The sequence below is a fragment of the Neovison vison genome, chromosome 13, assembly GCF_020171115.1.
Source record: "Neovison vison isolate M4711 chromosome 13, ASM_NN_V1, whole genome shotgun sequence".
NCBI lineage: Eukaryota > Metazoa > Chordata > Mammalia > Carnivora > Mustelidae > Neogale > Neogale vison.
This window is the reverse complement of record NC_058103.1, coordinates 49,044,672-49,166,567: the sequence shown is the minus strand read 5'-3', so window position 1 is coordinate 49,166,567 and position 121,896 is coordinate 49,044,672. Positions and strand designations below refer to the sequence as shown.

At 38.6% G+C, this 121,896-nt stretch overlaps 3 protein-coding genes across 3 annotated transcripts; 2 read left to right on the top strand and 1 right to left on the bottom strand.

Moving 5' to 3' along the window:
* The first annotated feature begins 1,862 nt into the window (after nt 1-1,862).
* On the top strand, nt 1,863-13,191 carry KLHDC2 (kelch domain containing 2). Its single transcript, XM_044230867.1, has 13 exons — nt 1,863-2,266; nt 4,876-4,955; nt 7,085-7,202; nt 8,950-9,065; nt 9,377-9,458; nt 9,617-9,700; nt 10,214-10,294; nt 10,370-10,428; nt 10,810-10,919; nt 11,331-11,403; nt 12,442-12,529; nt 12,630-12,682; nt 12,881-13,191. The coding sequence occupies exons 1-13, from the start codon at nt 2,114-2,116 to the stop codon at nt 13,002-13,004; spliced, it is 1,221 nt and encodes a 406-aa protein (XP_044086802.1). The 5' UTR covers nt 1,863-2,113; the 3' UTR covers nt 13,005-13,191.
* A 152-nt stretch (nt 13,192-13,343) lies between these two features.
* Nucleotides 13,344-65,395, bottom strand: NEMF (nuclear export mediator factor). The gene is made up of 33 exons (XM_044230866.1): nt 65,268-65,395; nt 64,370-64,438; nt 64,120-64,222; nt 61,165-61,290; nt 52,139-52,287; nt 51,037-51,104; nt 50,166-50,252; nt 48,092-48,165; nt 46,898-46,968; nt 46,744-46,819; nt 46,305-46,367; nt 44,136-44,213; nt 43,769-43,977; nt 43,105-43,296; nt 42,746-42,809; nt 40,292-40,380; nt 34,648-34,751; nt 33,015-33,077; nt 26,716-26,828; nt 24,657-24,714; nt 24,118-24,176; nt 23,897-24,017; nt 22,486-22,765; nt 21,515-21,557; nt 21,323-21,372; nt 19,600-19,753; nt 18,319-18,396; nt 17,537-17,734; nt 16,013-16,045; nt 15,060-15,160; nt 14,917-14,960; nt 14,756-14,835; nt 13,344-14,484 (listed from the first exon to the last, which is right to left on the bottom strand). The coding sequence occupies exons 1-33, from the start codon at nt 65,324-65,326 to the stop codon at nt 14,407-14,409; spliced, it is 3,234 nt and encodes a 1,077-aa protein (XP_044086801.1). The 5' UTR covers nt 65,327-65,395; the 3' UTR covers nt 13,344-14,406.
* A 32,392-nt stretch (nt 65,396-97,787) lies between these two features.
* Nucleotides 97,788-101,755, top strand: ARF6 (ADP ribosylation factor 6). Its single transcript, XM_044230317.1, has 2 exons — nt 97,788-97,860; nt 97,959-101,755. The coding sequence occupies exon 2, from the start codon at nt 98,445-98,447 to the stop codon at nt 98,970-98,972; it is 528 nt and encodes a 175-aa protein (XP_044086252.1). The 5' UTR covers nt 97,788-97,860; nt 97,959-98,444; the 3' UTR covers nt 98,973-101,755.
* The last annotated feature ends 20,141 nt before the right edge of the window (nt 101,756-121,896 follow it).

Genomic DNA, 121,896 nt, shown 5'->3' with positions numbered 1-121,896 from the left:
TATTCTCTCTGCTTCTATTTTACTAAAGAGATTGTAGAAAATTGATACCTGTTCTTTAAATGTTTATAAGAATTTACCAGTGAACCCATGTGGGCCTGTTGTTTTCAGTTTTGGTAGGTTATTATTGATTCAATTTCTTTAATAGACCTAGGCTTATTCAGATTGTCTATGTTTTATTTGAGTTTTGGCAGATTGTGTCTTTCAAGGACTTGGTCCATTTCATCTAGGTTATCAAATATAGGGGCAGAGTTATCTCTTTACTATCCTTTTAATGTTCATGGGAGCTGCAGTGTTGTCTCCTATTTCATATCAGATATTAGTAATTTATATCTTTTCTCTTTTTTTCCCTTAGCCTGGCTAAGTGGCTTATTGATTTTATTGATCTTTTCAAAGAACCAGCTTTTCGTCTTCTCTGCTTATTTCTTAATTTTTACTGATACAGCTCTAAATTTTTACTATTTTCTTCCACTTGGATTTAATTTGCTCTTCTTTGGTTTCTAAAATGGAAACTTAGATGATTGGTTTTAGATCTTTCTTCTTTTCTAAAATATGCATTCAGTGCTATAAATTTCCCTCTAAGCATTGCTTTCACTCATCCTACAAATTTTGATAAATTGTAATCATACGGGCAGTGACTAGGGAGAGTTTTAGGCTATGAAAATTTGAGTCAGGAAAGCCTCTGTTATTGTTCAAAGTATTTCTCCCAAGTAGTGGTCCCAGTGTGAAAGTGGGGGGAAAAGACAGGATGAAGCAGACTCCTCTCACCAAACACATCCAAGTAAAGAGGCACCATGACTCTGGGGATTTAAGATGTATTTTGGTCCAACCCTGACAGGTGAAGAATCAAGTTTCAGTTACAGTAATTCTTCATTTTCTTTACCTAATTTAAATGTATCATACAAAATGTAAGACAAAACAGTAACTGTGTGTAAACAGGATTTGCCATCTTCCCTTAAGGGCTGGGCAGCAATGGTTTTTGATGTAATTTTTTTCTTTTTTTAACTTTGACAGACAGCGAGAGAGGGAACTCGAGCGGGGGAGTGGGAAAGGGAGAAGCAGGCTTCTCGCAGGGCAAGGAGCCCGATGTGGGGCTAATCCTAGGACCCTGGTATTAAGACCTGAGCCTAAGATGAAGGACTAAGCCAACCAGGCGCCCCTGATGTACTTTTTGAAGACAATTTCCAAACTGGGGGAAGGATGCCGCACTAAGATCTTTGCTGAGCCAGAAGAGCTCAGCGAACGGAGATGCCAGGGACCGCTCTGCGGGGATGGGGAGCCCCTGGCGCCCCCGCGCGCTAGCAAGCCGGCTGGCAGCAGACGGGAGGGCCACGCGCCACGCGTGGTGGCCACAGGAAAACAGGGCACGGACTCTTCTTTTGGAGAAACTGAGACCAGAAACTTACTGAGCAATGTCACTACCCCTTTTCGGACTGTAAGCCCTTTGAGAACATTCCTCAATCACATGAGGACTTCTCGGTTTAAAAAAAAGAAAAAATTATATATATATATAATTTTTTTTTTTTTTTTTTTGCGAGAATGCGGCTACAGTTCTTCGCATCCTCGCCGCTCCCGCAGTGAGAGGAAGCTCGGAGCGTGTCTGGAGCTCGGTCACACACCGCTTCGGAGCCCGGCCGGCAGCGGGCCAGCGAGCGGCGGCGGCGGCGGCGGCGGGAGGACCCGGCGCTGGGGGCGCTGAGCGCCGGCCGCGCTTCCGGAGGCCGGCGGGCGGCGTCAGCGGAACGGGCGGTTCCGGCCGCGGCGTAAACAAGGGCCGGCGGCGGCAGGAGGCGAGCTGGAGGCGGGGCGGGCGGGCTGGAAGCTAGGCTTGGCCGGGACTGGACCCTCTTTGCGCCGTGCTCCCGGCGGGACCCCGCCGCCGCCGCCCCCGGCCCGCGACCCCGCGGCGCAGCCCAGGCGGCGGAGAGGCTGTCCTCGCTGAGGAGGGCTGGGAGGGCGCGGGCGGCGAGCGGGCGGCCAGCGAGCGGCCTTGACGCCGTCCCTTTCGCCGCCGCCTTCTGCTCGCCTCTCGCCGCCGTGCATTTCTTCCTTTTCCTTTGTCTCTTCCCCCCTCGCGTGTGTGAGGATTGTTGGTGAACAAAAGTGCAGCCTCAAGATGGCTGATGGCAACGAGGATCTGCGGGCGGACGACTTGCCGGGGCCAGCCTACGAGGGCTACGAGTCCATGGAGCTCGCCTGCCCGGCCGAGCGCAGCGGCCACGTAGCGGTGGGCGACGGGCGCCACATGTTCGTCTGGGGCGGCTACAAGGTAAGTGGGCGGGCGGCCGCGGCGGCCGTCGCTCGGCTGGTCCCCGAGTCCGGGTCCGCGGGCAGGCCAGAGCGGCCGCCCGGTGCGCCCCCGCGACGCGACTCTGCCCATCCGTGCATTTTCCGCGCGATCGGGGGTCTCCTCGCCAGTCCTTCAGCCCGTCCCGACGCGCCTGGGCTGTTGTCACGCTAGCCCGCCGCTTCCAAAGCCCGCGCGGCCCCCGGCCCCGGCCCCGGGGCGCTGGTGGAAGTTGGAGCGTTATTTGGGGGAGGGCGCGTTGGGTGGCGCACGGCCCCGAGCGTGTTTTATTTTAAAAGGTTGGGGGGACCAGTGTAAGAGGTGACGTGTGATGTCACCCTTAACCGTTTATCTGGCCCGCTGGGGAGCACTTCACCCTCAGGAGCTGAGGTCATTTGGCCCACGGATTCTGTTGCCCGCTTTTGGGGTAACTCAGGTCTGGGAAAACTCCCTGGAATTCCCGAAGGCCGCAGGAATCGCCTAATTCCACCTTCCCTTCTGCTCAGGAGTCCTAGCTACACCTGTGCAGATGGCCGTCACCTGTTGTGTGAACATTGTAGGGCTGGTTTCCTTTCGGTTTCAGCTGAACATTTTTCAGAAGAAACCCTTGTCAAGAAAAGTAACGGAAAGGGCTCCGCCAAAACAAAACAAAACAAAAACCAGCAACAATTGTAACCACCAAATCAGTTCTTTTACACCTAATCATAAGCAATGGGGTTGGTTACCAGTTGAGAGCCAGTTGCATTTCTTGCTGCCTCTGGCTGGGGAATCCTCCCCAGATGTCTCCTATTTAAACCTTGTTCACTACTACTACTGCCTTTCTGCTGTTAGAGCTTCCCAGTAACCGCGTTCTAGAATTTGCTCATTGCATTTACTGGCGTGGCTCTTAACCATTCCTACCAAAAATACTCTTTTTTAGTCGGTTTTGGTCTTAAAATTGGTCTTCCCACCCCCATATGCTTGAAATCTGGTCCACTACAGCTGTGCCTTTGTTGATTTATTTTGACTGGTAAAATAAAACTTCTGGCACAGCTGACCTGATCATAGCTGATAACTGTCAAAAAAGGCAGATGGAATAAGCTGCTATGGCTGTCCTGATGAATTCATTTAGTTTAACAAGAGCATTTTTTTTTTTTTTTTTTTTTTTGGCCAGTCCTATTAATTTGCAGTGTTGAACTCAGGGTCCAAAGAATATGTGTGTTTAGAGGCAGGTACTTGTAGGAGGAAGGGGGGCAGGTATGTAGAGACACTTATTAAACTGTAAATAATTCTGTTGGAGAAGTCAGCCTGTTAGGCACACTTTGGTCTAAGCTACTTATTCATAATTCTGTTTGTAGAAATCAGCGTTGAGGGAATAGGACTTGACTTCGGGGAGTGGGGCTACTAGGGGGTTGTCAGGAAGATTTTTGGTGAATTTTTGAGGGCCTGCATGCCTAGGACTTAAGCAGAAGGGAGGCATGATCAATTAAGTCAGCAGGTAGTTCCAAAATAGGATGTCCCCAGTATTTTGGCTAGAACTCCGAGAAGCCTTTGGAGATTGTTTTGAAGGCAATAAACCTTAGCTTCCTGGACAGTAGTGTGTTCTCCTCTTCGGGTGAGGTTGGTCTGTCCCCGCTCAGCCTGCTGTCTTGTTTCCAGCCTTCTCTTCACTTGTAAGTGGTGGAATAGAAAATGTTTACATGGCCACCTCCTTGATTTCTATATACTGCTTACTATACAAGCTTATTGGACTCTGACACCCATTCTCCGTGAACTGCTATTGTTCACGCACATGTTGACATTGTTCAAAAAGTGACCAGGGAGGTTCAAAGGTTGTGGAGGTTGGACCTCAATTGCAGTTGCAAATTCAAGGAAAGGAGGGTTGAATCCTGGTTCCACTGTTACTTACAAGTAACTTTGGGCAAATTACTTACCTCTCTAAAGAAAAAACCCAAAAAGCCTCTTTTCTTGTAGTAACTGCTTTTGAGGGTTGTTGAGAGGATTAAATGCAGTAATCCACTGAAAGAGCTCAGCTAGTTCTGACATACGGTAAGCACATTTTGTTAAGAATTATTGCCTGAAGGGAACTGGAGCAGAAGGAACTTAAAATTTTGCATATGGACTTAATTGCACATGTGCAGTTCTGCCCCATTACTTGGTAGAGAACAAATGGATGCAAGGAGAAAATGGCTAGAAAGTGACGTGGTGCATTAGTGGGTCAGGCACTTACACAGTAGACCAGTTTGTAGCATGCAAGGTACGGCTCAGGCAACCTCTCCTAAAGTCATGCAGCTGAAAGTTGGAGCGTTGTCTGTTCAGCATGAAGTGGCCTTGGAGATTTCCCAGAGATCTCTCAACTGTCTGCGTTATCGCAACTGCTCTATCAAATGCTTGAACTCAGGGTTGGGTTGTCTGTATTACCTTGAGTATGTGGCATGAGGTAGGGATGGTTGTCCATTTGATGGAATCGAATTGTAAATGGAATCGAATTGTAAGACCTATTTAACTTCTTATAACTCTCATTAGTATCTCAAGATAGATATGAAAAGTACACAATAGTGGCTCTTTAGAATACCAATTATTTTTTATATTTGCTATTTTTTTATTCTTAGAGTAATCAAGTCAGAGGACTATATGACTTTTATCTGCCTAGAGAAGAACTATGGATCTACAACATGGAGACCGGAAGATGGTAACTGTGGATATTATGAGGGAGACTAAAAAGTTCAAATAAGATTGCAAATAAAAAGAAACTTTAGGGGTGCCTGGGTGGCTCAGTGGGTTAAAGTCTCTGCCTTCGGCTCAGGTCATGGTCCCAGGACCTGGGATCAAGCCCCGCATCAGGCGCTCTGCTCAGCAGGGAGACTGCTTCCTCCTCTCTCTCTGCCTGCCTCTCTGCCTACTTGTGATCTCTATCTGTCAAATAAATAAATAAAATCTTAAAAAAAAAAAAAAAAAAAAAAAAGAAACTCTAGGGGTGTCTGGGTGGCTCCGTCAGTTAAGTGTCTGACTCTTGGTTTTGGCTCAGGTCATGATCTCAGGGTCGTGAGATTGAGCCCCAACTTAGGCTCTGTGTTCAGCAGGGAATCTGCTTGGACATTCTCCCTCTTCCCTCTCTCTACAATAAAATAAACCTTAAAAAAAACCTCTGTAAAGCCCATTTTATTAGAATAAAAAGATCTTATTTAAAGATATAAAACTGTTCTAAAAACAGTGTTCTGCTAGTTCAGCTTAGCTGCTAAGCTTCGATACATTAGCAGTTCTTCAGTAGTTCAGTAATTTGGTACTTTCATGACTTGGAAGACATTTCTGTTCAGGGCTTTATAAAGTATCCTTGTAATATTAAAGAAGTAGAGGCGGGGCACTTGGGTGGCTCAGTGGGTTAAGCCTCTGCCTTCAGCTCAGGTCATGATCCCGGGGTCCTGGGATCCAGCCCCACATCAGGCTCTCTGCTCAGCGGGAAGCCTGCTTCCCCCATCTCTCTCTGTCTCTCTGCCTACTTGTGATCTCTCTCTCTCTCTCTCTGTCAAATAAAATCTTAAAAAAAAAAAAAAAAAAAAGAAGTAGAGGCTTCAGGTCCTGGAACGGATATACGGTAAAAGTTCCATATATATTTTTTCAAGATGTTATATCTTCTGTTATATGGTAAATGAGAAAAGGATTTCTAGATTTTATCTGCTAGAAATAAAGGTGGTATTCTAATGAGCCCTAACATTAAAATTTCAATGCAGGTATCTTTAAAATACTTAAAAAACAAAAAAGAAACCACTAACCTAAATCTGCCTTCTATACAACTGGGGATATTCTGAAAAGATCTTTTGCCAGTCTCCTAACAGTGGTACTCAAGAGTATGTTCTTGGCAGAATTAACGTGGTTCTTAAAATGCTGGGTCAGCCATGTTTGGGGATTTATAAAGTAGTCTTCTCCATGGTTTGTTCTGTTAAGAACTCTGTGCCCTTTACATATTTTGCACATTCTAGATCACAGAACTAGGAGAGTAGTGGTCCCGCCTGATTTAAGAGTTCAACTAAAAAGGCAAGATTATTTCTGTACCTAGCAAATCAGTGTTGATCTGAGCTGTTTGTTTTTTTTTGTTGTTTTGTTTTTGTTTTTGTTTTTTAAGAGAATTGGAAATTTATAATAGTATTCCTTAAGAGGGGAGTTCTACAAACTTCTTGAAACATTCAGCCCCATAAAGGATTTGTAAAAATAACCCTACCAAAACTTAAAGCTTAGCATAAAGTGATAAAATGAGAAGACCTTAACCATTCTGTTAATATTCTGAATCCTAGATTTCTTAGGACTTTTTGATACAGATTCATTTTTAGGTTGAGAATGATTTAAGGCATGCAAAGCACTCAGAGGAGTGCCTAGCCTACAGTAAGTACTAACTGCCTGTAATTTTACATCAGGTCTAGTCATTTGAATGGCTAAAAGGTGACTGAATAAAACATAACTTGAATTAATCGGCCAAGAGTGGGATGAAGTTTTCCTTTGGGGTTCCTGGCTCCCTCAAAACCGAAAACAAAAGAGCCACTGGTTAAGTCAATAAAGAGTTTAGTTTGAGCCACTATGTTCCTTAGCTCCCGTGGTCCTTGTGTAGCAGCAGCGGCCCAGGCGTAGCAGCAGCTGGCGCTGCCTGGAGGGCCGGTGAGGAGGAAGAACTTCAGGATTAAATTTAGAGCTACAAGAGACCCTGGGTGTCATCTGGTTGGCCAGCTATTTTATTTTTCCCCTTTATGGTGGGGATAGAAGAGAAATGAGTAACTCTTGCATTTCTTCCCTTTTGCAAAACGTTTACATTTTTTTTTCTGCCCTCAGGAAAAAAATTAACACGGAGGGAGATGTTCCTCCTTCCATGTCAGGAAGCTGTGCTGTGTGCGTAGACAGGGTGCTCTACTTGTTTGGAGGACACCATTCAAGAGGCAATACGAATAAGGTTAGTGTTTCTAAGGATTATGGTTTAAGGCAATTTTACTCTTTTTCAGACAACTTGAGATTTCTAAGGTTAGCCCACACTTAATCCTGTCCCAGCTTAAAAAATACATGTATGTGATAATGGTATGAATGTGCATTTTAGTATTTTGTCTACCAGTCTATATTTTTCTAGGCCTTTGGTAAAATCAACTTTGGTTGATACTTATTTGCAGTGATTTCCTAAGTGGTTTTGTTTGTGCTTCTGGAGAACCCTGGGGTATTAGAAGAGTATTAATAAACCAACTGAAAATGAGATGCAGTCATGAGGGGCAGGGTAAAAAATAGCAGACCAGAACATTCCTCTAATATGGCACCATAAAATACTATTGTTCAGACTTTGTTGGTGTTTTTTTCCAAACAGGAAAAAGATAACAGTTGTTCTCTCAAGCCAGTAAGACACAAATGTCAGTCAGAAAGGTGCATATGATTTAGGGAGACTTGTAAATTTATTTAGCAACTTAGCACCTTATACTCTGAGCACTTGGTTAGACACTGGAGACACAGAGATGAATGATACAGTCCCCACCCTAGGAACTCACATTCTAAAAGGGACACATACAAGAAATGATGATTTCAGTAGCATATAAGGAGATAGACAGAGCCTGGCTCACAGTGTAATAGCTCAGTAAATATTGTTAAATCTGAAAAAGAATCCTTGACACTGTGTTTGGCAGGATGGAGGAACAGAATAAGGAAAATCTTCACCCAGGAGGGTTGAATTGAATCATAACTGGAGGGGGTGGCCAAGATACAGATGTCAAAGAGGCAGAGGTATAAGCAGTATGTCTTCTTGTTCATGGAAATGCCAGGTGGTTTGGTGTGGTTGGAGCATTCAGCTGACATAGTTGTAAACTATACTCCTGGGTGCTCTACAGATTACCTTGACGGGTCTTGGGATACTTGTGGGGCAAGCATACTGGTGTTGGGCAGGCTCCAGACCACCCCTCCCGACTGTATTTTAAAAAGTGTAGCTTCACTTCATTGAGACCCTTGCTGAAGATTTTGTTTGCAGAAAGGGTTCTGTGCCTCGAAGATGTTGTGAGGTACACCCGTAGGCTATAGCAGAACCATGTGTTTTTCAGGGCCAAGGCGGAGAAAGGTAACTTTGACACAACATGAAGCAGCTTGGGAAACAAGCTGTGGCTTTAGGGCTGGACAGAAAAATGGGAGTAATGTATCAAGAAGCTGGGGATATATATATACACACACACATATACATACATACACACACATACACACACACATAATGATCATTTATTCAAGTGCTTGGATGGGCACCTCTGAAAGACAAATACTTAACTGTAGCAGCTAAGGATAAATCTTAAAGGATTAAGTAGGCACTTACACGACGTGTTTGTTAAATTCAATTTGAAGGTGAAAGTGCCGAGTTTAAATTTTTTGGTAATACCATCTTCATACCTGTAAATTAGATCAGTATGATTCAAAGTGTCTATGTAATAAGGCACAGAATACAAATCCATGAGGCTACTGGCGGAAAAAATGAGCTGAACAGGGTCCTGGTGACTTAGGTAATTTACATTCTGGCATAAGCTCCTTATGTAGACTCAGAGCAGTAACAGTCTATAGTCACACTTTTAGGAGAACTGAATTGATGACATTCCTGTTATTGTTAAATCACAATAAAATTAAATGCCAAGTTGAATTTCTTGCGCATAACCAAATCTAACTGAAATCATTGCTTCTAACAGTTCTACATGCTGGATTCAAGGTCTACTGACAGAGTATTACAGTGGGAAAGGATTGATTGCCAAGGAATTCCTCCATCATCAAAGGACAAACTTGGTGTCTGGGTATATAAAAACAAGTGAGTTAGCAGCCCCGTAGGTTTGAGTTTTTATGTGCAAAATGGTTTGCCATTCAAGTATCCTTAGACAATAACCCCTGTAACCTTAGAACATACCTTCTAGGGCCCATATGAGGGTTAAGTGAATTAATACACCAAAGTGCTTAACATAGCACCTAAGGCGTAATCAGCCCTAGTAGCCACTATTATGTGAGTAAGTGTTTTATATATGTAAGTGTGCCTCCTCAGTAGCATGACAAAAGAAAAACTTCTTGAATCTTCCTAACCTGTGGATGTTTGAATTTTTAGTGTCTTGGCTTTCTATCAAACAGGTTAATATTTTTTGGAGGTTATGGATATTTACCTGAAGATAAAGTTTTGGGAACTTTTGAATTTGATGAAACATCTTTTTGGGTAAGTGAAGTTTTGTCTTTGGATATGGCCTTCTTGGTATGTTGAAATAATTTATGTCTGCTAGTCTTACTCATTTTGCCTTATTCATAAACCAGACAAAGCTATATAATTTTATAAACATTTGTAAAATAACTCAGATTCTTATTCATTTTCTGTAGAATTCAAGCCACCCAAGAGGATGGAATGATCATGTACATATTTTAGACACTGAAACATTTATCTGGAGTCAGCCTATCACTACTGTGAGTTACTGAAGAATAATGAATTATTAAAGCAAGGCTTCTTGGAGGAGAAAGGGTTGGGAGGTGGCAAAAATGGACAGTTCATTCCTGTTTTTCTGGAGAAGGGCCACTGCTTTCATTTTTCTCCAAGGAGGAGTCCACACCTCAGAAAAGTTTAGAGAATATATAAACTAACCCAGTATCCATTATCTAATAGATGTTAAGTGGTATTGTTTGTAACTAGATAAATGACCTAGCACTAGGCTATAATTAAGTTACTTAAAATACTAGATTTCTTTTTCATCTGACACAGGTGTCATATAATATGCTACCTTTAATTTTAAAAGATAGAAATAAGACAAGTGTTCTGTTAGCCAGCCCATTCAGTAATAGACTCAAATGCAGAATTACAGTTCGAAGCTGTAGTATAGACACGTGCACCTTAGCTTGAAAGCCCAGGTGTCTTGCATATCCTCATCCCATATCCAGAGAAGACTTGTACTTATTTTTAAAAATTTCTTTTGATTTTTATAGGGTAAAGCACCTTCACCTCGTGCTGCCCACGCCTGTGCAACTGTTGGAAACAAAGGCTTTGTGTTTGGAGGCAGATATCGAGTAAGTGTAGGAATAGTTTCAAGGACTTGCTTTTAAGTCATTCAAAATGATAGTTACTTAATTATCCTTTTTCAGGACGCTAGAATGAATGATCTTCACTATCTTAATCTGGATACGTGGGAGTGGAACGAATTGTATGTATCACTTTAGATAATTATTTTTAAGATATTTAATTTTTCTTCTGTTATCAGTATATAATGTACTTGCTTAAATTTTCTATAACTGAGAACTTAAATAAACATGAGGACTAGATCCTTAAAGGAATTTTTTTAAATTTCCTGTTCCCATACTGTACCTGGCACACAGCATATGCTCATTGTTGAGAAGTCTGAAGTTGACTGTATCTTCTAAGAACATAGTTAATTCCAAAGCATGTACCTATTAACACCAAGAGGTTTTTTAAATTTCAAGTCTTTTTTTCATAATTCTATATAAGCTTTAAAAGAAAACTTCTTCAGTATTTCTATTAAATGGCTGCTTTTAAACACAGATTATAACTTAGCTGCTGTTTTCAGAATTCCACAAGGCATATGCCCAGTGGGCCGATCTTGGCACTCACTAACACCAGTTTCTTCAGATCATCTCTTTCTTTTTGGAGGATTTACCACTGATAAACAGCCACTAAGTAAGTCTTTTAAAAATACAAGAAATCATTAAATATCATTCATAAGTGATCTGTAAATAGCTAGAGAAATTAGTTTATTTTAGATGTATCAGAGGGCTATAGGGTTGGTTGGAAGGTTTGCTATTAATTTTGATTCTATAACAAACCTGTAATTGTTTTTATATTAGAACATCAATCGATTCTGTCCAGTGCAACACTTAAAAGCCCTACTGAAGGACTGTAACAGGCAAAGGGCTGGCCTATTTGGTTAATTGCAGAGGGGGAAAAAATAAAGGATATATACTTCCTGTTTGTACTCACAATCTGATTTATTACGTTTCTTGCTAAAGCTTTGCCCTTTAATTACCAGTGTCCTATTGACAAAATAACATACTTCATGGCTGATGGCTGTTCTCTCTTTGCTTCCATCAGGTGATGCCTGGACTTACTGCATCAGTAAAAATGAATGGATACAGTTTAATCATCCCTATACTGAAAAACCAAGGTATGAACTATTTAAAAAGTAATTCTTATACTGAATAATTGAGGTCGATAAAGATGTACAAGACTGGTAATGAGAGAGGAAATTATGGCTGCATTAAATCCCTCATTCTTATAAAAATCCTAGCACTCACTAAGGTTCGCATCATACCTCTTGAAAGAAAAAAAAAAAAAAAACCCACTGTTATCCTAGTATCGAATACTTTCTCTTCTGTCACTATGCATAAAAAACAGAGCTGGACTTGGACTTTTGCTGCTGCTTTTATCATAAAATTGATGTAGCTAAAATTTATAGTCAAGCTCTTTTCTCAAGTAAATTCAACTGTTTCTGTGATGGCCATTTAAGAAAAGTAACTGGAAAGAAGAGAATTCCAAAACCTTGAACAATGTCAGTGGGAAAAAACTTCCATCAGATTTGCAGTAGCACTAACAAATATTAAGTCAAATCACCCCAAAAGAAGAGTTCTTTCTGTTAATGTCAGAATTGTTACAAAAAATTGCCAGAGGATATGATCTAGTCCCAACTGGTATTCAAAGCACATTTAAGTAGGTCAGCCTGCATTTTCCCCCCAAGCCTCTAATTTAAGTACACTTATGTACAAAGGCTTCATTTGGCACAAAAAATTTTTCCGTCGAATTACCAGGCCTGATACTTGGGAGTATCTCAGGCAGACTCTGCATCCTTCAGCTGTTTTGTGTAAGGTCGACTGGCCCTGCTGTGAAAAGACCGAGAGGGCATGTACCACACATCTCCCGTAAGATTTTTATTGCTAACAAAGACCTAGAGAACAGATCATTCAGTTCCAAACCTCTCATTGCATAAATTAGGACTGGACCAGAGAGAGAAAATGATAACATCACATAAAACAGACATTAATTGTTTTTTTCCCCTGGCGTTTGCTACTTAAGATAATTGCTTCTCACCATGTTTCTGGTCTGTATTAAAGATCTCTAGTCTTTATTTCATCATTCTGTTCTGTAGTATAAATTGTCATTTTGGTGTTTGGGTAACTTCAAACTCAAGCTTTTGTTTTAAATACAGGTTATGGCATACAGCTTGTGCCAGTGACGAAGGAGAAGTAATTGTTTTTGGTGGATGCGCCAATAACCTTCTTGTCCATCACAGAGCTGTAAGTATACTACCCTAGTTAAAGGACACTTGATAATATTTCTGAAACTTACTTGTGGAGTACTTACTTTTTATATGTTTTCTTTCTATCTATTTTTCAGGCACACAGTAATGAAATACTTATATTTTCAGTTCAACCAAAATCTCTTGTAAGGTGAGTAACTTCTTACTTCGTACTTCATTTTAAATTACGCTTTTGAAAAACCAGGTTTATAGATTAAGGGCAATAACAAGCTTTCAATGATATAATTAACCAGTTCCTGTGAAAATCTTTAAAGTGTTTTTTCTGGGGGAGAGGGGCATGCTGTTTTTTCTTAAGTTTTCAAATTATTTTTTTCTTGTCCCCTTTCAGGCTAAGCTTAGAAGCAGTCATTTGCTTTAAGGAAATGTTAGCCAACTCATGGAACTGCCTTCCAAAACACTTACTTCACAGTGTTAATCAGAGGTTTGGTAGTAACAACACTTCTGGATCTTAAAGGCTTCATAGATCATGCCTCTGATCCCCTTGCATGGACAGCAATTCTGTAAACATCAAAGAGTGGCATCATTTGTATAATTATATGCATTGTTGTAGTTTGCAGCTTTTTGGTTTTAATGTGCATGTGAATGGCCTAGAGAACCTATTTTTGTGTCTAAAGTTTACAATAAATGTATTTAACACCAGTAACTGTCTTCTGTTAAAGCAAAAGAAAATTAATACTTGGGCTTTTTACCCCAAGGAATGGTTGTTACACTTACTTTTTGGTAACTTCAGGATATATAGCTATAGAAACATGATATTAATTATTATTACCACTATCAAAATGGTGATGTTATTTTTTAAAATTAGTATTTTTCTTTAATGACAAGAGTAGTCTTGTACTTACAATACTAGGCTATATAATTACAAAGGTTTGGTTTTTTTTTTACATTAATTTCAAATGAAGAAATATTCTCAACAGGACTAAGCTGGTTAAAGAAATTCTGGAAGGTCCAACAGCTGTTTAGTACTTGACCTTATTAATGCTTTGGTATAGGGGTGGGGCAAGTGGTCAGATTGACTGTAGGCAGCTATTATCTAATCATTTAATAATTAACAGTTTTTTAGCTCATCAAAGAATGGGAATGATGTAGGACTTAGTTCTCCCTTCTGTTAGGAGATAAGAGGAGCTGGGTCAGGAGTCTTTAGTGATAAGCCTAAAAGTGCACTTATGATATCATAGGTTAAGATAATCTGTAACATGCTGATAATTACTAGAGGTAGAAAATAAATTGGTATAAAGCTGAGAGTACGAGAAAGAAATCAGGATGAAAACTGAAGTTGTGTAAATGCATGGAAATGATCAATGCCAATTTTTTCTAGGTGTTATGTGTATTTTAAATCTGGTCTAATATATTTTTTGACAAGGATAAGTAAAGGCAGAAGGTTTCCAAGACTTAATCCTAAATATTTAACCCCCCGACACCATACCACCAGAAAAACACAAAACAAAAAAAATCTTGTGACTGGCCTGTGAGGAAAAGATGTATTAGATGTTCTATATGGCAGACTAACAAGTCAATAGTTTAAGCAACTGAGCCACTTCACTGTCTGACTTCTTTACAACATGAAATGAAAACTTAGTATTAACCTCCCAAATTTCAAGAACCTGTAGGATAACTACAGATATATACAATTAGCATTTAACTGTCCACAAATATTTTAGGAAATCCTATCATAGTGTTTCCTCTCTAAAAAACTGGGAAAAAAACCCGAAAGTCCTTTTGGTGAATATAGCAAGGCAATATTTAGTTCATTTGTTTTAAATGCGGAAGTCTTGTTGCACGGTGTTTTCATCTGTGAACTTCCAAAAGGCTATAAAATTGGCTCTTCTCAAATATTTTAGGATTTCACTTCAGCTATTTCCTTTTTACATTCAGAAGATTGGGTGCAGACACTTTGACTTTGCCAGGAATGTTTCTTGATAAATCCGTGTCCTAAAAAAAGAGAAGTGCTGAATATCTTCATATTCTATATGGTGGTCAGATTTTTTTTTATGACAGTTACATGTTCTCTGCTGTCAAAAGAAAGGCATTCCCAAAATTTTCAACTGAAATGATTTTACTTTACACTGCTTCTAGTAAGACATTTTCTACCAAAACAATAACTGCTGCTTGCGTCTACTGAATAAACGGAAAGTAGGAAACTGTAATTGCTAACATTTGTAACTGCACCACCGATCTCCAGACTTCAGGAGGAATACTTTACCTTTACACTGCGAAATAAATCTTTTTCTCTTGCTGTTGCTTCTTTGGAATGCATGAAATTATTCAAGGCTGTTTTTGCAGCTGTAAGTAGAAAACAGAGTAATCTATTTCTGTTTTGTGAAAACATGTTCAAAATCGTACTTCAAAAAAATTTTTAAATACCTTTTCCCTTTTTCTGAACTCCAGGAGTAAGTTTCACTTTGTATCTTTAAAAAGGAATTAAGTGTGTTACTGAACAGAGATTACAAAACCATTCATAAGTCACTGTTGTGTCAATAGTTTTGAGTAAACTATAGATCACTTACTTATAGTTTGTCATGGTGGTGTAAGGGGCACATATTGGAATGGCAAACAGTAATACATCTTCAGGATGTGGCTGTCCAGTCAAAGAGTCAAAGAGATTTTCCTAAAAAGGGAAAAACAAAAACAATTACAAAATTCTTAACCAGTCCTAAAGAAGGAAAAGTCCAATATCTCAATATATTTTTATTTTTTTCTGATAGACTTAAGTCTTATGCTCTGCTGTCTATTTCTAGGTCCAAAGAATTTAAGGCCAATGGTGTTTATATTCTTTACTACTAAAATTTCTGTCTAGCATAATGAGAAATGAGAAGAATGATTTTCAAAAATAATACCCGTAAATTTGTAAATACATTTAAGGGAGAAAAAACTTGCTGGATGTTATCTGTTGCAGAAAACTATTATGGATTAAAATGATGTATAATAATGACTACAGATAGATTTAAATCCATTGCCTGGAAACAGGACTGATACTTTGGCTACACCACCAGTTCTTGACTGGGGGGATTTTCTAGCCATTACCCCTCCCCCACCAAACCCACTTTTGCCTATTCTTACAGGCTTCTTAGAGTTGCCGTTTTGTGGGCTGCCTACAAGATTAACCATATTTATTTAGCAACATGAATAAAACTTGGACAAGATGTTTGGTGCTGAAGTAGTGTTTACTGTGTGCCATGGATTTTTCTAAATGCTTTATGTATATTCTCCAAACACTATCCTGGTAGGGACCAATCATCCCCATGCTTCAGATGAGGAAACAGAAGAACAAAAAATAATGCTTCAAGGTTGCAGTTACATGTAGCGAAGTTGGGCTTCAACCCCAGAATGCTGGACTCCAGAGCCTATAACCTTGTGTTAGCCTTAGAAGATTTAACTAGTTAGAAATTGTGTATCACATATTCTGGGAACTAGACTGTAGTCAGAGTGTCATAACAGGAACCCCAACACAAAATCATACCTCATTACCCTGTGGATCCAGATCTTGCTCTTCCTGTTCCAAACAAAAATTTAAAAGTCAGCTATAACTTAAATTGAAATTTCACACGATTATGAGGAGAAAAAACAAACAAACAGTAATATAACAAGACTATCCCATCTAAACAATAGGTTATGGATCCCAAGCCTGAGTTCTTCAGGGTCCCAAAACTCTGTTGTGCAGCTATTTCAGAGAGGAAAGCCATTCAAGGAGTAAAAACACTGTTCTCTGTAAGCTTAAAAAAAAAAAAAAAAGACTTTCACATGGGGGTGCATGCTAAAATAGGGAAATTAAATTTAAAATGACAATTTTCAATGTTAAAGTGATAAATTACAATGACAACTAAATTTGATGTCTGCCAAAGGAAAATGGAGAATCCTGGTGAACAGAACTTTTATTTTTTATGCTCCGTTCATTAGTTCTAAGATAAATTTTTCACATATTAAGGTAAGCTTACTTTCATTTGCTCTTAGATTATCTCCAGATTTCTCATGTATAATTCATAACACCTCAATATTTAGGAGTCTTCAGTTTAGAGAATAAATTACAAATATGAGAATAGTATAAAAATCTGAGGATCAAAATGAGTTGTCACATTATAAAACAGTAACACTGTTCAGGGCAAGAAGAAAACAGTAGCACACTAAGAATCCTTGTAAGCATTATCTGCACTGAACAGAGCACACAATTCTAACCAAATCTTAAACTGCTATTAATACAAATCTCAGTGAAACCACTTTTTTTTTCAATTGTATAACGTAATAAATCCTTTGCTCAGGATTTCAAGATACACTTAAAGCTGGGCTTGTTGTGTTCAGTTGATAGAATAATCAGGCAACCCTCTTAACTGGATAAATGTTCACTTTTCGCTGGTTTTTCCACTAGGGAACTTGAGCTGTACAGGCACTGAACATTATGTAAGATAATACAGCATATTTCCTATAGAAAAATCTAGAGTAGTGCAAATTTACTTTCTACTCATCTTCAAGACAATCCAAATTATTTGTCTTATTGTAACTAAGTTCCCACTAGAATCAGATAAAGCCTCTCCATAAAATTTTCTAAAGGTAAGGGGCGCCTGGGTGGCTCAGTGGGTTGGGCCGCTGCCTTCGGCTCAGGTCAGAATCTCAGGGTCCTGGGATCGAGTCCCGCATCGGGTTCTCTGCTCAGCAGGGAGCCTGCTTCCTCCTCTCTCTGCCTGCCTCTCTGCCTACTCGTGATCTCTCTCTGTCAAATAAATAAATAAAATTAAAAAAAAAAAAATTTAAAAAAAAAAAAATTTTCTAAAGGTAAAAAACTTTTTATCATATGAACATGACCATTTTTACACTTACATCTTAGAAATTTAGTCTTTTAGGTTATATTTCTAAGATGACTTTCCATTAAGAATAAGGCTCCCACTTGTCCCGGTTTTAGCACTTAAGTAAGCCTTGTGTCTTGGGAACCCTGACGTGGTTAGTGAATTAATGGAGTGAAAGCCCATATCCGTATGTGTGGTGGCCCTACCTTATCATCATGTGGATCATCTACGGTCAAGTCTTGTAACTCATGAGTTGCAACCTCAAGGGATGGAGTTTCTTTCTTTATGCTGTCTGAAGCCCTTGGTCCACCTCTAGGTTTCTGGGGCTGTTTCTTCACAGGTTCATCCTTTGTTTTTCCTTTCTTCCCCTTCTTCCCTTTTTCTTCTTTGTTTGAACCTGCAGACTTCAATTTACAGAGGTAAAATAGTCAGCTTGCTCTAATAAAAAAAAAAAAATCCTAAAAAAAAAAAAAAAAAGTTGGGGGGGCAGTGCCTGGGTGGCTCAGTCAGTTAAGCATCTGCCTTCCACTCAGATCATGATCCCAGGATTCTAGAATCAAGTAATGCATTGGGCTCCCTGCTCAGTGGGGAGCTTGCTTCTCCCTCTGCTTGCTGTTCCCCCTGCTTCTGTGAGCACTATGACAAATAAAAAAAAACTTAAAAAAAAAAAAAAAGTCAGTATGTTCAATATTGTCAATTATTTTAACAAAAATGTACTGAATCTTAGCATAGGATAGGCAGTGGTCTGGATGCCCCTTGAAAGCAAAAGAAATGGGTAAGTGAGTGGCTCAGTTGGTTTTAAATGTCTGCCTTCGGTCAGATAATGATCCCAGGGTCCTGGGATCAAGCCCCGCACTGGGCTCCCTGCTCAGCGGGAAGTCTGCTTCTGCTTCTCCCTGACGCTTCCCTAGCTTGCACCAACCTGATCGTTCGCTCGCTCTCTTTCTCTCTCGCTATCAAGTAAATGGAATCTTTGGATGTTACTTACCCCCAGCAATTTCATGATGAGTTCACGTTCTTCTTCATCTTGGTCTTTGTATTTTTCCTTCATTTTTTTCATTTTACTCTACAAAATCAAAAGACTTTACTTGGAAAAATTCAGCAGCTAAAAAATGTCAACATGTTTATAAAGAAAAGGTGCTCTTGTCAAAACTGCTGAGAAGGTACCATTATAATAAATAATGTGGAGGCTAAAATGATGGATAAACCACGTCCTCAGCCTCAATTTACCATCTGGTAGAAGACAACACATGTAAGAGTAAGGATAAATTAATGCAACATACATTGGGAGATGGAGAGAAGTGAGTTTGGGGGAATCAGAGGGGGAGGCAAACCATGACAGACTGTGGACTCTGAGAGACAAACTGAGGGTTTTGGAGGGGAGAGGGGAGAGGGGTGGGAGGTGGGTTGAGCCTGATGGTGGGTATTAAGGAGGGCACATATTGCATGGAGCACTGGGTGTGGTGCATGAACAATGAATTTTGGAACACTGAAAATAAAACGAAAAAGTGCTAAAAAAATTAATGCAACATACTCTAAATGGAAACATTTCTAACGTAATTCAGAGAAAGATTGTTTTCAGCTTAAGCAAGAACTGTGGGGAAGAAATGAAAGTACAACTTGAAAGTCTGAAGTACATTTTATAGTATCAGGGAATACAGGAAAAGCAGGATTAAAAGATAAAGACAGGACAGTGTGGTAATAGTCAGGTCCTTGCATGTGGTTGGAGCCAGGACATACATAAAGAGGAATAAGAAACAAGGCAGCAAAGCTAAGCTGGATAAACTGAATTTTCTCACTAAACTGGTGATTCTTTTATGTGGCTACATAAAATTAGATCCAAATTACCTAGTAATTTTTTAAAACTATAGACCTCTAGGCCTCACCTAGATTTCTATCCTTACTAATCTTAGCTGGGGCCCAAATAACAAATTTATTAATTTTTGAAGATTTCTTTAAACAGGACACAAAGAACTCCTCTAACTATAAAAGATTGATAATTCAGACTTCTAAAAGTCTATACTTCTAATTCTTATTCTACATAAAATGAGAGCTTCCATCTAGATGATCTTAAAGGGACACAGAACAATGAGCTCTATGTTCCTTGAATCTTACCTCTTTAATTTCCAGTTAAAGGAAGTCTCATAGGATTATTTTTTTAAACTACATCTTTTGTTTCACTTAAACTTTGAAAAATTAAGAAGAACTCACAGCTTCATTTGTGAACCACAGACTCACCTTAACAGTTCACACCCCAAAGTTTTATTACCTTCTGTCCTCGTTTCATTGGCTGCACAGCTGGGACACTTTTGTTTGTGTTCTGATGAGCTTCAATGTGTAGAGTATTTTCTTTTTCTTTGTCCTTTACCTCTATCACTTCTAAATCCCCTGAGTCACTTGGAAGCTTTTTCTTTTTCATTTCCCTAAATAGAAATGGAATGGGAACATCTAATTCTTAGTGTCCTAAAATACTGCACGGGAAGGGGAACATGTACAATATATAAAAGATCGTGGCATCTGGTTAACTTCATAACCACTGGCTGTAGTATAAAAGCAGCACAAATCAGCGTATAGGAAAAAGCTGAATATTCTTCTCTCATGGATTTATCATTCTTTCTGTCATCCAGGCTTCAAACACTGTCACCTTGGACTTATCCTTACTCAGTAGCCTCAACACCCTTGATGGCCAGGCACTGGGATTTGTAGTTTTTGTGACAGCATGGCCTTGGCAGATCTTAGGTATTCAATAAAATATGCTCCTAGGTTAGCTGAATAAATAAATGGATAATGATACAGATTAAGGAGGAATGGGAAATCCTATTACTATGATACTTTCTCTGTGTAATCTCTATTCCCAGTGCCACTGTGCTAGCCCTGGTCTTCATCACTTCCTACCCAGGCCTTTCTCCAGCATTTCCCCCATAAACTGTTCTGGATGAACTTCTAGATTACCTATCTCACATTCCCATTTAAAATCTTCCAAAAGTGCTCCTCCCATCATTTTCAGGATCAAGTCTAAAAATAGGTAGCTTCTGATAATCAGTTCTCCACTTTTGATCCAAGTTCACTTTGTCAGTCTTATCATCTACCAGTTCACAAACATGAATTTTCTTCCCCTCTCACCTCAGTCTACTTACCATTTCCCCAAAGCACTATGCATATTACTTCCAAATCCCTGCCCTGCTTTGTTCATGCTAATTCTCCTTGGAATCTTTGACCTTATTATCTTCATTTACCTACATCCTGATGTATCTTCATGGTATACTTCTGATGGCATTCTCAACACACCTGGACTCACAGCCGTTTCTTAGTCTTGAACTACTGTATCCCTATTTTTATGGCTCTTTCCTGAATCCAGGACTCAAAAACTCCTTCAAGGCACAAACTTTATTATATTTTACCTCTTTGTATACTCAGTATCTAGCATAGTGCTATGTCCTCAGAGAGTTCGCTGAAACTGTTTAATAACTATCTTTCTCAAGCAAAAGGGTTTATTATCCATTCCACTCTAGAGTCTCTTCAAGGACTGTGTTACTAGCTTTATATAGCCTTCTTCCCCTATAGTGATTATCTCAGTTGTCCCTTTCCTTCTGCTTCTGCCTTTCTGTTTGCCTCCTGAGACCTTCTATGTTTTAAAAAAAAAAAAAGGCTTCTTTATTAAATGAAACTTTCCTAATCATTTTGAAATATTCCTGCTTATTCCTGCCAATATTATCCTAGAACCAGTCTATTTAATGCACATATTTATGTAACAAAGGGTCTGTCTCATGTTACTTGACCTATCTCACTGACTGTAGCGACAGATTTGGGACCTAAAACAGAAAAACCTATTAGAGCTGAATATTAAGAACTAAACAAGTTTTATGCTAAATCTTGGTAATTTTAATAAGGGAGGTCTTTAGAACCTCTAAGTTACCTATCGTAACTGAATCATCAGTAACCAAAAAAAAAAATTTACATGCTTTCCAGTTAGAGAACACAAATTTGTTTACCTTCTTTCCTTGGCTGACAAATGTCTCCGACTCTGTAACTTACTGTCACTCTATTAAAACAAAACAAAAAACAAAAGCAAATATAAAAAATAACATCACTGCTATTAATCTTCCAGAAAGTAAAATTAAAAATAAAAAATGATTTAATGAGAAAGACATGATATCCTTCACAAAACTTTGAAAATAGCTTACCATATTAGAAGATTCATCTTTTGAAGTCAATTTCTGAAGGGACCTATGAGAATAAGTAGAAAGAGGCATCTACTAGCCTATAAAAGGCATTCATTTACAAAGTCTGCAAACATTCCCATATCACACCCTTAATTACTGGCAATCTAAAAATCTTCACACCTGATAAAATTTTTAAGAACGATATTGCTCATCTCACACTTTTAAATAAATTCTTAAATAGCAGACATGTATTGAACACTTACAACGTGCCAGGTACTGCCCAATGCTTTATATAATCTTCACCAAAACCCTATGGGGGTCAGTAATATGCCATTTTCACAGAGAAAGAAACTGAAGCTCAGACACAGAGTAACTTGCTCAAGCACATACCCTAAGACTCAATTAAAACTATCTTAGTGATAAAGTTTGTAAAACAATGATATTGTTTACTTGGTGATCAGTAAGACTTTATTTTATTTTTATTTTTATTTTATTTTATTTTAAAGATTTTATTTATTTATTTGACAGAGAGAAATCACAAGTAGGCAGAGAGGCAGGCAGAGAGAGAGAGAGGGAAGCAGGCTCCCTGCCGAGCAGAGAGCCCGATGCGGGACTTGATCCTAGGACCCTGAGATCATGACCTGAGCCGAAGGCAGCGGCTTAACCCACTGAGCCACCCAGGCGCCCCGATCAGTAAGACTTTAAAGATTAAAATGCTTCAAATTTTTTATGGAATTTCCTTACATTATCAGCATTTATACTCATATACTTGTTTCTATTTTGACCTACTTTGGCCACTTTTATGTTTACTGTATTTTTCTACCTGGGTCCTGGAAATTTCTTTAGTGAAATCTATCCCCCAATCAAATGGTAAAAACATAGTAAGACTATAGGACAATAGAAGGTAAAAGTACTAAAGTCAACCTTGGTATTGTTTTAGAAGGATTAACTCTTCTATCATTGCCAGCTATAAAATAACTGTTTTTAATTACCTTTGGGATTGAAGGTGGGACAAGTCAATGGTAGTATCAGGATAATTTAATGTCTCTTCCTCTTCATCCTTCATTTCACCAACAGGTTCCTGATCTTTTGCTATATCTTCAGATTCTCCTTCATCTTCAGAGCTTTCTTCCTGAATTAGTTCATCATTTAGCTCATCCCCACCACTCTGAATAGTGATATCCTCTTGGTCAACCTGAGTCATAAGTTCCACTTCCACAGGAGTTTCGTGTGATTCCTCTTTATCTTCTTCACTGCTACTGTCACCTCCATCTGCAGAGTTATCGTAAACAAAGTCAGAGTGATACCACCATAACAAAGCTAGGTGATTACCTTAAAAACTTCAAAAAGGCATTCTGTTGACTCCGTTTCTCCAAAAAATCAAAAAAAGAAAAAAAAAAAAAAAAAAAAAAAGCCTGATCATCCCTAAAGGACAGTCAGACAAAAGGATACTCTTGTATCACGAACTGGTTGGAATAAATGCTCTCCAAGATACTTTATAAACTTCTTCGACATTGCAACCATTTCTACAATGAAAACTTTAACTTTTCTTGGTTAGGTATTTCCAAAAAGGAAGACAAGAGAAGTAATTCTGTAAGTTCTGCTGCTGTTATTGTAACTTGCACATGAGAAGTGAAATGAAACAATAAATGTAATACAACTGGCACACAGAAGGTAGTCACACTTTCGCAAAAGAAACACCGTTTAGTAGTAAAAATATTATTTAGTTGCTTCCTCTATAAAAGGAGATGCCATCACCATCTGACAAAGATGGTTCTGAGAATTCCATTAAAAAATAATGTAAATAGAGAACTTTGTACAGTGTCAGGAACATGGTGAAAATTTTAAAAAACCTTGTAATGCAACAGTAGTTATAAACAAAACAATGCAATATTAGTCCTAAAAAGGAATAACCCTAGGAGAATAACTGTAAAAATAATAGAGGGGGCACGTTCCCTCGTTCTTTTAGGTAGGTGAGTAAATTCATTCCAGCAACCACAGCTTGAAGCCAATGTATTATTAAATCAAGCCAAATTCTCATGTGAGAAATTACACTTGTTATAAACCCATCTTTGTATCACTTCTGATACTTAAATCCAAAAGTAAATGCTCATTTATAAGTAACTGAGCTCTATCTCTGCTGAACACATTTATGTTTGACCCATTAAATACTAAAGTTTTACTTCATATATTTATGTTTGTTACAGATCTAATTAAATACTTCATAGTTCACTAGAACAAGTATATTTAACATTTCCAAAAACAAAATTCAGTAAAATTGAACAGCAAGTTGTATTTTGACATTTCAATGATCCCAAAGTCAATATGATCTTCTAAGATCTTAGAAGATAAACTAGACAACAGGGAGCACTATAAACTACTTCATTAAAATCTGTAAACTACCTAGTTGATCCATGTCTTCCGATATGAATTCACTTGCACAACTTGCCAGTGTTTCCATGTCTTCATCCTGCACTCTGACTTTTCGTTCACCTCGATGTCTCCAAACACAAGACTCATCTACCTATGGAAATAGTTCTTTTTCACTGACAGAACTTTAGGTAAGACTCATGAAAATCAGAAAACAAAACAAAACAAAACAAAACAAAGAAACTGAGGAATACCTTAAAGAGGAAACTAAACCCCATCATTAGATATGAGGGAGGAAGGAAATTCTTTTTTCCTATAAAAGACAATAAACATAAATGTAAAAAATCCTTGTTTCCATTTTGTGTTTGCAAATCACCTGACACTGGTGATGATATTTATTTTGTATTCTATCTGTCATGAAGGAACATTTTGCATTCACAGAATTTGGTATTATGTATAGGAATAAGAATTAAGAAAGAAAAAATATGAATACTTGCTCTCATCTTTGAGTTAGTCAAGCCCTGAATGATCTGTTTTTAGAAAAAAGGTCGTGCTATACATTTTTACCCTTATAACTTTATGTGAAAGCACATTCTCATCAAGAAAAGTACATATGAAGATAACATGACAAACACTAAATTTGCCACAGCAAGCACAAAATATTCCTTATTTCAAAACAAATTTCATATATGAAATAAAGATATTTCATATATGAAATCAGAACAGTCTGTTTTGAAAATATTATTAGCAATGGCCCTCAAACCATCTCCATAATCCACCAACAAGTCATTACCTCTTATCATGAAGCTTCCTGTTGTCAAATATTCTCCAGTTGGTGCTGTTTTAGACACCTGAGGAACACATTATACTGTTGTCATAAGAAATACATTTTTTAAATTTTCACTCAATAAAGTCATAAACAAGTAAACAGCACTGTCTCCTAAAAAGTTTATAATTTAGTATAAAAATTCTCAATGCTAAATATCTCTTCAAGGCAGATATACCTTTGGCAGTAACAGAAAAGAAATAATGAAGGATACACTACACCAATAATTTTCAAATGCCATGGGTTAGAGTCAGACCTTGTCCACATGTTTCCTCTGGTTTGAGATATAATGAGAAAAATAAGCACAGTTTAATAAGCTTATATCATAAAGCTATATTTACTAAAACTGTATTTATTTATTTATTAAAGATTTTATTTGTTTATTTGACAGAGAGAGATATCGCAAGTAGGCAGAGAGGCAGGCAGAGAGAGAGGAGAAAGCAGGCTCCCCGCTGAGCAGAGAGCCCAACACGGGGCTCGATCCCAGGACCCTAGGATCATGACCTGAGCAGAAGGCAGAGGCTTTAACGCACTGAGCCACCCAGGTGCCCCTAAAACTGTATTTATTAAATAAAATCCTTTCCTGAGGTACTGTTTTTGGGGTACTTAAATAACCTTTCATTTTAGGAAATATAGATGAGAGTAGATTTTTAAAAAAATATATTCTAATTTGACAAAATGAGATAATTGCACAATATTTTTAAATTTTCACATTATCAGGGCGCCTGGGTGGCTCAGTCAGTTAAGCCTCTGCCTTTGGCTCAGGTCATAATTCCACGGTCCTGGAATTGAGCCCCACATTGGGCTCCCTGCTCAGTGGGGAGCCTGCCACTCCCCCTGCTTGTGCATGCTCTATGTGTCAAATAAATAAAATCTTTAAAAAATAAAAAAATGAAATTTTATATTATCCGTGAAACCCCCAGATCTGAGAGTATCTTTGTCATAAATACTGGAGGGGTTAAAAGCACACTAATTTCACCCTTAAAAAACCAGTTCAAAAGCACTTTGGTGGCTCAGTCATTAAGTATCTGCCTTCAGCTCAGGTCATGATCCCAGACTCCGGGGATCCAGCCCTGCATTGGGCTCCCCGCTTAGCGGGAAGCCTGCTTCTCCCTCTCCCACTCCCCCTGCTTGTGTTCCCTCTCTCGCTCTCTGTCACATAAATAAAATCTTTTCAAAAATTCAATAAAACAATTAAAACCACTTATAGCAGTACTGAGGCAGAAAATATCATCTCAGAAGTGATACTAATTTCCTGAAAACACAGTATCACAGCACAGCAGACAATAATGAATATAAATAGATGTAAAATGAAACTATGGGAGGATAATAATACTGAATTCTTTATCTTACTGCATAGCTTGAGGACCTTGTAAAAGTACATTGTTATCAACTTTAATTACTGAAAATGTGAAATAGCGATGTAAAGTCAAATATGGAGTTGAAGTATCATCAAGTAAAATGGCATTTAAGAAGGACAATTACTAAAACACCGGATATAGCTATTTTTTGGGAAGGGCAAAGAGAGATAAAAAAATTCCAACAAAGATGAAGAGCAGAAAGATCTTTTAGGTCAGTACGCCAGTCATAACTGAAACACTAATCATATCTTGTGTAACTGCATGAATCATTCGCTCTCTTCATTTAGGTGTCTTCTCACATCTTACTTTTCCCTGATGCTTCATTCAAAATGGTAGCCCTTATCACTCTCTACTGCCTACTCGGCTTTAAGAAAAAATTTTCACAGCATTTGTTACCAGACATTGTTTATGTATTTTTCCCCAGCACCAAAATGTCAGCTGTTCACAAAATCACCTGTTCACATCTATACCCTCAAAATTTGGTACACAATAGCTTTTTTATTTCTTGTACTTTGGGGGCCCAATGTGGGACCTGAACCCAGGACCCTGAGATCAAGACCTGGGCTGAGATCAAGAGTCAGACGCTTAACCTACTAAGCCACCCACGTGTCCTGGTACACAGTAGCTCTTAATAAATTAAGAAAAAGGACCACAGCCCTTATTACCTGATGATGGTACACCCACCAAGCACTAGTGATCACTCGTGCATCCCAAGCAGCGCTGTAGCAAAGTGCCATTGTGCCTGCTTCAGTCAAGGTCCGAGGGGGAATTGGTTCTCCTGTAGAAACAACACTGCAATGCTTCAGTACCCACATACAGACTTTCTACACAGCAACATATGAAAATTACATGCAGCATGACAGATCTGATTCTCTTACATCTTAAATAATGATACATTTAAATTTCAATATTACATGAAGTTACTGTTTTTTATTAACAATGTATTTACAGTATCACTCACCATCAGGGAAATGCAAATCAAAACCGTAAGTTATTATCACTTTACACCTGTTAGGATGGCTAAAATAAAAAAAACACAAGAAACAACAAGTTTTGGCAAGGACATGGAGAAAAAGGAACCCTTGTGCACTGTTGGTGGAATACAAACTGGGGCAGCAACCATGGAGAACAGTATGGAGGTCCCTCAAAAAACTAAAAATAGAACTACCCTATGATCTAGGAATCACACTACTGGGTATTTACCCAAAGGATATGAAAACACTAATTTGGAGGGATATATGCACCCCATGTTTCCGCAGCATTATTTACAACAGTCAAATTATAGAAGCAGCCCAAGTGTCTGTCAAAAGATGAATGGATAAAGAGTCCACACAATGGAATATTATTCAACCATGAAAAAGAATGAACTCTTACTATTTGCAACAACAGCATGGATGGATCTAAAAAAATGTAATGCTAAGAAAAATAAGCCAGAGAAAGACAAATACCATCTGATCTCACTCATATGTGGAATTTAAGAAACAAAACAAACAAAAGAAAAAAAAAGAGACGAACCAAAAAACAGACTCTTAACTAGAGAACAAACATGATTATCAGTGGGGAGTTGGGTAGGTGGATGGGTGAAAGAGGTGAAGAGGATTAAGAATACACTTATCTTACTGAGCACTAATGAGTAATACACAGAATTGCTGAATCACTAATTGTACACCTGAAACTTACATAACACTATGTTAGCTATAATGGTATTAAAGTAAGATAAAAAATAAATAACAGCAAAAACATATTTACAAAGCAGGCTTTCAATTGTTCTAACAAATCAGAGAAGAAATGCCCTCTCACTTATACTAATAACTCCAATTTCATTCCAGATAGAATTCAGAAGTCTATTCAAAGTCTGAAGACTTCCAGAATTTCTACAGATCACCTAAATCATCAAAATGAAAAGCATATTAATAATATATCCCTACAGTTAATTTCAAATATATTTTAATGGGATATCATTCACATACCATATTTACCCTTTTAAAGTATATAATCCAGTGGGTTTTTGTATATTCATAAACCTATGTAACCATTACCACTAATTCCAGAACATTTTCATCATCCCCAAGGAAATCCTATATCCATTAATAGAGTCATTCTCCACTTTCCCAGCCCCTGACAATCACAAATATACTCTGTCTCTATGGATTTGCTTATTTTGGAATTTCATGTTGATGGAATCAAATGTGTCTGGCTTCTTTCACTTAGCATCATGTGTTCAAGGTTCTTCCTTGTTAATTACCAGTGTCTCTTTAAGACTGAATAATATTCCATTTTATCAATATACTACCTCTTGATTAGTCATCAACTGATGAACACGTAGGTTGTTTCCATTTTGTGGCTATTATAAATAATGCTGTGAAGTATATCTGCAAACAAATTTAGTATGGTCATGTCCATCCACAGACCTAGGAGTGGAACTGCTAGGTCACATGGTAAATTCAATGTTCGATGTTTTGAGGAACCGCCAAACTCTATTCTATAGCAGCTGCATCATGTTCCATTCCCACCAGCAGCATATAGGCGTTCCAATCTCTATATCCTCACCAACACTTGTTTTGCCCATTTTTTCATTGTAACTATTCTACTGGGTGTGAAGTGGTATCTCAGTGTGGTTATTTGCATTTCCCTGATGATGAACGATGCCGAAGCTTTTATCACATGCCTGTTAGCCATTCTTATATCTTTGGAGAAATAACCTATTTGGATGTTTTGTCATTTTTAAATTGTTTTTGTTCTTTTTTTTTTTTTTTCCTTTCTAGTGTTGAGACTTAAGAATTCTTTGGATACTGGTTCTTTACCGGATTAATGACTTGCCAATATTTTCTCTCATTCTGTGGGTTTTTATTTTCTTGATAGTGTCCTTTGAACTAAGGCGTTTCAGTCCAATTTACCTGTTTGTTGCTTATGCTTTTGATGTCTTATCTAAGAAATGACTTTCTGATTCACTACGAGATTTATGCCTCATTTTCTTCTAACAGTTTTACAGTTTTAGCTTTTAGGTTTAGGTTTTTGATGTATTTAAGTTAATTTTTATAAATGATGTGAAGCAGCGATCTAAGTTTTATTCTTCTGTATATGGATATTAACTGACCAACCACCATTTGTTGACAAGATTACTCTATCCCCACTGAAGGCTTTCATACACTTGTTCAAAGTCAATGGACTATAAATGAGGAATCTCAATTCTCTTCAGTGATCTATTTGTCCATCCTCATACCAGTACTTCACTATCTGTATTACTGTTACTTTGTAGGAGGTTTTGAAATCAGGAAGTGGGAGTCTTCCAATTTTGTTCTTCATTTTTAGAAATTATTTGGCTGACCTGGGTCCTTTGCATTTCTGTGTGAGTTTTAGGATCAACTTATCCATCTCTGCAAAAAAAGGTCAGCTGGAATTCTGAGAGGCATCATCAGATCTATAGATTAATACGCAAAGTACTATCATCAGAAAACATTAGGACGTCCCATCCTTACACTAGAAGTTTTTCCATTTATTTGTCTTCTTTAATTTCTTTCAATGATGTTTTATAGTTTGGGGGGTATGTCTTACATTTCTTTTTGGTAAATTTATTAAATATTTTGTTCTTTTTAATGCTATTATAAATGAATGTTTTATTAATTTACTTTAGTACTGTTCACCGCAAGTATATAGAAATATAACTGACTTGAGGTGCCTATGTGGCTCAGTTGGTTAAACATCTGACTCTTGGTTCAGTTCACGTCTTGATCTTACTGGTTGTGAGATGGAGCCCGACTCAGGCTTACATAACACTCTATGTGTTACGAGTTGGCTTGGAGATTCTCTTTCTCTGCCTGTCCCCCAACTCGTGTGTGTGCAATCTCTCTCAAATAAATAAATTTTTAAAAAAAAGAAAAAAAGAAATACAAGTGATTTATATATAATGACCTAGTATTCCAAACATTCTAAACTTGTTTACTAATTAATAATCTTTGGTGGATTCCTTGAGGTTTTAAATATATATGATCATGCCATCTCTAAACAGGAACAGCTTTACTTGTTCTTTACCAATGTGGATATTTTTAATTTCTTTTTATTACCTAAGGGCCTACTTAGAACCTCCATACAAGGTTGAATAGAAATGACAAGAACAGACATTTTTATCTTTTTCCTGATCTTAAGGGAAAAGTTTTCAGTCTTTCACCATTAAGTCTGATGTTAGCGGTGGGTTTTTTATAAATGTTCTTTTGTTTTGTTTTGTTTTGATAAATGCTCTTTACCAAGATAAGGAAGCTCCCTTCTGTTAAGTTTGCTGAGTGTTTTCTATCACAAAGGGGTGTTGCATTATTGCCAAAGGCTTTTCCTGCATCGATTGAGATGATCATGTGCTTCTTGTCCTTTACTCTATTAACACTGTACTATATTAATTTTCATACATTAAACCAACCTTGCATTCCTGGGATAAATCCCACTTGGTCATGGGGTACAATCCTTTTAATCTGCTACTGAATTCGGCTTTCTAGTATTTCGTTGAAGATTTTTTTGTCTATTCATAAGCAATACTAGTCTCTTAATTTTCAATTCTTGTGATGTCTTTGTCTGGTTTTGTTATTAGGCTAATCCTGGTCTTATAGCATGAGTTAGGAAGTTTTCCCATCTCTTCAATTTTTTTGGAAGTTTGTAAAAGATTTGTATTCAATCTTCTTTAAAAGTTTGGCAGAATTCACTAGTGAAGCTGCCTGGGCCTAGAATTTTCTTTGTGAACACGTTTTTTGTTTTGGGTCTTTTTTTTTTTTTTTAAGATTTTATTCATTTATTTGATAGAGACAGAACACAAGCAGGGGTAGCAGCAGGCGGAAGGAGAGGGAGAAGCAGGACTCTGGGATCATGATCTGAGATGAATGCAGACACTTAACTCACTGAACCACGTAGGCACCCCTAGGTTTTTGTTTTTGCTTTTTTTGTTTTTGGGGTTTTTTTAAGTTTATTTTTTTAATTATTAAAGATTTTATTTATTTATTTGACAGAGAGAGATCACAAGTAGGCAGAGAGGCAGGCAGAGAGAGGGTGGGGGAAGCAGGCTCTCTGCTCAATCCCAGCAACCTGAGATCATGACCTGAGCGAAAGGCAGAGACTTAGCCCACTGAGCCACCCAGGCACCCTACTGTTGTTGTTGTTTTTAAATTATTATTTCAATCTCTTTACTTGTTATAGGTTTGTTTTCATTTTCTAGTTCTCCTTGAGTCAGTTTTTGGTAGTCTGTGTCTTTCTAGGAACAAGCTGGTCTCATTTAGATCATTTAATTTGTTGCTATGCAATTGTATGTAGCATGCCCTCACAATCTTTTTCCCCCTCAGCAAATGCAGCTTCCAAAGGTATTTAATACATGTTCCAGATATAGACGATAGATCTAATTTTTATCACAATGAAAAGTTCCTTCTTTGGTTCAAGAAGCCACTTATGAGAAAACAGAGTTCTGCTGTCTTACTACACATCTACCACATAGAATACCATACAAGTATTTCTAAAACGGTGTTTTCAAAGAGGAAGCTAGTGAATTTTTTTAAAATCCTTTTCATTTCTGTAAAGTTGGTATTAATATCCCCCTTTGTGTTCCTAATGTTAGGAATTTGAATATTCTCTTTTTTTTTTGGTCAGTCCAGCTAAAGCTTTATTAATTTTGTTGACCTTTTTCAAAGAACCAACTTTGGTTTCACTGATTTTATCTACTGTTCTTCTATGCTGTTTCACTTATTTCCGCTCTAAACTTTTTTTTTTTAATTTTATTTATTTGACAGAGAGAGATCCCAAGTAGGCAGACAAAGAGCGGGGAGCAGGCTCACCACTGAGCAGAGAGCCCGATATGGGGCTCGATCCCAGGATCCCGACATCACGACCCGAGCGAAAGGCAGAGGCTTAACCCACTGAACCACCCAGGCACCCCATTTCCGTTCTAAACTTTATTAGTTCCTTTCCTTACTATGGGTTATTTGCTTTTCTTTTTCTAGAGCTTATGTATACATCTTCATTTCTTAGAACTTTTCTTTTTTAAATATAAACGTTACAGCTATGAACTTCTCAGTAAGCACTGTTTAAGCTGCAACTCATATCATTTTGATAAATTGTGTTTCATTTCAGTCATCTCAAAGTATTTTCTAACACTCCCCTATCATTTTCTCTTTGACACTGGTTACTTCTGAATGTGTTTAATTTCCACACATTTATGAATTTTTGAAATTTTCATTTAAATTCACTCCATTATGGTCAGAAAGATTACTCTGTATGATTTCAGTAGCTCTAAAGACTTGTCTTATAGACTATTACATGATCTAACCTGGAGCACATACCAGATGCACTTGAGCAGTCTATTGTTATTAGGTGAGGATACCAGATATATGTGTTAGGTCTAGTTAACTTACAGTATTGTCAGAATCTTCTATTTCCTTGTTGATCTTACACCTAGTTATTCTACCCATGACTGAAAGTTAGGTATTAAAGTCCTGAATTATTACTGTTAATCTATTCAACAGTTAATACTGTTGATCTACTGTTGATTCGATTCTATCAGATTTTGCTTCATGGCTAATTCTAGGGCTCTGTTGTTGGGTGCATAAATGTTTATAATAGTTATGTCTTAGTGACTGGGACACCTGAGTGGCTCAGTTGGTTGGGTGTCTGTCTTTGGTTCAGGTCATGATCCCAGGTCCTGGGACTAAGTCCTGCATCGGGCTCCTTGCTCAGCAGGGAGACTGTTTCTCCCTCTGCCTGCTACTACCCCTGCTTGTGTTGTGTGTGTCTCCCTCTCTTACTCTCTGACAAATAAATAAATAATTTAAAAAACCTTAAAATATATGTAATAGTTATATCTTATTGATGAATTGACACTTTTATCATTATAAAGTGTCCTTTAAAATAACAAGTAACAATTTTTGTCTTATAGTTATACTAAAAATATTTTAAAAAAGGGAATTAAAGTTCTGAATAAAGAGAAATACATTACCTGTTGGATTCTTAATTACACAGCTAGTAGCTCCATGAAGATCAGCATGTACATAAATGTCCCCTTAAAAACAAATGAGAAATAATACTTTAAGTCCTGTTTTTTTTTTTTAATGGGTTTAATGGGTTCAAAATCCAAAGGGTATAAGAGGGCCTATAAAGAAAAGTTCATTTCCCACCCCTAGGAGAGCTCTCACAGGCTTCCTTATAGGAAAGCAATGCTAATATGATAGATTACAAAAATGGTCAGTTCCTCTCTCCTCCGCTATCCATACCTCTTTGCTCTGTGACCCTAAAGCTTCTCTTCAAGAGGTGGAGTCATTTCCCCATCCCTTGTGTCTGGATCTGTCCCATGATCTGCCTTGGCGGAATGTGGCCTCTGGCACCAAGTGCCAATTCTCAGCCTAACACTTAATAGTCCTTGTGTGTTTCCTATTTTTCTCACAAACTTGCTGAGTTACCATGTAAGCCAATCTAGACTAGAGGGTGAGAGACACATGGAGATGAGTTATCCTAGCTAATGTAAAGGTCCTGAGGACCATGGATGTTTGACATATATGAAGAGGAGTCAGAAGGCCAGACCACTAAGGCCAGAGTGGTAAGAAATGAGGCTGGAGAAGAAGCCAGAAGGCTTGTAAGCCACAATGATGGTTTCAAGTTATATTCTAAGTATTTGATACCAGTGAATAACCAAATGAACAAACAAATGCAAAAGTCAGATCTTTCCTCTTTTTTTAAGGGAAAAAGAAAGTGCACAGTTCCTAAAAGGTAAAATGAGCAGCCACTGTTTGCCATGACAGTTTGTCTGGGATTTGAAATTCAAGGAGGAAAACTCATAGTGCTCCAAGAAAGGCTCAGCTCCCAATTAATAGAGCTACAGAAAACAAGAGACCAAGCCCTAAGCCCCATGTAATCACCTGATCCCTGTTTCTTCCGTTTCTGGTTTGGGATCTTCAGTGGACATCGAATTAGTTCTGATTATTGATTTCAGACACCCCACACTGAAGGTTCAACCACAGTGAGGTGGTGGTTATCAGCCAACAAAAATAAATGAGAAGCCTTACACTACAGGGCTTAAGTCCTGTTTCTAAATGTGAAAAAAAAAGTTATGAACTTCAGCAAAAAAAAAAAAAAAAAAAATCAAGCCTTTAAAATTTTGATGTACAATAATTCAGGAGGACTGAAAGCTATTTTGTTAATGCAGCAGGGAATCAAAAGTCCAATACTGGGGCACCTGGGTGGTTCAGTGGGTTAAACCTCTGCCTTCAGCTCAGGTCATGATCTCAGGGTCCTGAGATTGAGTCCTACTCGGGCTCTCTGCTCAGTAGGGAGCCTGCTTCTCCGCCCCCGCCCGCTTTTCCGCCTGTTTGTGATCTTTGTCAAATAAATAAAATCTTCAAAAAAAAAAGTCCAATACTACAGATTAGCTCAGCACTACTGCTTTAGGACTATTCACTTAAAATGAGAATTTTAAGTGTCAAAACACATATTCAACAAACAATAAGCCACCACAATGAAACTCTATCAATTAAACCTGTCAAGCAAAGGAGTAGAAGATGAAAACCTGTTCTCATACTGAGATAACTGATCCAATTACTTAGGAGAAAATTCTTTAAAATTTTAATCATACTTACCTGTTGTCAAATATCTTTTCACAATTATTTCATTCTGTTGCTGATCTCGTCCACCTATAATTAGATAGTTCTCTGAGCTAATGAACCACAGAAATTTCTCAAACCTATCAAATTGAAAGAAAAAAAGTTAACATTCTTTCCCTTTATAGTCACCTGAATTCACATCCTTTTCTCAAACAAACAAAAAAACCCAATGAAGCTATCCCACCTTCATATGTTAAGACGGATGATTTAATTTTTTTAATTTGATGATTTAATTTCTTAAAGCATCAAACTGAATTTTTATTGAAATCTTGCAATACAAATTACCTTAGGATATTCTTTAGAAGGTAATTAAATTCTATGTTTAATTTTTTTTTAAAGATTTTATTTACTTATGACAGAGATAGTGAGAGAGGGAACACAGTATGGGGGAGGTGGAGAGGAGAAGCAGGCTCCCTGCTGAGCATGGAGCCTCATATATGGGGCTCAATCCCAGGATGCTGGGATCCTGACCTGAGCCAAATGCAGAAGCTTAACAACTGAGCCACCCAGGTGTCCAAATTCTATGTTTAAAAAAAGTATGTTCTCTCCTTATCTCACTTGCAAACAGTCCTTCTTAAACTTAAGGATAACTTAACGATGAGTTACACAAAGCAAAAGCATAAAACGTCACATGGTCCCTAGGTTTATCTTTCTTCCAGTGGGGCACTGGCTAGGTTTTGGGGATACTGGTAAGAAAGAAAAGTTTTTCCATCCTGTCTTCAACTGAATGTTTACAGACATGATATTCTTTACACTTATAGAGCAAAAATTACCTTTAGAAATATAAAATTATAACTTTTCTCAACAAAGTAATTTGGGTTTTCATGATTAATATGTACCATCATGATAAAAAGTAAAGATTGTATACTTGCTTGGCATTTAGAGAATGACATAAAATAGAGATGAACAGAAATATTTCCTATATTACACCTGACCACCAAGATAATAATCTTTATGACTTAATCTACAATTTAAAAACTTCTGGTTAAAAATGATAGATTAAGCACAGGCATTACACTAAACTCCTTTATATGTCCCAATATTATTCCTGTCTTCTAATTTGATTTTTTATTGATACATATACACAATTTAGAAATTTTTAAAATTATACAAAAAGGTATACTGAAAGATCCTGCACCCACCTTCAGTTCCTATTACCACTATCAAACAGTAATCCATTGTTATTAGCTTTCTGTGTATGCCTCCCTGGAGTTTCCTTATACATACAAAAGCTAAAATAAAACGCTATTCTAAACCTTTTCTTTTGGACACAACACAAACTATTCTGAAAATACTTTCTTTTTTCATTTAAAAGTGTCTTCTTAAAAAAATAAATAAATAAATAAATATGTCTTCTTGGGGCACCTGGCTGGCTCAGCTGGTGAAGCATGTGACTCTTAATCTCAGGGCTGTGGGTCTGAGCCCCATGTTAGGTGTAGGGATTACCTAAAAATACAGTCTTAAAAAAAAAAAAAAAGTCTTCACTGCTGAATGTATGTACTATACTTATTTAACAACTGCCTTATTGATGGTAAAGAGGTTTCTAAAATGACATAAACCCACAAGGACAGAAAATGAGAAACATAAAGATGTAAAAATTTTGTAATCATCTTAGTAAAGGAGCATATAACTAAAAGGGAAAAAAAATCAAAAGGAGGGAAAAAGACAAAAAAGAGTAAAGAAAAATCGGGACAAATAGAAAGCAAACAGTAAAATGGTTAGACTTAAACCCATATATATCAGAAATTACATTAAATGTAAATGTAGTCAATTCTCCATGTAAAATGCAGACTGGAAAATAATATATACAGCTTTAAAATATAACAATATAAAAAGGTTGAAATATAATGATGGAAAAAGATAAATCATGCAAACACTAACCAAAATAAAGTTGATTTCGTTTTAATATCTCACACAGAAGAAAAAAAGAAGTTACAAGTTAGAAGAACATTTGATTACAGTTAACAAAAGGCTCAATTTACTGGAAAGATAACAGCTCTATATTTTTATCACCTTATAAAGCAAAAACTAGCAGAAGTAAAAGGAGAAACAAATGCACAATTATGTGATTCTTAACACAACTCTCAGTAATTGAGAAAACAATAATTTAAAAAAGAATTAGTACAGATTCCAAAGATTTGATTAATGAATGTGACCTAACTGATATTTAGAGAAATACATTTAACAACTATAGAACATTCTTCTCAACGACTTATGAAACATTTGTAAATAAAGTATACTCCAAATATGCTGGACCATAAAGCAAGTTTCAATAACAAATGTCAAAGGGTTGAGATAATTCAGAATACCATCAATGAACATTATGCAACTTAAGTTAGAAATCAATGGCAAAAAGAGAACCAAAAGAGCTCCATAGGTTCGAAAATTAATAAACGTAAGTCTAAATAACACATGGGTCAAGAAATCACAATGTAAATAAGAACATATTTTCACATGAAAGACAATGAAAATACAATATGGAATATAGTTAAAGCCAAGCTCAGAGGGAAATTTACTGCCTGAAATATATATTAGAAAAGATAAGAGGCTGGGAGAAAAAAAAAAATCAGTGAACTAAGTTTCCATCTCAAGAAATCAGAAAGGGAAATGCAAATGAAACCTGAAGGAAGGTAGAAAGAGGAAAATAATAAAATAGAGAGCACATATATAATAGTGGAGATCAACAGTCAAAACTGGTTCTTGAAAGGTATTAATACAACTGAAAATCCTCTGGCCAGACTAACCAAGAAAAAGAGACGGAACAATGACAATTATCATAAATGACAAAGGAAGGTATTAAAGACTATACAGATGTTAACAGGTTAGTAGAACATCAAAACTTTAGGCCAGTACATTCCAAACTGTAGAAATAGACAAAGTCTTGGGAAAATACTACTAACCAAAATCAAACAATCTGAGAAGTACTAAAGAATTTTAATCTGTGGTGAAAAAGTTTCCCAAAAAGAAAACTTCAAGACTACTCAGCCTCACAGGTGGAATTTTGTCAAACAACCAAGGACAATTGATAAAGAAACACTTCCCAGAGGCATCTAAGTGGCTCTGTTAGTTAAGTATCTGCCTTCACCTTAGGTCATGATCTCCAGGTCCTGGGATGGAGTCCCACATTGGGCTCTCTGCTCAGCAGGGAGTCTGCTTCTCTCTCTCTCGCCCTCTTTGCCACTCCCCCCTGTTCATTCTCTCCCTCCCTCTCTCTCAAATAAATAAAATCTTAAAAAAAATAAAGGAACACTTCCCAATCTGTTTTATGAAGTAACGATACCTTGAGACCAATACCTAAGAAAAACATGAGATATGAAAATTACAGGTCTATTCTATTCATCAACAGAGATGTGAGGAAAAGAAAAGAGAAAGAGAGAAGAAAAATGCAACAGCATACCGAGAAATGGAAAAACGACTGGACTTAAGGACCTGAAATCTAGGCTGACAATGGAAAAAGCAAAGAAACAAATCACTGTGTAACCCATAAAAAGCTTAAAATAGCAGTACATGGTACTGTTAGAAATAGGGTTTAAGATGGGGTTAAAAACAGGAAAACTGGCCAAAAATCTGATCAAGAAGCAGTTACTTCCCTAGATCTTTTTTTCAGCTCTAACATGGTAGTAAGCTGTGCCTTCCATATCCTAACCGAAGGCCAGAATTCTCTAGAAAGTGTACAAAGAGTATCTCTGAATTAGGGGAAAAGTGGCATAGTTGCTAAGTAGAGGTAACATAAATAAAAGAGGACAATTAAGTGAATGTATGAATTACTGGATACTAAACTTCCCCAATCTATTCCCACTGGGCTTCCAAAATTATGACAGCCAGGTCTTCACTTTGCAAGCAAGGTAAAAAGTCTTTCCTGAAAATTGAGCCAGCTAAAGAGTCAAAAAGCTAAAGACACTGAGAGTTCCACACAACATGGCCCACGTACATCATTTTATAAGCCCAGCCACCCAGAGAGAACTTCCAATCAGCATTTTAATAGTCTAGTATAAATGTGAACAGACAATAATGTGAATAGACAATTCAGGATTACCAGACATTAATAAAAGTCTTTAACAAAAGTTGAAAACAAACCCAACAAATTAAAACAAAACAAAACCAACCCAAACCAAAAACCTTAGAGAAGACCTGCAAGAAAAGAATACTTTTAAATAAAATTAATATATCAAAACTATTCTCAGTATTAAGAAAGTGAAGAAGGAAGTTTTAAAAGATTAACCAAAAAAAACCCAAAAAAATAGATTCAAATAAAAACTTGACAGGAAGGAATAAAACATTTAAAAATACAGGGGAAGAACTGAAAGATACAGAAATCTCTCAGAATAAAGAACAAAACGATAAACAGTTGAAAAACAGAAAATGCAAGAAAACTGGAGGACCATCCAAGGAGTCCCATATTTAATAAATAAGACTTCCAGACCCAAAAAAAAAAAAACCACAAAAAAACGAAATAAAAGGAAAACACAATCTACAGAGTGCTAAGAAATATTTCCAGAAAATTTCTCAGAACTGAAAGTTTCTAAATTAAAAAGTGTCACAGAGAATCTAGCATAATGGATTAAAACATCTTCACCAACCTGTACCATTGTGAAATTTTAGAAAACAGAGAAAAAAGATCTACAAATTTACAGAAAGATAAAAATAAGTTTTTTTGATTTTTGCATTTTGAGTTTGGTTTCTTTCTGAGCATTAAAAAAAAAACAATTTTTCAATAAAGTAGTATCAAAATGACATCAGACTTTTGAGGATCAAATCTGAAAGTTAACACAATAAACAATAACTTTAAAGTCTGAAGAAAACATTTTCAAACCAGAATATACACCCAGCCAAAAAAATAATTTTTTTTATATATAGAAGACCTCAAAAATTTTACATCTTATACACCCTTCTCATGTAGCCTCTAGAACACATCAGTGAAGAAAAAGGAATTATGAGATGCAGGACAGAGAATCCAAAACAGAGAGGGGTAAAGAGAATTTCCAAGTTAAGAATAAAAGATCTTAAGATGTTAAGAGTAACTGATCTAGAACAAAGTAGGTCAAAAAGCTCATGAGAGATTTCTGCAGGATGATGCTGATAGAATTCCAATGTGCCTGAACACACTTGGAAGAGGAAAGGTAAATGAAACAACAATTTTTACCTTTAGGGAAGACAAAAAGCTGAGCAGGGAAAGAAAAGAAATAATGTCATATGACTCAGCTGTAACTACAATTAAAATATTAATATAATATTAATGCTGAATATCAACTGTGGCAAATTAGGCTATACCTTTATCAGGAGGCTGAGTGGTGTATATGTATGTGATGCAACACAAGCGGAAAGAATAAAATCTTTATCTTATACAGTGGAAGTCATTAATAGAGTATAAAACTGAAAAATTAAGAAGCAGCAATATAAACATATTACTAAAAGAAAGGGAGGGATATACCAAAAGTAATCAGCTGAAAGAGCTAACAATAGTTTCTATAGAGAGGAGGCAACACGAGTAGGGGTAAAATGTTGCAGGGCTACTGGTTTTTGCAACAAGCTTTATAGAACTGCTTGATTTTCTAAACAATGTGCATGTGTAATTTTAATAAAAACAAAAAACTATATTTTAAAAAGGTTAAACACTTACCAATACACTTTTCTCGCTTTCTGAATAGAGGTAACTGTCTGGACTTCTTTTAAGGTTTGCTTTGTTTTCTTTTCTGCTGATTTGAATGCCTATTTATAAGAAGAGAGTTTTTAAATAATTTGTTAAAAAATTTTTGTTAAGAACATATTTAAATAACAGCAAGTAAGGAGCTCCTGGGTGGCTCAGTTGAGTAAGCATCTGACTCTTAATTTCAGCTCAGGTCATGATCTCAGGGTTGTGAGCTCAAGTCCCGCACTGGGTTCAGCATTGAGCATGGAGCCTGCTTGATTCTCTCTCCCTCTCTCTCTGCTCCTCTCCCCGCCCCCCGCCGCCACATGCACAGGAACATATGCATTCTCCCTCTCTCTCTCAAAAATAAATAGATAGACATATAGATAATATTAATATATATATATATATATATATATATATATATATATATATATATATAAAACACCAATAAATGACAGGGCAAGAAATCACTTTTAAATGTCACAAAATGGCACACACATCCCATAAACACATGAAAGATTTTTTGTCTTAAATATTAAAATAATTTAAGTCAAAGATTTGCCACATACAAATATTTGCTCAAGACCTACAAATTACAAAAAGTATCATTTGTTTACCAGATATTGAGTATCTACCATGTAATAGGTTCTGGACTTGGTGCTGAGACACACAAGTGAACAAGACAAAGTTCTCACTCCCACCCCACCAGGGGGTCTAGGGAAGATACAAATATAAAACACATAATTATTCAAATAAAACATAGGTTAATCACTTCTAGGGATGCTGTGAGAGTAAACAAGGGAAACTAATTTATAACTGCTTAGGTCAAACAAGGTTATTTCTGAGGAAATGGCATTTGGGCTGAAGCCTGAAAGGTTAATAGAATTATCAAGGCAAAAATAGGAAGAAGAGCACTGTAGGCAAAAAAAGAAAAGGCCAGCTTGACCAGAAAGTAGTGCTCAAGGTAAAAATGTCAAGAAATGAGGCTGGAGAGGCAAACAGAGGGCCAAGTCATGAGGGCCACTCATTTAACAGATATTAATGTTACTATGTTCCAGGCAATATTCCAGGGGCTGGGACAACGTAATGAATAAAACAAAGATCCTACTTTCATACAACCTGTATTCTAGAGGGAAGACAAATAAACATATTCTGGGAGGGTTTTTTGTTGTTGTTGTTTTTTCTTAAGATTTTATTTATTTATTTGACAGAGAGAGACACAGCGAGAAGGGAAACTCAAGCAGGGGGAGCGGGCGAGGGAGAAGCAGGCTTCCTGCTGAGTAGTGAGCCCGATGCGGGGCTCAATCCCAGGACTCTGGGATCATGACCTGAGCTGAAGGCAGATGCTTAACAACTGAGACACCCAGGGGCCCTGAAAGGGGTGTTTTTTAAGAAGAAAAATATAGCAGAGAGGGAGTGATTGAGGATAGTACTACTTTTAGTAGTAGTGGTCAAGAAAGGTCTCCTCAAGTCTCATTTTAGAAAACATGCCAATGAATGGAGGGATCAAACCGTGGAAATTCTGAGGGAAGAACATTCTCAAAAGAAAGAGCAGCAAGCACATATGCCCTGAGAAGGCAGCGTGGGTCACTGTAGCAGAGACAGCTAAGTTCCCAGTGTAGTTGGAAAGAGTGTAGCAAAAGGAGTACGCGTGATTAGATGGGAGGGGAACAGATCATGTAGGGCCTTTAGGACAGACGAAGGGCTTTGAACTGTCTTGTTTTGTCTTGTTTTTATTTGAGAGTGGCCAAGGGGTAGGGGCGGACAGCAGTAGGAGAGGGAGAGAGAAACCCAAGCGAACTCCAGGCTGAGCACAGAGCCTAACATGGGGTTTGATCTCACAGCTCTAAGATCATGACCTGAGCCAAAACCAGGAGTCTGATCTTAACAGACTATACCACCCAGGCACCCCTGAACTGTCTTAAGTAAGATGGGAAGCCACTGGCTTTTGAACAGACAGAAATAATTTATTTTTTATTTAAAAAGATCACTATGGCTGCTGTGTGAGGAACAAACTACAGGGGGAGAAGGGCAGAATGAGAGAGACCCAGGAAGAGGCTATTATTAAAGACCATGTGAACAGAGATGATGGAGGCCTGGACTAATTAGTGGCCAGATTCTGGTTACACCCTTTAAGAAAAGCTACAACGGATATGCTGATGAGGGAATGGATATGGTTTATGAACAATGGGTCTGGGATGGGTCCAAAATTTTTAAGCCAAGGAAACGGAAAAAAGAAAGCACTATTTACTGAGACAGGGAAGACTGGGAAGGAGGTTTGGGGAAGAAAACAAATACTGGAAATACACATATTTAAAGCAAAATCAAATTTGAAAGATATTTCTGAATTAGAAAACCTCATTTAAATAGAAGAAATAGTTAGGGCCATTAAGTTAAAGCAGAGAAAAACAATTCACGTTCACTCTAAGAAATACTAAGTACCTTTTCAGCAGCTTCAACGGTCTTTTGTGTTTTCTTAGCAGCATACCTCTTGTGATCATAGTACCTAGAAAAATATATTTCTCTTAATTTTAAGTAAAATCTTTATTCTTTAGCTTTCTATTTATTTTATCTTATTTTAGATTCTCAAATCACATGAAACAAGTTTTGTGCATTACCCATCTTTATTTTATATGTTCCCTATGAAAACAAAGTTGTATAAAGCAAAAAATGAGATCTGAAAGTGTTTTCACCCAAAAGCACATACAAACAAAACATATATACATATATTATCCTTAATATCCTAACTGATTTATTGAGTAGTACTTTACCTACAATTCATACTTATATTTAACACTTACTTTTTGGCATTGGCATATGCAGACAAGCTGAGATCAACATCAACAAGTAATGGCCTATTTTTCTGAGGCTTCTGCAGCTGTTTATTCTTCTGCTTTTTCTTTTTTCCTTTTGGTGGTTCAGTTTCATTTTTTTCAACACTGATGTCACCATCAACATCGTCATCTTCCTCCTCTGATAATAAGTATGGATTTCTATTAAAAATATTCAATAGTATTTCACTAATGTCAATGACATCACTTGTTTTCAAGTTTTTTTTACATTATAGATGGTTTACAATATTTAAATAGGTGCATTTGGCGGGGGGACACTAAGTGGCACAGTTGGTTAAGTGCCTAACTGTTGGTTTTGGCTCAGGTCATGATCTCAGGGCCATGATACTGAGCCCCGTGATGGGCTCCACGCTCAGCATGGAGGCTGCTTCGGATTCCCTCTCTCCCCTTCTCCGTCCAACCCCATGTGTGTTCATGCACACGCTCACACTCTCTCACTCTCTAAATAAAATCTTCTAAAAAATTAAATAGGTGTCTCATCTCAATGTAAATTGTTTTTCCTTTATCTTTGAGGATAAATTTCCAAATAAAAGAGAAAAATTTTTAAATGAATACAGTGAACACTTAAAAAGCAAACTGAAACATAAACTGCTTAACTAAGAATCAAACTTACCTTAGTAGCATTGTAACATGATTTGTTTGTAGTTTTAATTCTTTAATTGCATTTGCAACTGGGTCTCCTTGAGCTTGGGCTTCTTTCACAATCAACCCAATTTCTGTCCAATCTATCTGGTTGGCTAAAGCACTTCGAACAACCTGAATGGCTCTGTCAACTATTTGTAGATTCATTTCTATGAGCTCTCCTTTAAGTTTGTCTATTTCCTTAAGAAATAAACAAAAATGTTTACTATAATGCCAGTTAAAGTTACCATTTTTTCAGTTTTTAATTCCACTTAGTTAACACACAGTTTTGTATTTAAAGTCATCATTTTTTTAAAAAAGTTACCATTTTTGAAAACTGAAAAAGCTAAACATAATACCTGAGCCTGCTGAAGAGCTTCTAATCGGTTTTCATGATCCTTTCGGACATTATCTAATTTCTTCAATGCTTGTTTTTCCTTTTGTAGACAAAACAGATTTTTAAAAATTAGATTTCTCGTGCCTTTTGTACCTTTTCTCTCTTCTGTCCTGAAACTCGCTATCCCACCTCCATTTCAGCCCCCTAAATATTGTCACCTTGCTAGCGAAGGTTCTTATAACCCACCTCCCAGGTCTATCCTACCCCAAAGTGTTTCAAGCTCTCAAATTACCTCTCCTGACTACCCACTTCCCCTTCCCTATGTAAGAAGGTATTTTGATTACTGGTAATACTGTATGTAATATATGCCCCTAATGCCCTTGCATTATTCAAGGCAAAATTCAAGACACTGTCTTCCTAACACATAAAAGTGAAGTTTTGGGGAAATGCATTCTTAAAGAACATTAATTACCAAAATAGCTTCTTTTTATTTTATTGCCCCTTTAATTTTCTCAAAATCATCTCTACAGAGTACTCTTTTTCCTAAATTAATGCCACAAAGGCTCACGGTAGTTCATTTACCTTCTATATAGCATTTTATCATGTATCATTTACATTTTAAGTTTACTGGTTTGGAGCAAGTTTTCTAACACCAGTAATAACATCACCAATTAGTAAATGTTTGAATGTTGGATGTAATATTTTAAAAATTTGAATTGGGACACCTGGGTGGTTCAGTCAGTTAAGCTCTGCCTTTGGCTCAGGTCATGATCTCAGGGTTCTGGGATAGAGTCCTGCATTGGGTTCCTTGCTCAGGAGGGAGCCTGCTTCTCCCTCTGCCTGCTGCTTCCCTGTTTATGCTCGCTCTGTTTCCTGCTCTCCTTGACAAATAAATAAAATCTTTAAAATAAGTTAGTTGAAAATCTGAATTTTAAGAATGGGGACTATAAGTAAAATCTTAAGAAAACATTTTTTAAGAAAAAGGGGGGTGGAGGACACCTGGGTGGCTAAGTCGGTTAAGTATCTGCCTTTGGCTAATTAAGGTCATAGTCCTAGGGTCCTGGGATCAAGTCCCGAAATGGGCCCCTGCTCAGAGGGGAGATTGCTTCTCCCTCTCCCTCTGCCCCTCCCCCTGCCTGTGCTCTCTTGCTCTCTCTCTGATAAATCAAATCTTTAAAAAAATTTAAAAACACAACAGTGACTATTAGAAGTAAACAATGATGACTAAAATAATTCATGGATATTCTGATGCACATAAAAACATGCCATTCAATGGTTCCATGAAATAACTGTACTGGTTCATGTACTGCCACCGTGTGGCAGTAACACTATTTAATTCATTCAACCCACCTGTTTTGAAATTGTGTTTAATTTTATTCGATAGAGAGAGGGTACAGGGATTCACATAATTTCAAATTTTTGCACACATATTTCAAGACTTTACCTGTTCATATATTTTTAAGATTTTACTTATTTATTTGACAGAGAGACAGCGAAGGGGGAACACAGCCAGGGGAGAGGGAGAAGCAGGCTCCCCGCTGAACATGGGGCCTGATTCGGAGCTTGATCCCAGGACCCTGGGATCATGACCTGAGCCGAAGGCAGACGCTTAATGACTGAGCCACCCAGGTGCCCCTACTTAATATTTTTGAAAAGTCAAATCCCCTTCAAATCAAGAGTGACTGTGGCTAATTTCTGAAGCTGTTCTGCAGCAATGCTCCAAAAATGTGGTCAAATGTGCTGGGGAAAGAGCATATTAAACTCTCCTGCAGAGTAAGCCCACTTAGAAAAAAACAGTTTAATGATAAATATGATTAAATTGTACAGAAAGGACGTTTTCCTATCTTTTGGCCTATTAAAAAATCTCCTTGGAATAGTATTCCCTTAACAGTAAAGTTTGAGAAGCTTTGGGTTGCTGTAATAATGCAAATTATACTAAGGAATAAATAACGGGCCCACCTTCCCACTGTATTTTGCATTTTGCAGAATATCTGACATACTGATGGAACAAATGAGGGAATGCTTTTCAACAATGAGACCTCCCCTGGACCTTTATCTATAAACCAAGGAATCAGGGCATTCCCATACCACTTCTGAAAGGCTGCCCATTCCTATTATGAAAGCATCATTTACACAGCAAACCACACTAAGGCTAGCTGGTTTAATATAAATGTTTTCAGCAATACCATACCTGTTGTAAAGCTTTTAAATCTATTTTCTGACCTTCTATCTTGGAATAAAATTCATCCACAGCCTTATTAGGAGAAAAAAAAAAAAGATAATGACTAGTTTTAAAAAAAACCATGGTCTCTACTTCAACTTACATACATAGAATTTTAGAGTCCATTTTATGTTATAACACTACTCAAAGAACTTGAACAGATTCCCAGTAAATGTATCATACAGATAAACAGAATCAACTTAAGTTAAAATCTTTGGTCCTTCATCTTGAAATAAGAGGGCAACAAAACTCTTCAATAGTTTTTATTTGTGACTGCATTGATTTTTAATGCCCAGATTGACAGAGCCTGTAAACAAAATATTTTCAATTTAGCAATCAAAGCAAGTTGGTATTAATTTAATAACTCCTATCGTGCTAACTGGTCAAAAAACAGAATTGGAAAACCCACCTTGTCAAATGATTCAAATTCTATGTATGGACATTGTGAATGTTGAGAAAACAAGAAAGGATGAAATTCCTCATACCTGTAAAACATATTTATTATATCATTCAAGAACATTAATAAACATGTAAAGCAAACTGACTCATGCCTACATGCTTACGTGAGTATGTCTTCAGTCGGTTTATCTACTTCCAAGCTTGGTTTTATTTCTCTTTTCTGAATGATGTACCCCTACAAAAATCCAATATTAAAACTCTTTCTCTTCATACTTAACAAAGATTTACTTTCCACGACTGATACAAATTTTATTAATTTAACTTATAAGTTTATTCCAGTTTTAAATAATCTGCTGCATTTTTCTACTGATTTTATCAATTCTTAAATGATGTTTCTAGACTTAGTATTACTAAATAATACTGTCTTTTTCATATGGTCAAGAAAAAATAAGGAAGAAAATGAACACTAATGATTTGATAAAATGGTGGGATTATACATGCACACTACACTTTTTTCTTTCCACTTTTAGATGTTCTGCAACTTTGAAACAACCAGAAGCATTTTACTTCCAGTAGAAAGTCTTAGATTCACTTTGTTGGTAAGAAATTTTAATTCATTTAAAAAACTGAGCAAGTATATTTGCACAGAATTTAGGTATAATTAATCAGAACTTTTTCTGAACTTCTGTTATAAATAAAGTTATACTTCAAATACAGAAGAAAAAGAAGGTATGAGATAATTCAGCGGATATTTGTCTATTAGAGTGATGTAAAGAAATGGGTAGAAATCAGAGGGAGACAAACAGGAGAGACTCTTAACTGAGGAAAGAAACTGAGGGTTGCTGGAGGGGATGTGGGTAGGGGATGGGGTAACTGGGTGATGGGCTTTAAGAAGGGCACATGGTGTGATGAGCATTGGGTGTTATACGCAACTAATGAATTACTGAATTCTACATCTGAAACTAATGATGTTCTCTATGTTGGCTAACTGAATATAAATTAAAAGAAATTTTAAATATAAAAAATAGTGATGTAAAGCACTAATTTTTAAAAAAGCACTAGCAAATTAAAATATGCTTCTCTATCTAAAAATCAACCTAAAAGGATATATTTTCAAATCCCTCAACTTTCCTGGTATACCAGTAATGACTTGACCTAGTACTTTCTACAAAAGAAACAGAAAAAAAATTATAAAACCAACATGAATTAAAAAAAAAAAAACCTAGAATAACTATATTATAGATGTTGAATTTCCAAGTTACAACAAAACACTTAAAGGTAGTGATCCTTAATGAACCTAAATTCTGAAAATCTAAATAAATAGAACCACAATATACAGTAAGTATATGTGGTACTACCTTTCCACTGAAGTTGGTTGTTGTTTTCATATAGTCTTCTGCTTGCTGCAGACAAACAAGTATTTTTTCAATATCTACAGAATAAAAATGGAAAAAAGGAGTGCCAATCAAGTGTCAATTAACAACTATTAAACAGCCATGTATAAAACAGAAAAGTGTTGATGGAATAATAAAAAATGTTCGAGAAAAGCAGATATAGTTATTTCATGTTTGTAATCAGTAGATATAATTAAGGACATGTTTTGGCCAGCTAGTGATTCCAATAGCTTTTTACTGAATCATTTTTCCCCCTCATGATCTTAAGGGTATTCTGTTCATATACTAAATTCCCCTATGTATTTGGGCCTGTCTCTGAATTCTTTATTTTGTATTTCTTCAAAAACTGTTAGATTCTTAATATATTTTAATGAATGAAATGGTTATTCTCCAGAACTACTATTATTATTATAATTTTATATTATAATTTATTATTATATATATTATAATTATACTATTATTTTCCAGAGTTTTCCACAACACTTCACATGCTTTTTATTCCACAAGAATATCAGACTTGAAACAAAACACTACAAATGCAAAAACAATACCACCTGTTGGCATTTTGATCAGGATTGCACTGAATTCACATTTTAAATACTAAAGCATTCACTAAAACATTTAACTTGTTTGTTTTTTTTTTAAATTTTATTTATTACAGAGAGAGAGCATGAGAAGGGAGGAGGTCAGAGGGAGAAGCAGACTCCCTGCTGAGCAGGAAGCCCGATGTGGGACTCTATCCTGAGACCATGACCTGAGCTGAAGGCAGACACTTAACTGAATGCCCAGGCAGCCTTAACTTGTAATTTTAAACATAAAAACATTTACAGTAAAAATTACTATCCCAGGTAGCCTGGGAGGCTCAGTGGGTTAAAGCCTCTGCCTTCGGCTCAGGTCATGATCTCAGGGTCCTGGGATCAAGCCCTGCATCAGGCTCTCTGCTCAGCAGGGAGCCTGCTTTCCATCTCTCTCTCTCTCTCTCTTTGCCTGCCTCTCTGCCCACTTGTGATCTCTCTCTCTGTGTCAAATAAATAAAATCTTAAAAAAAAAAAATCCCTAAACCTTAAGTTATATATACATAATTCCAAAATATAAACATGAAGAAGGACTTTTTAAAAATTTTACATCAGAATCTGCAGATAAATTTGTCAAAGACCAAGTGTTCCATTTCCCTTGTATTTCCTCTAATTTTTACTATTCTAATCTGGCAACTTAGTTAGGTTCCCTTAAGTAATTACAAAAGCCTAATTCATCATATAGCTACATTACAGTTCTTTCAGAATTAAAATGCATGCATAATGCTATTTCTAAAAGCACTCTAACTTCCTAGTCAGAAGGTGAATAATTCAACTCCTTCAAGCCTGTACCAGAGACTATTGTTTGATAACCACTTCAAATATTTAGGTAGAGGAAGAGAAACTATTCTAAAGTTGAAAGGTAATAAGGTAGAGACTGTACTGTGAGTTACTAGGGATAAAGTACCACATTAGGGTGGCACCTGGGTGGCTCAGTCTATTAATCATCTGCCTTCAGCTCAGGTAATGATCCCAGGGCCCTGGGATCAAGCCTGCTCAGTGAGGAGTCTGCTTCTCCCTCTCCCTCTGTACCCCTCACCCCCAGCTTGTGCTCTCTCACTCTGTCCAAATAAATAAAATTTTTAAGGATAAAAGTGGGGCACCTGGGTGGCTCAGTCAGTTAACAATCTGCCCTTGGCTCATGTCATGATCCCAGGATCCTGGGATTGAGCCCCACATTGGGCTACCTGTTCAGTGGGAAGCCTACTTCTCCCTCTGCCCCTCCTCCTGCTCGTGCTTTCTCCTTCTCTCAAATAAATAAATAAAATCTCAAAAAGAAAAAAAAAAATAAGATAAAAGTGCCACATCAGTGTAAGAAGCTGAGAATACGATACGGATAGAACATTCACAGGTCAAATGTTTTTAAGTTTATAACTACCTGCTCACTTTTATTATTTTCTCAGAATTTTCATAGTTTTAAAAAAGGAAATAAATGAAAATGGACTTGTAGCATGCAGGGATACCTTTGCTTTCAAATTTTTCATCCACTTTGACATTGCCAGAGAATCCATTTTCTATAAGACAGTGTTCAATTAGAGCTGGTCCATAGGCTGTAAAAGCAGAGGGTATCATTATTAGTATTTTCCTATAAAATTTAAAATTCAAAGTATAATTCAAAATTTTTATCCCAATATAAATATCTACTCAATAACAGTAGGCAGTGAAAATAACAATTTACTTATTTTGCTTTTTAAGATTTTTTTTTTTAAGTTTACTTATTTTGAATGTTATTAGAAATAACAATTCAAGGGGCACCTGGGTAGCTCAGTGGGCTAAAGCCTCTGCTTTTGGCTCAGGTCATGATCCCAGGGTCCTGGGATGGAGCCCTGCATCAGGTTCCCCTCCTCTCTCTCTGCCTGCCTCTCTGCCTACTTGTGATCTCTGTCTGTCAAGTAAAGAAAATCTTAAAAAAAAAAAAAAAGAAAGAAAGAAATAACAATTCAGGTACTTAAAAAATTTGAGACTAATACAATTATAGAAGTCAGTGCCTAAGTTATAGAAATTTAATGGAATTGAGCCACATATTAAGGACATAAATCAGGAAAAAAAAGGATAGTTTTAATATCCAAAAACTGGCTAATGTTAATAAACTAAATTAATAAAAAAATCCCAACTTGCAAATTTTATGTGTGCTATACTAACTGTTGGAAAGCTGCAGAGATAACTTTTTAATGACTTCTAATTTCTTAAGGGAATCCTGAAAACTACATTCTCATGCAAACATTTCACTGCTCTAATAATACATTATATGTAATAAAAAAATTATAAAAAATAAAAATAAATAAATAAATAAAGGGGGGGACCCATTTCACTGCTCTATTTAGGATTACTCACGAAGTAGTGGGTTAAGAACTCTCTTCAGTAGTTCACCCTTAGGTGCACTGGCTATTATTTCAGTCAATCTGTGAAAACAAAATTGACATGCCTCTTACTACTTTGTATTTAACAAACAGCAATATTCATATTCATAATACTTTCATATACATCAAATTGCCTGATCATCAGAGTACTTAAGTACAAGAGGAATTAGTTCACTTTGCAGTCAAATGCTCTACCACTGAGCTATACCCCCGGAATTAGTTCACTTTGTAGGTAAGAAAATGAATTGTAAAAGTAATTTATCCAAGGGTAGTAGGTTCCTGAGCAGCAGACTGGGATGTGAAACCAAATTTTCTAAGAAAAATCAATACTTTCTCAACTAAGTCATATTGTTTACTGACAGTGTGTTCATACATGACAGGTAAGTGATGTTTTCATATCACAGGTAAATGTTTGTAGAACCTGGTGATACATCTTAATACCTGGAATGGCTTTACGTAATTATGCACTTGGTGAGAACTCTTACCAATGCTGTGGGTCACTCTAGTCCCCAGATTAGCACCATCAGCATAACCTGAGAACTTGTTAGAAATGTAAATTCCTGGGCCTATCTCAGATCCACTGATTCAGACACCAAAAGCGGGGGCAGCAATTATGTTTTATTAAGCCCTCCAGGTGAAATGTGATGCATGCTACACTTTCAGAAGCTCTCCTATAGCTATTAGCCAGCAAAACCTTTCAGCCAGAAGAGTACAATTAAAATCAGCACCTTATCCTACAGTACTCCCTTTTCTTAGCTAAACCATTTCCATTTGCACTCTGCCCAATACAGACATCTGTCTTCTCACAGAATAGCTAATAAGTCCCCTCACTTTACCAAGAAATCAAAAACACCTGAACTAACGCCAGACTTAGATAAAAAAAGACTTACATTTGCTACCTACAAATGAAGCTTAATTGCTTATATGCATATATGTAGTTCAAGCAATCCAAATGTACTTATTGTATGCAAGTAAACAAAATATTTTTTCTGATGTGACAGTTCATTCATATTCTGACCTATGACCTATTTTACCTTCTAATACATTACGAAATGAGCTTAAATATAACATGTTACCTTTCCAAGGTAAGCAAAGGCTCAGCAGCTCTAGCATGATCAACTGGATAGCGTTCACGAACAGCAAATTTAACATCATCTGACTCATCAGTTCGAAATCTCAGGATATTCAAAATTAGGTACTCATAATCTGTAAGAACAATGTTTCCCTGTAATAGAATAAAATATAATTTACTGCTTTTCCCAAATCATTCTTAAAACTTCGTAAAAAGTGAGTAAAAAAGGCGCCTGGGTGGCTCAGTTGGTTAAGCATCTGCCTTCAGCTCAGGTCATGATCCCAGCGTCCTGGGATCCAGCCCCACATCAGGCTCCTGGCTCAGCAGGGAGTCTGCTTCTCCCTCTCCCTCTGCATTTCCCCTTGTTGATGCTCTCTCTCTCTCTGTATCTTTCTGTCTCAAATAAATAAATAAAATCCTTTAAAAAAAAAAGTGAGAAAAAACTGCAGTCTCTTAAAAACTTAAAGCTGCACAAGTGAAGTTACAAATAAAAAACATTTAAGTCACATTTAAACATTGCTCTTTTACATTTGCACAGCACAGACTGTGAAGTAAGATGAGCAAATAAAGTACCCCAAGTTTGAAACATAATGAAGGAATGCACAGCAACTTTAAACTCATTGTCTGGTGGTTCTAACAGAAGTCACTGATAGAAGCACAACAGAGTTACTCCCAGTTTTTGAAATTGGCTTTCTTATAAAAGACCTACATTAGTATCTGTTTTCACTAACCAAAAGAAATCCGAAAAGGATTTTCACTTTTATGAAAAAAAGGCAAAAAACAACAACAAAAAAGCACTCAGTGTGTTTTGCAGTGATCTGTTACAGAATCAGCACATATCCCAAGCAGTAAAAGGTGGTACCACTGATTCCACAGAATTACCCTCACTCAGCATCTCCACATCAAGCAATCATAGCTTTGAACTATCTGTGCTTTATGTCTACTTATCTTGTGCAAGTATTAGTAAGACACAATTTAACATATCAGAAGAGCCTGGGGTGCGTAGGTGGCTCAGTCAGTTAAGCATCTGCCTTCGGCTCAGATCATGATCGCAGGGTCCTGGGATTGAGCCCCACATCAGGGAGCCTGTTTCTCCCTCCCTCCCAGCTCATGCTCTCTCTTGCTATTTCTCTCTCAAATAAATAAATAACATCATTTAAAAAAATTGTCTTAACAAACCATAGGAGACTCTTAATCTCATAAAACAAACTGAGGGTTGCTGGAGGGTGGGGGTGTGGGAATAGGGTGGCTGGGTTATGGACATTAGGGAGGGAACGTGCTATGGTGAGTGCTGTGAAATGTGTAAGACTGACGATTCACAGACCTGAAACCTGGGGCAAATAATACATTATATGTTAATAAAAATAATTTTTAAAAATTGTCTTAAGAAAAAAAGAAAAGCCCAAGATAAGTTATTTTTGGGGTCTGGGAATGCTCAAAAATTTTTCCATGTAAATTGACGGCAACTGTGTCTTTGCTTTACACTATTTCAGCTTAGAAAAGGTTTCACAAGAATGTCTCTACTTTTGGACAGTAAGGGAAACCTGTAGTCGATTAACACCTTGATGACCACCAGTTGAACTAACTGCTGCCCTTGTGAGGCAGGTCTACAAATACTGTATCTTACTCAGAACAATTCAGAACAGGTATTTCAGAGCTAACTGAAGAGATATTTTTCTTTTGATAGCAATAGTTAAGTGGCAAAATGACTAAAGACAGTTATACCCTCTATCCAAGTAATTCCACACTTGTAATGTAGCCTAATGTAATAATAACTCAATAAAATCAAAAGCTACATGTTTAAAGATATTTATTGAAGTTTATTTACAACAGAAAAAACTAGCAATGGCCTAAAGGTAAAAATTAGGGAAACTGCTGAATTATGATATATCAACATAACAAACTATTTAAAAGCTGTTAACTTATGAAAACTATGTCTTGAAAAAAGTAGGGGAATGTTTATAATCTAGATTAAGTAAAAAATAACAAGACAAAAAAACAACAACAACAAAAAAAAACCACCTCTGTATCCTAGGAAGTGGAAAGCAAATACATGGAAAAATGAAAATATTAAAAGATTAAAAAGACTTTTTTTTTTTTTTTTAAAGATTTTATTTATTTACTTGACAGAGAGAGATCACAAGTAGACGGAAAGGCAGGCAGAGAGCCCGATGCGGGACTCGATCCCAGGACCCTGAGATCATGACCTGAGCCGAAGGCAGCGGCTCAACCCACTGAGCCACCCAGGCGCCCCAAAAAGACTTTTTAAAATTTAATATTGTTACAGAATCTTTTCAATAAAAAAAATGGGGAAACTTTTTTTTTGAAGATTTTATTTATCTGACAGAGATGACAAGCAGCAGAGAGGAAGGCAGAGAGAGAGGGGGGAAGCAGGCTCCCTGCTGAGCCCAGAGCCCAATGTGGGACTCAATCCCAGGACCCTGGGATCATGACCTGAGCCGAAGGCAGAGGTTTATTAACCCACTGAGCCACCCAGTGGCTCAGGTTTTTTTTGTTTTTTTTTTTTTAATTATTTATTTATTTATCTGACAGACAGAGATCACAAGTAGGCAGAGAGGCAGGCAGAGAGAGAGGAAGAGAAGCAGGCTCCCCGCTGAGCAGAGAGCCCCAATGGGGGCCTCGATCCCAGAATCCTGGGATCATGACCTGAGCCGAAGGCAGAGGCTTTAACCCACTGAGCCACCCAGGCACCCGTGGCTCAGTTTTTTAAAAAAGTTAAGGCTCAGTTTAAAAAAAAAAAAAAAAAAATTTTTTTAAATTTTTTTTAAAGATTTTATTTATTTGAGAGAGAGAGTGCAGGTAAGGGAGAGGTAGAGAGAATCTGAAGCAGACTCTGCACTAAGCACAGAGCCAGACACGGAGCTCAATCCCACAACCTCAAATCCATGACCCCAGCCTAAACCAAGAGTCAAGTGCTTAACCAACTCAGCCACCCAGGCGAAGAAGGGAGAAACTTAATGAAAATAAAACTGCCCAAAGATAAGCCTTCCAAATTTATTACAGGCAGCAAAGACACGGGTTGTCATAGAGTTAAAATACCTGGGGCGCCTGGGTGTCTCAGTCATTAAGTGTCTGCCTTCAGCTCAGGTCATGATCCCAGAGTCCTGAAATCAAGCCTCGCATCAGGCTCCCTGCTCAGCAGGAAGCCTGCTTCTCCCACTTCCTCTGCTTCTGTTCCCTCTCTCCCTGTGCCTCTGTCAAATAAATAAATAAAATCTTTAAAAAAAAAAAATACAAAGAAGCATCCATGTAGGGAATCACAAATGCTTTAGCAACTAATTTGAAGTTGGTCAGAGAAGATAGTAAGAACAGCCCGAGTCTCACGTTGGGGAAGATAGGCTGCAAGATTAGTGGCGTCAACAGATGGGACCACCATTAACCTTGATTACCCAGAAGTTACTAGGTGTTGAAAGAGTAATACCTACTCCTGAAAGTTCTGACTTCAAAGCATTCATGCATTTAACTTAACATAAAAGTTAACTGAAGAAGGAAAAGTTGGGAGCTTGGAAAATGGCCATACAGTGTCTGGTTCAGGAATATACAACTTAAAAAACCGGCCCGGCCATAAAGCCTGCCACAGAGAAGATACTTAATAAATGTTTGTTGAATCAAAATGTGCAGTTATCAAGACCATCTGACAGATCCCAAGGCAGTTACTTCCCTGGAAGTGTTTTTTTCCTTAAATCAAGGTGTCCCAAAACTCTTCTGTAAGATGGTTCCCCCACCTCTAAAAAAATTCTGTGATCAAATTAGTTGGAAATTCGGGACGCCTGGTTGGCTCAGTTGGTTAAGCAGCTGACTTCGGCTCAGGTCATGATCCCAGCGTCCTGGGATCGAGTCCCACATTGGGCTCCTTGCTCGGCAGGGAGCCTGCTTCTCCCTCTGCCTCTGTCTGCCTGTGCTTGCGCTCTCTCTCCCTCTCTCTCTGACAAATAAATAAATAAAATCTTAAAAAAAAAAAATTAGTTGGAAATTCTAAGTTAACAAATCCTTCTCTAGGGGATATACACATCACAATATTATATCAAAGGCACCGGTAAGACCTAGAGTTAAAAAAATTTTATCTTACTTTATTATCAAAGGCCCTCAAATTTTAATGGCTAGGGTATCCATATTTCTAGGTACACTTATTAGCTATGGAAGGTGGTATCTAAGAAACATACTTTGGGAAATACTGTACTTGTCTCTGATAAACTACTTTCTGATCTTAACTTACTTTCTCCAGAGTCTTTCTTACTGAAACTTTGTTATAAATTAATAAGCTGACTTTCTTAAATGAATCTGAGTAGTAATCACCTCTTTACCCAACTCTAGATAAACCATGCATCAAAATTCCAGACATGAAGGCTGGGAGATCAAACCTTGGTTTGAGGAAAGAGCAATCTTCAAGATTTACTGTAACCAACAACCAACCTACCTCTCTTAGATACCACAGTGACTACTGAAAATTCCCAAGCACATACTCCCATGTACAAAATCCTTATTTTCTATTTCCAACTCATAAATAACTGGGCCTCTGAACCTAGCAGTATGCATGCCAATTGCTCAAACCCTTCAAAATATAAAGGCCCTAAATGCAATGGGGTATTCGGGATTGAGTCCCAGAATAGAAAAAGGACATGTACTAGAAAAACTGGTAAAATCTGAAAAGAATACATAGTTTAATTAATAGTAATGCATCAATGTTAATTTCTTGGTTTTGACACATGGACTATGATTACGTAAGATGTTAATGTTAAGAAAAACTGCATGAAGGGCATATGATAACTTTCTGTATTACCTTTTCAACTTTTCTATAAATCTAAAATTATTACAAAATAAAAAGCTTGTTTAGATTTTTTTTAATTACAGTAAAGATTACACAAAGTCATTGTACAGAAAGAATTTTTATGCATCATTAAGGTCTAAATTAAATTGAAAAAGAAAAGGGGCGCCTGGGTGGCTCAGTCAGTTAAGTGTCTGACTCTTGACTCCAGCTCAGGCCTTGATCTCAGGGTCATGAGATCAGCCCTGTGTCTGGCTCTGCTCAGCAGGGGGTCTGCTTGGGATTCTGTCTCCCTTGTCCCGCCCCACCATCACCTCAACTCCTGCCTATATGTTCCTTCTCTCTCTCTCAAATAAATAAATCTTAAACAAACAAACTGAAAAAGAAAAAAAAAAAAACAACCCTGCAAAGACCCATACCTGGTATATGATTGGTCACCTAGAAAGACCGAAGCCCAAGCATGCCTGACATTAGTTACATTCTAGAGATTTTCCCCCACCAAATGAAAAAAAAATTTTTTTTGTGGTGGTGGGGAGAGGGAAAGAGACCATAAATAGGAGACCAAACACAACAGTGGTTACCCTGGGATGAGGAAATGGTCTGGGCTAGGAATGATAAGACCCTCCACTTTAATTCTATGTACTTCTCTATATTCTGGAAAATGTTTTCATATACTACTTGTAAGAACATGTTTAATTTAAATGGTAGACTAGGTTAATTCCAACCACTGTCCTACTGAGAAATAGAAAAGCTGGACAAAATACACAAAGCCTGTGTTTTAAAAAATAAAAAATGAGGGGTGCCTGGGTGGCTCAGTCGTTAAGCGGCTGCCTTCGGCTCAGGGCATGAGCCCAGGGTCCTGGGATCGAGCCCCCACGTCGGGCTCCCATCTCCACAGAAAGCCTGCCTTTCCCTCTCTCACTCCCTCTGCTTGTGTTCCCTCTCTCGCTATGTCTCTCTCTGTCAAATAAATAAATAAAATCTTAAAAAAAAAGAAGAAGAAATAAAAAATGCAACCAAGACAGTATACATTTACAGGACCAAATCCTAGGGGAAGAAAACTGAGAAAGGTTAAGTCCCAAGCTTGGGGCTAATTTTCCCCTAGAATCATTTGTCTAACTGTTAAGAAGTAGCTGATAGGCTGAGAAGCTGAGCATAAATTTTGACAAACTTACAGGACAACTAAGGGGAATAAAAACTGGAGTTCAGGGCGCCTGGGTGGCTCAGTGGGTTAAGCTGCTGCCTTTGGCTCAGGTCATGATCTCACGGTCCTGGGATCGAGGCCCGCATCGGGCTCCCTGCTCAGCAGGGAGTCTGCTTCCTCCTCTCTCTCTGCCTGCCTCTCTGCCTACTTGTGATCTCTCTCTGTCAAATAAATAAAAAAAATCTTAAAAAAAAAAAAAAAAAAAAGCTGGAGTTCAGAGTCCAAGTGAAACATGAGTTGAGGAGGGAGAGATACCCTGTAAATCCAACTCTGAATAGTGAGTCATAAAGGCTGCATCTCAGGGGAAGAGATGAATCAGAAATACACCAGCTTCTCCAGGCCCAGCTTCTAATCAATTCAATTCTTAACTGGAGTGAGGTAATCAGGTATTATTTGTGTCTTTAGCTACTTGTAAAAAGCAATTATCTTCTCTAGAGGAAGAGAACATCATTCCAGATCTCACAATGTAACTATTGCTTCTCCTACTCAATGCCTGCAACACAATACAATAACCAGACATGTGAGGAGACAACACAATGTAATTAAAATAAAAAGAAACAGCAGAAACTAAAAACAGACACACAAAGCAATTCTAAATGATTCTTGTCCAATAGCAATAAAATTAGTGATGGAAAACAAGTCAAAGAAAATATGGCTGAATTTCCCAAAACTGATGAAAAACATCAACTCATTTCTAGAAGTGCTATGAATCCCCAAAAGATAATTTAAAATAAAAACTCAACTAGGCACACTACAGCAAAACTGAAAACTGAACAGGAAGAGAAAAAATTTTAAAGCACCAGATAAAAAGGCTAGATTACCTTCAAAAGAGCTGACACTGATTTCATTAGGAACAATGGATGACAGACAATGATCTATTAGACAGATAGACAATGAACTATTTTTATAACTGCAAAAAGAGTATTTAATTAACAATTGAACCAACTAGATGGTAAAACTGGTTGTAAAAGAAATGAAGTAAGTGAAATATTTAGAGGAACTAAGAGAATGATTGTATAAGACTGTCAATTCAAGGCAGTAAGATAGACCAACGTTTGGGGATATCTTTTCTCTGGACAGATACAATTTGAATCTCTACTGGATGCAATTATTTTCATTGCTATGATGCAAGAAATATTTGTACTGCTATCAGTTTTCTACAAGTTAAAATCTACCTTTATAGAATCATTTAAAAAAAACCTAACCAATAGTAAATACCAAATTAAAGCTACACATCCTTAAGGAAAAAGATAATGCCCAGGAATGCCTACTAGACAGCACTCAGTAGAATACTAAAATGACATTTTGTCCTTTTTGTCTCTTTTCAAAGAGACAAATGGATACTTTTTTTTTTTTACAGTCCCCTCTCATGATCATAACATCCAAAATTATTGATGACAAATACACACACATATAAGCTATTCTCATTGCATCTTGGCCTGATTTATTTATATAGGTACAGCAAGAAATGTTAATTAACATATACAAATCTCCTTACAGTCAGCAAATCTAGAGCCACAAGGTAAGAAGCAGTCACTAAAGCCGTAATAATTATTGCTGCCTGGAGAATCGATAAAAAATTTGGGATTTTATTTTCAAAAGTTTGTTATCCCAGAGATTTAAAAGTTAGTACTTGGTTATAACTCAAAGCTTATGAAACCAAACCAAAACAGAAAAACAAAGAAACAAAAAAACCTCCACTACTCACTATGTCTGTGGTATACCTATAAACATAGGTAAATTTCTCTTTAAAGTTACTCAAACCTACACGGATGTGATCTTCCTCACAACAAATAAGCTAGGACCTTAAGTGCCACAAAAAAGGTACAAAACCAGTTTCTCAGGAGAGCTTTGTGGACACTACTATTCCATATAAAATATAACCCCAATGAGAGCAAATTACCATATAAGGAATAAATCACTTCAATTTGTAGAAGTATGAACTACTAAAGATCAAGAGAAAGACAAAGGGCTTTATCATATACTATAATAAGACACTCATCACAAAAATAACACTAACAATATTCTGAAAAAAAAAAATTAACCACAATTAGATTCTCTCCAGCTTATTTAGTCCTGTGTGATTAATTCTGATCATCCTAGATCACAGGTTGGCACTCTATTTTCATAAAAGCATCTGCTTCTAGATTAAATTAAGTCTCACAAATTCTAATTTGGTTTCCTGATATATTTTGGCATTTGTCTAAGCAATACTGGCTTGGATGATGTGAGTCAATATATTTTATAAGAGCACGGGGTCAAGATACCAAAAAAGCTAACTCTGTAAAAGGCAAAATAGTAAACATTTTAGCATTTGTGGCTACATATGGTCTCAACTGCATCTTCTTTTCTTTTTTTTTAAGAGCCCTTTTAAAACATAAAAGCCATTCTTAAGCTCACGAGCTTTATAAAAAGGAGACACAGGCAGTTTAACAACTCCTGTTTAAGAGTATCTGATATGTCCTCTCAAGCAAGGTTCTGAAACTGACCTCACTGTCGAAGGCCCAATATAATGACAAAATTATAGAGACAGAACAGATTGGTAGTTGTCAGTAGGTAGGGATGGTGGGAGGAAGTAGGGTGGGTGGATATTACCATAAAGAGGTATCACCAAGATCTCTGTGGTAATGGAAAATTCTGTATCTTGACTACAGTGGTGGTTACATGTATCTACAAAGGTGGTAAAATACACAGAACTAGATGCACACTAGCCCTGATTTTGATACTGTATTCTAATTATGTAAAATGTAGCAACTGAGGGACACGGACATATCTTTGCAACTTCCTGTGAATCTATAGTCATTTCCAAACAAAGAAGTTTTTAAAAAAATTTTTAAAAGATGGTATCATACAAATTTTAATTGACCACTACCTGAGACCACATACAAAAATCAACTTCAGATGGGCTGCAGTTGCAGTTGCCTGTAAGGGAAGGGGCATAAGATTCCCTGACCATGTTTTACAGTACAACAGCATTGCACAAATAAGTAACAATATAATGATCAATTATCCTTGCTATCATTCCCCAAATTTAACTTACCCTATCATAGAGCTCAATGATTAAGTGATAAGCAGCTTCATCACTTCCAAATTGAAAGTCTACAATTCTATCCACACCAAGTTGTTTTGCACTGACCAAACGCCGACTCTTCAAATGTTTTCGACACTAGTGAAAAACAGAAGAAAAAGACATTTATACAGATGTCAATTTCTAATCGTTTGATACTGGTTTGTAAGTAAGTTTCCTCTTTTCATTACCATCAGTAATAATATTTAAAAAGTAGTAAACAAAAGTTGCAGATGATAATCTAAGGAAAAACACTTTATTTCAGACGACCCTGCTAACTCTGAAACAGTTTTATACCTTTTTAAGAAGACAATGACAGACCTACAGAGAAATTTATTTTGTTTATATCACTGTTAAATCCCTTTTTCTTACCCTGATGTCCTCACTCAAAACTATAATCTTTTAAGCCTCTTTCTAGTCCCATCTTTTAAGTATCCCCAATTTCCTTTGTGTTCAAAATTAATTAATGGTTTCCACTAATCTTCTACTTCAAATACAAATTCTGAACCATGAGTTTATTGGTATTCTATAAGTTAGTCCTCTGCATACAACCAATTATCTTCTATTCCCAAAAATCTATTAATCCAACCCAGACAGATTTTTTCTGGTACCGTCTCCAAAGGTTTTGATCAACTTATTTCAAATCCAAATGTATTAACTCCCATTCCTTATCAAATCCCATTCTTCCTATCCCTAAATCATGATGTTCTTTTCTTATTAGCAATTAAAATAAAATTAACATTTTTAAACCCAAACACAAATTACCTGGTAAGCACCTATTGCTTTAGATTTTATGTACCATCCTTTAGTACAAATGTTTAAGTATAATACAGACCAGAAATAAGACTACTCTGTAGTGGCCCCCAAAATTTTCCAATTGTTTCTAATTCTTGAATTAGAAAGATCCCTTAGTCAAGACCAGTAAGATAGAATGCTTTCAAGACTTAAATTCAAGACAAATTTTACAGAGATGTTAATATAAAGTCACCTTAAAAGAAAAAATCAAAAGAAAGAAATATATAATCAATTTCAGAATGCCAACTCTTTGATAACCAAGACTTCTTCCCCAGACCTGATAGTTCAAATTGACTAAAATTCTCATTTTATGTACTAATATATTCAGGCAGATGTAATAAGACTTTTCAAACTTCTAACAATCTCGCCTTCCTATATTCAATAGTTCTAACTTACAAGTGGTCTATAATGATTTTGATTTAAACAGTGACCTACATATAGGGCTATTTTTAAATCCCCAGGGGAAAATCACAATCCTTCCAGAGTCCCCCAGTAGTGTTTCTATTCAAGAAAAATAAAGTCAAAATGGAGATAAAAGGCATTCTTGAAAGGAACAGAAATCCACATCATGTAATGGAGAAAAGGGAAGATTATTTATCATGAGTATAGATGGGCATATGGTACATATGTAGTGCTTATTTTATTTCCCTATTAGCAGCTTGATGAAAACAACTGTCGGTGCCACAAAGCATTAACTGGGATCCCCAAATATGAGAATGAGGAACAATCACTGTGATTTACCACAAACTGAGCATGTCTATGCCATACAACAGTAGCATTAGTTAAATTATTTGTAAAGTGCTTAACACTGCTCCACCTAACTCATAAAATTCTAACTCTTTTTAGAGTATCTGGCTTCCTATTGGTATAGCCTAATTTGGGGATTTTTCCCACAATCCCAGTATCATATATCTTATCACCTGTAAAACTAAAATAACTGTTCTTCATATCTACTGATATATTAAACAACTTAAAATATACATTATTCATTTACTTTGAAAAGTGCTACACAAACACCAAGTGCCACCATTAGGGATAATTCCCAAAAAACCACTTAGGGTTACTATTAAGTATATTAAACTTTTAAGTTTTGATAATTTTGTGACAGGCCTTGTGATTTGGGAAACACTTACCTAACTTGTAATCCAAAACAGATTCTAAGTTGCTGGGGATAAGATTCTTCTCTGTAAAGCCTCTAATGAAATAACACAATGCCAAAACAAATAAATTTCTGAAGGAAAGTGAGGAGGAGAGGAAGAAGGAAATTAATACATATGGAGCCCTAATATGTGTCAGGCATTGTGTTAGGTGCTTTACATGTTACTTCAATTAATCCTCACCAATAATCCCATGAGGGAGTATTATCCACATTTTACAATTAAAGAAACTAAGTTTCAAGAGGTTAAGTATCTTTTCTGGGTTATAAAAATTATTTAGCGGCAAAATCATTAACTCTAAGTTAGGTATATTTGATTCTAATGTTCTTCCTCTGTACCACATAATCTTTCAGTATATCTGTTATGTCAACAAATGGATAGATAACATGTCCACAAATGCAGAATCTCAATTTTAATAAAAAACAAAAGCAAAGAGAAAAGTGAAAAGTAAAAAGATATGACTGGTAACATACTAATGTCCTTGAGTATTCCAACAAAATACAGATTGGTAGCTCAAAAGTGAGCCGCAGAAAACTAGGAAAGGGGAGGTAAGGCATATCATAGAAAGCCAAGAATTACAGGATATAGATAGGATAGGAGTTCAGAAATTAGGGAATCACAAAAAGGTGAAAAACTGATGAAAAGGAGGCTTTAGAAAAATTAACACTGGTCTGACAAAACTGTTTTCATAGCAAGAAGTAGACTGTAATTAAGGGACTTTAAAGGAATGTTATGAAAGCTCAAATTAGAATAGTGACTGTGGGAACAGAAAGATTTGGACCACAATGGGGTGAGAAGAGTAACAGGAAAAAGTCAATAAATAGCTACTTTGTTTATCCCAGTGTCTATCAACTATTCTACTTTATCTCTACTTTATTCACAATGGTAAAGGAAAGCCAAACGTTTTAAAACTTAAATCGTTAGTGACCAATCTCAGGGCCTTATAATTTAGCTTCAAGTATAACGTAAAGTTTACCTTCATGGCAAAACTAGATGGCATCATATTCTTAGGCCACTCAAATTCTGTTGTGTGAATTCGTATGCCAGATTCAAGTAAAAGTGTAGCTTTGAAGTCTGGTCTGTAGAAGAAAAAAGTTAAATTTTTCTTTAGGGCATTTGTCAATATTAACTCAGTAAAAAAGACTAAAAATGCAAGTTAAAAAAGTTAATAATCTCATATTTAATTTAATTACCAAAGATAAAACAAGCCTGTAAAATGCTCTTACTTTTGAAGACGAATAAGATAGGTCTTATTATCCACATCATAAACATTGTTTACTCTCATTCCTATTAAGCTGCAAAGAGAAAGGAAACATGTAACAACATTTGAAATATAGAACTTCACAGAAATTAAAGGGGCAGGCAGAAGCAGAGCCTTGGAAAGAGGGGATCTTCAACTCTAAGGATATGGAGTCAACCAGGGAGCAGAGTCTGAAAGTCCCAGGCATTCGGCCCAAAACTTAACCGTAACTTTTTATGAACAAAAGTGGTATGCCAGCCCCAAGAAAACCAGGCAATGTCGTGCGTCCTTGAAATGACCCAATATTTTAAAGGAAATATAGTACAATCTAATCCACTTTATTACAAAAGAAAAAAAAAGGTAAATGAAACCCTGGAAAAATGACAAAACTCACACAGCTGAATAGAAACCAGACTAGAATCTGTTACTTGCAGCTAGGACGCCGACATTCCCTCTCTTAGGAGTAAGGAGGAGTATCTAATCAGGCCTCCATTCTGGAAACCCCTGGGGCAAAAGACTCCTGGGGCATTCTGGCTTTCACCCGGTGACTCTCGTTTTACTTAACGTTTGAGGCCAGACCGGGGCAACTTAGGCCAACAAGGCAAGAGCTCGGCGAGGGCCCCGCCAAAGCCTGACACAAGACCTGGTGAGACAAGCAACCCGTGAGAGTGGGGTGTGGGGCATGCGGATGCTGGGGTGCCCCCGGTGCCCTGAAGGCCACGGGAAAGATGTCACGCGCTCGCCCACCCAGGCCTAGCCAAGTCCGCAGAAGTCAGCGCTGAAGGATTAAGGGGAAACATCAGACTGGTCTTTCTTCCACGTTGGAGCACTGGCCTCTGCCTTCTGCATTCCTCGCACGAGCATGGTCACCTATCGCCCAGTACCTGGCATTCAGCTCCGCGAGTACCGCGCGGAGGTCTATGGTGCTAAAGCGAGTCTTCATGGCGAGGTCTGAGGGTCGCTACCGCAGTTTTCTCCACTGACTGCCTGACTCAACACCGCTACTCTTATGCGCAGGCGCACTCGGCCGAAATCTACGGCCGCGCAGAAGACCCAAAATTTCTGGAAGCGAAGGTGTTTGCGTCACTCTTCCGAAGATTTAGGTTATCGAATCGCCGTCAGCTGGCTTTCTGTTATACTGAAACAATTCGAAATAAATCCAAACTATTCTCTTGAAACTGCACTTCTTCCTAGAAAGCTGACAGACTAGTCCGGCTACCTTTCTCCCTTCTGTCTCGGGGACGCAAGCGAGTCTCCCTAGTGACCCCTGCTGGTGGTAGAAATTTATGAGAGCGTACTGGGAAGATTTCCCCTAAATGGGCGGTAGGGTTCGGTATGTCGGAGCCACAGCCCCTTTCCATTCGGTTACTTGGACCAGTAGAATTTTGAAATGTAACGAAGCGGAACTGTTTCATTCGCCTTACAATTACCCTCAATGATAAAGGTGAAGCAACGTTCAAAAAGGAGTTCCTATTTTGATGGGCTCTGCTCTCTGGAATATTTTGAGATGAATTGTGGGGTTCTCATTTAACCTAGGTCTTGGCATCCCCTTGCCTCCGCGTAGTACCTGGTATGCAATACCAACTCCATACACGCTAGGCAACCTGAGTATTCAGGTATTTCGCTAGATAATAAAAAAAAGTAAGACAGAATAAGAGATCACCCCGCTATAGGGGATTCACAGGGTAGTAGGAAACCGTAAGAAAATTTAAGAAACCACTGTTCGTTGTGCTCGGTACATAAATGAGAAGAAAGGATACTTGAAGGTGAGAACTCAAAAGAGACGGGGTCTCGCTATGTTGCCCAGGCTGGAGTGCAGTGGCTATTCACAGGCGCGATCCCACTACTGATCAGCACGGGAGTTTTGACCTGCTCCGTTTCCGACCTGGGCCGGTTCACCCCTCCTTAGGCAACCTGGTGGTCCCCCGCTCCCGGGAGGTCACCATATTGATGCCGAACTTAGTGCGGACACCCGATCGGCATAGCGCACTACAGCCCAGAACTCCTGGGCTCAAGCGATCCTCCTGCCTCAGCCTCCCGAGTAGCTGGGACTACAGGCGCGCGCCACCGCGTCCGGCGAGGATCCTAGGCTTGGGAGGATTCTCCAGTCCGTCGGCGGCTGTCGTCAGAATTCCCATCAGCAGAAGGCGACTCTACCTTGAACGAACGCGCTTGCCATTTCGGAAGAAAGAGGGTGCTAGCGGGGGGACTGCTATGGGACAAGGGGCACACAGCATTCATTACTGCATCGTAGGACACAATAAACCATGCAGAATAGCTCAAAATGTAAAATAAACCATTTGGAGAGTCAGGAAAGAGTGGGCACCAAGTAGTCTGTGGTCCAAAGCGCAAATATGAGAGGTCCCGCTGTGCCTAAAAAATACGAAAGTTATTACGTTGGCTCTGAAGCCATTCCCGAAAGATTGCTTAAGTATATTGCATCAAAGCACCCGAGTAAAACTCCACATTGAAAGGGACAACACTCGGATGTTTCTTCAAAACAAAATTTGAAGTATTCATAGCAAAACTCCCACCTTGGGGCACTGGACCAATAAGATAGAGAAGAACACTGATTTAAGTTATAGGGGTCCCTCTGCCTATCAAACAACTCAAACATTGCTTCGTCTGTCAAGGAAAGTGGGCATCAGAAAGAAAATGTTAGAAAATCCCTAAGGGAAGAGGTAGATCAAGAGAATTACCAGAGAATTGCAAAAATTACCAGAGAACGGCATCATTTACTGCTGAATTCTATTATTTCTAGTTTTTGGAGTAATTTCTCTATTTTGAGAAAATTCTGAGATAGGATTATTTGAGGACTTGTGGAAAAAATAAGAAGCAACCGGGTGAGCAAATCATCTTCTGATGTTCAAAGAGAAGATAAAAGTGACTATTTGAAACCATAGAGAGGTGCTATCAATGTCTGGAGCAGCCAAAAATTTAGAGAAAATTATTAATGGGTAACTTATGGGCATCTAGAATTATGATTCTCAAATTTTAGTGTGCATTCAATAATTACTATATACATAATTAAAGCAAATTCCTAGGCACTACACTACCAAGATGAAAGGGGCCTCCAGCCTATACTTGAAAGTTGACTAATCTCTAGAAGATGAAGGGGTGATCAATAGGAACCAATGTAGTTTCATTCAAAATAAGATATCATTAATCTTACTTTCTACTACTCAACTCACGGAAATATTCTATATGTAGTCTGAGATTTTTTAAAAACAGGTAAATTTACATAACATATAAAAATATATAATTCATATACATTCAACAACATAAAATTCACATAACATAAAATTCACCTTAAAATTCATCTTAACCATTTTGAAGTATACATTTCAATAACTCTCAAAATGTTTACAATGTTGTGCAACCATCTCCACTAGACAGTGGAGATTTAAAAAAAAAAAACATAAAATTGGGGTGCATTTGTCATTTAAGACCTACTCACCTACCTTAGAAGTTTCCACTGGGGACAAACCATTCACTACAACAGTGAGAAATAAATTTGTGAGGGAAGCCTTAGCAACTTACAGTAGGAACTGCTGCCACTGAATTGGGAAGCCTGAGTGCATTGAATGGTGAAGTGGCAGGGTCCAAATGACAGCACTCCATTACCAAAGGCAAACTGGGTGTCATTACCATAGTGGGCAGCAGAGTCAAAACAGCAATCCAACAGTCTGACTCCTGGAGACGTGTGATGCTGGCTCTTGATCGTGGTGCTCCTAGAAGAAAAACATATGGGAAGCCTACTAAATTCTCATTTGATCTGTATAAGTAGAAGAGTTCTAGCTCAAATGGACCAAAATCTAACTTAAATCATAAAAACAAGAGTCATAGCCCTTCAATATTTCCAGACCTGAGCCAGTTTATAGACCCAGAGCCCCTTGAATGAAAGGGAGACCAGGTCTCCTGGAGGAAGAACCCTAGTACACTTCCAAAAATTTCTACTGTTACTCTTTTTCCCAGTCTACCCCATAGGGAACGATGGGCCTATCTACCTATTTACTAAGGTAACTGTACTTTGGGGGGGAAAGGAAATGGTCGGTAAATCATAAAAATTTTTAAAAATCCCTTATGGGGATTGCTGGACCCTAACTCTGACCTGACACTAATTCTAAGAAACTCTAAATGTCACTTTGGTCCGCCAGTCAAAGTAGGGGCTTATGGAGGTCAGGTGATAAATGAAGTTTTAGCTCAGATCTGCCTCACAGTGGTCCCAGGGCATCTCTAAACCCATCCTTTCTTTCTTTCTTTTTTTTTTTTTTTAAGATTTTATCGTTTATTTTAGAGAGAGAGAGAAAGAGAGACTAGGAGGAAGAGGAGGAGAGGGAGAAGGAGCAGGACAAGCAGACTCCACATTGAGCGCAGAGCCCCATGCTGGGCTCAATCTTATGACCCCGGAGACCATGACCTGAGCTGAAATCAAAAGTCAGAAGCTTAACCAACTGAACCACCCAGATGCCCTCTAAACCCATCTTGTGGTTATTTCCCCAATACTGGAATATATGGTTGAAATAGACATACTTAGCAGCTTCTGAATCCCCACACAGATTCTCTGGCCTATGGAGTGAGGCTATTATGATGGAAAAGGTCAAGCCACTAAAACTGCTTCTACCTAGGGAGATAATAAACAAAAGTTAATACCACATTCCTGGAAGGGTTGCAAAGAGCAGTGTCACCATGGGGCACCTGGGTGACTCAGTCAGTTGGGCAATGGACTCTTGTTTTCTACTCAGGCCATGGTCTTGTGGGTCATGGGATTGCCCCTGCATTGGGCTCTGCATTGAGGGCAGAGGCTGCTTGAAGATTCTCTTCCTCTGTCCCTCCCATGGCCTGATCTCTCTCCAAAATAAATATTTAAAATTTTTAAGAAAAATTAGTGCCACCATCAAGGACTTGAAAGATGAAGTGGTGGTAATTCCCACCATGTTCAGCTGAACTTGCCTATTTGGTCTCTGCAGAAGACAGATGGATCATGAAGAATGACGGTGGATTATTGTAAACTCAACCAAGTAGTTACTTCAGTTGGAGCCGCTATACCACACATGGTTTTACTGCTTAAACAAATCAACACACCCCCTCATATTTGATATGCAGCTATTGGTCTAGCAATGTCTTTTTCTCCATCTTTGTTAATAAAGACCACACAGAGCAGTTTTCTTTCAGCTGGAAAGGGCAGCAAGACACTTTCACAGTCCTATTTTAGGGGTATCAACTCTCTAACCCTATATCATAATTTAGGTCACAGGGATTTTGATTGCCTTTCTCTTCCATAAAATATCACATTGGTTCATTATATTGATGACATTGTGCTGACTAAACCTAACAAACTAGAAGTAGAAACTACTGTAGACTTACTGGTAAAACATTTGTGTCAGAGGGAGGAAATGAATCTGATGAAATTTCAGAGACTTACTTCAGTGAAATTTCTAGGGGATCCAGTGATGCAGGATATGTCAGATATCCCTTTTAATGTGAAAGACAAGTGTTGCATATGGTCCCCCTTAGAACAAAGAAGAACCCACAATGCCTCGTGGACTTTTCTTGGATTTTGGAGACAGCATATTCCTCTTTGGCGTGTGTTACTTGGGTCCATTTACCATGGGACCCAAAAAGCTGCTAGTTTTGAGATACAATAATGATTCCATTGGACAGAAAGTTTAGACAGCTGCCTAGTCACTTTGGGTTCCTCATACCTCTGAATCTATAGGCCAGAAGGGAGTTATTGTGCTTAGTGGGGTAATTAGTCGGGACTACCAGGGAGAAATTTGCTACTCCACATGGAATAAGGGAGTATGTCTGGAACATAGTAGATCCCTTAGGGAATCTCTTAGCATGACCATGTTCTGAGATTAAAGTCAATAGAGAACTATAACAACCTGATCCAGACAAGACTACCAATGGCTTAGACCCCTCAGGAAAGAAGGTTTGGATAACTCCACCGGTTGAAGAACCATGTTTACCAGCTGAGGTGGAAGAAAGTAGTTACAAATACCAGCTATGACCACATAACCTGTTACAGAAATGAGAATTGTAATTGTCAGGAATATTTCTTCCTTATTTTGTGTGTGTGTGTGTGTGTGTGTGTGTGTGTGTGTATATATATATATCTCATGGAAATATCTTTGTTTTCTTCCCTTTCTTATCCCTTTATCATGTAACATTAGATGTAATGACTTTATATCATAGTATTTAAGCGTTTTAGATTTACAGGACAAATTTACAGGACAGTTACTTGTACATCATAGTATTCAAATCATGCATGCAATATCAAGGAGAAGAGCAAACATCTCCCAGCAACTTGGCCTTCTTTTTTGGGGAAAGACTTAATGATTTTTTGGTTGCACATAAGATAGTTATATCATGTTAGACAGAAGTATGACCTTGTTATTGCCTTTATTTAGAAGTTAAGTATGGTTTAAAAAGCCATATAAGAGTATCTAATTGACAAGGGATAGACTTGTGTTGGTTAATTTTGTGTGTCAACTTGGCTGGGTCACTCTGCCTAGATATTTGGTCAAACATTTCTATTATTGTAATTGTTGTTTGTTGGCATAATGAACTAAACACTTTGTTTTTTTTTTTCCTAAACTATTTTTTTTCCATTTTTTTATTGTGGTAAAATATGATCCATAGAAAATTTACCATCTTAATTATTTTAAGGGTACTGTTGAGTGATATTAAAATACAGTATGTACTAAATACATAATGTTGTAAACCATCACCACCATTCAATTCTGTAGCTCTTTTTGTCCTGTAAATCTGAAACTCCATACCCATTAAACAATAACTCCCAATTTCCACTGTGCCCAGCCCCTAAAAACCTGCAGGCTACAGTCTCTTCAATTTTGACTAATTTAAGTACCTTCTATAACTGAAATCATTCAGTATTTGTCTTTTTATGATGGGTTTATTTCACTTAGCATAGTGTTCTCAAGTTTCATCCATGCTGTAGCATGTTGGAATTTCCTTCCTTTTTAAGGTTGAATAATATTCCACGGCATGTATAGACCATACTTTGCTTACCCATTCATCTATCAATGGACACTTGAATTGCTATAACATTTTAGCAGTTGTGAATAATGTTGCTACGAACAGGAGTGTGCATCTATCTCTTCAAGACTCTATTATAAATTCTTTTGAGTATATACCCAGAAATAGAATTGCTAAATCATATGGTAGTTCTATTTTTAATTTTTGGAAGAGCAGGGCAGCTGAGTGGCTCAATCATTAGGTGCCTGCCTTAGGCTTGGGTCATGATCTCAGGGGCTGGGATGGGGCCTGCATCAGTCTCCCTGCTCAGTGGGGATCCTGCTTCTCCCTCTCCTACTCACCCAGCTTGTATTCTCTCTCTGGATGTCTGTCTCTCTCTCTCTCTCTCTGTCAAATTAATAAATAAAATATTTTAAAAGAATTTTCTTGAAGAGCCACCAGACTATTTTCCACAATGTTGATACCATCTTACATTCCCACCAACAGTGCACAAGCATTCCAGCTTCTCTACATCCTCACTAATGCTTCTTATTTTATGGGTTATTTTTCCAATTTTTTTTTGCCATTCTAAACGGGTGTGAAGTGATATCTTATTATAGTATTAGTATCCATCTCCCTAATCATCAATGATGTTGAGCAGATTTTCATGTGCTTATTGGCCATTTGAATAGCTTCTTTGGATAAATGTCTATTCAAGTCCTTTACAGCAGAAACTTCTAATTTTCCACATATATACAGTTGCTTTTGAGTGTCCTAGTCTTTGATATCTGGCTCCCAAAAGGGGGAAAAAGGGAAAAAAAAGAGAGACGAGAAAAAAAGGGTGCTGGCCTTTTTAATCCTCTGAAAATTAGTAGTGGCTTTCACCAATGATGGGAGGTACTACAACAATGACCACCTGCCTCTTTGTCTGGACCTCTGTGACCAGAAACTGCAATCATCAATCAGAGCATAGTTGCTCAATATTAAAACAGGGTCCTTTTGCCCATTCTGGCTGCCAAAAGCTAGGTGCAAGCTGCTCTAGGAGCATGTGCACAACTGCTTGCTGTGGGGCTCGGAGTGGAGATTGACAAAAGCTAACCATAACTTACCATCCAAGATTTTTTCTGGAGTTACAGACAGTCAGTAGACTCAGAGTTCCAAAACAGGTACCCCACACAGGTTCTGCTAGTTGTTGTCTGCAATTCTGCAATTATTATCTAGGTGGAGAGACAGATTCCTGGTGCTTCCAACTCTACCGTCTTTCCAGAATTCTCTCTTTCTGACCTAATTTTGTGAAGTCTTTATTCTTTATTGTTTGTGGCCTCTGAAGTTCCTATTCTATTAGACTTATTTTGACTCAAAATAAGTCAATCAGAGAAAGACAACTAACATATGATCTCCCTGATATGAGGATGTGGAGATGCAACGTGGGGGTTTGGGGGGTAGGAAAAGAATAGATGAAACACGATGGGGTCGGGAGGGAGACAAACTATAAGAGACTCTTAATTTCACAAAACAAACTGAGGGTTGCTGGGGTGAGGAGGTCAGGAGAGGGTGGTGGGGTTATGGACACTGGGGAAGGAATGTGCTATGGTGAGTGCTGTGAAGTGTGTAAACCTGGCGATTCACAGACCTGTACCCCTGGGGCTAATAATACATAATATATTAATTAAAAAAAAGAATAATAGGCTACTAATGGTTTGACAGATTTCCTTAAATGCTCTAACCAACCAACCAACCAACCAAGCAAACAAAGAATTCTCTCTGATTTTTCAGAGTGTGCTATGTTGGGGCACATTTAGCATGGCAGTTTATGACTCGGCCTTAACCTTCATTTTCTTTTTGTTCTGAGACTGAAGGTCAGGCAGAAGTGAGCGCTTAGTCTTCTCAGGTCTCTTCTGGGCATGCATTCTTGGCGTAGGCATGTGACCTCCTAGATTTCCTGGAATATACCAGAACTTTCATAGTCTATATTCCTCCAAGTATCTCCTTCCTCAGCTTCTTTCTTCTGAGCCTTTTTATTCTATTTCTTGCCCTGACTATTATCTCTTGCCCCAGCTGGCAGGAGCTAATACATTTACCTTTAAATGCTTTCAGCAAATATGGCCCATAAGCCTTTCCAACCCTGGAAAAGCCCCTCTGTAGTCAAAACAAAGGCGAACTCTTAAACTGATCCCTTAGGGAGCTGCCAGACAGGTCAAAACACACAACTATAATTTTTTGAGAATTATGTCTGTACTGCTTCTGCTGCTGCCAAGCACCTTGCACCAGGAATGTGAATAACAACAGCAACAACAAAGTAGGTTTAAGAACAAAAGAACTATCATTTTGGGGAGACAGTATTATTTTATTTCTTTTAAAGATTTTTAAAAATTTGTTTATTTGAGAAGGGGGAGCTTGAGTGGGAGGAGGGGCAGAGAGAGAGGGAGAAGCAGACTCCCCACTGAACAGGGAGCCAGACCATGTGGGACTCAATCCTAGGACTCTGGGATCATGCCTGAGTCACAGGCAAACACTTAACTGGCTGAGCCACCCAGGCAGCCCAAAAGTGCTATTTTAAAATCAGTCACATATGTACATTAACGGGACTATGTACATGCTTTTCAGATGCATGAGACTCTTCAAAGCAAACGCTAAAGCAGAAACCATAAAGGAGGATGCCGGGGTCACTCAGTCAGTTGAATGTCTGCCTTTGGCTCAGGTCAAGATCTTGAGGTCCTGGGATCAGGCCCACATTGGGCTCCCTGCCCAATGGGGTGTCTGCTTCTCCCTCTCCCCCTCCCCCTGCTTGTGTGCTCTCTCGCTCTCTCACATAATTAAATAAATAAATAATCTTAAAAAAAAAAACCCAACAATGAAAAAGAAACCATAAAGGGTAAGATTAACAGTTTTGAATACATAATTTTTTTAAGTCATTGTTAAAAATATTAAACCATTAACATAAAGTCTTAAAAAGTATGCTCAAATTCATGATATACGGAACTTTTTTCATGAATATTGTAGGAAATTGTAAAGTATAACCAAGTGCCAGGTGGGTGGGTGGTTGACATAGATGTTCTCTAACGGTGTTGAGTAAATGCCAAAGTGCATTTGTAACTGAAAACCATGACTTAGCCCAGGGGAGAGTTTTTGGTCTTAGAGATTTCAGGCATGCAGGCAGGCTCATGACTTAAATGTGGTTGGGAAACCATCATGAGAACACTAGAATACAACTTACATGGCTTATTTTTCAAAAATGGTCTCCTTCTCACACTCAACTAGACCAGAAGCTCTACAAAGGCAACAACTAGTCAATATTGTTTCTGCTTATCTACTATATAATTCATTTCTGACCTCAGGAGCTTTCTTCAGGTACAGGCTAACCTTGACACAGCTCAAGTAATCTCATGTGTTTTCTGTTGCTACTGTAACAAATGGCCACAAATTCAATGGTTTAAGCAGCACTCACTTATCATCTTACAGTTCTTAAGGTCAGAAGTCCCACATGGGTCAGCAGGGCTGCATTCTTTCTGCAGGCTCTAGGGGAGATTGGTTTCCTTGCTTTTTCCAGCTTCCAGAGGCTGCCCACATTCCTTGCTTAGTGACCTTGCATGACTCCAGTCTCTGCTTTCAGGCTACATATTCTTCTCTGACTCTGACCCTCCCTGTTCTAAGAATCCTTATAATTACATTGGGCCTGCTGGGATATTCTCCCCATCTCAAGATCCTTAATTTACTCATATCTGTAAAATTCCTTTTACCATGTAAAGTAACAAATCATAGGTTCCATGTATTAGGAAGTGCACGTCCTTGGGGTGGGGTCATTATTCTGCCTTAGTTCCAGAACACCTCTGTTCCAGAAAGCTGAGAAGGTCTTCTAGAAGTGGTGGAAAAGACTGAAGGGTAATGGAAACCGTAAACCCTAGCAGAGGTGGCAACTGAAATGCAGTCCTTATAGTCATAGCTAAATCATTCTGAGCCAAATTCAGGGATCCACGTAGAAAGAAAGACAGAAAGAAAAGAAAAAAAGAAAAGAAAAGAATAAATAAATAAATAAATAAGATGTGCCCAAAGTATTTTTTCTCCTATTTTCTGGGTGGAGTAGGGTAAAGATTAAAAAAATAAAAAAGCATTTCTGTATATTTCCATTTTGTGGAAATGTATTCATTTGCAGGTGACTTCTAAAGTCTTGAAACGTTGTCCTGAAGAATTGGAATAGAACTTATTCCATGTAGTTGTAGAGGGGAGACCCAAAAACAGCAATTCAAGGAGGGCCTTTTCTGACAGCTATCTTTGTTCAAACAGAATGAATCATCTCAAAGAAATCGAATACAATTGGCTTTATGAAAAGCTTACTACATTGTCCCCTTTCCTTCTCCTTTTATATGTGGTGAAGTCTGTGTTTAGTGCTTAGAGTCTTAAAGTTCCCAAAGGATTATCAGATTGATGATCGATACGAACATTTGATCAACTTCCGCTGCCCCTAAAATGCCTGAATTTAAAAGGGAATCCTCCAAGATAGTTCTTTCACAAAGGTAAAATTACGATTACAGACAACCAAGAACTTCTGGCAATGTGAAACATTCTATTCTTTCTTCGTGTGCTCATTTATTTCCTTAAAAAAAAAAAAAGAAAAAGAAAAAAAAGATCGGGACACAAGACTTGTTCGGTGCGGGTCGGAGCAGGGCGCTGAGGTTTTGCTCTCTGCAACAGTGGGTTCAAGACTCAGCCGCGCACAGGGTGCTCCAGGTTCCCTGCGCTTCAATTCCGTCCCTAACGTCAGCTGTCAGCAATCCAAGAATCAAGGGGGAGACCGGGGGAGGCGTTCTGCCATGCTGGCCCTTCACCTCTGCTCTCACAAAGGCGTGTGGGCGCCTCTTGATTTTTTTTTTCCCCGTTACAAGGAGGGAGTAGCCGGGCACCGAGTCGGAAGCTCACTCCTACCGGATGACACACAGAGCTTAAGGATTCGGGAGGGAAAGACTGCTGATTTGCCAGATCTTTCGTCTGCAACATTTGAAAGCAAAAACCTTGAGTTAACAGCGGTGAAAGAAAGTAACATTCCGTGGGTGGAGGTGGGGAGGCAAGGTCCGGGGAAACAGTGGTAACAGAGCGGCAAGCTGGATGGACTGCCGCCGGGAGAACGTGGGAACCGGGACGCATTTTTGGTAGTGTTGTCGCGAGGCTATCTTCTCCAACGGGCGGAGAATAAACGAGCAGCCCCTGTTGGCTGCGAGGGTGATAGCAGCCCTTCGCCAAGAACTTTTGGCGATGGTCCGGTAGGGGTCAGCGATGAGGCGGCTCTGGACCGCCGAATATCCGAAGTTCCCCGGTAGCTTGGACCCTGAGGGAGACGGAAAATAGGAAGACAAGCGTCAAATAGTGAGGAGAGGGAGCCAGTAATAGAGACCAGTTACATCTTACTTATTTTTAACATACAGATTATATAGACTCCCAAATGCATAAATAAATGGGGCAAACTCCTACTGTTTATTTAGGAGGTAGGGCTATTACTTCTAAATCCGGGAGAGAGGAGGCAAAAGAGACGGGGTCTCGCTATGTTGCCCAGGCTGGAGTGCAGTGGCTATTCACAGGCGCGATCCCACTACTGATCAGCACGGGAGTTTTGACCTGCTCCGTTTCCGACCTGGGCCGGTTCACCCCTCCTTAGGCAACCTGGTGGTCCCCCGCTCCCGGGAGGTCACCATATTGATGCCGAACTTAGTGCGGACACCCGATCGGCATAGCGCACTACAGCCCAGAACTCCTGGGCTCAAGCGATCCTCCTGCCTCAGCCTCCCGAGTAGCTGGGACTACAGGCGCGCGCCACCGCGCCCGGCGCTCCGAAAGCTTGAAAAGGAGATACTAGAGGCTGTGGTGTGATGACGTTACCTGGAGGTGGAGCAGAGGCGGGGCTGCGGCTGTCGCGAGAATGGGAACGCCCAGTATGAGGCGGGCCGGAAGCCGAGACCGTGTGACGTCATCGAGGAGGGGTTGCGGTCTTGCTCTACTGCTCCCTGAGCGGGTGAAGCCGCATTCACTGTTCCGGCCTCGGCTCTGAGTGTTCGGCTGCGAACACTGTGTTCTTGTACTTAAACCAGTCTTTCGCACATACTGCAACTTTTGGGGGAAGTTACTTACGAGGGAACCATCTGTCACTAAAAGTCTCATTGTCCATAGCAAGCCGGTCCCTTTGCTGTACAGCTGTACGAAGTATAACCTGTCGTAGCAAGGGGGCTGGGGGGTCTGCAAAAATGTCGGAGACCCACTGGCTTTTCATTACTGAAATGAAGGGAGTTTAAGTGAATAGTCTGCTTTCGTAGCCGCCGCATGTTCATTGCCGGTTATTGTAGGAAAAAGGTCTATCTGGGTAGACGAGCTCAAGGATTAGGATTTGTCAGCCTGGAGTCCTTTTTGGACCAAGTTTGAGTTAGGAAGGGGTAGGAGGAAGAAGGAAAAAAGGATTTCCAACCATAGTGGATCTGCAACCACCAGACCTTTTACCTGCCCTGTCACAATCTTTTCCATTCCTCTTTTCTCCTAGAATAGTCCATCCAAACTTCCCCGTCCACCTTCATTTTATCACAGAAGTTTACTCCCACTTTCACAGATAAATTAAGGCCATCAGAAAGCTTTATCAAGTCCTTGTTACTCCCTCCTCCAAATCTGTGTTTACATCTTCAAGAATGTACAACTCTGTTGTAGCTTCCTACCTCAAATCCAGTAGGTAAAAATTTCTCAGTCATTTCCATACTCATCCTATCTCTTTCACTTGTTTAAAGAGGTGCTGAGTTTTCTTTCATCTTAAGAACTCTCCTTTGACGTTGCTGCTTTTTCCAAATGAAATGTGTGTTGTTTTAATGGTTGCACTTTTCGAAAAGTTGTTCTACAATTACTACATTCAGCTCCTAACATTCTATCTTCAGTCCACAGTCCACTGACCCACTGAAACTATTCTACTAAGGTTCTCAAACCTACGCTCCTAACTGGCAGATCTAGGGACCCGTTAAGATTTATGTAACATAATTTTTAAAAAAAGATTTCATTTTTTTATTTGGCAGACAGAGATCACAAGTAGGCAGAGAGGCAGGCAGAGAGAGAGAGAGAGGAGGAAGGAGGCTCCCCAATGAGCAGAGAGCCCGATGTGGGGCTCAATCCCAGGACCCTGGGATTATGACCTGAGCCAAAGGCAGAGGCTTTAACCCACTGAACCACCCAGGCACCCCTTATGATAAACTATCACCCCCCCATCTGTATTATTTGTGACCACCACCTCCTCCCTGAAATTTTATTTTCGCTGGTTCTTGCTGATAGCCTCTCATAGGTCCTCCCAAGCTTTGCCAGTCTTTCCTCTGCCAACTCTATGCATGTTGCTGTTCCTTGTAGTTCCCTTCTAAACCTTTATTTTCTTGCCATACTTTTCACAAGTGATCTCATCATCTCTCAGGGCTTTCAAATCTATAGCTCCAGTCTGAAGCTCTGGAAAGCCATAGTTTTAGCAGCCTACTGGATATCATCTTAACATCATTCAAAACTTCAAACTCAACTTGTACAAGCAAACCTAACCATCTTCTGATCCTTACCTCTAAACTTGCCCACTCAGTTTCCTATATTCTCACTCTTTACTAATATAATTATTTAGTTTGTCATTTCAGAACTCTCTCAGTCATCCTTGACCACGGTATCATTCATTTACCACCAGATATTTTTTTTCTTGCCTATCCAATGATAGGCTCTGTGCTAGATGATAAAGATGTGGTGGTGATGAAAAAAGACATTTGGGGGAGACAAAAACACAGCAGTATAGGGTGCCTAGGTGGCTCAGTGGGTTAGGCCTCTACCTTCAGCTCAGGTCATGATCTTGGGGTCCTGGGATCGAGTCCTGCATTGGGCTCTCCGCTCGGCAGGGAACCTGTTTCCTCCTTTCTCTCTTTCTGCCTGCCTCTCTGCCTACTTGTGATCTCTGTCTGTCAAATAAATAAATGAAATCTTTTTTTTTAAAAAGCCCAGCAGTATATACATATGCTCTGATAAGGGCCATATAGGAAACAAAGTGCTGGGAGAAAAACAACAATGGCAGGAATGGGGGAGGGACATAGTTTAGAGAAAGTAGTCAGGTAAGCCTCCTTGAGAAGGGTGTCATTTGAAATGGGGCCTGAAGAATGAGACATCGGTTAGGGACTTCAGTTACCAGCAATAAGGGCTATGTGTAAACTGAAGTAAAAGAACTCCTCTTAAGCAAGAATTCATTGGAAGGCAGTGGGGCAAATATGGCAGAACGGTAGTTGTCCCTGTCTGTTCTCACCTTTTACTACCTAATAAATTTTTTTTAAAGATTTTATTTATTGATTTGTAAGAGAGAGAGGAGCGAGAGTGAGCACAGGCAGACAGAGTGACAGGCAGAGGCAGAGGGAGAAGCAGGCTCCCTGCCAAGCAGGGAGCCCGATGTGGGACTTGATCCCAGGATGCTGGGATCATGACCTGAGCTGAAGGCAGCTGCTCAACCAACTGAGCCACCCAGGCGTCCCTACCTAATAAATTTTTTTTTTAAAGATTTTATTTATTTATTTGACAGAGAGAGATCACAAGTAGGCAGAGAGGCAGGCAGAGAGAGAGAGAGGAGGAAGCAGGCTCCCTGCAGAGCAGAGAGCCTGATGCGGGACTTGATCCCAGGACCCTGAGATCATGACCTGAGCCGAAGGCAGCGGCTTAACCCACTGAGCCACCCAGGCGCCCCCCCTAATAAATTTTTAACTGGACAGATGAAGCCCCACTTAGAGACAGATGTGATTTGAAGTGGGGTCCAAGAGCAAATGTTAAAGAATTCGTGAAATATTTTTGGTGCAAAAACGGTGGTTTAATTAAAGCCCAGAGGACAGGACCCATGGGCAGAAAGAGCTGCACTGGGATTGTAAGGAGAGATTGGCTATATGCTTTTAAGTTGGTGGGGGCAGAAGTTTCCAAAAGGATTTTCATATTTTAAAGAAGACTTACAGGATCCTGGAGGCCTAGCTCTTGTCAAGCTAAGGTTGCTTTTTGCCACTAACAAAGCATTAACATTAAGATGCTTGGGAGTTCCTGGAGGAATGTCATACTCTGCCTGTCTCAAGTATTTGTCAATGGATTGCAAGTTTAAGGAAATTTAATTGTATCTACATTTCCTTTTGCCCTTGTTCTCCAAGTCAAAGACCACACTTCCCAGTTTCTCTTACAACCAAATACGTTCAAGTTCTCACCAATGGGATATGAGCGAAAGTGATAGGTGCAACCTTTGCATCCCTTGCTTAAAAATAAATCCCCTGTCCTCTATTTCTGCTCTTTTGCCCTTCCCCAGAGCTAGATGGCGCTAAGGCAAACCCACAGCAGTGTCCCAGCTCTATGCAAATGAAGAAAATATCCTAAGCTGGAGCAGAGCACCAAGAGGAAAGAAATCAGAGTCCATTATTGACTTAAGGGAGCTGAGCCACACTGCTCAGCTGAAAAGTTGAGGCCACTCCTACCTCTGGACTGTTACATGAGAAATAAACTTCTATCTCATTTAAATTACTGTATTGTCTTTTGTTACCATAGCATACTCAGTACTCTAAGCTAGACATGGAAGCTCAAAGAGGAAAACCCTGACTAACCAGAACTCAGAAAGGGCAGAAACCAAATGAGCTACAGGCATCTCCAGCTCACCCCAGTTGGATGAATCAGACTCAACCTCCTTTAAGAAGTCTGATTTTCTTTGAGGCTGTGTCCACCTACAATCTCTATATTCATATCCATTTTTATCATAATCATGTTGTAAATAAAACTTTTATGTTCCATTTTTCTCATTTGTCACTATACTTTTAGTGGTAGTAGAAGCCTCTCAATGTGATGCATAACCAATGATGATTTAAATTCAACTATTGTCAGTTACACTAACCAGCTCTTCATCATGCTACATATTTTACCTGCATTGTTTTGTGAATTAGTGATATGCATAATATCCAGTGCTAAGCCAGTTAACAAGCTTGAATCAGTGTTTGCTTTTTTTTTTTTTTTTTAGGTTTTGCCACTTTTTCTCCAGCTTTATTGAGGTATAATTTACAAGTAAAATTGTAAGCTAAAGTGTACAGCATGATGATTTGATAACTGTATACATTGTGAAAGGATTCCTTCCATTTCCTCCTTCCATCCGTCACCTCACAAATTTACTTTTTTCCCTCTTCAGTAAGAACATTTAAGTTCTATTCTTTTAGTAAATTTCAATTGTACAATACAGTGTTATCAACTATAGCCACTGTATTATACATTAGATCCGCAGACTTTTTTCATCTTACGACTTAGAGTTTGTACCATTTTACCAACCTCTCCCAATTTCCTCCATGCCCCCCAGCCCCTTCCAACCACTTTTCTGTTTTTATGAGTTTGACTTTTTTTTTAAACAAAAGATCTGATGTATAAGTTATACCATGCAGTATTTTTTTTCCTCTAGCTTATTTCACTTAGCTTATGCCCTCCAGTTTTATCCATGTCACAAACAAGATTTCCTTCTTTTTAATGGTTGAATAATATTTCATCATATTCCATCCATTCATATGTATTTTTTTCTTTATCTATTCAACTATTGATACTTAGGTTGTTTCCATATCTTCACTATTGTAAATAATGCTGCAATGAACATGGAACTAAAAGTTATCTCTTCTAGATAACGGTTGTTTCCTTTGGATACACACCCAGAAGCGGGATTGCTGGATCACATGGTAGTTCTATTTTGAATTTCTTGAGAAATCTCCATACTGTTTTCATAAAGGCTGAACCAGTTTACATTCCCACCAACAGTGCACATGGGTTCCCCTTTCTCTACATTATGGCCACCATTAATTATCTAGGTTTTTTTTTAAACCTATGTGTGCATTTTTTTAAAGTTTATTTTTATTTATGTAAGTAATCCCTACACCCAAAGTGGGGCTCAATTCACCACTCTGAGATCCAGTCCATGATTTTCTGACTGAGCCAGCCAGGCGCCCTTAGATCGTTTACTTTTTAATAGTTCAAAAAACTCGGTCATGTCTGGCTATGTGAGTTTTGCTTCTTCCAAACGTAACCTGAATGGCAGTTAATTTTGAGGCGCTAAAACATTAGAATAGCTAAAGCACTCATCCTAAATGGTTATGTCTCAAATCTGTCTGAAAAAATCCATTCCATGGAGCTCAAGACCTTTATACATTAGTCCCTCTGGAACGTTAAACGAAGGAGGGCATGGGGTCAGACGAAGAGGCTCTCCGCCCAGGTCGGGGAGAAAAGGCTTTAGGGCAAATCGGGCGGAAATTGGGCTCTAGCTTACATCCTCAGCAGCCATCTGGCAAGAGCACCGGACAAACCTGAGGCTGGCCGGGGCAGCAGAGGCCCCAGCTGCTATCCCCACAGAGAACCCCCGAGGAACCCCCAAGCGGCAGAAGAAAAGAAGGCTCAGCGGTCACAGAGAGAGAAACCAGTGCGCGTGGGGGATTGTTGCCCGCCAAAAACGTCAATTCCGCGGTGGCGGAATGGAAGAGGAACTTGGGCAGGGAGAGCCGGGACAGGGCGGGGGCGGGGGCGGGGGCGCTCGGAGACTGAAGATGGGCGGCCGGGGGAGGGAGAGGCGGGGCCACCCTGGAAAGGCGGAGCCTCACGGGCGAGGAGGGGAGAGAGCGGGAAGGAGAGAGGAGAGACCCGCCAGGGAGGAAAGGTGGGGCGGTCAGGGCGCCAGGCACCTGAGGACGGTGGGAAGGCCGAGGGGCCGAATAGGAGGCGAGAGGCGGGGTCACTCCAGGAATGAGAGGCAGGGCCTCTAGAAGACCGAGAGGCAGGGCCTGCAAGGGAAGGCAAGAGGCCGCTAGGGGGCGGGGCAGATAAAGTACTCACCACGACCTAGGTCGCCGATCGCGCGGTCCCGTACGGGTCCGCATCCTCCCACGGAGGCCCCGGTCCCCGCCCTTTGACACGCAGCCCATTTGCCGCCGCTCACCGCAGGGGGAATTACTTGTTGCTGCCGGCAGGATTTTCATCACGCTAGGTTATCTGCATTTCAGAGTCATGTCCCTGTGGGCTGACCCTGATTCTGTGACATTTAATAAACGAACAATGCATTAACGAGAATTAGCACTTTGACATAGTAATCCTTTACTTCTTGGCCGCACCCTACGTGGAGGAAGAGCCTTTACTGTGGTTAATGCACAATATCTCATCCCTCCAGAAACTCATTTCTTGTGGCACATTTTAAGATGCCAGAATTACCCAGTGTCACACAGCTGGGCTTATAAACAGGAGTTAAATTTGGGGGGCTATTTTCTTAAATTTGAATACGTTTTGACTTTCATCCTACATTCTGCGGGAATATTTTTAACGTTATAGAACTTAATAGAACTCCATCAGAGCATGGATATTTATTACATTGATTCTGATCTGATGTGGAATAAATCACATCCCCAAACCAAAACTTCATACATTAAAAACCCGATATTTAACATTTTATTGCAAATATTGATTCTATCTCTACACATGTGTGGTAAAAGCTTTTTGCTGTATTTAATTTATTCCTCTTGAAAGTATTAGATTGCATTACAATGTTTCGCTTTCTTCAGATAACGTTTAGAAGAATGCTTCCTTTGTTTGGGGACTCCGTAGACTTAAGTTAATGTCACCTCAAACCAGAGTAATTTGCAAATTGATTTACTTTTTCGTGACTCCTATTCTCAAGGCTGATTATTGCCCAGGTTAATATATCGAAACAGCCTGGCTTTTGGTAGCAAAACAAATACTTGAAATTGCATACAGCTTTCACTAATGTGAGAGAGGATCAAAATAACATTCTTTGCTTAAATCACTCTCATTCAGTAAAGTTATTGAGCACGTGTTATGTGCTAGGTGTCCTGAAGTGTTAGCCATTAGTTAATATTAGGGATAAAGGTTAGTTTTGAGAAAAAGTGTAAACAGAAACAATGAATCTGCTTGCCATGAAAGTCTAATGGATGGGTTTATGTTTATTCCCCTTGGACCCTGAGGAAAGGGCATAATTTCTGAGAGGAATAACTGGAAAAATGTCTACTCTTGGATTACTTTTGGCCCCAAGTATGACTATTATAAAAATTCTATAGTTTTCCTATGTGGAGGTGGTGAGGAGGGTAGTATCTTCCCCTAGACCTCTTCCCTTTACGTGAATGGGTGTAAGAGCATGGAGGCCTTCTAACTGCAACCTACTTTCACTTTTATTTTGCAGAGGGAAATTTTAAGCTTTTCTCTGTGTGGTTTAGGGAACTTATTAATATTCCTTACTGAGATTTTATGATGCAATAGTTGAATATATAGCACTAGGCATGTTTGCTAGGGGATACTTCATAAAATACATTGTTCTCACAATTCACATGACTGATACTTTAAATTTATCCTGTGACACTCTGGTTTCTGTATATGATGATTTCCAACCAAAGTAATTCATGGCTTCCTTAGGGGCTGCTTTTAGGGCTAATGTACCCTGAAAGTACCTGTTTTTACAGAGAATACAGAAGGCACAGGCAGCCTGTGCCTGTTTAAATGAACCTTGTCACTGTACAATAACAGAGCTGTAATTCATTTTATGGCATAGCTCATTTCCCAAGAAGGGCCCAGCCGGGCATGTAGCAAGAAATAAAGAAAAGACAAAACCATCACACATTAGTTGCAATAGTCTCTTAATGGAGACAATTTTTAAAAATTTGCTGAATGTTTTACTGTCCAGGATATGATCTATCTTACTGTATATTGCATGGGTACTTGGTAAGAATGTGTATTCTGTATTACTTGGTGAAATATCCCATAAATGTTGATTATATCCTCTTGGTTGATGCCATTGCTGAGTTTTTCTCTGTCCTGACTGATTTTTTGTCTAGTTTGTTCTATAAATTGTTAAGAGAGAGGTATTGAAATCTCCAACTATAATTGTAGATTTAGATATCTCCCCTTCCAGGTCTACCAGTTTTTGCTTCACATATTTGTCCCTTGATTATTCAGTTTATATTATAATTGTCTTTTTTAAAAAAAGATTTTTATTTATTTGAGAGAGAGAGAATGAGAGAGAGAGCATGAGAAAGGGGAGGCTCAGAGGGAGAAGCAGACTCCCTGCCAGGTAGGGAGCCCCATGCGGGACGCGATCCTAGGACTCCAGGATCATGACCTGAGCTGAAGGCAGTCACTTAACCAACTGAGCCACTCAGGCACCCCATAACTGTCTTTAATACAATCCATCTATATACACTTAGAGCTGCATCAGACAATATTACAAACTTTTGATTCAATCATCAACAGTAATTTATAAAACTGAAGAAGGAAAATCTATTGAAGTTACCTTTATTTTTGCTTAACTATATTCTTTCTTCCCCCCTGTTGTTCCAAGATTCCTTCTTAAAAAATTCTTTGCTTTCTGTTTAGAGAATTTCCAACTTCTGTTGGACATTTTTTAGGCTAGGTCTGCTGGTGAGATTCTCTTAGTTTTTCTTCATATGAGAATGTCTTGATTTCCCAAAGGATATTTTACTAGATATTGAATTCTGGGTTGACAGTTTTTTCTTTCAGCACTTAAAAAAATGTTATTTCCTCTTGGCCTTTTTGTTTTCTGGTAAGAAATCCACTAATTTTTTTTCAAGATTTTATTTATTTATTTGAGAGACAGGAAGTAGAGCGAGCAAGAGAGAGAGCACAACCAGGGCTAAGGGGTAGAAAGAGAGGGAGAAGTAGACTTCCCACTGAGCAGGGAGCCTGACACAGGATTGGATCCCAGGACCCTGAGATCATGACCTGAGTGGAAGGCAGACGCTTAACTGACTGAGCCACCCCGGCACCCTCTGAAATCCATTATTGTTTAAATTGGTTTTTTTCCCCCCCCTTGTAGGTAAGGTGCTGTTTTTCTCTGGTTGTTTTCAAGATTTGTCTTCAGTTTTTAGAAGTTTGACCATAATGTGTTTTGATGGGAGTCTCCTCAGATCAGATTTATCCTATTTGGAAGTTCATTCAGCTTTTTAAATATGTAGGTTTATGGTTTCTGCCAAATTTGGGAAGTGGGTTAGCCATTACCTCTTAAGGGACTTTTCCAGCCCTCTCTCTCCTCTCCTGGGACTCCACTAATATGAACAGTAGAAGTTTTGTTACATTCACACAGGTCTCTGAGGCTCTTCTGTTTTTTTTACTCTATTTTCTCTCTGTTCAGATTGGGTAATTTCAATTACTGTATCTTCCGCTGTTGAGCCCATCCACTGAGCTTTTTATTATATTTTCAGTTCTAAAATTTCCATTTTGTTTTTCTTTGTATCTTCTCTATATATGCTGAGGCTTCCTATTTCTTTGCTGAGACTCTATTTTCTCGGGGGCTTCAAGTGTGTTCACAATCACTCACTGAAGCAATGTTACAATGGCTGCTATAAAATCTTTGTCAGACAATATGAACATCTTTATCACAGTGGTGTTGGCATTTATTATTGTCTGTTCTCATTCAGTCTGAGATCTCAGTATGATGAATGAATTTTGGTTGAGATCTGAATATTTGCACATTATGAGACTCTGGATCTTATTTAGCTTTCTGTGTTAGCTCGTTTCCTCTAATACCTCTCCAACAGGAAAAGTGAAGCACCACCTAATTACTACCAGGTAGGAGGAGAAGCCCAGATTCTTTATTGAGCATTTGTTGACACCCTTAGGGGAGGCTCCTTGTTACTGCTGGGTGGGGGTTGGAGTACTGGCTCCCCACTAGGCCTCCAGTTGGAAGCAGTAGTAATATCCACTACTGCTTCCCACATGGTTTTCACCAACACCATACCACAAGGGGTGAAGATTGTTGGGGATGAGGGGGGTCATGGTGGGAGAAGGTGTGGGCCTCTACTTACAGTGAAAATAGTGACCCGACTCCAGTAGGCCTCTTCTGATACTACCCCAGCAGAGAGGGAAAGGGGTATCTCCTAACTGTCAACAGAGGTGAAAGTCTAGGATCTCCTGTGGTATCCATTGATAACAAGTGTTTAGGGTGGGGCTCATTACCACCTGGTAGGGATGAAAGTCCCTATTCCTTATGCTACCTAGTGAGAAAGAACACCATTAAGAATCCAGCAAAGGTGGAGGGACAGCTGGGTGACTCAGTTAAGTGGCTGGTTCTTGATTTCAGTTCATCTCAGGGTCCTGGGATCAAGCCCTGAATCAAGCTCCACACTCAGCAGGAAGTCTGCTTGAAGATTCTCTTTCTCCTTCTGCCTCTCCCTCTGCTTTTACACTCTCTCTAAAATAAACAAATACATCTCAAAAAAAGAGAGAGAGAAGAGTCTCACAAGGGTGGAAATCTAAGCTACCCACCCAGCTTTTGCCACCATAGGTGAACGTGGGGCCACAACTTTTTGGTTGTTGTTTGACTGGATTACAATGGTTATTTTATTTTATTTTTTATTTATTTGACAGAGAGAAAGCGGTCACACGTAGTCAGAGAGGCAGGCAGAGAGAGAGGGGGGAAACAGGCTCTCTGATGAGCAGAGAGCCCGATGCGGGGCTGGATCCTAGGACCCTGAGATCATGACCTGAGCCAAAGGCAGAGGCCTTAACTCACTGAGCCACCCAGGTGCCCCCTACAGTGGTTATTTTCTAAAAGTTCTGTCTTGCCAAGTTGTCCCTTTCCTAATCCTTTGGGCTAAAGACAGCATTCTTTTGTTAGAGGTTTTTTGTTTGTTCGTTAACTTTGTTTGTTTGTATTTGGCATTTCTGACTTCTTAAGCTCCAAGTCTGGGATATATGAGGCAAAAAGAAAACCCAGGGAATTCGCTACCATGTTACTCCTTGGGCTCTAGTGCAGCCAGTCTGCTTTCTTCTTTCCATCTGTTAAAGTTTTCTTATTCTTGTTTAATATTTAACATCCAAGGTTTTTAGATGTTTCCACTTAGACAATGGAATTGGAAAAAGTATGTCTATCCCATCTTCCCAGAAACAGGAGTGTATAGTATTAAATTTTATAATTACTTTCTGTTTAGGGCAGATGATGCTAATTGAGGATTATGATGCTAATTGAGTGCTTCTGTGATGCCTCTTTCTCCTCCCACATTAAGATAATTATTGCTACAACATAAGGGAATGCATTAAATTATTCTAAGAGCTCTATAAAGCAATTCAAGGATTGGTCAAAAAACCAGGTTGAAGACCTGTTTAGAGCTTTTTATACAATGAATTAGATTCATTTATTTCTTCCCAGTCCTTCCCACTCTAATTCTAATGGTGGTTTTATTTTTTAACAGTGATGGGAGTATATAATTATTATGTATTGGGTATTTGTATATCATATATAGTTCTCCCTAAAGCATTCACGTCTCTGACTTTAATACATTTACTTTGACAGTTAAAATTTTGTTTTGTTTGCACACTATTTTACATTGTCATCTTTTGTAAAGGTAGCACTTTTATTTATAAGTAACAACAGCCCATTGGAGCTTGCTTTAGCAAAAGCAAAGGTGATTTTATATGAAGATATAAGATGTCTCGTGAAATTCAAAGACTGGAATGCAGACAGACCCCAAGAAGGGCCTGGAACTGTGCAATGGAGCCTAGGAAATAATCTCTGTCTCTGCTCCTTTCTGTACATCTATTTTTTTCTTTCTCCCTGAAGACTAACTTCTGTCTGCCACCCAGTACTCAAAGCAGAGTATGGCTATGACATAGTCAATAGTTCGTAGAATATGGATCCATTGGGAAAAGACAGACTAACATGGTCTTTCTTCAGATCTGATTTTAAATTCTCAGGAATGAGAATTTGATTAGCCAATCAGAATAATGAGTGTACCTGTGATCCAGCTGGTATGACCAGAGATGTATGTGTTAAGGAGTCACATGGATGCCAGGAATCTACTCCTGTATTCCATGGATGGGGGGGCGGGAGGTAGCTGTTTCCAAAGACATCCTGAAAGTGTCAAATACATTGGGTGACTTGTTCTACTGCTAAAATTTTTTTTAAAAGGTTTTATTTATTTATTTGACACAGAGAGAGAGAGAGAGAGAGAGAAAGCACACAAGCAGGCAAAGTGGCAAGCAGAAGGAGAGGGAAAAGCAGACTCCCTGCTGAGCAGAAAGCCCGATGTGGGGCTCCATTCCAGGACCCTGGGAACATGATTTGAACTAAAGGCAGGTGCTTAACAGGCTAAGCCACCAAGCTGCCCTAAAATCTTTGATATGCTGTTCAGGATATGTCCATATCAAAATTGCTATAAAGTCCCAGGTTAATCTTCTTATACAACGAAGGTTGCTACTGGGAAAGCATATTGAATTCATGACTTTTTGACATTTCAAAAAGATATAGTAAGAAGCAGAAAGACCCATGTTAACATTTAAAAATGAAGCCTGACATCAGAAATTAAAGACTCTAGAACATTCTTTTTCCAGCAGTAATCTAGTTAGTTTGGGAAGTCAGCGCACAGGTAGCTGATCTTCCTTCCAAGTGAAGACCGCAGAGGAACTGTTGCCCTAGTTCACCAGAAAGGATCATAGCACCATAGACTCCAGGAGGTAAAATTGTAATTTTATCCCTGAAACTAGATTTTGGCTCAGCAGGTTTATGTTATCCATTACTGTGGACATACAATCTAGTAGGTGTATTTCTAAGCCTATTGGAACATAAATATTTCTTACTTGAAATAGAAACAAACTCATAAATTTTCCCAACTTAGCCATTGTTAAATTGGTTATAGTGTAACATTTACCTAGGATTTTACAACTATTTTCACACTTATAAATCTTGGATACTGTGCTCAAAACTGTATGTTGGGGTAGGACCTTTCTAGACAAATATATACTGATAGTCCAAAGGTATTCAACAGCAAAACTGTTCCCTTGTTTGTTCTTGGTATACATGCTACGTGTGCATAAAGCAAAATTTAAAAAGGTTATGGTGGAGGAAATCCCACATAAATCTACCTGGTTATACTTTTCTAAGGAATCATTCCTTTCCAACCCCAAGCTAGATTTTGGATTAGGGTACAAGATTACAGTTTACAAGATAATTGTATTTTTCAATACAATTATCTCTTTTCTCCTTCATTCCTTCCTTCTTTTCTTCCTTTCCATCTTGCTGCTGCTTCTTTCCACTCATATTTTTTTTTTTTAAGATTTTATCTATTTGGGGTGCCTAGGTGGCTCAGTGGGTTAAAGCCTCTGCCTTCTGCTCAGGTCATGATCCCAGGGTCCTTAGATCAAGCCCCACATCGGGTGCTCTGCTCAGTAGGGAGCCTGCCTCCCCCTCTCTCGCTGCCTGCCTCTCTGCCCACTTGGGATCTCTGTCTGTGAAATAAATAAATAAATAAATAAATCTTTAAAAATAAATAAATAAATCTTTAAAAAAAAAAAAAAAAAAAAAGGGACGCCTGGGTGGCTCAGTTGGTTGGACGACTGCCTTCGGCTCAGGGCGTGATCCTGGAGTCCCGGGATCGAGTCCCACATCAGGCTCCCAGCTCCATGGGGAGTCTGCTTCGCTCTCTGACCTTCTCCTCGCTCATGCTCTCTCTCACTGTCTCTCTCTCTCAAATAAATAAATAAAATCTTAAAAAAAAAAAAAAGATTTTATTTATTTATTTCACAGACAGAGATCCCAAGTGGGCAGGTAGAGAGAGGGAGAGAAGTAGACTCCCTGGTGAGGAGAGAGCCCAGTGCCGGGCTCGATCCCAGGACCCCATGATCATGACCTGAGCCGAAGGCAGAGGCTTAAACCACTGAGCCAGCCAGGTGCCTCTCCACTCATTTTTAAATTTATTCATTTATTCTCTGTCTTTGAAGCAGCGCTGTGTGGCATTTAAAATATTTTATTTGATTTCTAATCCATAAACGGTTTTAAATTTACTGGTTTACCACCATTTCTTGAGATTTGGAAAATTAATTCTTTTCCCTGGGCTCTGTAACGTAGAAGTCCTTGCTTTTACCACCAACTTGGCCATTAGAAGGATCGCCTAGAGAAGCTGAATCCCCTACCAGCAAGTTAGGAAATAAGGCAGATCAAATGCAGAATACTATGCTGGAGGCAAACAAACAAACAAACCAACAAAAACCAGGTAATATAAAGAGCTAACACTGCATAATGATTTAAATGAGTAATCTATTTGTTTAGTACCACTGTGACTCATTCATCCATCAGGTATGTATTTTGCTTACATGCCATTTCCTTCGTGTATCTCTAACCATAGGAGGAAACAAGATAAAACAAACAACAGAACCTGCAAATTAAGAAATTTAAAGCTGGAACCACTATAAAGACAGAGCAAGGTTAATTTTAGCCCTCAGCTGTTTGGTGTCCCTTGAATATCTTCCTAAGAGTACACTATTCACACTAATCCACAGCTATAAAGTATGCTATTATATAATAACAACGTATCTGAGTAACTGATACAACAGAGCCTGACAACTCTTACTGGAAACAGTTCACACTAACAGTTCTTTTATTACTTAATTACAAAGCTTGCAGGATTCTGTTAAGCAGTCTGAATGATTAAGCTTCTCCATTCTTAAGAAACTAAACTCTTTTTCAGAAAAATCAGTATTTCATCTTTTGTCAGTTTAGACAGAAGTAATAATCTTATTTTAGCTTAAAAATATTTTTCTGATATTAAAAACCAAATTTCTGACATTATATGCTTTTTTTTTTTTTAAGATTTTTTTCTTTATTTATCTGACAGAGATCACAAGTAGGCAGAGAGGCAGGCAGAGAGAGACGAGGAAGCAGGCTCCCTGCAGAGCAGAGAGCCCGATGTGGGGCTCCATGCGGGGCTCGATCCCAGGACCCTGGGATCATGACCTGAGCCAAAGGCAGAGGCTTAACCCACTGAGCCACCCAGGCGCCCCTATATGCTTCTTTTTAAGAGCAAATGTTATGGTTATCTCCACAACATGAAATGTTTCTGACTCCAACAATTATAATGATTCAAATGGTTGATATAAAAATGATACAATCATGGATTTCTGTGAGAAGGAACATAATTTTAGCAGGTTGGAAAGATTCTAGACTTCTACCTGACTCCAGTTCCGAATGACCGCCTCATGGGAAAATTACCAACATAATCAGATCTCCAGTTTGCACAATGTTGGTTCAAGATTTTATTTTGCATTCTTTAAATTAAAATATGTACCATTTGGAGTCTTTATTTATAATCAAACTGACCACGGTTAACTTGAACTGAAGATAATTTCATAAGAAGTGTATTAGAAGACCCACAGAATTGTCAGAAGCCTACAGAGATGGGAGGAAAGGTACTGTTGGGCCTATGCCACAGGGCAGTTTGCTGGTGCTTTTACTTTTATTGCTATTGGCATTCTTGCCACTAGATATCTGCCACCATCCTGCTGAACTCAGTCATTCTGGGCACTCATTCCAGCAACTCTGAATCCCTCAAAATCCAAAGCATGTAGTAGAACATTGATTTATTAGTTGGTTGAGCCCAGTTCACTTACCCAGATCTTAGCTACCAGGGAGATAGGAAAAGGAATATATCTATTTGCCCACCTTCATCTTTCTTCCTACCTATTTTGGTATTAACTCAAAAAGGAGAGGTATTTGCATACTGGGCACCAAATGGCAAGTATCCACAGACAACTTTTAATCTACAGTTTACAAGTTTGATCATCCTATGGCTGCCAAGCATTCCATCTTATTTTCTTTTCATTGAATGGTGCTAAATAGTTGATAGCGGTTCTATTAATAATTCAATAAATTTAGGTATAATTATAGTATGTTTTAAAAAATACTCTTTTACAAGAATCTCAGAAATATTTATGACAGGTCTAATGTTATACCAGTGATTAAGTTATTACTGCACTATACTATGCGAAAAACTGTGTGTCGAGGTATGTATTTGGGGAAGAGCAATAAAAAAATAAGTAGAGCTTAGAATGTATAGACTTTTAAATGAAGATTTATTTATTTACTTGTCAGAAAGAGTGATAACACAAGTAGGGGGAGCAGCAGGCAGAGAGAGAAGCAGGCTTTCTGCTGAGCAAGGAGCCCAATCAGGAACATGATCCCAGAACCCTGGGTTCATGACCTGAGTTGAAGGCAGATGCTTAACCAAATGAGTCACTCCAGCATCCCCAAAATTCATTTTTAATGTGAAGGGAAGTTAGCAATGAGTTCAGTGGTTTTCAATTTTAGCTTCACATTAGAATCACTCAGGGAGACCTTAAAAAAATATGGGTAGGTAGAACTTCTACCCTAGACATTTGGAATTAATTGATTTGGGGTGGGGCCCAAGCATTTATGTGGTTTTAAAATGCCCCAGGTGATTTTAATGTGCAGCTAGGGCTAAAAACCATTGATCTAGTCCAGTTTACTGAGTTCACACAATTTTTTGGTACAAAAAAAGAACAGACTTGGATCAAAAAAAAAATCTTAATTTGAACCTCTTTTGTACAATTTTATTAAGAAAGTAGCTTATCCTCTCAGTGGCTCAGGTCTTTCAATTGTAAAGGGAAATACTAAATACTGTCTTAAGTCAATTAAGAGAGATTTCTCCATTGCAGGAATAGGAAAAAATGATGGTTAATGAGGATAAATAACTTACCCAAAGCTAATTATGAAGTGTTGGGAATAATTTAAGGATGTCATTTAGTTTTTCCTATTCACTTGTGCCCTAGACCATGTTGCCTCAGTGTTTACGGTCTGAAGCCTTAACTATTAAAAAATTGTCTAAAATATCAACTATAACTAACTTTTAGTTTTATCATTCCCACTTTTAATACTTTTAAAAATGAGATGAAATCTTCATATTCAGGCATAACTAAAGTAATTAAGGTTTAGATTGGGATATGACTTTTTTTTAATGGTTAAACAGGAAGAATTAGAAAATGGTTCCTTAGCAAACACAGGAAGAGGCCAAGGGAGTGAACTATTATTTTGGTTCCCAGTGTCCTTTTAAGTATCTGCATCCATTAAAGTTACCAAGAATAGGGGCGCCTGGTGGCTCAGTCATGAAGCTTTGGCCTTTGGCTCAGGTCATGATCCCAGGGTCTGGGATGAGCCTGCCTCTCCCTGCGCCTGCCACTCCCCTTGCTTGTGCTCTGTCAAATAAATAAATAAATCTTTTTAAAGAAGTTACCAAGAATACTTACAAATTAAAATTAATTGTTTTTATTGTCTCAATTAGATTTTTTAGTTTTATTTTTAAGAGTCTCGATTTTCACTGTATTATGGTCAAAAAATGTTTGCTACTCTATTTTACTACATAGCCCATATTGTGCTAGGGACTAAGGATTCAAAAATTTAAAGAATATGAAACCTTTCTTTGAGAGCTTATAAACTGACAGGTATAATACGAAGGGAGGGCTAATTCTCCTGCCTCAGTGTTTTGGTTGGAATAGATTAGAAATTTTCTAAAGATATAATTTATATCAGCTTCTTGTTTGCTCTTTATTTCTACTGCTACTAGGTTTCCTGGGGCTCTAGACTTTGTTAAACTAGATAGAGCTCAATGCTGGGTAAGTGGACTAAGGGCTCAAAAATGAAGCCATAAACAAGGGATGGTATCTTCCTTAAACAGGTATGACGTCTGACCACCCTTGTTGAGTGGTCAGAATTGTCCTTAGCACTGCATGGGATAAAAAGAAATATATGACACAGCCATACAGAATAAACGATTAAGAGCTTTAGGAATTCAGAAACAGGGTAAACAGAATGGGGTGCTATAAAGACTTGTTCGTTTCATTTTAAAAGCAAAAATTAAGCCATTTTTTAAAGTATTTTTCTTATGTGTTTTAGTCAGGAATATCACAAGATAAGATGATAAATGTGGTTGTTCAGCAGATTAGAAATTATGGTGTTTTCAAAAAGGAGGGCCTGTTTCTAAGTAAGCTAAAGAAAACTTCATTCTTGGGCTTTAAATTAAAAAGCAGGGTAATTTTTCTACAGTTTTGGAGCTTTCATTTGTGTTTGAAACTTAAAAGAGAAACAGGGTACACACTGAGAAATGTAATATTTTGTTTCATAAATGCATATTTTAGTTTATCTGTAAAATATTTCAGAGAATGGAAATATTTTTTAAACTTACTATTTTTGAATTGTCAACTGTTTCAAGAAATCAAGAAAATGTTGCATCAGTGATATGATTTAGTAGTTGCCTAAATTGTCACTTTTTACAGATTTTGGTTTCACTGAAATTCACTTAGTGATTTTCTCAACTGCCATGATTATATACAAAGTTAACATTTTCATTGTCTGTATTTTCTGGCCATTATTTTGTTTTACAATTATTACTTAAAATAATTTATTTTATGAGGAACTACTCTAGATATGCAGTACTCTAACCCCAGGTAAATATAGTATATCCTTTTCCTTCGGTCTTATTTGTGGTATAAATGGCATTCATTCATTCAAATACTGATGTAATGTCTGATACCTACATGACATCACTGTGGACATTACGTTGACAAAACAAGTCTCTGCCTTTAAGACGCTTGTATTCTGGTGGAAGATCAACAGAAGATGGCTTTCAAAAATAAACTTTTTAACCCTAACAAGTGCCAGTGCCAGGTAGATGCTACTGCTTCCAGCTGCTTCTGTTTTCCATTATATTACTCCTTCCACTGAAAAAGAGATCCAACTCCAGCAGATCAATCTTCCATTTGCTTGGAAAAACTAGAATCTACTCTGAGAAGACTATTATGTTGAAATGCAGCAAAATACCTCTATTTGCCACATATAAAAAATTCCTCCCTCAAATATAATAAAAAGTACTATGACACTTTACAAAGTATTTTAAGAAATACTGTGACTGAGATTCCAAACAACTGTGTGAGGTAGTCAGGGAGAGAGCATAATTAGGGGGTTAAGAGGAGGAGCTGCAGATTTGATTTGATCTCAGTTCTGTGGCCCTCAAAAAACAACTTAAACTCTTTGTCCTTGAGTTTCCTCGTATGTAAAATTTTAGTACTCAAAATTACTTCCTATGATTGCTGTCAGGATTAAAAAATATATTTAAAGTACTTAGTACAGTATTTGCCATAACAAACAATAAACAGTGACTATTTTTTATGAGCAATATCATTCTTTGTCTGATTTTACAGATAAGGAAAATGAAGTTTAGGAAGGTTGAGGCCTAAGGATTCATAGCTATAAAACAGGCAACACTTTGAAGCCTAATCTCCAAAATCATTCTTCAAGTTTTATGACAGTGCCCATTAAGGCAGACAGAAAGTATATTGGATCATTGTTAGAATACTAGTGACTCTAGTAGGTTTATTTCAGCTGAAGCTTGTAAGGTTACCTTTTAATCTATCTACCATTATCAAATATTCTCGTATTATGAAATAAGTAAGTTATCACATGCTGTTAGATCTTAAAAAATAACAAACCCTATTTCCTGTTTTTCCTCCCCTTCGTTCACTTCTTTAAAGCCTCACCTTACTTTAAGTCTAACTTGATCTCTAACCAATTGCTACAAAAAGGTTTCCTAGAGTCTTCCACAAACATTTTGTTATTTACCCTGAAACAGGGTACAGAGAGCAAGGTCGGCATGACACTGGGTTTACACAGGAGATAACAAACGCAGCAAGGTTAAATGCCTAGATTCAGGCCACAAAAGTAGTTAGTCTGATTCTAAACCGTATGCTAAGATGATTATCATCTAGCCTTCTAAAAGTTAAGAAAGGGTGGGTGAGAAGTTATTGCTTATCACATTAAAGGGAAGTAACACTTAAATATGAAAGGTTACCTATCACCTTATACAGTTGAAAACGAGGCCAGGCACGGGCACTCTGGTTCACACTGCCATTTTTAAGTAACGTAGACTGGTCCTGAGGCGATGTATAAACATTCAAAAGGAGGGTTTCATAGCAAACCCAAGCCTAGTAAAAGCGCCGCACTGCCTGGCAGATTCCACACAAAACACGGGCCTCCCACGTGTCTTTCAGGAAATGCACAGAACACGAGGGATAAAGGAGGCCAAGGAGAGGCTGGGACAGGTAGGAAGGGCACGTAGGGCTTTCCCGGGTGACTGGGGACGCGCGAAATCTGGGGCGGGATGAAGGGAACTCGCGGAGCACCTGGCGGGCACCGACGTCTGAGAACAAGTATGAAAGCAGCATGGGGGACGCTTTCATCCTGGGAGCGCCCTTCCAGCGGACCCCACCCTGTGGAGCTCCCCAGAGAATTTGCTCCTCAGGTTCGAGGGAGGGTGGAGGAGGTGAAAGCGCGGAAGAAGAATGCAGAAAGTACCCGAGCCTCTAGTGTGGTAACAGGTGGGCACGGGTCAGAGTCCGAGTTTCGCGAAGTCTAGGGACTGGCCGCACCCTCAATGCCTCCGAGCCTCCGTAGCCCCGCCCCTCGCGCGTGGCGCCCTTGACGCTAGGCGCGCGGGTCCGGCCCCCTACAGAGGTCGCGCTTGTCGAACGGTCGGTCTTGCTGCGCCTGCGTGATCGGGAGGGGAAGTGAGGCGGTTTCTTCGGCGCCTTTTCCGGCGGCGGCGGCGGCGGCAGCAGCGGCAGAGCTGGGAGGAGGAGGTGGAGGCCAGAGGGAGCCCGCGCTCAGGGCGGCGGCTGGAGGTAACCTCTTGGACTGAGCTGGAAAGGCGGGCCACCTCGGCCTCCGTTCCCCTCTGGTACTCCGCCAGTAACTCTTCTTCCTCTCCGTGTCTCTGCAGGCGGCGCACCGAGTTCCCGCGAGGTTCAATGACCTGACGAGGCGCCGGAGCCTTGCTGACTCTCGGGTAGCTTGGGCCGGTGGTGAGCCCGGAGCTCGTGGACCGGCGGGCGGGCCGGAGGGCCTCGGTCTCCTGCGGCGGAGTGAGGAGAAGGCGGAGGAGCGGGAACCGCGGCGGCGCTCGCGCGGCGCTTGCGGGGGGAAGGGCAGTTCCGGGCCGGGCCGCGCCTCAGCAGGGCGGCGGCTCTCCCGGCGCAGACTCAGGGCCCCGGCGGCAGCGACGACTGGAGGAATCAAGTTGTGCGGTCGGTGATGCCCGAGTGAGTGGCGAGTCCGGGCCTCTGCCCCGAGGAGGCAACTCCCACGCAGGCCGCACGGGCGCCCTCGCGGCCGGGAGGCTTCGTTTCGGTTTCGCGGCGGCTGCGGCGTATTTGGCTGAGGGGACCCGGGACACCTGAATGCCCCCGGCCCCGGCTCCTCCGACGCGATGGGGAAGGTGCTATCCAAGATCTTCGGGAACAAGGAAATGCGGATCCTCATGTTGGGCCTGGACGCGGCCGGCAAGACAACAATCCTGTACAAGTTGAAGCTGGGCCAGTCGGTGACCACCATTCCCACAGTGGGTTTCAACGTGGAGACGGTGACTTACAAAAACGTCAAGTTCAACGTGTGGGATGTGGGCGGCCAGGACAAGATCCGGCCGCTCTGGCGGCATTACTACACCGGGACCCAGGGTCTGATCTTCGTAGTGGACTGCGCCGACCGCGACCGCATCGACGAGGCCCGCCAGGAGCTGCACCGCATTATCAATGACCGGGAGATGAGGGACGCCATAATCCTCATCTTCGCCAACAAACAGGACCTGCCTGATGCCATGAAACCCCACGAGATCCAGGAGAAACTGGGCCTGACCCGGATTCGGGACAGGAACTGGTATGTGCAGCCCTCCTGTGCCACCTCAGGGGATGGACTCTATGAGGGGCTCACATGGTTAACCTCTAACTACAAATCCTAATGAGCATTCTCCACTTATCCCCCGGAAGGAGAGAAATCAAAAACCCATTCATAGGATTATCGCCACCATCACCTCTTTCAATTGCCACTTTCTCTTCTTTTGAATTTGAACTCTGGAGTTACTGTTCTACGGTTGGGGAGGGGGGGGGTTAGGGGTTTCCTTTTTTTGTTTCTCTGTTGTTTTTTTTCCTCCCCCCCCCCTCTTTTTTCTTTCTGCTTTGCGTTACGATGCTCTGATCTGACAATTGACATGAACACAAAGTGCTAGATGTTCTTATTGACTTCCAGCAAATGGGATGGGGAAATATAGCAGTTTTTGGTAAAGTCCTTTATAATAATGGTTTGATTTTTTTATTTCGAGAGAATCTTTTTTGCAATGTATGCTTTTTTTTTTCCTTTTTGCCCCGTTTCCTTTTCACTTGCTGTAGATGGCTTATTTTGCATTCATGCAGACTATGTTGCAAGTCTGTTTCATCTAGTAAACTGAAAATTATTGCTTAATCAAACTGCCGTTTGTCTTTTATATTTAAGGCCTTTACCCCTCCCTTATGAGTTTTACCTTTAATTTAGTAATTTCAAATGTGACCTTTTATATCTAAGACCAGTATAGTAAACTTAGCCTACAGTGGCACATAATGAGTAATACCATTGTAATATGTTCCAGTTGCACATCAGTATGTTAAACAGGTAATGTAAGAAGTTCTTTGAAATGTCAGCTCTTAAGTTCTGAAACATACGTCATGCATGAGTAGGGATAAAACTCAAGTTCCTTATTACATAGCTAACTTACACTGCATAAAAAGATGAAAGTGTAACCCGTCAACACGGATTTTTCCACTGCAAGGTTAGCAACTTTGCTGTGTTTTCCCTCTTTTTTAACTTTAAAAGTAGACTCTTTCCAGAATATGGAGCAATAAATATAGATGCCACACACAGATGCGATATCTGTAGATATTTTAAGTGACTTTGGGGCAAAACTGGAATATATACTTCTACTACATTTCAAATGTCTAAGACCAATAGTTTAAAAATTACTAGAATGTTTACTTTGTTCATTAATAAAGCATTTAACAATTCAAATTATATACACCTACCTAGTTTGAAAAATACACATTCCTGTTTTCACATTAGAGCAACTGATTAAGCTGAAGATAGAAGTCTTTTTTGTAGATGAGTGATCCACATCTCCATTAATTAGAACACTGGAAAAGATGTTTTATAAAAAAGATATTTAATTCTGTTTGATTGTAGGATTAACTCATACAAATAGTAAGTCAGATATCCTGTTGGTTCATTAATACACTATCTCCCCTAAGGAAGGAAATGTGATGAATGAATGATGTGTAGACTTGAGGAATGACGATTAAAGGGGAAGTAGGATGAAGAAAAAGAACTTACAGATGACAATGAATGTAAACTTATTTTTCTTCAAGGGTAAGCAGTGTGCTCACTGGTGATAACCAGATCCTAGCAAGATTACTTGCTTAGCTTGTTAGGACCGGTAATTAGATTATTGAGACCACTATGATGATACTTTGAACCAAATGTTAATGCTTGATAAAGAATTGCGAGCAGCATCTGGTTCTCATATAGCCTTAAGGATTAATTTTAGAGGTCCTCAAGGAATTAAACATAGGGAATTTAAGAAACGTAGACTGCAAAGGCAGTATACAGGAAAAGGTGGAGTGGGTTTTATTCATGAGGGTGTCTGAAAACAAATGGAACGGGATATCATGGTACATAGTTGGACAGTATTGGTCCTTCGTGTTTTGGCCATATTGTATAATGGAGCTTTTACCAAAGATGTATGAGAAGCATAAGGCTATAAAAAGTTAACTATTGAAAGTAAAAGTCTTGACACATTTTACTTAAAGCAGATGAGAAAAGGTGCTATGTTGTAGGCTCCTGATGGTGCAGAGGGATTTTTGAATTCAAAATGCAACTAAAGTATAAAGTTCTCAGTTTTACTTTAGAAGGATCTCCAGAAATGAAGCTGACAGACACATCCGAGAACATTTTTAGTTGCTTTTAAAATTCCCAAAGCTCCACATAAATTTAATTCTTCGTGTTTTAAGTGATTGCATTTTAAGGTACATAAACATGGGTTATACAAATACCGATGCTATAGTAACATCTTTAGACGAGACAAGCACAAAGGTATAAATGCCTAAACTGGAGGAAACTTGAAACCCTCATCTTAATTCCTAAATGTAGTATTTCTAACCTGTGACAGACGATTGATAGGCAGCCATTTTTTTGTTTTAAAATAACTGGGAGCATAGTTAAAATTTTATACATCAAGTGATTGCTATTGAACGTTGCAGGTGAGATGTGGTTATTTTTAGTTTATTTGAAATGTCTAACTGAAGGGGGGAGGAGGGAAGCAAATATTTGAAATTTTGGAAAACCCTAAACTTCTTGGTAAGAAATTGTAATTTTTATTTACATTTTCTTTAAGGATATAAAAGGTTGATAATTGATGTAGTTAAATTGAGCCATAACCATCATGGGGCAGGTAATTGAGCCTGCAGGAAAAGTTATAATCTAGGAATTTAAAAAATAAGATCCTGAAGTTTTTGTTTAATTGCATCAATTTCTGTATTTATGTGAATTTATAAACTGCAGTAAGTTTTGAATGAGGTTAATCTTGTCTAATATAAGTAAATGAGTCTGTAGACTGTGATCTCCCCAAACTAAAAAGTACAGTACTTGGAATTGTGTTCTATATGGTTGTAGTGTTGGTAAAGCACTAATATGCAGAAAATAAAGGAATTACACAGTGCAGTTTCTCACGTTATGTTACTCGTTTGGACTAGATTAAGTGGGACATGTGGTGTGTTGGGCCATGTTACTCTCCAGGGATGTATGGTATAAAGTGACTCGATTTGGAGTCACCTAGCTTTTATAAGAACAAAAAAGAGTCAATTTGCTTTTTATAATCCTGGGTGTACAGAAGGTTTTGTACTGATTTAGTTCCACCAAACTTAATCTGATTTTATGATAACTTAGGACACAGAAGAAGTTGAAAATAACTTTAAGAATTAAGGTTCTAAGCAGTGTGTATTCTACCATTTTTCCAAAATCACCGCCTTACAGTTTTTAGGAGTAGAGAATTGTGTCTGTAAAGAATTGGCCTGCAGAGTGGTCTTAGCCTTGACAATTGACTTTTAGATTTTTAAAGTTTGTCTTCCAAAAGCCAGCTGCTTGTCTCATAAGAAAGGCAGAATTGTAGTCATTTAGAAAGGAAAATAGTAGATGAAGAATAACTTGTTGGGTAAAAAGGTTTTTAAAACACATTTCCTTTTTGGTAAGCATTCCCCCTTGAATCAGCAATTTTTATAACTTGATTTTAGAATATCTTACTGTGTTCTCTAGTATGTATTATTTAACCCTCACATTAATGTTAATATACTTAATACTGTGATTTACTAATGGCTATCAAATAACAACTTACCAGTGGTAGTAGCAGAAGATAATTTTACTCTTTAGAGGGTTTTTGTGTTTTTCATGTGTTTAAAAATATAGTAGCCTTAATCTGAATGGTAGTGGAGCTTCCTAAATTCCCAGTTACCTGGGAATCCCCAGCACCTTACCAAGTATACATCAGGGTGTGGTAACGCAAATCTTGGCTCTTAAAGATTGTAAAACCACATATAGCAAAAAGAACTTTTAAGTTTGACTAATCACTGAGCAGAATGTATTTGGAGTAGAACATTCGATAGAATCTAGCTTCTTGTTTATATTGAATGGTAAAGATAAGTAGGAAAGATTACAATGTTAGGAAGTTTATAAAAAAGGGAATGGTGGGACATGGAGTCACAGAATAAGAGGTAAAGTAACTTTTTTCTGATTTGCTAAACTTTATAAAGTTGCCAGACTAGATTAGTGAGTTTAATGGGTAGGGAATACATACAAGTGAGATCAAAGAGGCAGAACAAGTTCTGTAGAGAGGTTTAGGAATGGCAAATGAAATTTGTTTTTAAATAAGCCAAAGTAATGGTAATCTTCCTGGGAATTAGTCTTTAAGAAAAACCACTCAGTAGGACAGTAAGAAAATGCTGTAATTTTGAACATTTTTTTTCTCTTTAAAATGTTTTATGACTACTTGAAACAATTTTAAAAGGAAAGTATTTGTCAATCTTCCTTAAATACTTTAACACTTGTTACATAATATCATTTGGATCCATCTCTCCTCCATGGTATTTGTTTTATAACTGCAAGAATAGATTTCTTTATAGACAGCCTAAAGATACACCTGACACTATTCTAGGATACACCCGGCACTATTCTAGGTAGACACCATCCATAAGTGAAAAAAAAAAAAAAAAGTCTGCTTTCAGGGTTTATCCTGGTGGGGATGTGGGTGTGGGGAATGACAAAGACCAAATAATGAATAAAGATATGTTAGGTGATGTACTATGTATCATATAGTATGCTCTGTATATAGGGCGGCTGGTAGGAATGTCCTCAGAGGACTTCCAGATAAAGTGACGTTTGAACAAATACTTGAAGAAAAATATCAGTGGAATTTACATGGTAACAAAAAAATAATATGTGTACTGTAAAGCTGAGGCAGGGAAACTGGCCTAGAGCAAATCTGGCTTTGACCAGTTTTTATAGGGAATGAGCCAAGAATGTTTTCTACATTTTTAAAGACTATGAAAATACAAACGTGACTGTGACAGAGCGTATTTAGCCTGGAAAGCCTTAAATATTTACTATCTGCCCCTTTATGAAAAACATTGACCTCAAATCTAAGGCCCAGTTTTAAAGTATTACCAAAATATATAGGAAATCCAAAGTAAAAGACCATGGTTAATGAATGAATCTTAAACTTTCGGAAAACAGTGGCTCATACAATTTACCACATTTGAACATTTAGTGATCCTTGAAACTTATTATTGAGTAGTTTAACCTGGATTCCCCCACCCTCACCAAATACGTTTAAATATGTGAAATCAGCAATTTTTCAAGTTCAACTTTAACATTCTTTAAGATCTTATGAATCATTTCATTAAAATTATTTCTCATATCTTTATGGTAGTTTTACTGGTTTGGGGGTATAAGTTAAAAGTGTTTCTGTAACGAAGTGCCCTTTTCTTCAGATAACCTAGATTAGTTTGGAATAGGTTCAAATAACATCATTGACTTTTATTCAGTTGGTATTACTGTAATCAAGTCCTGAGTCCAGCATTTTATATTATGAAACTTTACAAGAGGAAGTGTTTTGTTGACTTGGAAACTAACATGTTGCATGCTATTTGATGTCTTGTACTGTTACTCCTCTAAGCAATACAAACTAGGAAATTCACACATGAATTATTTCTTGGATGGAGAGTTGTTCCATACTATTTACATGGTAGAACGTGAGAATTTGTAAATACCCTAACAGAGAAACTAAACAATAATTTAATAGGAATTAACAGAAGTAAGTTTTATGGAGGACATTAACTAATGGGCCTTAAAAAATAAAAGCACTTGTTCATAGAAAGATCTTTGTGCAGCTGGATATTCATGACCAGTAAAAATTATTTCCCATTATAACCAAATAGACTGGCCTGAGATGATCATAGCATTGTGAGAGAGGAAAACAAATAAATAACACATTTAAGGGGGTAATAACAGCAGGAACTTAGATCTTTGACATTTATTCTAATTTGGCAAACTGAAGTGCTTTCTCTCCATATCGGTTTCTAAATCAGTTTTGTGAATAAGTCCTAAGTTGGAGCTATGCCTAAAGATACCAAATTGGGAAACATTCTAAGAATAAGAGAATATAAGAGCACGTTTTTGAATGTTTACCATGTGCCAGGCCTTGTTCTAAGCATTTCATGCATATTAATTCTCTCCATCCTCACAAAAACTTGAGAGAAAAGGCCCCCATTTTATAGTTGGGAAAACTGAGGCTGAGGAGGTAATATGTTAATAAGTAGCAGAGCCAGACTTTGGACTTGGGTAGTCTGTACTATACTATGAGTACGGCTAAGGTGAACTAGTGATTAACCATGTACTTAATATTTTGTGTGTGTCTAGCTTACAAAAGATCAGTTTAAGTAATAGCCCGTAATTTTCTTATTTAAGATTATCACCTGATTTTGAGACTCTGTATAATTTGAGCCTTCTGTATAATGGAGAGCATGGTATTAGACTCTGTTTGAGAATTAGTTTTTTTCTGTAAAAATCACATGTAACTACTTCATTGTGAATTTTACAGATCATGCTGAAGAAATAGGAAAAGTTAAAGTTTTCACCAAACTGATTATTTGCATGCTTATTTACAAGAAAAATTTTCAGGAAATTTAGAGTGTACAACTTATATTGTGTTTCTACCTGGTAAATTCATAATTAAAGACATTTCAGGTGTTGTTTAATAAGTGAATTTTTTCCTTTTATATCCTATTATAGCTTACTTTTTGTAAGTGAGGTTTACTTAATGTTATATCCTCCTGTCAGTAAGAACCTGGAGTCTAAGTTCAGCAAGAGTGCTTTAGTCATGTACTTTGGTGTTTAAGCCAGGACTGAAGACTAAAAGTTGACAATTTCGGTAAAATGTAAAAAGCATTATTTGAAAATCCTATTTTGTCAGTAATTTCTTTCTTTTTTTAAAAGATTTTATTTGTTTATTGGACAGAGTGAGAGAGCACAAGCAGGGGAGCAGCAGAGGGAGAGGGAGAAGCAGGCTCCCCACTGAGCAGGGAGCCTGATGCAGAGCTCGATCCCAGAACCCTGAGATCATGACCTGAGCTGAAGGCAGTTGCTTAACCAAGTGAGCCACCCAGGCACCTCTAGTCAGTAATTTCTATATGAGGTAGAAATATAAGGCTAGGTAAGATGTACACATGAAATGTTCAAAGTCAGTAATCAAGGGTCTATCAAATACTGGACAGCACAAAGAAGTATTATATTGTGAGCTGGAATGGGCTAGAGAAGGCCAGTAGGAATTGAGTTGGACCCCAAAATTCAGGAGAATCACAGTATTTATTGCATGCTCATTGTGTGCTAGGCACTGTTCTATGTGCATTACTTGCATTATCTCACTTAAAATGTGAGTAAAGGTGCATGGGTGGTAATCTACGTAAAGTATTTGGGAGGTAGGAAAAAGACTTGTCTGACTAAGGTTGCCAGATTTAGCAAATAAAAATACAGCGTGCCATGGATGAAGGAGAGTAGGACGTACAGGCTTCTAGTTATGGAATGACTAAGTCATGGGGATTGAAAGTGCAGTGTAGGGACTATAGTTAATGATATTATAATAGCATTGTATGGTGACAGATGGCAGCTAGACTTGTGGTGAGCATAGTATAACATATAAAGTTGTCAAATCACTATATAAAACTAATATAATTTTAAATAAAAAAATACATGGTGCCAGTGAAATTTCAATTTCACAGTTTTTAGTACAAGTATATCTCATGTAATATCCTATAATTATGTATAAAAAAATTATTGTTGAGGTACCTTGTGGTTCAGTCAGTTAGGCTTCTGATTTCAGCTCAGGTAGTGATGCTAGGGTCCTGGGATCTAACCCCCTGTTGGGCTCCCTGCTCAGCAGGGAGTCTGCTTCTCCCTCTCCCTCTACTGCTCCCTCTGCTTATACTCTGTCTCTTTCTGTGGCCCTTTATAGAAATTTGCCAACACCTTTTTAGGTCCCAAACTAAAGTTTCATGGATAAAACATGTACTTTATACAGTTAGATGAGTTTTTCAGAAATAGAATTGAAATCATTGAAAGGTAATGTATATACTGATCCATTTATTCACCAAGAATTTATTTACTGGGTTCTAGGCACTATAATAGGCCCCATACACAGAAATAAATAAATGTCCCAGATCTTTAAGAAGGTCACAAGCTAGTTGAAAATAGAGATGTATATACAGATAATCACAGAGATGGACTGTAACAGATGGTGCATTGAGTGCCCACCAGTGAGACACCTTCCTCTAGTTGGGGAATGGGAGGTATCTAGGGGAATGGAAGGCTCTAGAAGAAGAGGTCCATCTGAGGTGAATTTTTATTTTATTTTATTTTAAGATTTTATTTTAGAAAGCGTGCATGAGCGGGGGAGGGGCAAAGCGAGCGAACGAGAGAGAGAGAGAGAGAGAGAGAGAGAGAGAGAATCCTCAAGCCAACTCCCCGCTGAGCACAGAGCCTGAAACCAGGCTTGATCCTAGGACCCTGAGATCATAACCCGAGCAGAAATCAAGAGTCCATCGCTCAATTGCCTGAGCTACCCAGGTGCCCCTAAGGTGAATTTTAAAGATGAACAAGAACTATTCAGGCAGGAGGTGGATGACATTTTAGGTAGCAGAACAGTTAGTTCCGAGCAAAAGTCAGGAGGTGTTAGCAGAGCACAGTCAGCAATTGACAACTAGCTTATTATACCTGGAGCATTAGGTGGACTGGTGTGAGATGAAGATGGAAAGATGGTCAGGGCCTGGGTATGGAGTGCCTTTGTTTTTTAAAGAAACTTTGGATTTTATAGTTTGGGTACTGGGAAAACCTTGTGGGATTTTTTTAAAAGCCAATTTTATTATTATTTATTATTTTGGAGAGAGAGTATGAGAGCACAAGCCGGAGGGGCAGAGGCAGAGGAAGAGAGAATCGAAAGCAGACGCCCTGCTGAGTGCGGAGCCCAACACGGGGCTCCATCTCACCACACTGAGATCGCAAAACCAAGAGTCAGATGCTCAAACGACTGCGCCACCCAGGCGTTCCAAAACCTTGTGAGACTTTTAAGCACAAAACCGCATGAGACTTATATTTTAGGGAGCTTACCAACTACTGTAAAGGATGAATAAAGGTTAGGCAGGATGGCTATTGTGGACTAGGTCAGAGAACAATGGCCATGGTGGTGGAGTGGAGAACACATCTGAGAAACCTAAATGGCATTTTGTAAAGTATATTCTGTAGAACACTGATCACCAAAGATACTCCTTAGGAAAAAACTCCCACACTATTTGCAAAATGCTTCATATTATATCTGCATTTGGGAGTCACAAATCACCTCAGCATTATATTGAAGGTTCTTAGAAGTCTTGCTTTAATCCCCAGCATTTCCCCAGGTTATTTGCTCACAGAACCCTAATAATTTAAAAAAAATAATAAATTAAAATAAAATAAAAAACAATTAACCTATGAAACATAGTTGCCAAGGACATAGTTCAGGAAATCCTATTTTGGAGGCTGAATTGGCAAGTTTTGGCCAATTGAATGAGAGGGAACAAGCGGAAAATCTGCATGAGTGAATACTAATGAGGGTTACATTTATAAAGACAAAAATTAGAGGAAGAAGAGCAAGTTTAAAGGGAGGAGGCCCAGTTTTGTTAGCAAATTTTAGGTGTCTACGGCAAGGACATCTTACATGGAGATAGGCAGTAGAGAGGTCAGGAGACATCTTGTCTACAGATAGAGGTTTACGAGAGAGCTTATAAATGGTTTTTGAAACCACAGATGGTAGTGAGATTTCCTGGGAGTGAGAAGAATAAAGGGCAGAGGACGCAACACCTCTCCAGGAAACACTTATGTTTGAGGGGTGGCCAGAGGAAGAGAGTATTAACAAAGAAGACTGAGAAGAAATGGGAGAGAATACCTATGATGTCATATCCTACAGGGAGATCAAGAAGGTTGAAGTTCAAAATGAAGGTTGAAGTTCAAAATGAATTCTTTTGAACTGACAATAAAAAGTCATCAGGACTTTCCTTAGATAAGTTTGAGTGAAGTGGCCAGAAACTAGTTTGCAAATCAAAGAGGCAAGAGGCAGTAGGAAGTGTTCCAAAAAGCTGGAGATAAAGGGATGATAATAGATGTTAAGAATGGGATAGTCAGAGGGAGATGTGTGCAGACCTTTATAAAGATACCTAACTACAGGAGGGTCATTTAGTTTTCAAAACATTGTTCAGATAAATGTGGTAGGTATTGCTTATTGAGGGTGGAGTAGGCAAGGAGGAACATGTGCTCCCTACCACCAATTTCCTAGAGGTAAAGAAAAATTAGGAAAAGAATCCATTTAAAATGTGAATCTTAATTCTTTAAAGCTGCTCTTTTTGCATAGTTAGGGTTCTCCTCCTGGAAATGCCTGCAATGATCATGTGCATGTAATTCCAGTCCCACTGCAACACAGATATAGATAGTGGCATCCCTATCTCACAACTGTAGAACGTAAGCCAGGGTGGCTATGACTTATCTAGTCAATCATGGAAGTTAGTGATATAACTTGAGATTCAATATATCTCTGTATTTATCACTCACATAGTCATGGAGTGAAATTTAAAAGAATTTCTAACATGTAAGCATCATGTCAATTAACTTAGTCTAACTAAAATACAGAGTTATGAATTTACTACGAGACTTCTCTTAAGATTTGCAAACTGAGGTTTAATACTTTCTGTCACCATCAGTTCTGAACCTTAGGTTATTTTCTTCCACAGTGATGTGGCGGGGCTAGGATGACAAAATGAATTTTAAAATGAATTAAATAATAGTACACATTCTTAAGTGTGTTTCTGCTAGTGGGCTACTGGTTTTAAATGTAATCCTCACAACTGACTAGCAAAATAGGTGGTATTCCCTCCCATTTTACAGACAAGAAATTTAATGCACAAAAATTTAAGTAATTTGTTTATGGTACCACAGCTATTTGACCAGAGAGCCTATACTCAAACCCAAGTCTTGTTGACTCCAAAGCAATAGTATTTAGGAAAGGAGATCCTAATATACTGCAATATACTTCTTTAAATAACTTTTTAAACATTGAATCTGGGGTGCCTTAGTGGCCCAAGTTGGTTGAAATCTGACTCTTGATTTGGGCTCAGGTTGTGCTCTCGGATCTCATGGAATTGAGCCCCATGTGGACTCTGGGGAGTCTGCTTGAGATTCTCTCTTTCTCTCTCCCTCTTCCCCCCACTCATGCACACTCTTGCTCTTGCTCTCTCTCTCTCAAGTAAATAAATACATTCTTTAAAAACAACAACAACAACAACACAAATTGAATCTAGTAAGACATGGTGGCTGTATCCGTCATATCTGTCTTCTGCCAATCGAGTTTATCGGGAGTTCTTGTGTGTGCTCCTGGAGAGGAAGCAACATTTTGGTGGGACAGAGACTTATTTGAAATGTGTGAGGGAGGAGCTTCCATCCAAGGAGTGACAGAGTTGGCAATTTTAAATGACTCCTAAACATTCTTCTTCATACCACCCCTAGAACCTGGGGGCCTGGTTGACAAGAAAGGCTTTGGGTCGGGGGTGGGGCATGGATCCCGAGGACAACACATTCTTCTCTCTCAGGTCCTAGGTTAGATGAAGTAAAAGCAAGTTAGTTTGAACTACACCTCTGTGTTCCCCTACTAGGGGATGGTTTGCATGCGGCTCTTTTTCAACGGCAGCATCAGGACACTTGATCTCTGAACCCTTGCTAGCTGGCTAGATCTTGTGTTGCTTTTATTTGGAGAGGAGGAGACAGACGCACTCTGTTTCTGTTGTGCATTTGCCCAGGAATCATGGGCATGTGTAGACATGCCTTTGGTGTATTTGTGTTTAACTCTCTTAATTTGTCTTTGTTGGTCTGGACTTTGTATTAGGTAAATTCATGAATTTATTCATAAAGAACTCCAAGTATATAAATATTGAAAGAATACATGGAAAAATAAGGTGAAGCACAGACTTATTTATTTTCAAAGGTTTACGCAGGGTAGCAGAAAAATAGATATTTTAATGAAATTGTCTTTGTGCCAGTAACAAGTTAACTATTCATTTTTAAGAGGTGGAAAAAATAAAATCCCTGAATGTTTTCAGTACCTTTTAGAAAAATCCGTGTGGCGTGTATATGTTTGATCTACTGTTAACTGAATTATGTAATAGGACTCTACTATCAAAAGTGTATCAAAGCTTATACAAAAACAGTTTATTTAAAAGATTATGATGTGGTAGTACAGGAAAGCTGACTTTGTAGTAGCAGTGGTTTATTTCCCCCCAGGACCGATTTAAAATTTGAAGGGGGAGAGGAAGGCAAGGCGGTGTTAAAGCCAAGAGGTTGAATCATCTAAGGAAATGAGTCAGTGGCTATGAACCATAACTTTCCTTTTTCTGAGGCTTTGACTTTGAGAGCTTAACGTTGAATTATTTTTAAAAAAAATCTTCTTGCTTGCTATTGGTAAATTGAAAACATATTTTTTAAAAGAAATTTAAAGGTAATTAGTATTTGGGATTCATTAATTCTTTCAACAAATATTTAGTAGAAATACAGGGATATTAAAAACAGTAGTTATACATTTGGCTCTAGGCAACCAATAGTGATTTTTTTTTTTAAGATTTATGTATTCATGAGAGCAGGGGAGGGGCAGAGGGAAAGGGTGAGTGAGAGAATCTCAAGCAGACTCCTGGCTGAGCACAGAGCAGGAGCTTGGCAAGGGTGGGAAGGTGGTTGGGGGCTCAACACAGGGCTTGATACCAGCACCCAGAGATCATGACCCGAGCCGAAACGAAGAGTCAGCTGCTTAACTGACTGAACCACCCAGGCCCCCAACCAATAGTGATCCTTAATCAGCTTTTAAAACAAGATTTTTGAGGTTAATAACTGGTGACTCATTTATTGACACATCATATTTCTATCTGATACACTTGAGTTTTTTCCTAAGCCATGAATTGTTTCTTAGGAACCTTAAGCCCATGACTGAAATGAACACATTGTTTTATGGCCTCTTTTTGAAACCTTAAAAATCTGAACTGTAATTATCGGGTTTAAGAGTAAAGACAAATAGGTATCTTGAAGTCAACACTAGTGCCATTATGTGAAACTTTCAGCTTTTTGTCGTTGGTTGTTTGAGTTGAACTTTTTATACAGTTGGATGGCATTTTTTATTCTTTCCAATTCATGAGTAACACTTAGTTTAAGGTACTGAATGCATTTCATGTAAGGACCTGGTATTTAGAAAGCTACTTGAGGTTTCTTAAGTCCTGTTTTTGTCATCAAGACAAACTTGAAATAGATAATAAAACACTACATTTTTTATTCTTTTTTTTTTTTTTTTACTTTGTATAATATATGCTACTGGCATCTTGGAGAAAATATTTAAATAGATATTAATAGGTACTCTTCTTTTATTATTTGTGAGATATGTCATTGAATGGAGATTTTAGACTAGCATGACAAAACTTCTAAATTACATCTCGAGTAACTTAATCTTCCTAATTATTAAGTTGGCAGGGCTATTGTTTGCATATGCTTAGACATGTTAATTTTTCTCCGAGCTTTCTTTGGTGATAGCTAGGTGTTTCTTTCCTTTTCCCTTTTTTCTTGCTGCCTGTGCCATCCTAATAAAACCTAAAGTATGTTGCCTGCTGGTACACCTCAGACTCCATGTAGCTTTGCTGAGTATCCAAACAGTGGGTTTTGAAACCATGTGGCTTTTGGATTCTGAATTACAATACTAGTAACATTAGAGAAATTAGGATCTGGAAACATCCCATGTATGATGTTGTGAATGCTATTCATAGCATGGAGGGAAGACTGAAGGTAGAAGAGATCCCCCTTTCTTCAAAGCATCATATAAGACAATCTTTTCACCACATTTTACTTCCCTGTCTGACAGGGTTGATGTGGGGAAAGAGCATAGGGTGTCCAGTAAGCTGACTTAGATTTGAATCCCAGCCCTGCTACTCAATAGGTAAGTGACATCGCAAAATTTATCTCTTTTATCTATTTTCTTATTTAGTTACTTATGTCAGAATAAGAGAGAGCGTGAATACAAAGGGGGGAAGCAGAGGGAGAAGCAGAGCTCCATTCCAGCAGGGAGCCTGATGTGGGGCTCCATCCCAGGAACTTGGGATCATGACCTGAGCTAAGGGCAGACACTTAACCCACTGAGCTACCCAGGCAGCCCCTCTTTATCTTTTTTCTTTTCTAAAAATGGGAGCAGTAATGTTTGCCTTGCTGGGTTTGGTCACTAATTAAGCAGTAATTAAGAGAAAGTCTCCAGCATGGTAAGCACTCAGTAAAAGTTAGTTCTATTCTCCTTTTCCCTTCTAGTTTAATAATTTAAAAAACCCTAAAGCAGAAATAGAATTCAAGATTTATGCTAATATCATTGAAACATTTAAATATGAAATTATACAACTGGGATTTGTAGTAAATAATCTGGGAGTGGGATCACAGATGAAAATCTATACAGTTGCAATTGTTCAAGTCAACTGTATAGGTACATGGGTACTCATCGTTTATATGTTTGAAATTATCCACAATAAAAAGCTAAACAAACAAACAAACAACAACAAAAAAAACAACTTTAGCAACACCTGGGTGGCTCAGTTGGTTAAGTGACTGACTCTTGATTTCAGCTCAGGTCATGGCCTCAGGGTCCTGAGATGGAGCCCCATATCAGGCTCCAAGCTCAGCAGGGAGTCTGCTTGAGGATTCTTTCTCTCTCTCTCCTTCTGCCCCCACCCCCTGCTCTTGCACTCTCTCTCCAAAATAAATAAATAAATCTTGGGGAAAAAGTTCTAAAAATTGTACTGTATACAAAAAATATCCAGTGAACAAAGGCTTTCTCAAGGTGATGAGGAACCATCTACTTGTTGATTATACCTTTTTGAAGATGATGACTGAGAATAGGCACTGCTGGTTTATGAATGGTGGTAGTTTTTTCCCTCTCAACAAACAACTCACAAAATGAATAGTTCTTTGACTAAGAGGAAGAAATGTCAAAAGGGAAGCCTGAAAGAATCCTGAAGAGGCTTAAGTGCTTTTTTTCTAATTATCTGAATCACTCCTCCGGGTAGAGGTGCTGTGGCATGGCTCACAGCCAACATAATTTTCAGCAGGAGAAAGACCAGTTAGGTCAAGAAACACATAGTAACCAAAATGACCTCTATGCTATGGGAACTAGCTTTATATACTGACATTTTCTCTGTTATCTTAGGATAGATGAACCAACATTTTCTCCCCTAAACCATATTAATTTTCTAAGAATGAATTTATACTGAGTTACAAACATAACTGAACCAATTCCAGAGATCAAACAAATGTGGACTACTTACACACAGGGATATGACAGTTTTATACAGTACTGAAAGGTAGAAGGAAAAAAGTATGACTATCTTGTGTTTTGTGATTGATTGAAGGCACATTGATAACTGCAGAAAACTAAAGATCTACTTTTTAAAAAAACCCCTGCAAATCTTGTTGGGATGAATTCTAGAGCTTAATGCATTTGAGAAAACCATTCCTGGGAAAAAAGAGTCACCTAAGCAATTGGCACTCATGATATAGGACTATATAATTAATGTATTCAGTATTTCAATCAAACTTGATGTTCTTGATCATTAATTACCTATTTTTAAAGAACAAAATTAGACATTATGTGTCAATTTAGAGAGAACTGGGACTTTCACTTTCCCTGTCTGTGTTTATAGAGTAATTATTTATTTCTTAAAGCTTTCCTCAAGGATGTCCTTACCATAACTTGACATAGCAAATTAATATTTAAATAACTTTTCATTAAAGTCTCAGTTCAGGAATTATGATCATTGAACAATGACACTCACCTGTAGAATATTACTATGAAGGAGGTAAGGGTACCCAAAGTGCTGTGGGCCCCCAAAGGATTGATAAAATTATAATAAGATTGAGAAGCAGTGAGGAAGAAGGAAGACAGGAAAGAAGAGACCTGGAAAAGAACTAACATCTATTGAAAATTCACTACTGTGGGTACAAAATCCTTTCATGTACTTTATTTTTCTTATAAAAACTGCTTGACATTACTAAAAATTAAGAGCAGTTGTTCCAGAAATAAACAGCCTAGTTTCCCATCCTGGTATGTGAGACCTTGGGCAAAGATCGCATAGGACATAATCATTCTTTTTTTTTTTAATCTTAAATTTAAATTTAACTGAGTGTCCTTTATTTTATCTGATATCCTTATCGCAGGGGATTAAATTAAGGAAATCTGAGAAATTGCCTTGAACAGTGTTGGTATGTGTAAGTGCTCAATAAATGTTAGTCTTTATTTTTGGAATTATCCTGTCCCATCAGAGATGGAAAACTCAGGTTAAATCATCTGCACGTATTTTATAGATAAAAAATAGTTTAGATTACAAAATTCTGCAACCACTTTAGAAAAACTGCCTGACAGTTCCTAAAAATGGTAAATATCAAGTTATCAAATGACCTGGCAACTAATCCTGCCCATGCTCTAGGGCAGCAGATCAAATACTGGAAATATGGAGAGGCGCAGACTCTCGAGGCCATCTCGGAGGAAGTCTCCCACAGCGTGGAACGGCCATCCCTCCACGTCAGGACAGAGGACTGGGCAGTACCCTGTTCTGAGGGGTTGCCCATCTCTTTTCAGAGGGAATGCAGAGGGTTAAAATATAAAAACCTAAAAATTTAGGGGCGCCTGGGTGGCTCAGTGGGTTAAAGCCTCTGCGTTGGGCTCAGGTCATGATCCCATGGTCCTGGGATCGAGCCCCGCAACAGGCTCTCTGCTCAGTGGGGAGCCTGCTTCCTCCTCTCTCTCTGCCTGCCTCTCTGCCTACTTGTGATCTCTGTCTGTCAAGTAAATAAATAAAATCTTAAAAAAAAAAATCTGGGGGCGCCTGGGTGGCTCAGTTGGTTGGGCAACTGCCTTTGGCTCGGGTTGCGGTCCCAGGGTCCTGGGATCGAGTGCCGCATCAGGCTCCCAGCTCCATGGGGAGTCTGCTTCTCTCTCTGACCTTCTTGCCTCTCATGCTCTCTCTCACTGTCTCTCTCTCAAATAAATAAATAAAATCTTTAAAAAAAAATCTGAAAATTTAGAACTCCCTTTGCAGTTGCAATAAAGGGAAACTAAATGCTTACAGACTAACCTCAACATATAGTTTTGAAGAACTGAAACTCTCTCTTTAATGCAAATTAAGGGCTTAATTGTTGCCTCGCCTAGTTTCTGTGATTTTTGGAGAGAGTAGCTGCTGCAAAAAGCCATAATCGGTGGAATATGTGTGACTACATATCTTTGCAGGCTTTTTATTAGAGACTTGTTTGAACTATCAGGGGACTGTTAATTTTGTGCATAAAGACAAATTTACACAAATTTATCGGCTATTAGAGCATGCTACTGTTTGAAAATATATAATGTGAGCATGCCATGTGTATCAATTTGGAATATCTTCTGCAACAGCAACCAATAAACAAACACAAACAAACAAACAAGACCGTAGCCTAAACAATTCAGGGCTTATTTTATCCTAAGGTTTAAGTCCAAAGGTAGGTGGTCCTGGCCTGGACTAGCCTGGGTCTAGACTCAAGGTCCCAGGAATCTGTGTTTCACCACTTGTAATCTTTAGTGTGCCGAGACTTGTTGATTGATCAACCCACCATGGTTGCTGAAGCTCTACATACCTGTGCCCAGTTTTTGTTTTTAAGGATTTTTCATTTATTTGAGAGAGAGTATGGGAGGGTGAGTGAGTGAGAGCATGAGCAGGGGGAGGGGCAGAGGAAGAAGCAGACTCCCCAGTGAGCGGGAGCCAGGTACTAGGTTCATCCCAGGGCGCTGGGGTCATGATCTGACAGATGCTGACGTGCCCCACCTGTGCCCATTTTTAAGGCAGGGAGATAAAGAGAGCAGTACCCCATGGCCTCTCCTGGTTCCAAAGAAGGCTCAGAAAAAGGGCACTGAACTTCTCCAACCTTCCTGGTAGAACAGGACAGGGATGAAAAGGGTCAAGAATTGGTTATGAGTTAGCTTTATTGATTGTAATTATGGTCAAAAAGTTGACAAGTGCTGCTTTAAATGTTCATCAGGATTTGGATAAGTTTAGAGCAGGAAATTAACATGAACCAAGAATTGAACGAACACTGTGGGTTGGTTCACAGTTCACTGAGGAGCCCAGCCCTATTAGGTGGAGAATAATGTTGCAAAGTGATAGAATTGGGGCTCTTGGTTGGCTCAGTCGTTGAATGTCTGCCTTTGGCTCAGGTCATGATCCCGGGGTCCTGGGTTTGACCTCTGCATTAGGCTCCCTGCTTGGCAGGAAACCTGCTCTCCTTCTCCATTCCCTTTGCTTGTGTTCCCTTTCGCTGTGTTCCTCTCTGTCAAATAAATAAAATCTTTAATAATAATTTTAAAAAGTGATAGAATTGAGTGTGGGGCTTACTCACATTGCTGTAATAATTAATAGGACCCTATTGAAGGGTTTTGAGCAGAATAATATATGAAGAAGGGAATGAGAAATATTTGCCAATATGAATTAGAAGAAGGTGCACTGGAAGGTAAAGAAGCCAGGAAATCGCTGTGATGATGCAGTGTGAAATGCCAGTTACTAGAACTGAATCACATGTAATTCCAATAGGCAACCACTTTTGACCTATAACATCATTAGATTAATTCTCGATTGAATGGATGGTCAGATGTCCCAATGGTAAGTACATGAAGCTGGAAGACACAGACTTTCTGAGAGTAAAGTATTAGAGAAAAATGTGAGTATCTAGATAAAAGTAGGTACTTTCCATTCTATATTTCCTGAATGATTTCATTTCCTGTCGAGGTTGAAGCTGTCACTTGCTAACGGCTTTAACCCCACATTTACTTGTAAGCTCCACACTCTCATATTCAACTGCTCACTGGAGCTCTACCTTCCGATATTCCATGGACTCTTCCAACTCATCTTGTCAAAATAGGTATCATTTTTCTTCCTTCCCTTTGCTTCATCTCTTTCATATTTGCCTCGTATTTTTTGTTTTCATTGAGTGATATCAACGTCTAACTTGCTGACTGTGCTAAAAACTTTGAATTTGCCTTTGGTCAGTCCTTCTCTTTACCCCCTCCATCCTCTTGTTCATACACCTGATCAATTCTGCCTCTTGAATCCATCCTTCCTCTCCATCTCCTCTCCTGTCCTTCGTCCCATCTCTTCTCTTCTGGATCATGAAGATGCCTTACTTGCTTAGGTCTTTGCAGGCGAACATCCAAACTGCTACCTAAGGGACCATTTTAAGGTACAAATATGACCTTGTCTCTTTCTTGCTTAACCCTTTTTACTAGCTTTCAATACACAATGAATAAAATTGGAACTTATTACCAGGGCTTAGAAGCACCCTCCACAACACTCACTTTATTTCCAGCTTCACTTCTGTACATGCACTTGAACCCCCCTAAAAATTCCTCCATGCCAGACTTCTTGTCCTTTTCCAAAAGTGCTGGGCTATGTCACAGATTCCATGCCTTTGCACTTAATGTTTCCTTAGCCTCAAATTGTCATGTCCGTCTTTCAACATTTTGGTCATCTTTTACTAATATCTCCTTCTACGAAGACTTCTCAGATGTCTGTCACACCCTTCTTTTTTCTCCCATGGTAATGTACACGAGGACTTATCACATTGTATTGTCCTTACTCAAGTGTTTTCCTCTGGCTCATGGGCAATGTGGTGTTGGAGTGTCCTGGTTCAGAGTTGGTCCTTAATCCGTATCTGTTCAGTGCATTGCCAGAATGTGGCTAAGTTGTCCCAGAGGAAAGACTGGGACGGGGAGCACAACTGATCCAAGGGGACACTCATAATTAGAGGGTGGAGGAAAAAAACAACAACAATAGAATGTAATCAGTGAGACCAGGCAAGAATCATTCACTTAGCATCCTATAGGACACTGTGCTGGGTATAAGGAAATATGCTGGTATGTTAAGCTAGTAATGTATTTGTTTTGGCTGAACTTGTCTCCCGGTTACATCCAGTCCAGGTATCTAAAGCCAAGCTTTTCTCTAATACTCTGACTTGTAGTTTCTGAACAGAAATGTAAGTACTTATAAGTACTATTATATTTTCTTAAAGTTATTCAACTTTAAAACCTAAAACCTAAAGTTATAGGTTTTTGTACTGAAGAACAAATCAATTTTAATTTGGTGAGGAGGCATACAAAGGGAAAACGCCTGAATCTAAGAGTCTCAGGGGTAAGTTCCTTCCTAGACACTTGCCAAGTTGACACAGTCCCAGTCCCTTTGTCACGTTTTTTTTCCTTTGTCACTTTCTAGGAATGTTTTTGCCTATGCTCATCTTTGGTCTCTTGACTACACTCAGCTCCCACAGAGGGAAAGTGAGTACCAAGCAGGATATTCAATCCCTCTTTATGTTCACTAACCACAGAAGTGATGTTATCATATAAAATCTAATTAGAGGCAAAGTTAACAACTATGTTCTAAATATTGATTTCCTATTATTTATAGCCCAACACTTATACTTCACTACATGTATTTTGTGGTCTGTGGACTGTCCCAAATAGGCTACCGTAGCAACACCTACACGGAGTGTTTACATGAGTCTTCCCACCCACTTGTTCTTTAGGTGATTACTGTGCTCATATATTCTGTTCTATGTTTCATTTTTTATTTTTTTGAAATTTTAAAAAAGATTTTATTTATTTATTTGATAGACAGAGATCACAAGTAGACAGAGAGGCAGGCAGAGAGAGAGAAAGGGAAGCAGACTCCCCACAGAGCAGAGAGCCTGATGCAGGGCTCCATCCCAGGACCCTGGGATCATGACCTGAGCCAAAGGCAGAGGCTTTAACCCACTGAGCCACCCAGGTGCCCCTATGATTCATTCATTTCCTATTGGCCCTGACTCCTAGGACTCTAAACTATTCCTCTTGGGTTTGTGCAATATTATGTTTGATTATTTCTTAATCCAATTTTCCAAGTCATAGCCTCACCAAACTGCTTCTCCTTTCAATAGCCTATCTGACTGCCAACATCTGCTCTTGATCAAACTCCAAGCTACTCACAAGTGATCCTGGCTTATTTAGCTTATCCAAAGTCACCCACTTGAATTTTTTTCCTTAATTTCCTTCATTCGTTTACAATTTTCCTCTTAGAATCTTACCTCCTCTAGTCTTTCATTAAGGTTTTAAAATTATGAAAGTGAGCCATGATCTGTATGAAAAATTTGGAAGATGCAAAAACTAACAGGAGGCAAGAGGAAAATAGTTTGTAATTCCGCCACCCCAAGAAAACTGTATCATAGATATTTCTATTCTTTTTTCGATTTTCTCTTAGCATGAAAAATTTTATTTCCCCACATCAAAAACTCTTAAATGTAATTTTTAATGGTATTATATGATCCATTTTCAGGATTACAATGTCATTATTTTTTGTTAGAATATTAATTAAAAAAAAAAAGACCACTGACATAATACCAAGTTGTTTTCAAAGAGTATTAAACCAATGTATGCCCCAAGAGTTGTATGTGAATGCCAACCTCTCTGCATTTTTTCCAGTATTGAATGTTATGATGGGTAATTTGCTAGGCATATTTTTCTTTTTAAAGATTATCAAAAGCCCTAAAAAACAACAGAGCTTAGGAGTAAAAGGGAGCTATGGAAGCCATCTAGACCAGTCCCTAGGGGTATCAGGAATGAAGCTAGATGCATGCCCTACGCAGGTATTCGAGATTTTCCAAATCTCTTATGATCTCTAAATAAACTCAGCCTTAGCGACTTTTTTTAAAAGACTGAGAAAAGTTCCTGTTATGTTAGCTTCTAGAAGACCTGGTACATCGATAATACTGGTGTCAATACACATTTCACCAGCTGGTTGCCCTCTTTTCACTTCACTAGTTTGGAATTCCATAGCCTAATAGGTCAAGAGTATAGGTTGTGGGACATCTTTGTCCCAGGAAAGGCCAAGTTAAGCCAGAACCATTCCAGTTTGTTTCCTCTCTGAGGTTTAGTTTTGATTTAGCACATACCGACCACCGAGGTCAACAAAGAGAGAAAAATGGGTCGGTTGGGATGGCTGAGGTGCCTGCTGACTGGGTCTAGGAGGAAATGGAGGGTGGAGAAGAGAACTAAGCTGATGATGGTGTGAGTAAGGCCGACTCTTTCCTAAATCAAATTTAAGGGGTGCCTGAGTGGCTCAATTGGTTAAGCATTGGACTCTTGGCTTCTGTTCAGCTTATGATCTCAGGGTCATGAGATGGAGCCTCAGGTCGGGCTCTGTGCTGGGTGTGGAGTCTGCTTGAGATTTTCTCCTCCTTCCTTCTCCCACTCCCCCTCCAACTTTCCCCATGTGCTCTCTTTCTCTTGAAAAAATAAAATTTTAAAAAATTAAATCAATCAAATTTAAGCTCTACTTAAATCTACTTTATAGTAGATTTATCTACTTAAATCTACTGTTAATCTACTGTCTACTTTATAGTAGATTTATCTACTTAAATCTACTGTTATATCTACTTTCAAGAATAAAAATAGCTGGTGAAAATCCTATACTTCAAAACAGATGGACTTAGCCAAAGAAGAACCCTTGAGTGACAGAGAGGAAACGCATAACAAGTAAATAAAGGATTTCTACAACTTAAAGGAGTTGTAGATAATGCATTGTCTGATTTTAAATATTCAAAAACACCCTCACAAACCACAGGTATTTTATTTTTCATAAATAGGCCTTTGTGTTGCTCACCACAGCCTGTGCTCTGGGGTTAGTATCCCAGAAGGATAGTTTCTCTCTAAAGGATAAGTTTCTCTCTAAAGGTTAGTTTCTCTGCTAAAGCAGGCCAAATCCTGCTTATCTAGAGTTTAAAATCTAATGAGGAAAGACAGTGAATAAGGAAGTGAACAAATGGATATTTTGGAAGAGTGAACCACTTTTATTGAATGGTCATGGGAAGCCCTTCAGAGGAACTGGAACCCAAACATGGAGGAGGAATCAGCTTTGAAAAGATCTGGGAGCAAAGTGTTTAATGAGAACACAACAAGTGTAAAGATCCTGAGTAGGAAGAAGAGCCAGTGTGTCCCCATTGTACAGCTTTGGGACTGGGTGAGAGATCATTTTTTTACGTTAAGGAAATATCCATCTACTTCTATTTCAGTGAGAGTTTTTAATCAAAAGATGATATTGTATGGGGTGCCTGGGTGGCTCAGTGGGTTAAAGCCTCTGCTTTCAGCTCAGGTCATGATTCCAGGGTCCTGGGAT

What these genes read in the sequence shown, in the direction of transcription:
- ARF6 (XM_044230317.1), top strand. Translation starts at nt 98,445, where the DNA reads ATGGGGAAGGTGCTATCCAAGATCTTCGGGAACAAGGAAATGCGGATC.
- KLHDC2 (XM_044230867.1), top strand. Translation starts at nt 2,114, where the DNA reads ATGGCTGATGGCAACGAGGATCTGCGGGCGGACGACTTGCCGGGGCCA. An exon ending in CAAGAGGCAATACGAATAAG is followed by an intron (nt 7,203 to 8,949) that starts GTTAGTGTTTCT and finishes TGCTTCTAACAG; the next exon opens with TTCTACATGCTGGATTCAAG. An exon ending in ACGTGGGAGTGGAACGAATT is followed by an intron (nt 10,429 to 10,809) that starts GTATGTATCACT and finishes TGCTGTTTTCAG; the next exon opens with AATTCCACAAGGCATATGCC.
- NEMF (XM_044230866.1), bottom strand. Translation starts at nt 65,326, where the DNA reads ATGAAGACTCGCTTTAGCACCATAGACCTCCGCGCGGTACTCGCGGAG. An exon ending in CTCGCGGAGCTGAATGCCAG is followed by an intron (nt 64,439 to 65,267) that starts GTACTGGGCGAT and finishes TTCTCTTTGCAG; the next exon opens with CTTAATAGGAATGAGAGTAA. An exon ending in GAAAAGATATTTGACAACAG is followed by an intron (nt 33,078 to 34,647) that starts GTAAGTATGATT and finishes TTTGTTTTTAAG; the next exon opens with GGGACATTTATGTACATGCT.